Below are 141,300 nucleotides of genomic sequence, written 5' to 3' on the forward strand. Positions count from 1 at the left end.
GCAGGAGAAGGACCCAAGATGCAGACTCACAGACACGGGGATAAACTCAAAAAACACAGCTTTATTGCTGGCCACGAGAAGTAATACAAAATAACCTAAAACTGGGAAAACTAAAGCATGAGCTGTACAAGGAACCGAACCACGGGGAGAATTACACACAACATGAGGGAGAACGCGACGCCGAACAGAGGGAGACTCAGACAGAAATACACAGAGGGTAAACGAGGAAAGTGGGCACACACGGGGAACACAGGTGACACTGATAATCATAACGAGACAGGGCGGGGTGAACTGAACATGACATGTACAGGCACAGAGGTTCAGACAGGAGGAGAGAGAGCACGGGGAAAACACAGACATAACGGGCTGGGGAAACATGAAACAACCACAAAGGGAGACGAGGGCTCATAAATACATAGAGGGCACACAGGGGGGAGAGAGAGCACGGGGAGAACTTAGACATAATGGGCAGGGGAAACATGGAATAAAACATAAGGAGAGACGAGGGCTCACAGATACACAGAGGGGCACACAGGGGGTAAAAGCCATGAAGGGAAAACACTTAGGGAACAACACAACAGGGCAACTCAGAAAACATGGCCTAAATAAGGAACGAAATACAAAAATACAAGGAACTAAGTATACTGGGCCCACATGGCCCAGGACCATGACACAAAGCAAGCATAAACAGTGTTTATGACCCTGTGATTTGTCTTTTTATGTCTTGAAGAGACTCACATACAGCAGGATCCCTCTCTGGGTGGCAGGGTTGGTCTTTTCATTAAACTGTGCCAGAAAATAACCAAAATTCAATTTAAGCTCATCTTTACCAAATTATAACTCAAGTGACCTCAAGCCTTTAAAATGGTGACAATGTCAGACTAATTCTGGGAACCTCTCAGGCTGACTCCCGCATCTGCAAGGTTGCAAAAGTCATAAAAACAGTTTTAATTTAATAATGTAAAACAAGGCAGACTTTTTCATGCGTTCTTCTACAGTACATGTGATGGAACAGAGGCCGTCTTTCTTCCTCTCTCCAGTAGCAGATAGATATTCGGCTGCTCGCTCTGAGTGGGTGACTTGGTTTAGATCAGCATTCCTGCTGGGGTTCAAGGATGTCTCCCGTGTTTGTGTCCCACAGCTCTCTTCCATGGCTGCTATTGTTTGTCCTCGCTCCGTCCTCAGCCATCCATTCCCAGGAACAAATCCAAGACTCTTCTGGACACGAGAGCACAAGCAGTGTGGTCAGCCCACTCTCTGCATTCCTGCACCCTACCTCTGACAGGCCTGTGGGTGCTGCACTGATATCGTTTTTTGCAGGACAAACAACACAGTGTACAGCTCAGAGTGGACAAACACGTCTCCCATGTCCCCATTTTAGATTCTCTGTACAGGAAACTGGGCAGCCATGTTGCCCGGGCAGTGGTATGTGATATCAGGGCACGTTCACCCACTTATTCGAGATTTCTCAGCGGATGAGTTCAGATAAAGGCCTCACATTTCTACGTTTTTACGAGTCTAGAGATTTCCTGAGTCACCGTTTTAAGTGAATGAGCAACATTTAGAGCTGCAAGAGTTCAAAAGTTTCCACTAGCTTTTATATCAGGAGGAAAACCTGTATGTAAGCGATGAGTGATATTAATGAAAGACATCACATTTTCAACTAATGCGTCATTTTGGATTAGCAAATGTACAAAGCAAGCAACTTCCCAAAAAGTAGTGACTGTTCAGCCAAAATTTAGCTTACATCTGCAGGTTACATTTTACCATGACTAACAGAGTTGACTCAGGGTGACTCACATTAGCCACAAATCCATCTTACACTGGCCAGATGTCAGGTTTATCATGACATTTGATCCACACAACATTTGTGAGAGGCTCAACTGAGCTGTGAGTGCCCAAAACAGCCAACTTCAGCCCTAAATATGGTGGCAGTCTAATCAGATTTATGGATTAAACTGATATCAACAAATAATCTCTCCTCTTTGCACCTTCTGCACATATGTGGCTTAAATTTAAAGTTTGTACTTTAAAAAGGAAAAAAGGATGTACTACACTTACTGAATACATACTGAAAAAAGCCATTTTAACTTTTTCCGTTATTATTCTGACAATCTGTAAACCAAACGGTTTGAGGAGTAAGTGGGTGTATTTAGGATTTCCATTCTTACCGACATCACCAAGACCAAGGAGTAGAAAAATCTTTCTGAAACTGAGAGTTCAGAGCCGTCTGAGCTTTGAGCTCACAGGCTATACTTGTCTACACGCTGATCCCATTATTTTAAATTCGGCCATGCTTAATCTGAGGTATGCATCATTGTAACAATTTATATGTAACAGAAAATGTAAGAAGAAATCATAACAAGTTCACTTTAGAGTTGTGCGATTAGTCGTAAATGATTTTGAAGTTTTGTTTGACAACTGGTGTTTTATTGGACAGTTAGCTGCAAGGGGCTATTCAGCTAGCTTTGCATAATCAACAATAGCAACATCTGCTTTACATTTATTTGTAAATTAATGGCTGACTTGTATTTTGTCCACCTACTGATATTGCCAGATATATGTCATTGTGTGCTACATGTGCTACATGCTAAAACCAAGAACCAGGCTGCTGAAGAACTGTCATTTACACTGATCAATGTAACTAACTGCCTGCCAAATTCATGTTTGCATCTTAATTTCAGCTAAACTGTGTTTTTTTTTTCACGGTCCTGAAATAGTGATTCAGATGTAATTAGTAATAGGGACAAGACTGTCAGTTACTATCATCATCAGTCAGTATCAGGTGATAAATATAAATATTTAGGTATAATAATAGATCCAGAATTTACATTTTTTTTTAAAGTTGTGAATAGTCAAATTTGGTTTGGGAAATTTTAGGCTTGTTGGGAACAATTTAACGACTGAGGCCTCAAAACTTTTCTCTCTTATGACCTTTTGTCTCATTAGTTGGACACAGACAAATGAAACCACATCACGATGAATCGAAAGAATCTGTAAGCAAGCCATGAAAACCTAAAAACCTAAAAACAACCTGCCTGGGACTGCAGATCAAAATTAGCTAGTAGCTAAATCTGACAGATTTACATCATCAATTTAAGGGCTTTATTTTTTGGTTGATTTATTGAGCCATTCACTTTCAACAAAAGTAACAAAATATGACAGTATATGCATCTGCAAACCCTCCAAGAATAGTTCACTTTGTACTCAAAGACCAGCATAACATTTCATTATACCTACAGGTTGACAGGCAGCAATGTTCCCTTCTGCATCTAAAGGTCAAGTCATCATCAAGTGGGCTCCAGACTCTGGATGCCATTGTCAACCTTGTTTTTGCACCATGCTCATCATCGTTATTTGCCAGTTTAGCATTAGTTGGAATGCAACTCGAACTCCACTTGAGACGAGGCTCAGTGAGTTCGGAGCAATAAACATGATTCAAACCCAAAGGTAAACAATTAAAAATGAAACTCACATTCTAAAAAAAAAGGGGGGAAAAAACAATAATGAAGTTTGAAATGTATCTTTCATTTTTTCAAACTTTGGTTTGATTTGAATAAAAAACTTTCAATGGTCACTGACAAGATCCATGTCACATATGATGCAATCAACAAGATCCAAACCTGAACATTCATGTCAGAGTTAAATTATTATTGTTAAATAAACTTTAATTTTCAGATATATAAGATATGCAAAATATAGTCAAATTTCAAGTGTTGGTATTTAACTTTCATGCTTACTTTCAATTCTCTTTATTTCAATGTGTTTATTTTAGTTTTATAAGCTGAAAGACCCCAGAAACAGCTACCTAGGATGTAGCTAATATAGGGTCAATAAAAGAATAAAAATGTTCAAATACAACAAACTCAGCAAGTCATAAATCTTGCTGGAATAGTTACAAATGTGTTACTTGCTAAAGAAAATGTTACTTAATTTGATTTTCTGTCTACGCTTTCCCTTCACCCCAAAACCAGTTTCGACCAGTGGTTGCCTCTCCGTGATCCTGACTCTGCTGGAGGTTTGTTCCTGTCAAAAGGGAGTTCTTCCTCCCAACGTTTGCCAAGTGTTGCTCATAGGGGATTGTCAGATTTCTCAAGTTCTTTCTTATATATACATGATAACAGTCAGTCTGCTGCAAAACAGGGACTGAGATGAAAGATAAATAAATAGAAATACTGCTGTAAGGCTGAAACTTTCATGATTAGATTTTTTGAATTTGGGTGAAAGCAGGAAAAGAAAACAAGCCCTAACATCCCAGACTGAAACTGTCTGCAGACATTCAGCCTCTGATGTCAGCAGGAAAGAGAAATGAGTCCCAAAACAAATTATCCTGTAATGATTCACAACAATATGACAGCACGAGTGAGGAGAAACAGTTCAGAGCTTGTTTGTTTCAAAATTATATGCCCATCAAGCAGAACAAGATTTTTTTTAATCTTATTTCCACGTTTAGCACACCGCGTACACATATTACTTAAAAGTAAAACCAAAAAGTGCGCAAGCCAGGCAGCTCACAACAGTCAACACTAAATAGACCATTATGTACCACAAATATATATTTGTGGTACATAATATTTAGAGTTTAGTCAATAAGTAAAATATAAATACTAAAAACGTGTTAACTAAAATTTGTGATCACATGATAAAGAAAAGCTAAAAATAAGACTGTTGGTGGAAACTGAGAAGCCAGCAGGATCTCTTCATTATCAGGCCACATGACAGCTCACCCACTCATCAAGCTCGGCCATTCATTCAACATCCAAGTTATTTAGAGGCCTGCCTCTGCAACCCACTGGATATGCAACTGGCTTGGTTTGTCATTGGTATCCACAGATGCACTATGTACATGTCTTTTTATCTGTGATTACCATAATAGAGGTTTTTATTGAAATATACAAATGTTTGTTGTGTGCAAGTGATCTGCAGATGGTGGTTTTGATTAGATTGTAGATGATTGAAAAGGCAGGAACCAATAGCCTATAGATCTCAGCTGCTGAGGTGAATGTGTGATTTACCTGCATGCGTGTATCAGCCAATGGGGCTCCCAAGGTTGGCACATGAATTACTCGGAAAATTAGTTCAGAGTTTAAAAATGGGTGGCATGGTGTTGCAGCGGTTAGATGGCTCTGGGTTTGAACCTGCTTCTTTGTGAAGTTTGCATGTTTGCATACCAGTTTCCTCCCACAGTGGTATGTTAGACATGCATGTCATTGGTGGTTCAATCATTAGCCATATGTGTGTGTTATTTGCATCTCTGGCTTAGTATCTGAATCTGAATTGGATACAAAGTTTAGAAAATGTTCAGAAGCTTGAAAGAATGTCTTACTATTTATATTAAAACACTAAAACATTGTTATTAAAAATATGGAGACTGTTCCTATAAAACTTCCACTTCAGTAACGTGGCCAAAACCCCCACTTTTCACTTGCTTTATGTTGTGCGATATGAACACATATGAATTTAAGCCATGTTTTTCCAGTTTAACCTGTTTGTTTTCTATAAACATTTCTGCTTGACTTGAAATAAGAAACAATCAACAACAAAAAGACATCTGTTGCAAAATATTAATATTCTGATGCTGCATGGGTGTTTTCTAACACAGCTCGCTGCTCAACAGATCGTGCTTTGTCTGCCGACCGCCGCAGCCGCTCTGGGTGAAACAACACATGCAGGACTCCTTGTAATGTTGTTAAGTGGTACAATGAGAAAATAAATTTACACTCTACACTGCTAAACAGCCATGGATCGTTCTGTGAAACACTGACGGCTAACAAAAATATTCACTCCAAGGTCTTCAGGAGCAAATGCAGTTTGCTCAATCATCAATAAGCTGCAGATGCTTTCAAGGCAGCTACCTTTTATTTATTTTTTTGCAGATTTAAACTTGGTGCATTTGTACTTTTATTGGCATTAAAGCATAAAGCTGCAGTTTTCAAGTCCATGGCACAGATCTTGTTCTCCTGTTAGTCATAAACTGAAATAACTGGAGCTCTTCAATGGCTTTGGCTTAAAGACACCGAAACGGAGCAAATGCAATGTGCAAAGTCACCTCAAGTTTATTTTATTACTGTGCAGACAGATAATTGGCCTGTGTTCACAGGTTTTTGTCTCTTTCACACCATAGTCTTTCCTTTTCTTAATCTGGTGACTGTACATCCAATTCAAACACAATGCATGAAGAAGATATATGGGGCCGATGCAACAATGGCCCCACAGTGCTTCGGGCTGCTTTGCATCAGGGTGTGAGTTCAGACTCAGAGATAACCCTTGTTGTCCCTGCGGCCGGGGTGAGGCAGATGGGGAGAGGAACAATGGCCGGGCCCATGCGGAGGGCGGCAGTGACTGACACAGCCACTGAAGCTCCAAAGAATGCCTGGAGCTGAGCCAGAACCATGGACATCACCAATGCAAACCCCCCCACCCTCACCAACCTGACCCTCAGTATGTCCCATGGTGCCCTTGGGCCAAGGGGATGACACCTTCAAAGACAGCCCCTGAGCGTCAGATGGGCTGCAAACCACCCTGAAGGAGCAGCAGAGACGGGTTTTGGCACTGTGAGCTTTGGAATAGCTTGGAAGAGGACTACTGAGTAAACAGAGAGGTCAACGCCACCAACAGCAGCAGCAGCTAGCATGGCTACAGCGAGCACCTCAGGGCAGAGCGCTTTCGGGCTCGGGAGGAAAAAGAAGAACCCCGGTCTGATGGATCAGATTAGCAAATTCTTTGGAGGAAACAAAAAGAAGAGGAGCAAGGTGAGCATCCATCCATTTAAAAGGACAGTTTCATCCTCAGCTTAACCCAGTTTTAAACTTTTACTTAGTTAATTAGATACTTTGTGCCAAGCTGTGGTCTGTAAGCCAATTCATGCATATATTAATTTTTACATATAAATAATAATGTGGTTACAATAATAATGCAATTAATATGATTAATAACTTGTGTTTTTATCTTAAAAAGTGAAATATTAAAAAGAAATGTCCTCATAAACTAAAGTGAGACTTTGTGGATGATTAGAGGTTAGGGGAGGTGATAATTCACTTCTGCAGTTTATATTATGACAGTTTGCTTTTAAATATTTAAGCAATTTTGAATTTTCTTGAGCAGAGTTGAGATTTCTTTGGTTTTACTGCTTGTACTTCACATTCACCTGCAGACCTTATCTGTTAATTAAAATCCACTTATTTAAGCGTCAGTGTCCTAAAGCACTGAGGTTGTTTTGTATGTCAGACACCATCTCTGTGATGTTTCACTGAGTACTGCACTATGTAAAAGCTCACACTCAAAATTACTGTATGTACTGTGGGCTGTGGATTTTTTTTTTGCCTCCCATCTTCAGCTTTTTTAAAATATATATATATATTTTTTTTTTTTTTTGGAGGGTATGAGTAACTCAAAAATCCATCCAGTTGCTTTGGTAGCTTTGCCCCGATGCACTGTTTTATTTTGTTTTTCTTGTTATCTTGCAAAATGCTGCAAAGAATCTAATATAAAGGCTCTAATACAGTCCCATTGAGATCTTGTGAAGGAAAAAACAGGCCTCAATGTGGATGCATGTAAATTTAGTCTGTAATATCTGTCTGACCATGAGCTGCAGCAGATAGAAAACATCAGACAAAACCCCTTTCAGATTTCAAGATTCAACAGTATGTGATGGGAGGGGCCCTTCTGCTGCTTCCAAACTGCTTTCATCTGCTATCTGAGGCTGTTATTCTGAGTAGGCAGAGCGCAAGGACGCCAGATCTCAGAGATTTCTTGAATTTTATTGTTTGTGTGTTTCACTCTTGTATTTCAGCCTTTCTGTGACTCATTTGCAAGACAGACAGAAAACAACAGAAAGCAAAAAGATGCGTGCCTGCACATATCTCGCTTCTTTATTCGGACTTCTTTGTATTCATTAAATATAAGACCAAGTAAAAAAAAATACAATAACTGTCATAGAGGCAGAAACCTTCCTCTGATTGGCTTCCCACATAAACAAAGGCTTACAGCAATATGTAGGGGTTGCTTCTGATCTCACAGCTCGCCTTAGATGACCATCAGGGATACATCTCCTCTCATTGTCTTCATTGCTTTTGCCTTTAAAACTTTAAAGTCTTTAATTCCCAGAACACTCAATTTTTTTCTAAAAGGAGTGTTTATTGAACCCTTGAACCTTGAACATTTACAAAATCATTAAAAATTGATTTGCATATATGAGGTTTAATCTGTATCATCAGTCTTAAAAACATCATCTTGATAATTTCCTCTCTGTCACTGAGATCTGACAACAATTAGGAAATATCAAAGCTATAATTCTGCAGCTGCATGGTGCTGACTTTCATCAGAGAAAGTGAGCTCATCCCAATCTGTTCTATCATGAAGACACTGCAGAAAAATGAATGTTTCATACAGTCAGATGAACATGTGTTAAACAAATATATGCAGTTACTTGACCTCTGCTTATCTTCTCAGGGGTCTTTCCGGGGTCATCTGGCCGCCTCACCCCAGCAGTCCTCTTCCCGCCGTCGGACTAATGAAAATGCTGTTGTGCATTTCTTCAGGAGCTTTGTAAGTTCCACTTGCACGCACACGTTATTCATGCCATTCCATACATGTTTTACTTACCTTTATAAAAGCTATTTTTTGTTGCTGGGTCACGCTAACCCCGCCGAGCATCATTCAATTAAATTTGTTTGATGTAATCCCCTGAAATTGCCAAAAACTGCATAACTCATAATGCGGAAAAAACAAATTTCCTCCAGTATTTTCTTTGGCTCTAACTCTTGGCATCAACAGTGTGGCAATGTTTTTTTGTTTTTTTTTTAAAAACAGCTGGTTAAATTGTTTTTCCTCGCCTATCTCAGTGATTAGCGCGCGCATGACTCCTTTATTTGCATATTGTTAAAAAAGATTTTGGGGAAATTTCAATCAGCAGCTCAGCACTTTTTGTTTATTTCATATCTGAGTTTGTTGCTCTGTTTTTGTTTTTGTTTTTTTTGCTCTGAACAATCAGTCACTCTCTTGTTGTTGTTGTTGCTGTTGTTGTTGCTTGGTGTTCCTCAGGTTTCCTCTCCTCGTCCTAAATCCAGGGTGAGTCCCACTTTACCCATATCTGTTTTTAATTATTCCAAAGGTTTAACCACAGGATGAAGATAAAGTGTTTTTGCAGCAATCAAAGGTTAAAATAATCACTCTTTATCATTTCAGGTTTAAATTCAATTTTGTTGATGAAGTGCCAAAACAAAGTCAAAACAATCACCTCACCTTTTTATAGTTAAATAGAGATCCAATCATTTTAAAGAGGAAAGCCTAACAGTCAGATGAACCCCTGTGAGCAAGCGCTTGGCATCAGTGGGAAGAAAGAACTGCCATTTAACAGGAAGAGGACTCCAGCAGAGCCAGGCTCAGGGAGGAGCAGCCATATGCTGCAGTCTTTAGGGGGGTGAAGTGAAGGAGAAGAAAGAGAAGGGATCAATATAGAGACAAAGACATTATATAGTAAGATAAACTGAATGTTACAAAAGCCCCTCAGTTCATTCCTCTGTCTTAAGCTGTTTAAGCTCATTTCCCTCTAAGGCCACACCTTTTTTTTTTATCAAAACCTCTTCTGATTGGTTGTCACTTAGATAGGAAGCTACATTCATGTTTTATGCTAACCTCAAAAGGGGAAGTACCTAAAACTTGCATTCTATCCGAAGACCACAAGATGGCGACAGTTGTAGAAGCAAAAACGATTCAGGTCCTATACAAGTTTATATGAAAACTCCCTTTTTGACCTCTGCAAACACTTTCCTCCTGAGTCTATGGACTCAGTCACTTATTTTGGGTAATATTTAATCCAAAATTGAGTTTATTTCAGAAATCTTGTTAATACTATCTTAAAAAGTGGAGATACAAAACCGCAAGCTAAAATTAGCCAATTTAGCAGATTTTACTGTTGGATATTACATCAAGAATTTTGCACTTTGCAGGCATCGATTATGCTTACTGTCAGTCTGCTAGGGTCTGCTCAGGCCTGAGAGATACAAATTTTAGTGTTAGATAATGAAGGTCTATGAGGACATTTGCAGTCCTGACTTTATTTTTATTTTTTAATGTAATTCATTTTTTGTGTCTTGAATGCACCAACTGCACATGCACCCAGACTTCAAAGAAGTAAAACTGAAATCAATACTCAACTGTTGCCGATATAAATACACTCTGCTATAAAAGCAGCAGAATCAAAGTTCTTTATTTAGAGAAGCCTAAAAATGAGATTTGGATATTTGACCTAAAATCTGTCTCAGTGGTTACTTTACTGATACTGTCATGACTGCAAATTTCCCACCACAATTTCTGCTAATTGCATCTCACATCTTATTGTGGAAATTCACTTTACTCATTTTCAGCATTTTGCTGAAGGTGCCTTCATGTAATGGTTACAAAATCACTGGAGAGCCATGAAGTGTCCTGTGGATCTAAATGTGCACTGTGGGTCTTTCACCCATAAACAAATGGATGAAACAGAGTTCACCTGTGTTCACAGAGATTATCTAAATGTCCTACAAAGGAAAAAGCTGATATAATCACAGACAGCACTATAAGCCATAAATAAGAAAATATCAGATAATAAGATCATAATAGATAGAGACCTCTGCATCACCAGCGAGATTTTCTTTAACCGTAACCCACTTATTGTTTTTCTTTTTCAAACTGCCAGCAATAAACTGCACAAAAATGATATTTAATGTATTTTTTAATATTTGTCAGAAGGGTTCATAAACACGGTTTGGGCTTTGAAGGGTTAATGAAAGCTAAACTGTAATGTGTACCTAATTTCACACATCACCATGGTTGCTATCCTGGTGTTATCATGGTAACATAAACTAAAGCTGAGGCTGATTTTAGTGAGACAAATAGATAATTGGTTATAACTGAGCAAACCAAGACTGTGACCTGATGATGGTGCCATTATGTAATATTAAGGTTATAGTTCATACGTTTATTGAATGAATATCTGGAAAAAAAATATCATAGCAAGTCATCTTATTTATGCTGATGTTTACTAGATTATTAGTAATCCTCTGTGTGGGGATCTATCTGTATTCTTATATTTGTCTTATTATTGCAAAGCAATTTCTTTATAAGGGTCACATATTCCTCTAAAATGCAGATTCCCACTCTGGTACTGGATAAATACATTATCAAGGATCATGAGATAACTGGACAGGAAACGAAACCTTTTCTCTTTTTTTTATATGTGCATCCATTTTCAGTTTCTTCGTGTTTTTTTTTAGGAACCTTTACCGAAACATTTTTAAAAGCTAGATCATAGCAGTGGAGATCATGGAGGGACTGGATAAAATCAGAGTTTTCACATCGACTTGTCTGCTACCACAAAGCTAATCTGAGACCAGTGCAGGTGGCATCATAATCTTACTGTTGCTCATCTCACCATGTCGTTATCTGTTTCTTTTTCATGTCCAGTGGAGAGACGTCTTGGGTTTGGTACGTCACTCGATCCATCTCAAATTATACAAAAGCCCCACTGCTGACTGCGCCGCTCTGTGCGTCTGCAATCATCCCATTTAAATCTGTCTGTCAACCTCTTCTTTGCAACATGTCCTTTGTCTGCAGTGCACCTGTTTCCTAACCTACTTTGTGTTTCACTGCTTTCCTCCCTGAAGAGAAATACATTTTATACCGGAGCGCGATGAATCAAGTCGCATTCACGTCCTGATTCACCAGCATTCACACACAAGGCCTGAAAGGCACAGTTACAGCAGATCAGCCTGGATGAATGCCACAGAAAATCGATTTCATTCATTGACTTGCTGCTTGGAAATTATTGATACAGTTATTGACTTATTGATAAGTTCATTACACTTCAATTTCCCTCCCTTCTTTGCTTCAATCCAGAGCGACTCACTGCTTCTGGATGACTTTGAAATCGCTCAACTATTTATGAACCACAGCCGGTAAACGCTTTTTTCTTAGGACCTCTCCCCCCCCCTCCTCTTTCACACCTCTAGTTCTCTGTAACACCTTCATCAACTTCTCCAGAGATGACTCACCGATCCATCTGTTCTGGTCTGCCACCTCCTTTGTGTCTTCTTATCTGTCCAGCCACTGTGGACAACTCTTTGTGTGTCATTTGATCAGCCACTTACACCCTTTGTGTCAGTGTCTCTTCTCATGGACCCCATCTTCTCCTTGTCATCCATCTTCTTTCCCCTAAAGGTTACTGTTAGGTGAAATCTGGTCCAGTCACACATTCATATTTCTCTCCTTTCATGTCTACTCACAATAACAGATCAAAGACAACTTTCTTCTTTGCTGTTGCAGAGAAACCACATACCTGCACTTTGTTATTTTGCACACCAATTCACTTTAAATATCAAAGAAGGAAATTCAACTCATAGCCAAACACAATGAAAGCACAAACCCAAATACCAAGGAGTCCATCCTAATGCATTTAAAGAGGATGGAGATCATTAAAAAGAAGGTTTGCAGTCATATTACGGGTGGTTATGTGTTTTTTGTGCAGCAACAGCAAAAATGGCGCCCTTTGTAACAAAATGTTAAGTAGTTTTTTTGTGTGTTTGGCATTTTGTTGAAGTAGTTTGATATCTCTGATTGTCTGGGGGAAAATATCTTTAATCTCATGGAGAGGAAAAGGCCGTCCATGTAAAATGAATTGCTTAAAGGTTATGCAGTGAGGCAATGCTGGATTCTGGAGCTGGTTCCAGTTCTCCACCTGTGCTTATAAGGCATCTTTTTCTAGGCCACGTCACCGCGTGCCGAGAGCACAAAGTCACCAGTCAGAAGGCGCAGAGACCAAAGCACGCTGTCCAGACTCTTCAACCTGGTGAGCTCGCAGAACGTTTGCCTCTTTGCGTTACCCAGAATTCCCCCTTTCTGCCTGTAAACCTGGATTTCACGATCACTGCTTCCTGTTTGTGTTTGCTCAAATGCAACAGTGATGTTCTCGTCAGAGATCAGTGAGTAGGATGTAAATACGATCATTTCATCATCATGCTTTTACTGCAGCCTGTCATCATAATAAACTAACAAGCTTTAGAGCCACATTTTCACTTTTACATGTAAGCCCAAATTCATCCAATGCCATCTACCTCGATGTTTTTGAGGCTTTATTTTCAGTGTGGATCAGCGCCACTAAATGCAACGTTTTTTTTGACAATCACCTCGTTCATGAACTTTCAACACTGTTTTAACCAAATATCTTCCCAGATTGCTCTTATCTGTGGCTGCGGCAGGAAAACTAATGTTTTTCTCAACCTCCTCATGTCCACTTCTTCTTCTCTCCAGGGAGAAGGCAAGTCCCGTGCACCCTCTAAACGCTGGAGCACCATCTTCTAAGCTCTCCACTGAGGACCAAACCGCAGATCCGACACTGACGAGACCAAAAGAAGAGACAGATACGCCTGCGGCAGACTCACGACCTCAAGAGATGTTAACAAACTAACACGATCCTCCTTTATCTGTAGACAGAGACACAACATTAGTGTAAAAATCCTCTTTTTATTTTTAATCCTACTTCTGAGGAATTATTTAGCTGTTTGTAAGAGGTTCAGTCATGCTTTTAGTAAAGTCTCCTACCATAAAAATCATTGTTTGATGGTGCTAGTGTCTGCTGTCTGAGGTTTGTTCATGGCAGGTGTTTGTTTCTTCTATGTCTGCTGTCGTCTGCATTTTGTACACGATTGATGCTTTATGGATCTCGCTGCTTCCTAGAAACACACAGCTCACACGACACACAAGCCAAACAAACTTTCACATGTGAAATCGTGACAGAGGGTGGTCCCGTTTCTGCTTGAGCATGTCACAAAGCCACACGTTTGTAAAATGCAACTGGAAACCTATAGAAGTAGTGGACTCTAATATTGTTTTTAACACCACTGCATAAGTTTTCTTTGCCTCAGTGTAATTAATCACCATGTATGATATTGATGCTTCCCAACTCTATCAAAACAAGATAAAAATGCCCTTTCGAATGCACTGTTTCACACCTGAGAAATGTGCTAAAACTATTCTGTTGTCTTTTCTGTAGCTTTTGCCTCATTTAGTGATTTTCTTTATCTGTTCTGTCGTCATTTAAGTTTTATGGTGATTTGTGTTTTTCCAGAGGATGGCTGACATGTTTTATAGCTGATGGTTAATTTGCAAGTGGTTCAAAAGGTTTAAGGATGAAGCAGCAAGTTGGCACGAGGAGCACAGTACTGTAGGACAGGATGTTGGATTCATGTGTTCTGACAAATATTTTGTGATTTATTTTTTTTTTGTTTGTAATAAATTACACTGCCACTCTTATTTCTACTTGATGTTTGTATGTTCACTTTAACTGAATGGTCAAAAGCACTGTAAAGATGAGATGGCTAATGTGTGGTGGTGCTACGGGAATAGGAACTGATACTTAAATAAGTGTTGTGTTTCCTCTTAATGTAAATTTCCTGTTTGTAATGTACAGCCTAACTTGCAATAAACACCTTTACTTTTTTCACATTTAAGAGTTATTAAATGTTTTAAAATCAGATCATTCCCTTGTCTTTGCTGCATTTTAATTGTTATGATTTACCAAACATATGATTCAAATGAGCTCTGAGCAAAAAATGTGACAACGAATGTGCACGCTAGCGTTCCTGCTGAACGTTAACCAGATAATAACACTTTCACGTCTGTGGTAAGGGGACAGTCTGCTAGGCTTAAAATGCCTGAAAACAAGTGGACACAACTAGTCGAATGCATAGACTGTATGTAAAAGATGGACTTTAGTCATAAAGATCAAGCCAGAAGTCCTTAAAACTGTTTTTTCTTTTCCTTTTAATAAGGTTTGATTTCATAGAAAGTGATGAGAAAATGGTTTTTAGATTATTTTGAACTCAGTTAAAAACTTTCCCGATGAGCTTCTTCTCAGTCAGTAGTTTCAAATATATGTGAAATATAGTCTCTGCTAGAGTTTAGGAGGAGGATAAAACACAAGACGCTTTAGAGCAGGGGTGTTCAACTCCAGGCCTCGAGGGCCGGTGTCCTGCAAGTTTTAGATGTATCCTTAGTGCAACACAGCTGATTTCAATGGCTAAATTACCTCCTGAAGTTGTCTTGAAGCTCTCCAGAGGCCTATAATGAACTAATCATTTGATTCAGGTGTGATGACCCAGGGTGAGATCTAAAACCTGCAGGACACCGGCCCTTGAGGCCTGGAGTTCCCCACCCCTGCTTTAAGGCATGTTTACCTTATGCATGATAAGTCGCTGGTGTATGAGAGTATCTGCTGTTTATTGGTGTCTCAGTCAGACCGAGCTCTCACTCCTCATGAAGTTAGGAACAGCAACAAATTCTCAGAACAGGGCCTCACATTAGGACTATAATAACCATATGTTTTATTGTTTTATTATTTGCTTCGAGCCCTGTGTACAGGAGCTGCATGCAAAAGGATCTTTTGTTAAAAGGCTTGGCGTAATAAGCAAATGCTTCAGCCAATACCTTTTGATTAGCCTTGTCTCATGCTTTCTTGCTTTGTGGTAGATCTTTGTTCTGTCTTCACTGAGATATTTAAATGCTAATCAATCAAATCAAATCATATGATGATGTCACGGTGGTTACGTTCTTGAAGAAAAACATAACCACCTATATACAGTCTATATTCTTAAGGTTGAACAGACCATAAAAATAGCTGCACTTCTAAAGCTTTATGCCTTTTTCCATTTAAGTAATGCAAAAAACAGTATAAAATATTGTATAGTGTCATGTTTCGCTGTGTGGCAGGCAGGATGAGGACCCAAATCCAGGACTTGGCACACGGAAAAGTAAAATTAAAACGGCAGCTCTATTTCCCGGAAAAACTCTACACTGAATACAAGAAAACGAAACCAGAAACATAAAACCTAGGGAAGTACACTACAACAGAGAACTTGGAGAATACTAGGAGCGCCGAAGACTCACACACAGCACTTAGCACTGACAGTATGACGTGACAACAAACAGGGGAAGACTGAGGGCTAAAATACACAGGCAGGATAACGAAACGACGGGGAACAGGTGGAAACACAGCTGGAACTAATCAGACATAAAGAGACAAGGGGACGCAAAACTAGATACACTGACATGAGACAAGGACTATCAAAATAAAACACAAAGCATGAGACATAAGCAATTTGACACAGAGACGTGGAAAATGACAGGCTCAGAACAGAAATGACTGTTTTAGTACCATTGGCATGCTTGCTGCTGCATTCGCTGTAAGTTATCGTGCCTCACATCACACATATTAAATTAATCATTAGTTTAATGTAAACAAACAACACAATAGTTCACACAGACACACTACACAAAGATAATGTACACAAAGTGTCCCTAATAATAATGTAGAAAATGAGCTGTTCATTGGTTCCGTTCCAATTTATCATGCTTACTTCCTATTTTGTTTCTATTTTGTCCTTGAGCACATGAATGTATGAAATATAGTGTGCTCTGTATGTGTATGTGTTGTATGTGTGTTGATGCTGAGGTACATTTGCAAGTATGCATAGAGGCATTGTGCAATTGTGAAATACCTTGTGTTAAACTATTCATTTGTACAAAGGGCAGGCTTATAAGATTTCTTCTTGCACCGCTTCCCGTTATTATGAAGTTATATATTCTAACGTCTTAAATAAACTCAAATAAATAAAGAAATATAAATTTCTAGTACTATGAAAGAAAAAGAAAATTACATTTCTGCTCATTTAAGCTCATTTAAGGTAAGTAATAGCCTTCTACTGGAAGATTTGTAACCATACTTCATAAATTTTCAATATTTTACCCATTAAGAGTCTTTGTTGAATTGCCAAATTGTTTTAAAAAATTACAAAATTTGACCCTGTTACCTTCTTGCAGCTTAGAAGGCTTATAGTTTGACCTAGCAGCTCAAAAACTGAGAGGAAAAAAATGTAAACTGATAAGCCCCTGTTGTAACTCAGCGATGATCCATGCCATAAAAAGCTCCCAAACACTGCTGAAATATTCTCTCGAGGCCAGTCGTCTACGTCAGACGATAATCCCAATATCAAAGTCTTTTGCAGAGTGAAAAAAACAAGATCTCAACTACATCAAGCAGGACACTCTGTCCTACATTTAATTAAACACTAAACAAGGATGAGTCATCCTCGTTAGACTCCCTTGTCAATACTGAGAAGTGGGAAAAACAGTGTTTCTCATCATTAGAAATAACGGTGAGATAGAACTTTTCATGGACTACTGCCTCTAAAAGCAGAATAATCACTGAGCTGCTTATTCTCTGAATAATTCAACAATTGGCTCAGAGGTCTATAATCCATGTTACGTCACGCACATATAAAGAGCAAACTGTACACTCAGCCAGTTCATCTTCACAGTTAATCCAGCCATACAAGTGTCTAATGTGACAAAACATTACTATAAAATGATTTTTAACTGTACTGCAGTAACATTTCTCTCTAAGCTATAGGGCTCTGCAAGCCAAAAATGTGTATTTTCTGTGTTATGTCATTTCTTTCTTTGATGGTCAGGACCTCATGTTTGCTATTTCTATAGACTATCCCTTCTGAAAACACCCAAATATATTAATCAGCAGTCCCATTCACTGGCATCTCTAGATCATGTTATCACAGATAGTGTAGTTTTTGACTAGAATGGCTTGATGCAGTGTTGAGCTACAGAGACCTCTTGTGCCCCGTCATTGTGCTGCAAGGCAGCATTCTAAATGTGTTCTAATGGGGCAAATACTATATCCAAAAGCAGCACCTGTTTACTGAAATTTGAATTTCAGAATTTCTCCACTATAAAAAAAGCAATATGTTCTTATGCACACAACTCAGCAGGTGACTAAGAGCCAACAAACAGTTATTGAGACTGTTATGAGAATGACCATAAATGACCCAGGTTTTAAGATGAGCCTAAAGCTCGATTTAGACTTCTGCAGGAAAGCTGCATCCTAACTTACGTCGTAATCAGAAACTCCTTTTAGCCGTCCACCACATTTCCATGCCATTGAAGTCGAGGCAGCCTGCATCAACCCGATGTGTAGTTATATTTTTCAGGAGGTGCACATCAGGTGGTGCACATCAGGCTACATGGAAGGTTACAGTGAAGGGTTAACATTGTAGATTTCCCAATGAAGCATTATTCATGCATTAGTCTTCTACAATTAGCTACAATGAAAAACTAGTGTTCAATAAACTTGTAGCATTGTTAAAAAAAAAACATTCTAGTATGTTTCAGATCAGCCTCAGTGTTCTAGAATGTTTCTAAAATGTTCTAGAATGACCATCAATGTTTAGAATGTTGCACACTGTTGTTCTAGAATGATCACCAATATACACAGCACTTCAGCATTGTTTAAAACATACATTCTAGAACAGGGGTGTCCAACTCCGGGCCTCAAGGCCTCAAGTTCGACACCTGTGTTCTAGAATGTGCCGTGCTCTAGTAAGTTTAGAATCAGTCTCAGAGTTCTAGAATGTTTCACATTAGCATCTGTGTTCTAGAATGGCCATGAATGCTTAAAAATCAACTTCTGCATTCTGGAATGTTGCACACCGTTGTTCTAGAATGGCCACCACTATCTACACACTAGTGCTCTACGACAATCTCAGCATTGTTTAAAACATGAATTCCAGATTGTTTCAAATCAGCCTAAGGGTTCTAAAATTATCTGCAATGTTTCTTTAAACCTCAGTGTTTTATGTCCTCCAAAAACACACAGCAGTGTGGAATGTTGCTTAAAAATCTTTTAATATTGACCAGTGGGAAAATGCCGCATATACAGTACTTTTCAAATACTTTTAGATAAGAGGCTATTCATCTAAAAACATTTCTAACTCCTCAAAAATGTAAGATTTGTTTATGTTGGTCAAATTTCCACTAGGAAGGGATTTTTCTTAACCGATGAAAGAAACTGCAAGAATCCACTTTAGTTGTGGATTTATTGGTGTTTACTGCATTCTTTCGTTTTAGAAAAGTACCAAACAGTCGACTGGTCACTCCTAAAATAATGTCTCCCTCTGGTGTTCATTTTGTTTTTTTTAAGTCTAATCATAGCCTCCTTCACTTACATCAACATCTAAGGACCTCATACTGATAGCAAAAATAAATAGTTCCCAAATACAACAGAAGAAATTAACAAAATCGACTCCAGTCACCGGAATTACTTTTTTTTTTAAAGTCAACTGCCTTTCCCAGTTATATATTGCTTTTGTTGAACCACTTGAATTTAAACTGATAGTCTCCACCTCAATCATATCTTAATAGCTTGATTTAAAATCCACTGTGTTAGCCTAAAATGGAAAAATTATAAATCAGTGTTCACACCCTGCAAGCCTAAATGTAACTGGTAGAGCTCGTCTCACAGGGAAGACGATCACACTTATCTACTAGAAACCCAAAGTCACCTGTTTCAACCTGGAAAAGATGCTAAACTTCATATAAATCTAACAAGCTATTCGGGAGCCCAGTGTTAGCCTCTCAGGTGCCAATACACTGACTGGCTTTGTCAGCAACTGCTAGATAAAGCTGTAATCTCATCACCATTGATTTTAAGTTTCTTTCTTGAGAAGTCATTTAACAAAATATTTAAAAATGGCCTCAGTGCTCTAAAATAACACACAATATTAAAATGAGCCTCAGTGACATGTTTTAAAATGATCACAGATCACCAAAACCAGGAAACAAAACTACTTTTATTACCATGATTTTTTTTTCTTCACATAAGTGACATCAGCATGGCACGGGAAAAAAGCATTTTTATCCTTGTGTTAAAGGTCAATGGCAAATAATTTATGTGCAAAATGCGAGAAATACATTCACAACACTGCTTGGTAGAGTTTTAAGCATCACTAAACAAAAACTGAGCCTATGTGACGCTGCAAAATGAAAAAGGATCACTTGAAATTAGAATTTTTTTTCTCTCATGTTTTTCAAAATAACCATGGCCTGTAAATAATGCACATGTAATGGACAAAACTGAAGCAGTGGCTCAAAGATTTGTTGCGTTATACATTTCCATCTTTTAAAGGGTTTATGTACATACAGCAGAAAGCTGACAAATCCTTTGGGATCACCAACACTTTAACTGATTACTAATTATCTGATCAAACTCGGAAAATATCAGTTTTACTTTTCATGTCTTTATTGAACACATTGAGTAATCCCACAGTGTTTATTCTAAAACGGTAAGTAAACTATTGAATTTATTTAGTTGGACAAACATTAACAGCATTGAGGCCAATAATATTTCCTGTTTTACTGCATCTTCCCAAACTCTTCTAAGCATCAGATTTAGAACTGCCGCTATAAACGTATTTACTCTCTCAATGCCTGCAAAGCATCCAGTTGGTGGATGGTAAGACTGACTTTTGTCTCAACTGTGCTCAGAAAATTATTACAGAACTGTTTTGGAACATCCATCTGGTCTTTTGCAAACTTATTTACTTAGCAAAATCCTTCCATTAACACTATTTGTTATTCAAAAGTTTTCTGTATATCTTTTAATTATTTTAGTAAGTGTAGATATATTGTTTGCAGATATATTGTGGTCTCTGTGGCCTTTGGAAAAAAAAGAGTAGTGCCTGTCCTATATTTCCACTTTATATAAATTTCAGAAAAGGCTTTGTAAGTAATCAGACTGTGTACACATTTGTTTATAGGGATAAGTGCCTCTACATCCCACAAGTCAAATCTCATTGCCTTAATTGGAACACCTGACTCCAAGCAGCTTTTCTGAGAACTCATTAGCACAAAGGTTCGCTTATTCTTTCCATCCAGCACTGAGTGATTGCTCAAGGTTTCATAAATAAAAGAATGAAAAGTATAACTGCTTGTGTTCTTCGTTTATTCAGATTGTGTGAAGATCGGATGACATTTCATGGCAATTTAAGCAAAATCCTTCTTCAAACTTTACAGTAAGTGCTTTAAATCACCGTTTTCCACATAAACGTTTAATTTCAGGTAAAGCTCTCGCTGGCCTCCTCTTTAAAAACGTGACTGCCAGGGTCCAAGTTTTGCGTCTGGGTTCTTAGCTCAGCAACTATCCCAGAAACACTACCCAAAAGCCCACCCATCCCATCCTCTATCTCCTTATGAAAATCCACTTCCTCAACTTTCACCTGTCCTCCAGTGGGGAGAAAGGCTTCCCCTTCATCAAATCCATAACTGTAGCCATCATCCATATCTGCTGCTGCGCTTGCACTGTTGCTGTTCGCCGAGGAGCTGGAAGCAAGTCTCTCACATCGGGCCTGATGTCTCAGGAAGCTGTCTCTCCAAATGACTTTCTTCCCACAGAGGCTGCATTCATAGGGCCGCAGCCCTCCGTGGGTTTTAAGGTGCTTAGTGAGATGGTGCTTCATTTTGAAGGACTTTGTGCAAACAGGACACCCAAAGGGCCGTAAATTGAGGTGCTGCATCTTCACATGCCGGTCACGCATACTCTTCAGGGTGTAGGCTTTCCCACAGTGGCAGAAGTGTACTTTGCCCGTGTAGGGCGCAGCAGCGAGGGACACTGAGGATGATGAAGATGGGGTTGGAGGTGAAGGGGGCGGTGGAAATGCAGCAGAAGATGAGGACAAATGGCGACTGGAGGTAGGGGTCAAAGAGCCACCCTGCCAATTCACCTCCGCGCCCGCCACTGTAAAGTCAGGAGACACGGGGACCAAAGGCCGCTGGGAAACCTGTCCTGTGCCATCTTCAATCTCATCGTAAGTGCCTCTCCTATAGGTCGCTTCTGTGAAACATTCAAAATCCACATCCTCCTCTTCATCATCCTCATCTTTACTGCAGCTGCCGCCCTCTCCTTCCTGAGGCCTCTGCTCTTGCTGAGACCAGGCACCTGTTTGCCACTGAAGCCTCGCTGAGGACGGGCAGGAAGGGTCTGGAACTGCGTCACCTGTTTGGCAACCATGAAGACTGGGCAGGTCTGTGGCTGGATCGCTTCCTACCAAATCTCTTTGCTTCATCACGTCTGCACTCTGCTTCCCTGCAACATGTCCAGCTTCGTCATTTTCATTTGAAACTGAGTGAAAGTCTGCTGAAGACAAGAAGGAACAAAAGCACAGTTTATTAAATTCACTGGGAAAATGCACAAAGAGAAAGAATATATGACCCAGCTATCTGGTCAGATTCAACATTATTTATATTTATATCCACTGCTGACGTAAATCAGAATTTCACTAAATTGAAACCAATAAATAAAATATTTAAATTCTTGTATTTATTTTATAATATATAAACATATTAACTTTCAGTAACATTTACAGTAAATGTCAGGGCACTGCTGTCAGTCCAAATCATCCCCACAAAAGCTGCAAATTTCTTTATATTTGGAAAAAAACTGCTGTTCAAGAAAAGTAAAAATCCTAATAACAAATAGTGTCTAAAAAGGATTCTTTAATGCTGTTCATATTTGTCCATCTTACCACAGTGTCCCATTTGTGCAAAGCCTTCCTTCTTCCCCGTCTCTTCTCCTACTCCTTCATCCGCCTCAATCTCTCTTCTCTCACTCCTCCTCTTATCCTGCGTCTCATCACCATCCCCACTCTCTCTATTCTTATCGAGTGGTCGATCAGAGGTCTGTGGTGCCCCCCGCTGTTGAAATCTGACTTTCTGCTTTAAAGCCTCAGCACCCAAAAACCCCCCATGGTGCCGGGCATTGTGTCCAGGTCCGTCATGAGTAAAGTGACTCGTCTTAGCATTGCACGATACCCATGTCTCCTCGCAGCTGGTGTAATCAGTCTCCACATAGCCAGGAAGGCTGTCCAGCTGTGAATCAGCCAAGTGCTGGGCTGACGAGGGTCGAGGGCGTCCCCATCTTGAGAACTGCTGTGGGCGTCTCCATGTAGCCAAAGGAGGCAGTGAATCTGGCTTCTTCTCCCTCCTCCTTCCCTCCCTTTCTGCATACAGGCACTCCGTGCTGCTCGGGGACTGCTGGCGAGATGCAGAGCCGGGGTGAGCTGCGGCGGCAGCCTCCCCAGAGGCGCCCTCTGCTAAGGACCGAGGCCTCTTCAGGATCTCGGTGCATTTGTCCACGATGTGCCACATCTGGAGGAAACTGGCCACGGTGACATAGTTGACGATATCGTCATGCACGATGCTCAGCTGGCCAGTGTACGCAGAACTCAGGACGCTCTCAAAGGCAACTGGGTCCATGACTGAGGGCAGGGAGACAGTTGTAACATTTTTCAGTAACACCTGTGAAGAGACAGAAACAAAGACACACTTTGACATCTGGACTAAAATATACACATAAACAGGTTTTCTGCCAGTGTTTTACAAACCCAGTGCCTTTACAAAAACAAACTGTTGCTCAGTTTGTTATCCATTTTAAACATAGAAAAACAGCTAAAGAAACTATAAGGGAGGCTTAAGACACCTGCTTTTTATACAAAAGCTAGGTTTCCGCTAACTGGAGTCACTGATGTGGACATTTCCACCATGTTTGTGCTGTTTGATGAAATTATCTGAGCTACTGTGAGGTACAGACTACCCAAGGATTTTCTGCTTCAGTTTTGGCGAGTGAAATTCAAGTATTTTATCATAACCATCAGCTTATGTTACTACGTATTAATTAGCAGGTATCTTTTTCAGTGGATTGCACTCCAACAGTTAATAATACAGCTTTTAAACATGTTTGCCAGCTGTGGCCAAAATGTAAATATTAAAGCTCAAAATGTGGAGTAGAAAACATGTGGGTGATATGCTCATAAAGGCTGTGAAGTGGTGTCTCTCCCTTCGTCTCTTGTCACCCACTCTACATGCAGAGATGATTTTAGGTATTCTAATAGTGCTATATTACTGGAGTGCAACATCAGACAGTAAACCCCAACAACTTCAACCCTGCATTAATATGCTCTGCCCTACCTGATCATGAAAGTAAGGTGAGGATGCAGCGAGGACACAGCGGTGAGCCCTGAACACTTGACCTTGCACCTGGATGGAGAGATCGCACAGCCTGCCTTCCTCCCGCTGCCGGTTCAGATTGTCCAAAACAGCTGCTCTGGCGCCTGGGAAGCACACCTGGACCGTCAAACCGGCCGGAGCCACAGACCCACTGCAGGTCGGATCCATGGTCAGAGAAACCTAGAGGAAAGGCACAAAAGTTGTCAGTTGTTTTCTCATATTTTACTACACATGTAGTTATTATTTTTCTAATCCACACTTATACATATAATGCATTATAGACTAATATATGTTTTGTTACGCCATTAAAATATGCAATAACACTGTCTGGTTTCCACAAAAGAAGGCTGATAACATTCACCGCAGAAAAGATCAGCTGGTACATTAATCTATTATCCTCTGATTGATCTTTAATTGCTTACGAGTAATTTCATGAAGACCAATTTTACCTCATCATTTTACCTCAAATGTCAGGTAAAACGCTGCTAATATCAGTGTTATGGAAAATATGCTGTTTGGTTCCTGTACCGAAGAACTCAACACTATCAGGGCTTAACAACTATTGACTAGCTCCCTCACACCAGAGACTTGCCTGGGCCCACCGGTGAAGTAGTCTAGGAGGAATTGTCTACCTCTGAATGTGAATAAGACCACAGTTACGGTGACTAACTTCAGAAGGAAGAGGGCAGCTACATAGCCAAGACCTATCCTGGGACAAGGTGTTGAAGTAGAGGGCTACTCCAGGCATCCAAATCAGGAAAACCAACACAGATTGTATACAAGAAGGGTAATAGGAGACTCTATTTCCTAAAGAAACTGAGATCCTTCAAAGCATCCAACAAAATGCTGCAGATCACCCAATTTTAGACTTTGCTGAAGTCTGCTGGGGAGCTGGTGACTCCAACATACTGAATAAACTGATCAGACAGGCTGGCTCTGTGACTGGCTGCACACACGACACTTATGAAAGAGCTGTGGTCGAGACGAGGCCACTGAACAGTCTGCTATCCATCATAGATAATCTTGACCACCCTCTGCAACACTTACTAAACAGACAGCAGAGCCTGCCTCAGATACACTGCCACAAGGAGAGATATACAAAATCTTCCCTTCCACATGCCATCACACTCTATAATTCAATACATCCGCCTACCAGAAAGCCATCTGCCAGATAATCCGGGTGTTATCTTTAATGTTCAATTTAAGTGCTGTAACGATAGCATTTCCCGAATATGGGATAAATAGGGCTGATTTATTAATAACCACCTGTGTTCATCCCGAATAATTTACCACCTGGTGATTACTGCTCACGTCGATGCTCTACTATTTCACCATCTACTTTTAAAGGCGGCACTCACACGATGAAGGGCTGAAGACATTCGCTCCTTAGTTTTTGGTTCATTGTTTATATTCCCTGGGTTAAGCTAGCTTTTAGCTACATTAGCCAGTCAACAGTTAGCCCAGTAAACGTTAGTTTAATGACTTTACCTTCGATGAGCCGAGATTTTGTTGTTTTACATGGAGCCTCGCTGACTATTTGCAGCAAAACGTCACTGGTAAACTCCACATGCTAACCGCCATCTCAAAAAAATCACGCTAATAAAACGAGACTAACGGCAGCCTGCCCGCAGGCGCAGCTGCTGCTTATAGCCAGTTGACTAAGCAGCATCCTCATACGGTGTGAGTGGGTGTTTAGTGTAAACGTCGGTTTGAACTGTCACGAAACGCCATCACACGTTAACCTGTTGATTCACCTGCCGCTGAATAAACAATAGCTGCATGGACAATTATTAAACGTTACTGACAGACCCATTGTTACATGTATTGACAGAGCCCAATCCCCGAGAAACTGGCTGCAATCCAGCTGGAGGCCCAGCAGGGGGCGCTCCGGAGATATTCAATTAGCTGACAGTGCAACACGGATAAAACAACAGCTTCTAGACAAAACGGTCAATGTGTAATTTAATTTTCGCATATCTCATCGATAATGGGCCTGTACTGAAATAAAACGATGTTCCTGTCCTTTAGTTAGTCCTCACAGAGAAGCTTATGCTGCCCAAAAGCTAGCATTTTGCTAAGACACACGTTTCTACAAGCGTTAAATAAACAGTGGAAGAAAAGTTAAACCGCAACAGAAAACAACATGTGTGATGGTTGTGGTGGTTGAACGGGACGCTGCCAGGAGGTTAGTTGCTAGAAATTCTCAGCTACTGGTGGATTCATGCCCAAAAGTAAAATGGCGGATGCAGTAAAGCGGCTCATAGTGCTGTGAAAATAAATAAAACCGCCAACGTTTATCTCCAAACAAAATATCATAAAAATTTCAAATTTTCCTCAATGAAGTTTACACTTTTAAAAATGCAAAAGATAAAATGAAAATGAAATACCCCCACCCACCCCTTGCACCTAAATGAAGTTCAAGGTTCAAGGTTCTTTATTTGTCACATGCATAGTTATACAAGTATAACACACAGTGAAATGTAGCCTGACACGCTCCTCGACATGTGCAAAAATTGGGGGGGTGTAGAGGAAGAACATTTTATATATATATATATATATATATATATATATATATATATATATATATATATATATATATATATATACACTGGGTGAATGTGCAGTAGTAGCAGCAAGCAGGTGAATTCTGTACATTAATATGAATAGACATCTGACTATTTTACAGGATAGACAATATAAACATTAAAATTAAAGGAATTTGGAATGTACATTGTGCCTTGGTTTAGAGTGTCTGGAAGAGAGTCCTGTCTCAGTCAATTATAGATGATGTGAGAGGGCGGGTGTGTGTGTTTAGGGCACGGATGGCTTGGGGATAGAAGCTCCTCTTGAGTCTCTCTGTCCTTGCCCGGAAGATGCGGAACCTTCTACCAGATTGCAGAAGTTGGAACAGTTTGTTGCCAGGATGGGACGGGTCCTTCAGTATCTGCGCTGCTCTAGTCCGGCATCTCCTGGTGTGTCCTGAAGCAGGGGGAGAGCAATCCTGCAGCAGCGTTCTGCTGTACGGATCACTCTCTGGAGAGCTTTTTGGTCCTTCACACAGCTGTTCCCGAACCACGGTGTCATGTTCTGTGTGAGGATGCTCTCCACAGCGCCTGTATAGAAAATCCTGAGGATCTTTGGAGGGACCCTAAACTTCCTCAGTTGTCGTAGGTGATACAGGCGCTGCCTAGCCTTTTTGGTCTGGACCTGAATGTGGGCAGCCCATGTCAGGTCTGAGGAGATGTGGACACCAAGATACTTGAAGGACTGCACCCTCTCCACTGGAGCTCCATTGATGATAATGGGCTTGTAGTCTCTGTGCTGACCCCTTCTGAAGTCCACCACCAGCTCCTTGGTCTTGCCGACGTTCAGCTGGAGGTGGTTGTCCTGGCACCACGATGCCAGATTCTTCACTTCATCCATGTAGGCCGCCTCATCGTTGTTGGAGATGGCACCCAACACCACTGTGTCGTCAGCAAACTTCACAATGGTGTTGGAGCCATGGGTGGCCACACAGTCTGAAGTGTAGAGGGAGTAGAGCAGTGGCGAGAGGACACATCCCTGAGGTGCTCCTGTGTTGATGGTGATGCTGTTGGAGAAGCACCTGCCCACCCTCACCACCTGAGTTCTGCCAGTGAGGAAGTCAAACACCCATGCACACAGACGGCTGTTAAGTCCCAGATCCCTGAGCTTTGTGAACAGTCTGCAGGGCACTATTGCGTTAAACGCTGAACTGTAATCAACAAACAGCATTCGCACATAGTTACCCTGTTTCTTGTCCACGTGGCTGAGAGTGGTGTGTAGGACGTGGGCGATGGCATCCTCTGTGGATCTGTTGGATCTGTAGGCAAACTGCAGCGGATCTGTGGTGTCTGGGATGGAGGAGGAGATGATGTTCTTCAGCAGCCTCTCAAACACCTTCATTACTACCGAGGTCAGTGCAACTGGCCGGTAATCGTTCAGGGATGAGGGTTTGCTGTTCTTGGGCACAGGGATGATGGTGGATCTTTTGAAGCATGTGGGGACCACAGACATCAAACATCAAAATTATTATAATTTTTTTAAGTTTCCACAAATATCTAATGGTAAAACTCAATGTGTAATAAACACTGGGAAATACATTAAAATAATTTCACGAAAAATTCCTTCACTGTAGCCTACTGTAATTTTAACTGGATTTTTTGAGTCACCTCCCATTAGCGCCCCCTATAAAACAAGAAGTCCAGAAAGTGGAAGCTCTCTGATGCCCTGTATGAATCAACATGGAGTTAAATTAAAGGGCCATCTCGCCCTGTTCTCGTTTTCTTATTTATCATTTTCCATTTAATTTGCTTCCAACGCACACCGGGATCCCTGCAGCAGGTTTGAGGCAGGGTTAAATGAGCATCAGTTTAAAAAACCGTACAGAAGAGGCTCAAACAGCTGTCACATGCAGCACCTGCCCTGTCTCACACACGCTTGGCTGTTTTTACCGCAGTGCATCTGCAGCAACAGCCTCTCAACAGAGGTGCCGCTGTGGCGCAGGAAAAAACAACGTTAACTGAGCACTGGACGGATTTATTTGAGGGTTGTGTGTGTGTGTTTTTTTAATTGCGTGTCTGGGTTATATGCCTGCGTGTGCGCTCACGCAGTTTGACCTGCAATGCCAACGCGAACGAAACATCTTTTCTCCGATCACGGGGTCATTAGATAGCTGAAATTATACAAAAAAAATATATAGCTGCCATCGCAGGAGAGGACAGTATTTTTCTATATTTTTTCCAGGAGAGACGACTCTGCTCGAGGAGAGGAGGCCTGATCAGGACAGTGGCTCTGATTTCATTGATCCGATTAAGGATAATTACCATTAGACCATTAGACTGGTCTCTATTAAATACTGGTAGCGTGTACCCTGTAAAAGGTAGCCATTTGTTTCCTGCCGTAGAGCATGCAAATTGATTATAAATGCACTGGCATGTAAATGTATTGTTGACGTTTATTCAGTAGCTGGCATGTTGCACTCTTGAACACATTCATTTTAACCTCGTAAGCGTCTATACTCTCTGTAATTTTCCAACATTTAGAGCGGAGCATGCCCCAGGGAGGTCTACTGATTGCTCTCTGCATCTCATATTAAAAGGACCTCAGGAAAAAAAAAATCATAACCTCAGGGTGCGGATCTGGGGAGCACTGTGAGTTAACAGATATCTGGATCGTTTCATAAGCTATTTGATTATTGATAGCAGAAAAGGTCACCGCGTGGATGCGGGAGGCCAGTGGGTGTGTAAATTGGGGGAACTGTCTCAAAAGGAGCAATAATTTGTGGCAATAAATTCTGCAACCAGAATTCTGGAAACTGTTGCCGGCTTGAGCCAAAGACCTGAGTGGTTCCACGGGACATTACATTTACGCGTATACGGTTTGCACTTTACAATGCATGTTTAGCTGCTAGTTGTCACCAACACATGACATCAGCCTGCACTTAAAAAAAAAAAACAATACAGATAAGCTTCCTGAAATCTACAAGAAAACATTTGCAAATATCCATCCTGCTATTGCAAACTCGGAGGTGCTCAGTGCGTGAGTGTCACTAGGCTCCGTGAAAGCTTCAAGAACCATTTTAGGGTTGTACTTTTTGAGGCCCCTCCTTCGATAAAACATCTGGAGTTATGGCACTACTACGTTTTCTGCTATTTTCCTTCCTCTGCACGCTGTTTGGTGAGTGGGCGGGATTCCTGGCAGTGTTTTGCTATGACACCTTGTTAACCCAGGCTGATGACATCTCTTCTTTTCTTGTAAACAGTGTACCAGTGTCACGGGGCCTGTGCAGAGGTGGACTCGGACACTGAAGCTGTAGCAGGCAAGGGTTTTAAACTGGGCTGCATCTCCTGCAAAAGAAGGAGTGAGGTGAGAGGTGAAGCCAGCGTCGAATGGTACTTCAGGCCAAAAGGGGAGGCTGACTTTTTTCTGGTGAGTGTTTCCATGAAGTGGGATTTATGGCCCTGCAGATCTGGGTTTCCCCCCATCTTTAAAAAAAAAAAACATTTATTAGAAGAAGGAACAAAGTATAGAAGTAACTTGCTGCTTTATTTATATAAAATAAACACTGTTCAATATATTTTCAGGGGAGACGACAGTAGGAATATGATTGTGGAACTGCATTCGTTTTCAGTTTAGAAACTTACATTTGTGAATCTGAAATTTGGCACAGAATTAAAAAAAATCAGATTAATCTGAAATTCACAAGAGTTTGCGTTATTGTCTTGATGGAGTCCAAATAAAATATCTTTCCAAACCAATCGGGAATCACTTACATAAACGTAAACATGCTGTTTCAGTAGGCAGGAGTAGAGGTAAAGCTAAAATAACTGAAAGACAAACTCATGTAAGATTACATAATGTCAGGTTTGAGTCTTTTTAAGGACACTTTCGGTAGGATAAAACCAGTGGAGCACTTTAAAGGATGCTTCTTTCACCTTGTTAATAAAGTAGAAGAAAATAACTGCAAAAGCCAGAGCTTCTTCCAGTTACTATCACACAAAACGATTTCAGTACATTTGAAGGAGAAGCAATATCCTTCAGGAAAAGAGCTCTCATTTCCTAATTGCAGTTTTGATGATGGAGATTAAAACAAATTTTAGTCTTCCAAGATCCTCACTGTGCATCGCTGAACTGGATGACATACACGTCAAGAAGTGGGCCGGTGTTGCACCAAAAAGATTTCTGATGTTTCTGATGTATGTATGTGTAATAGCTCCTCGTGTTGGTAAATTAACTGGATTTATGAAGAGGTTATCTATAAAATAATACCTAAATTCTAATCAACCCAATCCTTTTTGGCCAATTTAATAATATCTTTACAGAACTATGGTGCTATTTATGCTTGTTGCAATTTCTGCAAAATCCCTTGAAAAATACATTTATGTCAATGACACACAGCGAAGCCGCTACCTCTGCTGGACCTTAAATTCTGCTTTGTACACAACAAGCAGCACTGCTGACTATATGGGAGGTTTGGAGCAGGAAGTCTTAGTCATGCAAGCATCCATAAAATCAAACTTGTGGGCTACTTCTCTCAGGACTTGAGCTATTTATATATGCACTTATATATAGTGCACACCAAAGCTCTCCTCCTTCCTGTCGCTCTCACTTACTCGCACATAGACACCTACAGTACGGTCCTCAGTCACATAATAGCACCCAGTGATGAGACCGTCATGAGCTTCAGATGGGAATCAATTGGAACATTTTACTCCACTGAAGTCATCAAAGTGTCAGAGAGAGCTCTGCTGACCTTGTGCTGGATTCTCTGTTTGATGCCGCAGTGCATGCTGTGTTAATGTAGCCGTGGATGTATTTCAGTATAGTAGTGTCTGAACGGTCGTTTTATAATTTACAAAAATATGCCTGAACAGTTTCAGGGGAAAGTGTGTTTCATATGGGGTGACTGGGGGTGTAGACAAATTTAAATCGGAGGCAACACATCCATCTACAATATGTAACGAGGTATTTTCCTCTCACATGATATCCATTTGGAGCTGTCAAGTGTGTTTACTTAACCAATTAACTGAAAATCTAAAAAATGGAGTATGTTTTTTACTCATGAACCTGGACATATTTTTTTCATTGTTGCTTCCAATTTGAAATCAAACAATCAGGGTACAGCTGAAGTGTAGACTTTCTGCTCTAATTCAAGGGTTTAACAAACATTTAGCAATAAATGTTTACGAGTTACTGACAGTTTTTACACTAAATCCTTGATTTTCAAGAGATATGAAACACATTTCCAAAATAATAATAATAATAATAATACATCGTAGCCTAAATAACATAATAGCTCATTGGTGGATGTTCATATTAGACACCGCCAAAGTTTCAGCGTTTTTAAAAGTAACACCTGTGAGCCAAATGCTCTGTTTCTGACAGTTTCTTCTACCCTTGGCTCTGTGTGATGTCATGGAGTGTGTATATCCCAATAGAGTCATCTCAGACACCTGGTATTAGCTGTGAGAACAGAAGCTCCACCCACAACTGTTCCGATCTTCTGTTTAGGGGGGGACAGCCAATCAGAAATAAGTTCTCTTTAAGGGGGGAAACAAACTGAGCGGCTACACCAAGGCCCAGAATAACATAAATAATGAAAGATTAATTTTAACCGTCACTCATGCAAAGGTGTTGCATAAGAATATGTAACTGGTAATGAACACAACCTTAAATGATCTCTGTGTCGTCCAGATGTACACCTACAATGAGGATGGCCCCACCATTGAGAGTGACCAGTTTGAGGCTCGTGTCGACTGGAACGGAAGCAAAAGGAGCAGAGACATTCAAGATGCGTCCATATACCTGTTAAATGTCACCTTCAATGACTCGGGCACTTACCGGTGCTTTTTCAACCGCATCCTCTCCTACGAAAACTACGAGTACAACGACGTTGTCAGCAAAGTGGTGCACCTCAGTGTGGTGGGGAAAGGTACGACTTTATACAGGTCATTAGTATCTGAGCAAGTAGACTTAAAGACATCTGAAGACAGTTAACAAGAAAAAGCTAATTTATTGCTAAATGTTAAAATATATTATGCATATTGAAATAAGGTTGAAAAGTGTGGTTTGAGCAGTCAGATTTAGATTTTTTGAATTTTTTTGAATGAATTTATCTTACGTGTAAATGTGGTGATCAATGGTGGAGATGGCTGAGCATTTTCAGGCCTTAATTAGACTTAAGCAGACTCTGTCATTGCAGAAGCATTTCACAAACTGATTCACACTCACACAATACAGACCGTCACTCTTTTAAATCTCACTGTGAGTGCAGTGTGCATTCCTATTAACCTGGAGGTCCCTGAACAACAACGGAGCTTTAATATTATGAGAATGCAGCCTGCCTCCATTTTCAGAGGTTGAAGATTCTGGCACTGTCAATAAAGCAGCCTCCTAGTCTCTGTTATGATTAAAATGGAAGCAACATTCATTTTGTTTCACTTCTATTTCATCAGTGGCTGATATTTACTCTCTACAGTTTTCAATAGATGGAAGAAACATGTCTAATCGTGGATACTGACACGCTGCCAGTTCAGCAGCTTAGCTGAATTATTTAATGTTTCCTGATAAATGCATTACTATCAGGCAGCATAACAGTAAGCATATATAACTGTGCGCTCTTTGGTTCAGTCTCCCAGACACGGATCAAGTCTAGTCTTAGACTTTGCGGCGATCTTAATTTAATTTCCCTTTGAATCTAGGACTAGGCTTTAAATACGTCTGGAAAACTGTCTCTTAACTGTAACTTTGGAACAAATTATGATTAATTAATAGATATTTTGCAAATATTTAGACTCTTAAGAGAGCTTTGCATAAACGAATGCCTGCAAATTGTAATGAACCGAAGCAATGTTGTGAAGTGGTCCAAAATTCCTCTGCAAGAACATGAGAGACTGTTAAAGTCATTTTATTATATATTATATATTTTGATTAAACTCAGTAGTGTCTCACAGGCAGACTGCACAATGTCACAAAAGTGATTCTTCTGCAAGAAAAACTAAGACTATTCAAGCACAGAATTCTTTATTTCGATGCGTGTGGCTCTTGTGGTTGAAAACAAAAGATTTTAGATAGAACAGATGTTTCCTCTTTAGGTTTTAGGTGGTTTCAGCTTTTTCTCGACCCCGTCAGGTCACCTTTGTTTTGTTTGTTTGTCTCGTCTTTCCTGGTTTCCTGTATGCAGCCACCAGAGGTACAGCTTCCATCGTGTCAGAGGTCATGATGTACGTGTCCATCATCGGCCTGCAGCTCTGGCTCCTCATAGAGATGATATACTGTTACAGAAAGATAGCAGCAGCTGGAGAAGAAGCATTACGAGAAGCGGCGTAAGTATTTTTCTCTTACACCTAAATGCATGCTGACTTAATGCATGTCAGAATCTTGTATATACAGTTGAGCCTTTTCATTTCAAGATTCAGCTTGAAAAGATATACAAGATGTGCTTATATGTTAAAGGCTTATAAAAGTGTTTCTGAGTGCAGTTATGAACTAGATGCAGATATGTTGGCCAATATTAGTTTGTAGCTCAAAATAAAATGAGTCACGCGTTGCTATTGTGGACCAAGATGTGTAATTAAGTCATTTTACAGTTGAAAAGGAAACAAACATATCTGAGACTCCTTATTTTCTGGCACTTATTGGCATGCATATTTGTAGATATTGATGAAAGACAAATTTGGGTTAAGGCCCGGTCACACCAGCATTATAAACTCACTCAGAGGTGCAAATGAAAGAAAATTTTAGGTCTCCAGCTGAAGGAAGTAAACACTGTGTGAGTGTAAGCTAGGGATTCCAGAATTTTGTGTCTGCAGGTTGGGTAAAAACATTTTAGGTGTTCCAATTAGGCAAAAATTAAATTAAAATAATTGTAGTTCACACTAACAGTCACCTCAAGGTGCTTTAAATGTCACAGATTTCAGGCCGAACCAAATACAGCTTTTAGAGATGGACTAATTAAACAGAAAAAAACCTAAAACATTATTGAGACAATGTGGAAAATTAAAGAAACAGAAACATGACATAAAGCTAAAGAGGGCAGCAGGGTTAGAGTGTAACTGAACAAAAAACTGATAGAAACTGAGGCATTAAATGGGCACAGGAAGCAATCAGGAAAAGTGGAAACACTAGATTAACAGGGCACAGCTGAAACTAATTAAGACAATAAGAAAGGAAATAATATTAATGATAATGTACAAGAGACCGAAAAGCAACAAAATAAAACAGGAAGTACCCAAATGGGGAAACCAAGGAAAAGAGAAACACTTGACAACAAAATTCAAGAAGACATCAGAGAGACCAGACCAAACCAAATCAAATCAAGTATAGGGGTATTCTAAACGTTGAAGAAAAACTGATTTCAAAAGTAAGAAGAACTAAAACACTAAATGAGAATCTTGAGATGAAATAGAACCTAGAAGTAATCAACACATCCGTTACATTTTTGCTATAATTACAAAAAACCTCAACGATAAACTAAGAAATCCTTACCGAAGGAAAAACCCAACAAAATCCACAGATTATGTTATTTTATTGCAAGGTAAAGACTGCACATCGTTATAGAGAGAACCCACAAAAAATCAGAGGATCCACTGTGAGTAAGAACTACCTTTTAACAAGAAGAACCTTCCGGCAGAACCAAGCTGTGGGAGGGCAGCAACCTGGCCTGAATGGTTGAGAGATGAGGGTAAAAGGAAGAAAGGAAAGGAAAGCAGAGAGAGACCACGAGCAGACACAAAGTATGGGAGGAAGTAGACAAAGGTTGCAGTAGTTGCATATAAGCACATCCAGGAGAGTGGGAAGAACTGCTCAGTGCCTCATGGGAAGTGTCCCAGCAGCCTGAAGCAGCATACCTAAGGGATCATTCAGTCACCTGATCCAGCCCTAACTATAAGCTTTATAAAATAAATGAGAGCATTCTTTGGAGTTGAGAGGGTATTTGTCTCCTGAATCCAAACAGGAGAAAATGACATCATAAAAAGGTGGATGTTAACCCAACCCAAACTCAACCCTAAATGCTCATTTTAACTCATGACCTGTTGCATGTTAAGAAGTTAACTTTCCTCGGTGTGCAAAAGGAGAAGAATCACAGAAGAGGGATATGGTTTGGCAGACTGCCAAAGAGACAAATTTATATGCAGAAATGATAAGAGATATGTGAAAGCAGTTGCGGTTTCCTTCTCATTGATACTTGTTTATTAGGTGTTATTTTGGCTTACAGTGTTTGACGTGAATGGTACTTTCCTCAAAAACAAATTTGGTGTGAGTCGGAAGTTGTGAAAAGTGTGTATTTCCCCATGAGTCATGTCATTGTTTATTGTCCTGCTATAATCACACCTATAATTTTAACTTTTGCCTTTGCCTGCTATATCATTGTTTCCTTTACTATAAGACTGTCGCTGTCTCCATCGTGTTTGTGTGCGTTCACTTGTGTGTCTTTGTCCCGTTCCCTCTTGTCGCCTTGTCGTGTTTTCATCCTGCCATCCTCCTCCCTAGTCAAAACCAAAACCTTCCTCCTGTAAGTCGAAAAGAAAATCAAACCTGTATCTTTTTATTTTTGCATTTTTTAACCCATGTCATTGTGATAAAAGAAAACATTGCAGATGATTACTGAAAATGATTTTCTTTTTTTCCTTTCCAGAAATGCTGAATATTTAGCGATAGCCTCGGAAAGTAAAGATAACTGTGCAGGGGTACAAGTCGGAGAATAGCACAGGTACGTTGTGATCATTTAATGAAAATGGATGTCATCTTTCCATAAAAGATACCTACTGTTACAATGTATTTTAGAATGATTAGAAACACTACATAAATGTCATTAAACCCTGTCAGCTGACCACTCCTAACCACGGCTTTGTTTCAAACATCATGTTTGATCTATGTAAACTGTGTCCCTGTAGCAACAATAACGACGTCAAGTATAAAATATAAAAGAAAAAATTGCTCTTTACTTATTATCTAGTCTAGCAATTTTCTGATTGTATTATTATGGTGAAAGTTTTGTTATTTCTAGACTGTGTACTTTTATTGAAAACATTATGTAAAGGTCATTAAGGGTCATTTTTGCACTTTTCTATGGATATAGCAAAATTGTTCTATGGATGTCCATGAAGCTAAGCTAGGCTATTAGGCTGCTAACTTAACATTTACTAGAAAGTGCAAAATAAACTTTGTAGATTTAAATACTGAGTTCTTGCACTAAAGTATATTTTTGAGGGAAATTAATGACAGGTTAGAAAGGTGGATCCCTTGAATTTCTGCTCAACTATATTTTTTCACAGCTAAAGTGTTAAAGTGGGACCAGCTTTGCTAATTGTGTGATACAAATACTGTACCTTCAGTTAGATGAAAATGTGTGGGTTTTAGACGTCAGACTAACACCCACACAATACATGTGTGTGCAAGGGGGGGGACACAGTTGGAGAGGTGAACATGCAAGGGGCAAAGGTAGTGAAAGTAGATGAATTTAAATACCTGGGCTCAACCATCCAAAGCAAAAGACAATGTACAAGAGAGATGAAGAAGCGAGTGTAGGCAGGATGGAGTGGGTGGAGGCAAGTGTTAGGGGTGATTTCTGGCAGAAGGATAGAAGCAAGAGTGAAAGAGAAAATGTACAAGATGGTAGTGAGACCTGCTGTGATGCATGTTTTGGAGATGGTGGTACTAACAAAAAGAAGATGCTAACATTTTCACTGGTAGTGACCAGAATAGACAGGATTAGAGACCACTGCATCAGAGGGACAGCTCAGGTAGGGCAGTTTGGAGCCAAAGTTAGAAAGGAAAGGCTGACATATGCAGAGGAGGGAAGGTGGATATATCTGACAAAGGATGTTGAAGATGCAAGTCAGGAAGAAAAGAGGAAGACTGCAGAGAAGATTCATGATGTAGTGAAGGAGGACATGCAGAGGGTTGTTGTGACAGAGGAGGAGATGGATGCAGATGATCTACCCCTAAGGACACGATAATAAACCTTTGTGAAATATTAGGAATTAAGTATTATTGGAGTCCAAAAGGCTACACCACCATGTACTCCAAACCTCATTACTAAATATAAAACTGATTTGTTTTCTCTAATAAAGTGTAAAAGCATTATTTATGGCACCATCTAACACAGATATGTTGTCACTGATTAGGTGTGCAAAGCTGAAACTAATGGAAAACAGCTGTGAGATCATTTTAATTATTTAAATGTGGCTGTAGAGGTTGGATTAGTTAGAGATAAACTGGATTTTCTACAAGCTCAGTCGCTTTGATTCTGCGCCAGCACTTCCATTTACGTGAGCCGTCTTTGTCTTCAGGCTTTCTTCATGGACTGAAAACATCCTTCCACTTAACGACCTGCACGATGACAACCTGACGGAAAAACTCTTCGTCTCAAACCTCTATTTTACCTTCTTAACAAACCGAACAAAGGACAACACACTAGGAGAGCATGGTACCAGCACTGTATATAGTACCCTGTGCACAAAAAGCATGTTCTGCACTTATATGAGAAACCATTATGCATTAATGAACCACATTGTCTGAAGCATATACTGTACGTTCAGTATTTGTCTTTAAGTATATGTAGTCATGCATTTAATATGAGTGTTGTGGAGAGTCCATGAGGCTAATTGTCCAAGAAAGCTTTTTACTAAATCATCACCACATAATGTATAAAAAACACCATATGTGTAAGTGATTTCTAAAATAGAATGTGATGGGCTACAATAGACTGTATTTCTAAATTAACTGCTAGTTATAGATTCAGTCAATAATAAAGATGTATTAATAAAAATGGAGAAAACGTGGTTGAAAATTGTCGTGCTTGGATATTATGATTGATGATTATGATGAAGATTTCAAGTGAGGTCTGCTCAGCTCCAGCTCCATTTTTAATGTTCAAAACAACTTTTTTTTTTTTTTATTCTTCTACTGGACCTGTCTAATATGAGCGTCCACTTTTGTAACCATATTTAGAAACCAGTGATTTATTTTGAAAGTTACTGGTGCCAGGGGGAGCAGTGTAAGTAGTTCATAAACTGCTGATATACTGGAATTTTCCCCCACACAAACATCTCTTGGATTTGCAGTCTGAAAATTGTCCAAATAAGAGAAAATACCCAGTGAGCAGCAGTTCTCTGGCTGAAAACGCCTTGTTGATTCCAGTAGCAGCACACCACACTATATGACACTCACCTTTAAGAAAAACAAGATGAGGACAAATATAAAGCAGAGATGTGTTTCTGTTAGAGGAGTTAACCTGTGGAATAGTTATGACAGTGATTTAAAAAGGTGTAGTTCATTTTCCTTGTTTAAAAACATGTTTAAAAATAGAGTATTAGAAAAATATATATATCAAGAATGAAAAGAGCAAAAAGGAGAAAAAAAAAAAACAACCTCTTGATTCTTTTGCTTTGATGTAGTTACTTATCTAAGGTGGAAAGTTTTTTTTTCTTTGTTTTTGTTTGTTTGTTTGTTTGGTTTTTGCTTTGTTTTATTATTTTCTTCAAGCCCTGTGTACAGGAGCTGCATACAAAAAGATATTTTGTGAAAAGGGTTGGAGTAATAAGCAAATGCTTCTGCCAATACCTTTTGATTAGCCTTGTCTCATGCTTTCTTTCTTTATGGTAGATTTTTGTTCTGTTTTCACTGTTTGTTTGTTTTTTCACTGTTTTCACTGAGATTTGAATTTGAATGCTAATCAATCAAATCAAATCAAATCAAAAAACCTAAGAACAGGAAACCGAGGCTACAATTAGAAAAACATGGTCTGATCTGATGCGTCTCAGTTTCTGCTGCAACATTTGGATGACAGGGTCAGAATTTGGCATAAACATGAAAGTATGGACCCATCCTGCCTCGTGAGTGGTTAAGCTGCTGGTGATGGTGTAACGGTGCAGGGGATATTTTCTCGGTACGCTTTGGCCTCCTTAATACCAACTGAGCATTGCTTAATTGCTGCTGACCATGGCTATCCCTTTATGACCACAGTGTGTCCATCTTCTGATGTCTGCTTCCAGGGGGATGATACTCCACGTCACACAGTTTAAATAATCTCCAGCTTGTTTCTTAGATGATACTGAATTCAGTCCACTCAAATTACCTCCAGTCACCAGATCTAGGAGCAGTACGGCAGATTGTTTCATGTCAATGCACCAAAATCTCTGAGGGATGTTTCCAGCACCTTTTTGAGTCTATGCCACAGAGAATTGAAGCAGTTCTGAAGGTAAAGAGGGCCTAACCCATTATTAGCATGCTGTACCTAATGAAATGACTGGTGAGTGTACGTATATGCATCCAGCCATCCATTTTCTTCCGCTTATCCGGGGCTGGGTTGCGAGGGCAGCAGCCCAAGCAGAGAAGCCCAGACCTCCCTCTCCCCAGCCACCTCCTCCAGCTTATCCAGGGGAACACCAAGGCGTTCCAGGCCGGCCAAGATATAATCTCTCCAGCGTGTCCTGGGTCTGCCCCGGGCCTCCTCCTGGTGAAACATGCCCAGAAAACCTTACCCAGGAGGCGCCCAGTGAGCATCCTTGTCAGATGCCCGAACCACCTCAGCTGGCTCCTTTCGATGTGGAGGAGCAGCGGCTCTACTCTGAGCCCCTCCCGGATGGCCGAACTTCTCACCCCATCTCTAAGGGAGAGGCCAGCCACCCTTTGGAGGAAGCTCATTTCCACCGCTTGTATTCGCAATCTCGTTCTTTCGGTCACTACCCACAGCTCGTGACCATAGATGAGGGTAGGGACGTAGATCGACCGGTAGATTGAAAGCTTCGCTTTTACACTCAGCTCTGTCTTCACCACAACAGACCGGTACAGCGTCCGCATCACTGCAGCCGCTGCACCAATCAGTCTGTCGATCTCCCGCTCCCTTCTCCCATCACGTATATACGTGTACGTATATGTAAAAAAAAAAATTTGGGAAAAGCAGAATATATGAACTTTAAAAAGTTTGTCAGTTTGTCAGAGAAAGAATTTTTTTATTTTCATATTTACTTTAGCTGATGCTGCCATTGTGCTGCAGGTGTGATGACAGCATACGATTATGTCACATAAGCTCTCTTAAAATCAACAAACAAGACGTGTTAATGAGTGAACGGATGTCACGCTGCTGGCTGTTTCACCCAGTTTACAGCCTTTATGCTGAGCTAAGCTGATTGCTTTATAACGCCAGTGACAGCTTATTTCCCTTCAGTGATGGCCCACATCTCTTAGAGTTGCAAAACACAGTCTGTGCCGGGGTACTGGGGCAGGTTGAGTTGATATTTCTTCTCCAAGCCAGGTGGCACAAATCTGCCTCCCAAGAAGTGATATCGTCCTTTAAACAGGGAGGCGGATTTCTTTGGTGCAGTGAGAGAGATGAGCATGTCAGGCTGGAGTCCATCTGTGCTACCCTGCTCCACATCCCAACCTTTAACATGAAAACAAACAAAAAAAGGCTGTCACTAACCAGCTGAAATTTCTGTTTCCTGAGATAATCTGCAGTATGTCTGTTAGCGACAGTTGTTAGACCCAAATCAATATCCTCTGTTTGGGAGCGCGGACATGCAGCAGGCTTCATGCAGTTATTGATTATAATCATTCCAGACTGTTGACAGATGCACTGCAGTTTAATAAATCCTCACTGACAATAAGCAGAACTCCACAACATTGCTGGCAAGCCGTACTGCAGCGAGGAGGACTGCAAAACCACATGTTTTTCAGCTAAAAGCTGGCTATACATTGGGTTTAGTTTAAGAGGTAATGCTAGCAAAAGTTAATACATCCATTTTTATAAGAGACATTTCAATTCAAGGTTGTGGCGACATGGAGCTTTCCCCAGCTGCCATGAGCTGGGAGGCGGGTTATATCGTTGAAGGGTTAGCAGTCTGTCAGCATGGCTAACAAAGAAAAACAGCACTTCACATTCACATCTTCATGGTGATGTGCTAACCCCTGCCCCACTATACTGGTGCATGCCTTATTGATTACTTTTTAATGGCAGTAATTTTGTATTGTAACCAGTTACTTCACAAAGTAATGTCACCCAAGGACTGGTGAGGACTGACCTGAGGGGATGTCGATGCTGGCTGTGGGCACTGTGGACTTTTTCAGTGTGTCCAAGATGGAGCCAAAGGGCTCTCGCACAGCTCCCTTGAAGCTGAAGCCAAAGATGGCGTCTATCACCAGGTTGTAAGCTTCATCAATCGCTTTGGCCTGAGGAGACAGTTTTACCCAGATAAGTTAGTTTCAAAGGAATTAATCAATAGCTTGAAAGCACATTTATTTCAGTGAGTAAATCCATCAACTAAAGCTCCTCTTAGCTACCAATGAAATTATTCACTATCTAGTTTGCTGTAATAAAAACAGAGCTATTATCCCCTCAGTATCATTTAGACAGCTAATTTAAACTGGAGCCTAATTACATTAGCTCTGTTCATGTGTAACAGAGCATTTGTACAGCTTCATACAAAATGCACAGTCAGAAAACAATAAGCAGTGTGTCTGTGTGTTTACATTGGATAAAGCTGCAGCTACATATTTTATTAACACCAAACCTCAGGCATCTCAGTCAGGAAGGGGATCTCCATTTTCTGGCACTGTGTGGTTAGGCCTTGGAACAGCGGCTTGTTTGGCCTCTTTGGGTACAGGATGGTCGGCTCGTAACCCTGAAATCAGACACACAAAGTACTAACGAGGAAAAAGGAATTTAGGATTTTAAGGCTGAACGAGGATGTGAAAATAAATGGTTTACTTTCCTCTTCTGTGAAATTGAGAGACACTCACAAAGAGTTTCAGATGCCGGGCACAGACCAGGCCATCGCCCCCGTTGTTACCTGGTCCACAAATCACTAGCAGAGAAGGTCTGGCTTTCACCAGAGAAGTAAGTGGATATGCCTGAAGGAAAAGAAGAAAGCAAAATAAACTTTGATATATTTAACCTCCTAGGACCTGGCGTCCACATATGTGGACATCACATTTTGGGTTGTTTAGACCAAAATCCTAAATTTTGCTCTACAAGGGCCTGATATCCACTTACGAGGACATTATACTGCCACTGTTCTATCGAAATTTTAGACAAATATCCTCATATGTGGCTCTAATTTTTCTCAGAAACAAAAATCAGGTAAAAAATATGGCAATTCTTTGTTTTTACATTCATTGGGTCACAATCAGCCCAAATATCAAAGAGAAATTAAAAATGCATGTCATGGAAGAGTTTGGGTCTTAGGAGGTTAAGGGCCCGTTCTGTGTTAGTTACGCAAACCAAGTAAAGCTTCTTCCTGCACCTTCGAGCAAAATGCAGTTGTATCAAGTGCATCTCAATTCCACAACAGCAAACTTAAAAGTGCAATTGAAAATATTTCAGACTTTGATTGTGCAAAAAGACGAATGTTTCAACATTACTATAACGTCATCAAGTGTAATGTTACTTTAGTCTGACTACAGAAAAATAAAGGCTGACGAGTAAGATTAGATCAGAGTTTTGGGGGAAATTCATCACACGATTTTTGCGTAACTGGTTGGTAGCTGTCTATTTACATCAATGTTTAAACTTTTATTTTTGTAACTGGATTAAGTGGCTCAACCATAGAATAGAAGAAAAAAGTGAAAATATTTCTACACCCCACTTTCGACCCTTGTTTCTTTCTTCAAACCCTAAAGACACCAAACTCATTTTTGAGCAGCTGGAATAGGTAGAGGTCTCACATTAGTTCCTGAAATAATTATTTTACATTATAAAAGAGTTTGTTGCCAGTCCAGTGACTAATATTCCTCCCGTTAGATTTGCATTTCAAAAATAAGAGCCCACGGTGACGCTCACCCGTGTGACGGCTGTGGCACAGCTGAGTCCAGCCAGCTCCATCAGTTGATCCACACTGAAGCCGTACTCACTGAAGAGCTCCTCGTCGATGTGCTGGGCCTCCTCCTGCCTGTGAAGTATTTACAGGTCAGTCTAGACTCATGAAGTCTGGTTTTACTCTTATGTGTGAAAAGGTTAAAACCTTCACCCGAGATATTTGATGGCCTGGGCCATGGTGGACGCTGGTGTGCTGCTGAAACAGTCCTTTCTGTGGCTGTTAGCTGCAGCGGGCAACGGGCATGTCCCTGCCTGAGCGAGGGCTGTCGCGGCTCGTGAGGTCACCAGGAAGCCGATCCCAAACAGAGCTCGAACGCTCAACATCCAGATGATACAAGCTCCTGAGGAAATTTAAGAAAAGACCACAGTGAGCAATGTTCAGTCTGCTGATGACGCAGGTTTCACTCCTTTCGCTGTTTCCTTGCTTTTATTTGCTCACACCTGCAGACTGCAAACTTAGAATCAGTCATTCCCTTCGTCTGCGTTGCTGCTTAGTATGCGTTAAAGAAAGAGGTGAGACACCCCACTCTCACACAGTCTGTGCAACACCAGAACATGGTTGATTAAAACTAAATAAAAAAACCCATACTAGGCATTTAAAAAACAAAATTCCACAACAAAAATGAACTAAAATGATACTGTGTTATTACAAAACTAATACAGTAAAGATAAACTGAGTGTATTTTCTGTGTAACCATCAAAACAAAAAAATAATCTAAGTGCAGTAATATTTACAGATCTGACTGCTTTATTTCCTCCCACAGGAGAAAATCATCTTGAATTAGACCACTGCAGCATTAAAAAAATAAGAATAACAATAATAAAAACAAATGTAAATAGATTACAAGTAACTTATTTTATGTAAATACACTAATAATCAATACAGAGAAAACTATTATCTGTATCGCTAAAATTATGTGAAAAGGAACATTATCACAGGAATCTCTGCAATCCTGTGAAAAACTAATTACAGCCCATGATTCAGCAGCTTGTAGCACCACCTTTAGCAGCAATCATTTCCTGTATGAGTTTATCAGCCTCTAACATCACTAAGGGGGAATTTTGTCCTACTCTTCTTTATAACATTGCTTCGGTTCCTTGAGGTTTGCAGGTATTTATTAATGCACAGCTTTCTTAAGAGCCTGCTGCATTTTAATCATGCTGAGGTCTTTCACCTGGCCATTGTAACACCTTGATTCTTTTCTTTTTCACAAATTTGCTGCTGTGCTAGACATCACTGTCCTGTTGCATGACTGAATTTGGGTCAGGCTTTAGCTGTCAGACAGATTAAAGAACAGTTGAATCAAATATGAACTGGTGCAGACAGTCAACCTGGTGACTGTAAGGTGACCACATCCTGTGTCTGCAAAACACTCCTTCCAAACGAGCCAGACTTGTTTAATCTTTCTCTAACAGTTCATTGCACAGATCGATCTTTTGGTGAATTTGCTGGGAAGTTTGTGGTACTGTGTTGACACACCTGAATGTTGCAGACCAGCAAAAGTGCCTAAACTTGTGCTTTTACAGAGGTGCTCATGATCAATTAATCGTGATTAGCAGCACCTTACTGCTACATACCCTCTTAATTACAATGAAAGCAGTCAGGGTTTACTTATTAATCCACATGACTGCACAGAAATAAAAAGTGTCTGAACTATGAACACTGAAGTGAAACAGATTTCACTTGCTAACATCCAGTTCGATTTATGTTCAGATCAACGCGACTAATATTTGTTATAATGTTTATTAGCATTTGTATTTTTTTTTATCTACATTACACGGTTATGTGGATATTACTGTGTACACATTAATGTCGCAGGGCTACAGTAGGAGCACTCTCATGTCCACTTCACTGTTATCTAGCTCTGACTTGCTAGCTAACGTTTAGCATTTGCTCCACTTCGTGTCAAAACATTAGCGACACTCACCAAATTTTAACACCCTTTTCCTTGCAGACAGCTTCACATGCAGTTTTGTCCTTTTAAACCACAGAGCTCTTAGTTTTGGAACTTTGACGCTGTGCAAGAGCAACACTTGCACCCTGACCTTGTAGGCTACTTCCGGGTTTGAAAGCGACCTGAAAACCAGGATTCCAAAATAAAAGCCTGCTCTCAGTCGGAGAGACTGCAGTAAAAGACACACTTTTCTAATTAAAATGAGAAAATATGCGTAACCCTTACTATATATAAATGAAGTAGAATCCCTATATGCCAGCTATATAGAATCAGACCCATGTGACACACGATATAAGCCCATTTTATACATTCTTTTTTATATCCTTAATTTAACTATAACTAGTAAAGCACAAATGTTCAAAAACATTTCCATTAAAGATATTCCAGTAAATAATTCTTTATAAAAACAGAAGGTCTATGAGCAGAAATTTCATTTATGATTTGGAATGTTCATTATATATATGAACGATTTGATTTTGAAAATATTTTTATTTATTTTTTGTAATTTCAAGAAGCAGGAATTCCTTCTAAATAGCGGAGAAAAGGTACAAAAAATATAAATGAAATACTCAAGTAAAGTTCAAGAGGTGGTGAAATAAATGCACCTATAGTTTTATAATACCGTGGACGAGTATGAATACTGAACAGTTATAATCTGTTCTTTTATATTATTGTTATCATGTAATTGTGAGCCTGAATACAAATGTCATATTTTTCTTCATTTGAATGAAACTTTTTTTTTAAATTATTGATTTTTATTAAATCAATAAAACTCTTGGCCTCGTTCAAACAGATGAACTATATAGCAACACCTGACTGTGTCCTAATAGAGGAATTATTAGAGGCTGGAATTGCCCACCCCTGTATTAGATTCTATGGTGAGGCAGTAAATATTGTAAGAAACTGAGTAAATAGAAAGACACAGAAAAAAGGCAGGTTTCTGAAAACACGTTTATTCATTTTAATAAAAAAAAAAACCCGACAATATTCTGTAGATCTGTAGCAAGGTTGGGTTCATTTTACCTTCACCATGTAAGAAGATTTAATGAGAAAAAAAAAGTTTTCAATTTTGGTAAAATTGTAGGGGAAACCGGGGATAGTTGTAACATTTTTGACATTTCTGTCTGTAAATTGGAGCTCGTTTAAGGTAGTGGATTCAAAATGTAATGCAAAGTATTTACATGTCTCAGCTATTAAATAGTGCAGCTATTTTCTCTGCAGCACAATTACCCATTGCATGGTATGGCCTCAAACACAAAGAGTGAAATGTTACAATTAACCCCATAGTCTGGGTTAGTTGTAACATATCCTGGGGTGAAATGTAACACAATGAAATAAGGGTACTAACAAAACATTTACATGTAATCTTTGTTTATTCAACACATGAATGCACTTACATCCATTTATGTAGCTATGTGTGTGTGTGACAGAATGCAGACATCTAGCTTTTGAACATATTCCAACCCCCCAAAAAAGACAAGTTATGGAATTTTCTGCAACTGAATATTTAATTAATTTTGGTTGGTCTTCCTTGAGTTTGGCCTCATTGGCTCAGTGGGCATTATAACCCACAACTCTTGCACCAATTTTGAACATAACAATGAAGCTGAAAAAATGTAGTTGTTCACCAGCATCGCAATTCCATTACTTTTTTCATGGCTTACCTTGGTGAGGTTTGCAAAGTGCTTCAGAAAGATGAGGAAATCTGTTTCTTGCACCCATCCTGATTTATTTCCACTACCAGTACTTCCTACTGGTCCATCTCTGACACAGTGGTCTGCATAATGTATGTGTGGGAACACAAACAGTGGAGGAATTGTGTTGCCAATGGCATTAACCGCATATACAAAAGCAACCAGTGAACCTCTCTCGCTGATGTCGCTGCCCCAACTTGTTTAATATAAGTTAAAGTAATAGTGTGGTAAGTTGTAACATCTGCATTATTGTTACAACTAACCCAGACTGTTGCTGTTACAACTGACCCAGACTCCTATAGCCATGAACTAGCTAACATTACAGCCAATGGCTAAAACATTAGCACTAAAGACTTACACAGAATATATCCCCATAGACATACAAATAACATAATTTAAGTTTGATGAGTTTAACTGCAAAGCAGATAATGCTATTACAAATTGTCTCCCCTAAACTGATCACAACCCCGCTGTGTCAGAGTGTCTATAGAGTATAATGAAATTAATTTGAATTAAGTTTTTAAAACGAATGAATGTTAAAGTAACTGTTTTACATTTTCCAACCTTAAATGTCCCTAATATAAAAAAACAAACAAAGCTAACCCCAATTAACCTTTAGGCTCTGGAAAATTATTCTTATTCATGCATATGTACATTATAAAAAGCAGTATAAAATTTTCTGGCATTCAATAACTTGAAATTAAATTGAAAGTACATAAACTGAACTAAAAACTATACCAGATAACTCAACAACTGATACCTAAGAAGCTATAGAAAATGTAGTGTAGTGGCCCCAGGGCTTCACATGATTGGACAGCTCTCCATTCTGCCTCCAGTCTAGGAAGAAATTTTAACAAAATTAGAATGATCACACATGCATATTAATAGACAAAAAAGAGGTAATCTTTGCATGAAAGGGAAGTCATATATCTCCTGTATGAGCTGCGGTACTCACCTTGCGAGGTGTGCTCGTGCTGAACACGTAGGAGTGGGGCAGTAAACCCTCGGAGATGCCTCCGCTGCGGAAGGAGCGGGAAGCAGAGGACACGGAGCAGTTGCTGGATTTATCTGAAGGAAGTCCGCATGAGCCGCACACGACCGTCCGGCTCCGCAGGTTGTACTCGCCGTCCCCACAGGTGCTGTGAGCCACCTGCTGAGGCACAGACACAGCTTTTAATTAGTGTGTGTTAAAAAAAACACCCTGCAGTGGTAATAAAGGTCAAGTATGTGTCGTGGTGTCTGTGCTTATTTAATTTTCATTCCTTCTCACTGATATTTTCCTAATGTTTTGGTCTCTGTTTTGTCTTTCTTGTTTCCATTTCCTGTCTTATTTTGGTATGTGATTTTCTTTGTGTCTCTTGGGATTGACTTCCTGTCTTTGTCTCTTCCCCCCCACCTCTGACACTCCTTTGTGACTGCCTGCCCCACCCTTATTTGTTTAATGAGCATCTACTCAGTCCTGTGTGTGTAAATAGTCTGTATCTATGGGAGGACTGGTTTTGTAACAGCTTTTGTTATTAAACCGCCTTTGTCTCCTGTATTTTTGTAGCCCTGATACAATGAACAAGAGCCTAAAAACAATAAGTGAACTGTTTTTTGTTTTTTTTAAATTGTCTCTTTTAACAGTTAACATTGAGTTGCGTAAACAGTTGATGAAATATGTGTGTTTGCAACTATTCTTCACTACTGATAATCATTTTTCTAGTAAGAATGTAAAATATCCATTGGGAGCTGCAACTGTGTGAGATTTTGCTGTATTTCTTCATTTGCACACGCACATGTGTCCTTGCTTCACCTAACTAAAAACACATATATCCTTTTAAATATCTTTATTTTACTTACCAACCATCACCTTATCATGCAACACGTAATGCTCAGTTTCAATGTTACCGCCCCCACACAGTGATACGGATCCATTTGAAATGTTAATATCTGAATTAATGTGATTCTTATTTTAATTCAATGCAAAACCAGTGGATGCTGCTAATTGGATTCTGGTCCTGCACATGATCTCATTATGCACATGCTAGGAAAACTATCATTTCTCTCACCATGTCATCATCTTCTTCTTCAAGGTGAGTGCGGGTGACCTTCCTCATTGCCATTTCCTGAAAGAAAAGTGTTGTAGTTCTTATTTATTCATTCAGTTTCGGTATATTTTAAATATACTGGCCATGAGTTTTGATGTCTTGACACTTTAGGTCTGAATGAAATGTCTATCAAGCCCAATAAGCTGATTTAATTCAAAATACCTCTCCATTAGTGCTGATCAAAGTAGTCTGGAAGAGGTCTCCGGTGCCCCAGGAGGGCTGATTCTTCCACACCAGGTCAGATGGAGGATTATGAGTTCCACCAGAATTAGAGGCCCAGATCTGACCACATGGACAGTACAGAGTAAATCATCTGTGCTAATCAGGTGTTGATTGGTGATTCTGATTGCTGAATAAAGACGCTACTAACCGTCACCCTCTGACCAGCCTTCAAGGTGAATTTAGCTGGGAACTTGAAGGCGATGGGAGTGCCAGATCCCACCTGCCGCTTCACCTGCCAGTTCCCCAGATTCTGATCCTACAAGAGCAAGAGGGTAGTTGGGTAAAAACGTCAGAGTTCAAAGTCACTACATTACAAATAGTAATGTAGTCAGTCCACCTCCAACTTCTCCATCTCACCTCATCAGCTTTGTTGCTGAGTCTGACATATTTCCCATCCAGATCCACCTCGTCCACAGTGACACGTCCACTGGCCGAAGCCTGCTGGGTGATGCGAGTGCGGGAAACGGCTCCACCAGCGAAGCTGGAGGCCTCGCTGTCGGTGTCGTTAGGGCGACGTCTCTTAGCAGGGGAGTTCTGAGCGCTGTGGTGGATAGATCGAGAGAGAGCTCCAGAAGTAGAGGATCGACTTCCCGCCGCCCTGGTAGGAGGAGGGCTGGGCGAAAGACGCAGTCTGCAGAGAGAAACATGTTGATGACGATGATGAGATAAATGAAAAAGTTTATGAACCACACAGAGGAAACGATGAGCGTCGTTACACATACCTTTGCTCTTCTCCCTCCAGCAGCTTCCTGTAGGCGCATATCTCCATGTCCAGGGCCAGCTTAACGTCGAGGAGTTCCTGATACTCATCGAGCTGCTGCTGCATCTGGTGCCTCATCTCTGCCATCTCTCGATCCTTCTCACCCAGAAGGCGACGCGTGCTGTCCCGCTCCCGCGACAGAGCATCCTCGAGGTCCCTGATCTTTGCCTCACGAGCTGCCAGCTGGATCAAACCAAAGAGTCACAAAGTTACTGCCTGATAGGATCAAACAAGCAAGTCTGGAGACCTCAAGAGCAATCAAGGAGTGAGTTAATAATTGAGCTCAAAAAACAAAGGAAATCTAGAGAAACCATGAAAAACTGAACTTTTAAACAAATAAATGGAGTTTACAGCCAGCATCAATTTGAAGAGCCTAATTCATGTGAATCTATAAAAACAACTTCTGTTTTAAATTAAATTGATTTCTGTTGGGGTCTGTTTTTACTTTAAAACATGGATGTCAAACTGATTTTACATAGTGAGTCACATACACCCCACTTTGATCTTAGGTGATATTGAATTGGCCGGACCAGTGAAACTACATGATAAATACGCAAAACTACAGAATAATTTATGTTACTTCTTTCCACAGACTGTTCTGAAATGATAAAATATAAAGTTTTTGTTGTTCTTTTTACTATGGACTCAATATTTGAAAAACAAACTTTCTTGTCATTTAGTTGCTTAATTACTTTGATTTAGCATGAAAGTGGGCAATCTTTATTATCAGGAACATCTGTAAAACCTATGAAACTGCAGTTAAAAATTCAAAATCTATGCGCTTCTTTACATTTTCTACAGCTTTGGCGGGTCGATTGTGTCTTATGTTTTGCACCCCTGCTCTGAAATATGAAAAATATCACCCTTTTCTTTAAGTGATGTATGCTTGCAGATAAGTGTGTGCTGATTATTTGTAAGAACCTGTTTCTGTAGCTGGCTGAGCTGAGTCGACGTGGACTCCAGGCGTACTCGGATCTGCTGGAGCTCCTCGTGTGCTGCCCCAACCAGGTGGCTGCTCCTGTCTGCTGACTGACGAGCACTCTCCAGCTGATGGAGGGAGATAAAACATGGACTGTAACCAAATTATACAAGACATTTGTGAAACTGCGAAAGCCCAACAACTCGGAACTACACAACCATGTCACGATGTTTTAACTGGATATTTCTGCTGCGCAATTATTCAGTGCAGCTTTCTTTCACCACTGAGGACCAAAACAGAAGACATAAATGCTGCAAAGTAAACCTTTAGTAACAGTAACTTGATGGTCTACCTTGGTGTTGTAGGTCTTCTCGATCTCATCCTTGTACATTTTAATCTGCAGCTCATGCTGGTTGCGCATATCCACCAGTGCCTCGGCCAGTTTGCATTCAAACTCCTGCTGGTGGCCATTATCCAGTTCAACCATGCGGGACTCATGACGCCTCTTTATCTCCCGCAGCTCCTATTGAAAATTTACCAGCAATGATTATCAGTAAAGTCCAGCATGGGTACTTTTTAAAATGATTAACTAATGATAAGAACATATGCAAAAAGCGCTCAGACCTCAGAGTGGAGGTTCTTCTGAAATTCCAGCTCCTCTTTCAGAGTCTGGATGCGATTCTCTCCATCCACCCTCCTCAGCATCTCATCCTGCAGCTGCTTCTTGGCATCGGCCAAGCTGGTATCCAACTAAAAAAGAAGCACAAAATGGGCCGAGTATGAGTACAAAGTAATGCTGCGGAGTGGAAAATAAGCAGTCAGTGGAGTATGCGGGCAGGAAAACATGCAGAGAGGCTGTCCTTCAACCCCTGCTGAAATCTGAATTAGCTGACATTTACTAACAAAACTTGGAAGAAAGAGAGGAGGACTATGAAGGACAAACAGAGAGGTTCTGAGCTTGTAGACTGACTGCAGAAAGATTGAGCCCAGATGTGTTTCTATTGAGTTTTAAATTGAGCGTGGGTTTGACTTTACCTTGGCAACCTGCGCCTTCAGGTCCCTGTTTTCCACCTCGAGGTTACGCTTTTCTCCAAGAGCCGTAGTCAAGGAAGCATCCTTCGAATTAAGCAGAGCCTCCAGGTCTTTGAGCCTCTGCAAGGCTCCCCCCAGTTCTGACTCTTTTTTAGTGTTCCTATGAAAACAAAAATGGGGACTAAGTTCCACTTTAAGTTCTCAAAGTGCAGCTTTTGTTCATTTTTAGTGCAAGCATGAATGAAAGAATGCACTACTTTACATTTTCTATGACAGCTTTGAGTGAGATCAAGGGAGGATTTCTCATTCATGTTTATCTCCATTAGTCACCATAGCAACAATACTTGAACAAAACCTTAAACTACTATTACAAATGCCACTGAGACTTTCAATGTGTACATTTTCTCTCGTTTTACTCAAATGACACTCAATTCATTCAAGCTTTGAGAATCCATAGTTTAAGAGTTTAAGCATCTTACTGCATTTGTTTTAGTGACCTAAGACCTAAAACTGAATTACTATAGTTTCCTTTACACACTCTAATCAAACAAATATGAGCTATTTTTGAATGAGGATGTCTACAAGAAGCAGAAGCAGGGGAAAGACCTCGGTGCATATGAGTCATAGACCACAGTGATTTTCATCAAGTCCCGTGGATCTGGTAGCCACAAGCCACAGCCGTTGGTTTTTAGCTGAGATATTGCCATGGCAACGGTATGGCTTTGCCAAACACACTGTGGCCGTCGTTTTATTATTTACGGAAAAATAATCCAGGCAAGAGTGGAGCTCTTTAAACACTGCCACGTATTGTGTATAATGATGACTTTGGTGAAGGAGGAGAAGCTGGGGAAAGAGTTAGTCATCAGCCTCTGGATGTGGAAGCATGGGAAAGAGCTGGAGTCCCACTCCAGCTCTTGCCCAGTGAGCAATGAGGAGAATATGTTACAGTTATAGGGAGTGTTCCCAGCGGCAGGGTAACACAACTCTCAGTGCATCACCAAGTTAAAACATCAGTTATTAAAAGATTATGAGTAACTGCTGCTTAATATGTATCAACACTGAAGTCCAAACCCTTTCACATTTGTATTAAGGGACAAATAGATGCCTTCAATTGAAAGGGTTTGTTTGAAAAGGGGGATTTTAGATGCCTCGCAGCAGCGAGACATCTCATGATCACCAGACACTCTGCAGCAGAGTTCTTTCTGAGAAGAGTTTTGCAATCCTGACTTCAAAAGCTGTATCGTATAACTTTAGCTGAACAGCAGACACTGTGGGACAGGTGATAATTATGGGATAATAGTAACTGCTAATGTAAATATAACACAAACAGAAATGAGTTATGAAGTCAGCAGAATGACAAGAAACTCCTAAGACTTGCTGAAATTAGATACTGGAAGCTAAAGGTCAAACCACATTAAATCGTGCCGTGACAGCCCCTGAGTGTAAGGAATGAGTAAGGGTGAATTCTGCAGCTCATGATTTCATCTTGTTGTTACTATTTTGTCTTTTAAAGTTACACACTCCCACTATAGCTATAAAAAAAACAACAAAAAAAACCCCACCCACATCGATCAAACACACAGGGGTGAGTTTAAGGAATTTGGGGACCCAAGATGAGAGGGCACAAACCCAAAGTAATCAATCTTTTTTCTCAGCAGCTCCTGCAGACACGTGCAAAGACAGTAAACATTATACCTGGCTTTCAGCTCCTTGTGGTCCTCTCGCAGCTTGCCCAGCTCCAGCTGCAGCCGTGCTCGCTCTTTGGCCACCGAGTCCAGTGTCTGGCGGGCATCTGCCAGCTCCGTCTCATAGGCGGCCTTCAGACCCGTCAGCTCCCGGCTGACCTCTGTCTCCGACTCGGTGATGCGCAGACGCAGCCCGGCGTTCTCAACCTCCAGAGAGCGGACCTTGTCGATGTAGACGGCCAGTCGATCGTTGAGGTTGCAGAGGTCCTCCTTTTCCTGGAGACGGGTGATCCGGTTGGGAGAAAGTGGTGTGTTTGCACCTCGTGGAGTGTTTTTGGGTGTCGCCATTGTAACTTTCTTATTTTGCTGTCAAAACAGATATGATTATATTCATTTGAGTCTAAAGAGTCAATTTGAGCAGGTTTTATTCAAGTGCAAATGCACACCATTCAGTTTGATCCGACAGTCGACGTGGAACATGTGTCACAAATAAGATGAAAGAAATATGCCCAAGAAATATTCATTGAAACACACAAAAATGAGGCAACTTTTTGGCTCAAAGTTCAAAGTTAAAAAGAAAACAAAGCTTAATTCACTGGAACATATTGATTACTTCCAAATACATCCGGCTCTTTTTAATCCCCTAACATTAAGCACACAAACGACAAAGCACAATTAATCAAAAGACATGGGTGGGGTTAACAACTCCACCCAAAAATTAAAGTGATGTCCTTGCCCAAAAGATACTAACTTATAAAATTCGATTTACCTTTTTAAAGTTTGTTAGAGGATGAGAAATCTCTGGAGATCTTTGCAGAGTAGTTTGACGATTTCCTTACGTGATCCCAGTGTTCGTCTTGGTTCTCTCTTCAGTCTGCAAACTGAGCTGTCTGCAAACCCATCAGAGTGCCCATGTAGGAAAGAATGAGATGGGAGGAGAGGTTGGCCTCAAGTTTGGCACTTGTTAGGTGGCTGTTCCTCCCTCCCTCTGTCTCTCTCTCTCTGTCTCACTGTAATGGGTGTACAGTCTGAATAAATGAGTCACCCTCTGCACAAAGCCACGCACAAAGCCATGTGATGCCTATAAGGGATAATTTTAAGCAGATCTGTTGGCTGAGACTTGAATTGTAGTCGTTTTGTAAAAGCTCTGCAAAAGTTTTAACTCCAGAAGAACCCCACAGAGCTGGAGTCTTCACATCCTGTAAGGATGCATTTACGCAACATCTTTTCTTAAGCTCTTACACAAATTTCCTACTTAGCCTTTGGTTTAAATACCTAAATGGCCAGAAATGTATTTCTTTGGACAGCCTTAACTAAGAGATTCCGAGTCATAAAACAAAAACAGCACCAAAAGTGTGCTCTGGCAGACTGGTTTTCTTTTGTAGACCTTTAATTATTCTGATTGTAGCCCACTAAACATCACTAAACATCATACATATAATATGTATGAGAAGATACAAGATACAGTGTTACAGATACAGATGATACAGTGTCTTTACATTTCAGTGGCAGGATGAGAGGACTACGCAGTGGTGCAGATGTTAGCACTCACCTCCTGGTCGGCTGGAGTGTTTCTCTGTGGAGTTTACAGGTTCTCCCTGTGTGCTCCAGTCTCCTCCCACACTCGGAACCACAGACATGCTCCTCTATAGGCGCTTCCATCTCGCCTCTCTTATATCAGCCAGGTCAGTCTGCCTTGCTTGAGACCAAAATTTGACTAGGAAAATGAATGGCTGGACAGCTGGAGTGACTACAAAGACACTGAGGCTGAAGCATTTTACTAAATCTCATAAACTGATGAACAAGCTGATGGAGATTATATGCTAACTGGTCATTTTATTAGGGACACTTGTTTGACTGCTTGTTAATGCAAATTTCTTATCAGCCAATCGCATGATGAAAACTCAGTGCATTTAAGCAATGTGAAACAACTTACTGAAGTTCAAACTGAGCATCAGAATGGGCAACAAATGTTTCTCTTTTTCTTTGGACGCCCTTACAGTGCAAACCTGGTCTGAGTATTCTAGAAACTACTGATCTATTTGGATTTTACTGCACAACCATGGGGTTTTTAGAAAACTGAAAATATCCCGTGAGCAGTATTTTTCTCTGGGAGAAAATGTCTTCAGATTGCTGGTGATGGTGTAATTGCGTGGTGGATATTTTCTGGGCACGCTTTGGCCGCTTGGCACCAATTAAGCATTTTTAAATGCACAATCTTCCTATGTTCAGCCTTTTATAACCAGTGTGTACCAATCTTAGGATGACAGCCTCCAGCAGCATAACATAACCTCCACAGTCACCAGATCTTACTCCAGTACAGCACCTTTTGGGATGTGGGAGATGGATGAATGTGCTGCTGACAAATGTGCAGAAACTGTGATGCTATCATGTCAATATGGAGCCACATCTCTGAGGAACGTTTTCAGCACCTTGTTGACTTTATGCCATGAAGACTTAAGGCAGTTCTGGAGGAAAAAGGGGGTCCAACCCAGTACTAACTAGATATACTTAATAAAGTGGCCGATGAGTATGTATGTGGGTTTTTTTTTTCCATATGCACTTTTATCCCATTTATAACCTGTAACACAAGCTAGAAGTGGTTCATTTTAATAGTGGACTTTAAAGGGTTAAAGCTATGCTTGCAAAAATTCATTTTCCCCTTTGTGCTGGCTCTAAAAACTGACATGTAATAAATGGCAGACAGTTTTATTAAACACTATGAATTATGACTTTTGGACACACTGTTAAAGCCTTTATACAAGTAAATTAAACGGCAATGAATATTGTTTCAATCAAAGGATTTATGGATATCTGGTGTAAAATTACCAAGTATTTAAAAAACAAACAAACAAACAAACAAACAAACAAACAAACAAACAGGGGCCTAATGTGTAAAACATGTTCTTAAATAAATGTGATGTGCTTTGTGAGGCCTTACAAGCTTCAGTATGTTCGTGCTTTATTTTATAGACAGCTTCTGAGATTCTGTGTATGATAAAGGTGCATTTATTTGTGAATTAAATAGACTGTAAAAGAAAATCTGCTGATCTCAGTTGCGCAGATCAGCTGTGGAAGACGTCGTGCCTCCTGCCGCTGACACTCAGCATCGCCTCCTACTGTCAGAAATTGATGGGAAGGTTGGCTGTAAAGAAACAAGAACCCGTTTTATTTGTCTTTTTCACTCATTTAGCAGCTCAGCGATGTACAAACTGGGTCTGAATTTCAAGTAAAATGGTCACCATAGCTGCCCGATGTGTTAAAACCATGCGAGCTTCGGCTGTGCCTTGTTATGTAGACAGTTTTTGTCATGTGGTTTGAGAGAAAACCCGTATTGGATCTCTGTGGTCACCTGGGCAAAAGAGACCCGAAAAAAAAATCCCATTGAGGAACTGATTGATTGGGAGAGAAAAACGAGCACAAAAAATGACTCTCAGTGACAATATTTACCGCGCTATTAAATCCAAAGTCAAATAATTCGCGAGTAAATCGTTTTTAATAGAGAATTAACCAAACAAATCCCATGAAAATCCGTCTCTAACCAAACTGTTTGCACACCAGGAGTCACGTGAATACAAGCTCTCCAAATCTTACAAAGACAAAGCGACATTTAGAGCAAAAAAGACGCATTTCCTTCTGTCAAAAAACGAACAAACTAATCCACTCCGTGTCTTCTGGAGCGCATGTCGCAGCCGCTTTGCGCGGACAAACAGCAGCTGTGCGCAAACAGAGGACACGGAGGACATAAAGAAACCAATTTAACCGCAAACCAGCCTCAATCCGTGCATTCAGATCCGAATTTATAACACAATAACGATCATAATCCAGGACTCAGCCTCCCTCCACCGCCTCGGCACCGCTGCGGAAACACCCGGACTCTTTTTTTTTTTTCTTTTTTTTCTACTTTTCCGCACAGACGCAGACAGCTCCGTCCTGCTCCTCAGCGGCCTCCATTTTAGCTCCTTGCCCGGTCGGCGCCTCACGTGTCCTGGACTGTCTTCCTCACATGACCCGTGTGTTTGTCCCCGTGATCAGCGCTTCCATCTCCGTAATTCGGTGTCGTTGAATATCGGCGTTTTACACCCGCAAAAGCTTCATGGATATGCTGGAGCAAAGTCTGGACAGCTCGGCGAGGTGAGAAGCTGCTGCCCGCTTCCTGCTCAGACATGGCTCCACCACGGCCTATAAACCCCTCTGTTTTCCCCCTGCTCCCTGCAGCGCAGTGCAGTTAATAACCTGCCTTCTCAGTGTACTTTTAATATTTGTTTCGTGTTGTCCCGCACTGTCTGCGCACTTTTCTCAGAGGATTTCTGCACACATTAGCTGTGCGCCCGTTTCCAAATCTGTGCGCTTGTTTTATCCAATGCACAATAAAAACAAGTGCACAGCTGCAGTTTGTGACTGTTTTTAGGCTAACAAGTAAACGCACTTCACTGCTACTGTAACTGATGCAGCATCTCTAAGGTTTCAAACTCTTAAATCCAACTACATTGGGGCGTTGTTTGGAGTATTATGTATATTTGTGAAGTTTGCCTTTCCATGCGCAACTGGTCAGAGCAGTTAGACTAGACTTCTAGGTCTTAAATAATTCTCATTTCCCCCTTTTAAGTGCAGATGAACTGATTTTAAGTCTTAGACGCCAGTAATGTTTCATTTTATTTATATCTTAATGATTATTCCCTTATATAACCACCCGGGGGCGCCGTATTTCCTCAGTTGGTTCAGGAGAGCTGGGTTTTTGTTCAGAAAACGTTAATGATCTTATTTCAGAGAAATACTTGAAATTGACTCAGCTCTGCTCTGTTTTTGTTTTTAGTCACGACAAACAGGAAACAGAGGAGGTGGTGCAGCTACAGGAAGGTAGGAGCATCTGTTCTTGTAATCCACACGACTGAAACAAAACACACTTAAAAGTGAGACTTTATAGAGTTTTTCCAGGTTCAGAATGCATTTTTTGGACTCTCCACACAAGGAAGATTGAGTTGGATATAGTTAATTCAACAAAACAGTGGATATTTTTTTGTTATTTCTTGGCATATAGTGACTAAAAATGAATTTTATGGTAGTGAGGACATGAGTACTGTGAGTACACGAAGCTCCACTTGGAAAGTAACATGTCAATAGTTCAGACGAGGCCAAAACCTGTTTGGACAGTGGCAGATTTTTGCCCATGCAGAAAAACAAAACAGGCTTGCTGTTAAGCCAAAAGGCGTGCACCTGCGTTACACGGCCCTGCGCTTGTTTAGTGTTCGAGGTCTGAAACGTGGTGGTGTGTGTGTTGCAGGGGAAGCTGTGGGGACGGACGAGCAGACTGCAGTGACCATCACCGGTGTCCCTCAGACTGCATTTGCTGACCACAATGTGCAGTACCAATTTCGTACAGACAACAGCGGCGGACAGGTGAGCTGCAGGCAGCATTTCCTCTGTTGCTGATTTGCCATTCAGATATTTTCTAGTTGGAATGCAACAATAGAGCTTCAGATACTGGTAACCACGGTAACTGATAGCAGCAGTTGTGCCCTGGTTCAATGTTCAGGATCTGTTGATCAGGAGCTGAAAAACTTTCAAAGGATGTCAGCTCATTTTTATATAAGGAAGAATTATTTGTTTACCTCAACCAAAGGAGAAAAATGTAAAAAACTCTTTGGCGTCAGCTATCAGACAAATTGTTATTTTAAACATGAAAAATCTGTAGATCAGCCCAGAATTTCACAGTGGGAGTATAACAGTCTTATACAAGGGAGACGGACACAACAGCAAGACACAGAGCCATATTTCTAAAGGTAGCAGTCCATCAGCAGCAGGAGCGTCTGTCTACTGTTGGTGAAAAATTTACTCCTGTTCTGAGCTGTGACAACAGCTTTTAGTATCCTGGGATCAGGCGTCATAGTTTTACACAAAGGATGTGAGGATATCTTTACAACAAAGCCAGACAGACCTTAGTAATAAATATGTGGAGAGTGGGCAGTTGTGATATAGTTGCTCTGTCAGTGATTTTTTTTTTTTCTTCAGTTGACATATTTATTGTGGATCTTATTTTCTTTCTATCCCAGTTATGTTTCTTTAAAAGCGAGGCTGTAGCCACAGATTCAACTTTGGCAGCGATCGAATCGAAATCCGGGCGTCACGCCGCCTGAGGTCATTGAACGTGGGTGTCACTGTTGGTCTGTGGGGTGAAAGTGTAATTGACTTGATTGATAAGCACATGCAAAATTAGCAACGACTGTTGTTTTCACTCCAGACGGTCACTGACACCTTTGAACAAAATCTATTTTTTAAAATTTTGACCCAAATATTTGAAAGTGAACTTGAGAAGTTTCAGAACCAAAAAAAACTCACGAAATATGGTAACAAAGAGTTTCTGATCAGAGAGTTTATGAGAGGCTGTGAACAGTGATGGTGGCTGTCCCAGCAGCGCTGTGATTGGATCATTGCTGTCATCTTCAGAATACATATTGTGATATGATAAGATGAACGATAAGATGAAACGTCTGCGTGACGGCTACTCGATGAATGTGCATCACCAGGCTTGTGTGAGGTCGACTCGTACCAAAAACAAATTTCAAACACCCCCATAATGGTCACTGACTTCATGCCCTCCTCTGTCTGCAGGTGACCTATCGCGTGGTTCAGGTGACAGATGACCAACTAGAAGCGGCAGCTGATGGGACGGGAGCCGTCAGCGTCGTCTCCACTGCAGCATTTGCTGGAGCCCCTCAGGCAGTAGCGCAGGTCAGTTAACCCTGCAAGATGATCAGGATGCACAAAAGGCTCTAGAAATAAAAACAGACTGCAGTCAAGACGCAGCAGCCATCAGTCTGTACAGGAAGCCACAGATACACCCGCTTCCTTATCTGACTAATCTATCAGCTCGTGGCTGACAGGAAGGCTGAGGGGCATGCAAATAGGGGATTGGATCACCATGACGTCAACCTCTTCTACGTGAAATTTCACACGGGCTGTAATTATTTAGAGAAGTGTATATGGTTCGGTCTGGAAACGTTTGGGTAGTGACCCTATTTTAAGATTTATTTTTGGCTTTTACCATGAACACCTGTGACATTTTAAAAACACAGTCTGTGAAAAAGTGCATGACAAGGACGTGACCGGATGACACAGAGTCAGTCTGTATATCAAACATGGGTTAAAGAGTTAAGGAGCTCTTATTCTGAAAACTGTATTTCAGCATTTTGGTTTTCCAGTGGCAAAAGTAATCGAATTTGTATTTGAGATGATTCCAGCTGTACAAACTTTCTGTCTCCGACTTTGCAGGCCGTCATCCAGAATCCTTTCAGCAACGGGGGAAGTCCTGGCGGGGAGACGGTGGGAGGAGAGACACGCTTCGCTTATTTCCCTGCAGCCACAGTCAGCGATGGAACAGCCACGGCCGTGTCGGTGCAGGCCACCGCCGACCCAACAATTACACAAGCGGGAGGTGAGAAGCACTTCTTTAACCGTCAAATAAAACAGGCTCGTGTTGTCGATCTAACGCCTCGTGGTGTTTCGTCAAATCCAGGTCAGTTTTACGTGATGATGAGCCCACCTGAGGTGCTGCAGACGGCGACCCAACGTACCATAGCGCCACGCACACACACCTACACTGCGTGAGTACAACTTAAAGCTTCGTCGCACATTGATGCTACTTCCCAAAAAAATCTCAGAATGACCAAATCACCATAATCCCTCTGCACATCTGTTTGGCCGACATCTCACCTTTTTCCTCCCAATCTGCACTGGACTGGGTGTACTCTGCCTCTTGCTTTCCTTCTTGGCGTGATCCGTCTTGTCATTGTGTGTAAAACAATAAATATATACTAAAAAAAAAAGAAAAACCATCATTTAAATCATTTAAAACATCCAACATACTATGTCCTACTTACCTGCCATCCCCAGAGACCTTGGTGAAAGCGAGATGTTGCAGCATGGCAGTTCAGACTGGTGAGAAGAACTTTCACTTACGCCCCCCACCCTGCCCCCATCATGTGTCGTAGAATCAGACGTTTGGTGGCTGCTTAAGATACGAGGATTAAACTGGATTTTGGTCTGCCTGTGGCTTTGGTTAATAGCTGCAGGTTTAGTTCAGGCATCAGTGTTTCCCACAGATTTAGATTTCAGACCCAGTTTTCCACCTCTTTGCAGTTTCAGTCTGTGATGGTGAGGTTGGACTACATTGAGCCACTGAAGGACATCTTCATCTGAATGACTAATGAGCAGCACACGCCTGCGAGCCACCTACTAGCCACTGCTAACGCAGGACTAGTGGTGTAGCGGTGATGAGACTTTCAAAATAAAAGTGAGGAGGATAAGATTAACTGCAAAAAATGCTAAAATGAAAGGCTAACTATAATAAGGGCCCATTACTATACTTGGGCAGCCCTCCCAGGTAATAAGTGTGTGGGAACCACTGAGCTTTGGTGTTTAGTTTGTCACTGATTCTCCTTCAGAGAGGGCAACAGCAAACCATACTCATGTTTTTTTTTTGAGGGGGGGGGTTAGAGCCTGAATCCTTCAAAGGGTTGAGCTCAAAGAGCGTGCCCTTCAGAGGACTTAAAGGATCTGGGTCTGTTCTTCGGAGGTGAAAGTCTAGTTAACACAGACTCTAGCAGTTGGTATATTTGTGGGGTTCTTTACAGCTCATTAAACCTAAATAAAGATAATTTTCTACTAAAACCAGATGGGTTTTGGTTAACATGCTTTCCTTTATATCAATACTTTTTGTTGTTAACAGACTTTTGGGTCACAGTTTTGGCACATCAGCATTCAGTGTGGTGTCTTAGCATTTTTTTTTCAATGTTAATTTACAATTGTTGTGTTTTTTCTTTGTGCCTTTACAGGAAAGTAGATGGTCCACGGGCGCCCAGGGATGAGAGGCGAAGAGCACAGCACAATGAAGGTGCGTGATCGCCAAGGTTACGGATATTTCAGGGCTGTCACATCTATCACTCCTTTTTAACTTCAAGTTCCTAAGGAAAGACCAGATTTAATTTGAATAGTGAAGGAAGGATCTAAACTTAAATGAAAGTTTGAAAGCGATTTTATTTTAATTGCTCTTTAATCACAGACATGAATGGCAGTAACATGTCAAAGTGCACATTTCCAGCAGCATTTTTTTTTCCAGCTCGTGTGTATCTCCACAGGTTAGCCACAACATTAAATGAATCTTATGTGGGCTCTTGTGTAGAGCCTCTGTGTTCTGGGAATACACTCTTTGGGTTCTTCTGGTGTCCCTCATGTGGTTTCTGAGCAGTTTTTGTTGCATGGGATGGTGTAATGTCGTGCTGTGGGAGTCTGCTGCTGTTCACACACAGAAACTACCAAACACAAAGGTCACTGAGAGTCGGAAGCAGGCGAAGCTTCTTCTTCTATTTCCTTTCCTTTTTTTTTTTATTGACGGTTGGCAAACGAATTGGTGCATTACCGCCACCAACTGGTATGGAGTCTGGACCAGAATGTCACTTAAGGATTAGAGCAGGCACAGCTGGCGAGGGAGCTGCGCTTTTGTAACGATCACTGGCGAGTGATTGGCCTCATGTGCTCAGATCAGCCAATAGACATGTACCGATTAACTTTGAATGGGCCAATAGGCGGAGGCTTTATACCTGGAAAAAGAAGAGCAACAGAAGAAGAACAGAAACAGTTTCACTTATCGTGCATGTAACAAGAAGGGTAGCACATATCGAAGTAAGATCTGCGTGGCAGGAGCTGAGGTTTCCCAGCAGATGTTCAGTGTTGTTGACGTCACCAGTCGGTGGTTTTAATGTTGGGGCTGATCGGTGTGTGAAACCACAGCTTGCGAGAGCTAAAACTGAGCATCCTTTTTATTTTCTTTACAGTGGAGAGAAGAAGAAGAGACAAGATTAATAACTGGATTGTCACGCTGTCAAAAATCATTCCTGACTGCAGCATCGACAGCAGAACCGGAGCGGTGAGCGTTGTATTAAAAAAACCCTCTGACGTTCACTGAAAACTCGTGTATATTTTGCATGACCGTGTAAGTGCTGACAGATGGTTACAGAAGCTCCTGCTAGTTAGATTAGCTCAGTATGTAACGTGACTTCATTTAGTCTGAAAGCAGCTGTTTCATGTCACTGATCTTTTTAAATTTGCCTCTGTCAGGCCTTCATTCACTTCCTGTTCACCCTGTTCTTTGACTTCATTCATGCCTTCACCAGGCTTTACTACAGCCAGGGGCGTGTGACAGTGTTTACTTTATTTATTTTATTTTTAGCTCAGCAGGTAACAAAGTGTTTATATGGAAGGAATTTCAAAGTGTGTCAGCCGCTGGAGAAAAGTCAGCTCACAGTGGGAATGAAAGACTAGAAAGAAAAATATTATATTATTTGTTTGTTCCTCAGAGTAAAGGAGGCATCCTGTCCAAAGCGTGCGACTACATCCGCGAGTTGCGTCAGAATAACCAGCGGCTGCAGGACAGTTACAAAGAGGTGGAGCGAGTCGAGATGGACAACGAGCTGCTTAGACAACAGGTTAACTTCCCATCATTGTGCACACATCTCATATTTTGCTTTGCTACCCTTTGCAAACATAGGTGGAGGGGGCTTTGGGTCCTCACAGACAAAGCGGTGCAGTGCCAAGAGTAGAGAAAAACGTTGAACTCGAGTGTCTCGATCAGTCTGAACGTTGTGAGCGCACTGTAACATGACAGAAAATAAACACTGCAGAGGACTGCACCAATAAGCTGAATTAAATTCTGCTCAATATGAGTTTTGTCTGTTATTTCTGACTAATAGTGGAGGTAGAGTACTGAGGTTCCACTTTCTTTGCCTCAACACCAAAGCGGGGGACACAGAAAAGCGGTGGTTCAGTCCTGGCTCCTCCGGCCTGCATGTTGGGCAAGATACAGAACACGGATTTGTTTCCAGTTCATGCATTCGATTGTGACCATTAGGTTAAAATTGGGCATAGAAAATAACACTTACATGAATGTGAGAGAGAAAAGCACCGCCGCTCTCCTGTTTGCACCTAAAACACCATAAACGTGGCATGAATCAAGAAAGTTAGGGGCATTTTAATAAAAAAGTCTTTGAAGGATCAAGGATGAATGAAATTAAATACTCTGTCTTACGTTTTCAGATTGAGGAATTAAAGAATGACAACGCACTGCTTCGAGCACAGCTGCAGCAGCACGGTATAGAAGTCAACGGAGATGCAACACCTCAGTGACTGTGGACTGGACAAGTGCAGGATCACAAACACAGAGTCGCGTCCTCCCACACAGCTGAACGACACCAGGAGAGGAGCAAAAAAAAAAGAAAAGAAGAAATAACAGGAGACAATTTCTGTCTGAAATTGGACCAGAGAAACACGCAAAAGGCTCACGAAGAACACCGAAGGACTGCAAAGTGAACACGTCTCCTCCTCCTGCAGCTCCATGAAAAGCTTGAACGCTCTGAAATCCGTTAACTGAGTAGCTAACTGAACCTCTCACTTCTGCTTCAAGGAAATCGACCTCTGCACTCCACCGCCACGCTGCCGCCAAACTCTTCTTTTTACTTTAAATTATGAACCTGCCACACAAAGTTTATTTTTAGCGTCTTTACGTTTTTATCATCACACAAACTTTTTCCTTTGGGTTTGTTTTTTTTATTTTTTGGACATGCTTTGTTTGAAGCTACTAAATGGTCCCATTTTGTTTTAATTTATTAGTCTTTAAACAATGTGTACACAGAAGTTTAAAAAAATAGAAGCTGAAATCATCTCCAGAAATGAACAAATAATGAGCAAATCAGTTGTTTTGATCCTGCTCAGCACTGTTACTAAGAATACTTTTACTGTCAGTGGATTTTTTTTTGTTTATTTTAAATTTCTTCCTCTCGACACTGGTACTCCACACACCAGACGGAGCTCACACACATCGTCCATCGTCAGTGAATTCAAAACTATAATTTCTGTAGAGTCAAAGTGGGAGCGGCTTTGACATCACGGGCATGGAGGTTTTTCTTTTTAGTGTAAGGCCTTAATAGATGCCTACTGGAGAATATAGGTGTTAACATAGCTCAGGTAATTGGGATTATGCACTGGCAAGCGGTTCCCACGTTCAATGACGTCCTTATATAAAGAATTTAGAGCTCATATGTGTCCCCCGTTAGGTGCAATGTACAGATAAAGTAACACTGAGATGATTTTCAAGGCGAATCGTCTCTGTCGGGCATTAAACCATGGTTTGGTTGTGTATCTGCTTAATAGGTCACTGGAATACAGGTGTGAGGTCCTGGTTGGAGACCGGCCTCGGTTTTGGCCCACCGGTCCTGCTGCGTTTTGGTGACTTTTTATTTTCCCTATATTACTATTTACACCTTGGGAACCATTGCTGCTGATTCATGACCATAAAACAGCCATGGTCAGGGAGGGGATACGAGTTATGATGATGATGATGATGATGATGATTATACCTAACTAGATTTTTTTTTTTTTTTTTGTCTACACTGAAAGTCACCACAGCATGGAAATATAACCACTGGCATGACTAATTCTGATACTACAATAAATGAGTGTTTATACCCGAGTGGTGTTTATTATCGAGGTTACGAGGAAAAGCGTTTTGGGGCTGGAATGAAACTTCTGGTACAATATTTTGGTTGTTTTTTTTTGTTTTTGTTAGATTTTAACTACAATATGATAGATCACAACAGAAATCGGTGCTTGTCAAAATAGTCCAGCTTTAATAATAAACAGAATAAATAAAAAAGATGTGTGTGTATATATATTTATACACATGTAGATACTTACACATGCATATATGTATAGATACACAGATGCTTTCCCTCCCCAAAAATATGTAAATAAAAATTTTTGAATTGTTTTCTTTAATATATTTCCAACCTTCAAAGTGTTATATGACCCTATTTTTTTTTTCAGTTTTGCTACGCTATGATCTCAAATTGGTCACATTATTCAGATAATTTGATTATTTTTATTCATATTACATCATAACTTTAATATTTAGCTTTACTATTTTAGCTTTTTATCCTTCATAGTTATGCGACAGGAAGGGTGTGTAAAGGTGTCAGTTTGGTGCTACTACCACAGTAGTACATTTGAAATAAATTATGCGGATTTATCCGATTGTGTTTAGATAAGTACTGAGCCTTTTCTCTTTCCCGAAGCAGAATAAGTCTATTAAACTTAAGTCTGCTTCTACAAGTCTAAAAGGAATTTTCCCCGGCTGTCATTTAGGCAAAGTGGATTTAAGTTGCTCGTGTTCCCTGATGATTATTTCCTGGTAATCTGACTCAAAACTAAACGTAATGAAGGTATTTTAATTATTAAAGCCTTTTAGGCGCAAGTTGTGTGTACTTGTTGCCTAGAGACGGTCGCCACGGATAACAAACCCCGGAAAAACCAGCTCAGCTCAGAAGGTACCAGAATTCCGGTGAGTAAGATCGAAGTGACGAAACATTTCAGCTAAATTTAAACATTACAATATTTTTCAGATTTAGATCTGGAAAACATAAAAGGGGGTATCCAGATTCAGAGGGGGAAAACAATAAATATTCAAATGAGCTGGTCAATGTTGGTATTTTCGAACATTGAAGTACATTTAATCAAGGGCAGCACTTCGTTCCACATTTTGGCTATTTTAGCCTACTTGACTGTTTTTATCTTGTTGCATTTTCTGATTCCGCTCTATTGCGTTTAATGCTGTACTCGTTCATTAATAACTCGTACAGTGCTCAAGAAACTACCTGGTACCAGACCCACCTGGCCTTTTTGACGGCCACGTCTGGCCCATGTACCTGAAACATAAAATCAGTTAATTACAGATAAATCGGGGAGACAGCTGGTAGAAAGTTTTGGTTCATTTTTGATCCTTTATTCATGCACGTACATAATAAAAAGTCAAATATGATCTTCCTTTGAACTTGTTTCTACTTTTTGCTAAAATGTTATTTGGAAAAAGAATTGCAAAGGTAGTTTGTACTTTGATTTATTTATATTTTTTGCATGTTTTCCCGCTTTAAATAATAATAATTTATTTTCTTATATTTTTAATCTATCCTTTATTTATACAGGTAGTCCCACTGAGACTCAATGTCTCATTTACAAGAGAGACCTGTTTGAGAATAACAATAAAATTACAACCATAAAAGAAATAATTGTACGTGGTGGTGTAGCCTTTTAGACTCCAATAATTACTTAATTCCTAATATTTCACAAAGGTGTGTCATCTTGTTCTTTCAGCTGCTCCCTTTAGCAGTAGATCATCTGTGTCCATCTCATCAACTCCCTAATATCCTCCTCTGTCACACCAACCCTCTGCATGTCCTCCTTTACTCCACCCATGAATCTTCTCTGTTGTCTTCCTCTTTTCTTCCTGCCTGGCCTGAATTATTTTGATTGCACAATCCAAATTATTTATAATAATTAAATTAAAAAGGTCCTTGATATTCTTACATGTTTTTGCAGTTGCTAAGAGGTGATGTAACTTTGAAAGGAGTATTTACACAGTGTAGTATCTGTTTATTTTCGTGCTTTTATCACTGATGTTTTATTAATGTTTCTGTTTCTGGCAGCCCGTTAAATCTCAAATCTGCATTTAGTGTTATTAAATACACAGGGATGGTTTGTTTGTAAGTATGGTTTATTAACACAAAGCACACTCATTCAAATATATATTGTAATAACATCTATCAGTTTACTTTGTCAGCATTTCATAATGATATTATAACTAACGCTCCAGATGGCGCACTTATATAATTAATACACTATTGGGTTTATTGTGTGCAGTTTTGATAGAGTCATAAAATCTAAAGTAGTTGATTAACTGCAATATAGTCACTGACACAAAACAGAGTAACAAACAATGCAATATTTACCTTGGATCAAAGCAAATTACTATTGTGATATTTAATAAAATGGAAACATTCAAAATAAAGAGCAAAATTTTGATGAGTTTTTATGATCGTTCGGATTTTTCAGGGGATATAATGCCATTATTTTGTAATAATATCAGTTTGTAATTGCTACTCATAACTGCACTTTTTTCTGGTAGTACCTTTGCACTGGTAATATATGTGTTGGTGTTTGATCTTCACAGAGACATAGAAAAAGATCCCCCACATTTAGCTGTACGTGAAAGATCCAGTGAATCTGGGCCTTGTTTCAGCAGAAATATGATGCCTTCACTAAATGCAAAGCCTGGCCTGCACCGCAGTGTGTCAGAGTGGACCAGCAACAATCAGCAGCTATCTGCCACAGCTCAACACGAACGACACATTTCGAATGTCATCAGACAGGAAGGGAGGACACTACGCAACGAGACTAACTTTAAGGTGGGGTCTTGTTTTGTTGGCAGAGCTCAAAGGACACTGTCCACTGGACCATCCAACAATGTCCTTTCTTTCTCCACACGTTGTTAATAAAGCACCTTTTCTCCATAGACACGCTGGGATGAGACTGATACGTGTCGTAGGCTGAGTGACCGTGTTTGGGATGTTGCTCGGTGGAAGGAAGTGTTGGAAACTTGTGCTCAGAAAGTAGATGAAGAGATGGAGACTCTGACACTGGTGATTTATTCAGACTTTTTAAAAGCAGAGGTTGAATCTGTAGACTGTATAAGAAACACGGAAATACGGTAGCTGATATACTTCTTTGTCTAAAAAGTAAAGCCAACATTTCAGTGCCTTAAACCTGTTTTCTTTCTAATGACCAGCAGGTGGTGACACCATCTGGATGTGATAAAATCTCCTGACTCTTTATTTGGTTTAATAACTCAGCAAACATGTTCCTAATATGTTTAAGATCTCAGTCCCTGGTTTAAAGTCTTGTTTAACACAGCCTGATTTGCATTTTGTAATGAAGCTCTCGTTTGGAGACAATAAATTGGGATGTGCAGAGCCTGAGTAGACTGTGCCCTATAGTGGAAATGTCAGCTTGCCTCTCGCTAATCTTTGATTTCAAAATCCAAGATGGCCCCAGTATGACTGAGTGGTGCCTTTGTCCATTTTGTACATGTGCACATGTGTCATACTTAAAGAAACATCTAGGTGTTTCTTTGTCAAGTGCTCATAAAATCTTTACTCCTGGTCTCTGAGATAACTTTCATTTATGTGGGCTTCACGCTGGTGTCAGTCCAAAGAGCACACCGAGCAAGCTTTGGCTGCCACTGCTGTTCCTCTGGAGGTCACCACTGAATGCCTGACACTGAGGGAGGGACGGCAAGGGCACGAGCTGGTAACGGACCCCGTGGACGAACAGCTGAAGAAAGAGGTGGAGCTGATTGAAAGAGTGCAGCAAGTTCTGCAGCAGCACACTAGCAGGGCCTTTGAGCAGCTATGGTACGTTTCTGTTTTCCACTGCTGAAAATGCATGTTGACTTTAGCCAACTTCTAAGCTCCTCCCTTTTTCCTGGTTGCTAAGCATTCTGCAGGAGGTGCGGCACCAGCTGACTGCTGATCTCCAGAACAAGATGGATGCTCTGGATATTGACATGTCCTGTCTGTCACTTACGATAAAATCGCCCCACATCTCCCTAAAGACCAACCCGACTCGCATACCATCAGGGTAATCTTCAGATGAGGGTGTGCATGAAATATGAAGTATGCAGATCATAAAATGCTAGTGTATGATATAATTATTATCATAATTAAAAGATTGGTTGAATATTACTCCTCATTTGCTAAACTATGGAAATTCAATTCAACTTCAGTTACATAGAGCCAAATCACAACAAGGTGTTAGAACTTTTCATAAAGCTTTTGTAATATATACTTTTTTACATGAAATTTATATACAAAATTTGTTCTTTTACACACAAAAACCATAACTACTGAGTGTCACTGTAATATTGTGTATTATGCATTTTTGTGATGCTTGGTTACCGCTGTCTATTTAAACCGTATCATTCATAGCAGCTACTACTGTTATAACTGCTGTCTTTGGTGTAGCTCCTCCACCCCCCAGGAGTGGGTCCAGTTCAGCCAGCATAATGTGGCTCGTGCCCATGAGGCGATGCAGGTTTCCCAGCAAATAAGGGAGGATATGAACCTCACCCGAGCACAGGTAGGTGGTTTGCAACTAGTAGGAGTTCTTGAATATGACTTATTATACGACCAAGTACTATTCAAGTATTTTATTTAATTAAAAAAAATTAAAAAATGATAACCACCTAATGACTTTAATATTCATTAAACTGTGCACAAATATTGGTGCAACCCTCTCTCTGTGCTCAGTCTGTGTTCTCCAGATTTGACAAATGTTTATTTAATGATTAAAAGCTTTTTATGCACACATCATAGATCCATGTTTAAAAGCTTAAATTAAAGAGGAGATATGTAGTTACCACATTTATTAATCACAAAGATGCGCTTTGTGTATTAAATGTGTGTATTATATTTTTATTTTGTTAAAAAAAATCTTCTGATGTCACATTTAATTTAAAAATCATTGATATTCTAGGCAGTTTTAATCTATGGGATAAAGGTTTTACTTACATGTTAATAAGAACATTGTTTCACATGTCGGTGTTTGAACACCCGGGGGCGCTGCAGATGGTTAAAGGATTTCTTTAATTTGATTAATTTATTTTTATTTTGGTTTTCTTATATTGTCCACTAATCTTGCTTAGAGTAGGTGGGGCATATTTGCTGTTAATTTCTTTCTTTCTTTTTATTTCGTAGCTGCAGAATGAGTTGGAGACTCAACGCAGAGCCACAGAGTTTGCTCTCCGCAAACGTAATCACCTTGAAGAGCAGGCCCGACATGAGCTGGAGTGGCAAATAAAATCTGTAAGATCTTATAAATAATAGCTGTTAGCAGCAGGGTGAGGGAGTATAGTTTGTCATCGCATGTTCCCACTGCCTGTACATCCGTCTGTAGACTGAGGAGGAAATGGCAGAAATGGAAATTGACATCCACGGGCTGGATGCAGATCTGCAGGCGAAGACAGCCAACCTGAAGCTTGCTCACACCAGACTGGAGACCAGGACCAACAGGCCTAACGTGGACCTGTGCAGAGATGAGGTATATATCAGTTATATAGCAGCAGATGTGTCCCTGATTGCATTAGAAGTCTTTTCTCCTTTTATCGTGATGGTTTGCAGGTGCAGCACGGCCTCGTTAATGAAGTCCAGCAACTGGAGGCCACGATCGCAGCTCTGAAGCAGAAGCTCTCTGAAGCTCAGTGAGTCTTCATTTTTATTTGTGTGGCCAAACTAAGTAGTATTAACAATAATAATAATATATAAGTATTGTATATATTACACAAAACATATATGTGTTTGTGTAATATACTCTCAACCCTGTTTGGGAGTGTTGAAGCATCAGGGTAAGAATAGAGGTGGATGAAGTGATGCACTCATCAAGCCTGGTGCCTACTGCATAACCCTGTAAAGGAAGTGTTATGACTGGAGGTTGCTTCAGTTCAGCAGGTTGTAACTGAATGACGTTAAATGCCCGAAAAATTAGGTCAGCTTACTATTTTTCCACCAATTTCTTCCCTGATGGCACAGGTAAATTCCAAGATGACAATGTCCAGACCTTGAGAATCAGAGGGATGTGCTGGAGACAGAAGGGTCTGACTCTCCCATCACCAATATGAGATCTTATTGAAATCATACTATGTGTGGCATCATCACATCTCAAGCTTGTCCAGTTAAATAAATATTAGGTCCAATTATAGAATATGTATTCTATATATAATATAGAATATTAGATTGGGAAGTGTATAAACAATCTAATGGAAGAGAAACAGACAAGTTATAGAGTTACCGCTGAAATAACATAGGACTATAAAAATATATCTGTCACTCTTACAATCTTGAATATAAAGAGAAATACATTTTATGGATTTGTGATGTTTTAAAGTAATGATAAACCATAAAACCAAATTCAGAAGAACTTCTCGAGCATGCATGCCACCGGAGCTGATATTCATCCCTGCTCGCTGCTGTAATCCTCTCTCAGGCACTCTCTGCAGAAAATGAAGCTGCATCACTCCCGCATGCTGCAGGATCTTTCCAGAAAACAGGAAGCTCTGTCTCTGGAACAACGAAGCCTGAACACCCGCGCTCGCCTCACAGCAACCTCCAGCACCGACAATAAAAACTCGGCGCTCGTGGTCCCGCTGGCAAACTCCAGTGGGAGGAGCAACCTGCAGCTGCTGGCTCAGTGAGAAGATGGTCTGAATGTTTTTGAGGGAAAAAAATCGAATAGTTATTTTAAGTTTAATTTGTTTAACCCTGCAGTCATAAACAAGCAATGGACACACAAAAATCTACTCACACTCTCAGTAAAAGTCTGGGCACAGTTCGCTTCACAAAGTAGTCCCGAAGAAAAAAAACAAACTTACTCCAGCTGCAACTTTTCTCCTCTTGTAAAATTATTATTCTGACCTCTGTTTTGTGTAGTTAATTTGCATTTTTGTGTATCATAATCCAGCAAGAAATGATTGATTTATCATCTCTAAATTGTGGATTAAACAGTCTTTTGAGTAAAATAAAAATTCACTCTTCAAACTATATCCGGCATCATATAATTATCCAAAATTCACACGTGAAAGTGCACGTTTTCATGTCTGTTTGGTTCTTTTATGCTTTAATGGCTTTGTTTAGTTTTGCCACACTGTTTGATCAACTGACGCTGCTGGCAGCTTAAAAGCTGCAATAATGAGGGGAACTTTGACTCTGATAAAATAACCTGGTAAACAGCCTGCCTAAAATAATAAACCTCACCCGGCGCTGTAGTAAAGTCTTCAGATGGATGTGTTTGTGTCATTCACTGACTTTTTATGAGTCACCAGATGATCTCGGGTGAGCTGTTTTTAACAGATGTTTGGTGAGTAAGATGTGCTCAGATAAGAGAAAAAATTGTATGAAAATAACACTAAAAAACCAAAAAACCCTCCCATGTGAGACAAAAAAGAAGTTACTTTCTAGGACACGATTACTGCACCAGGTGCAAATTACACAGAAATAGTTCTTTCTGTGAAAGAAAGGTTCATTTTAAACACAGATAAACTGTTTACTGGTTAGCTTTTCAGTGCTTAACTCTCCATTTTTGCACAGCTGTGTTAAATTTCCCATTTCTTAATGTAGACATGATCTGTGATGCCCCTGTTTTCCCAATAATTGGAACCATTTTAAGCTGTTCTTTCCAGGAAATATCTCAGAAAAACATCAGAGCATAACTGAAGTATTTTAAATTTGTCAAGCAGTTAATTTTGGCAACACAACTACAACATAGTGAGCATTCGAATAGGTAATGGTGCTGCATTAATACCAATAACAGAAATGGAAGCGCTACCGGAGAAAATGACGCAAGACAGTGCAAACAGAAACGGCCTGAAAGGAAAAACAAAATCAGACTGGTAAATAAAAGCTGTGCTACTGTCACGTTCATTTAACAATACAGGAAAAGTGTCGTCAGTTCATTGCAAACATTCAGATCAAATATCCGAAGACTGGACGCTGTAGACGTTGGTTTTAAAGACTGGATCAATAGACTGATCAAACACCTAATAGCTGTGTTTTGAATGGCGGCAGCTCCATTCTTAGAAAAAAAAAATTGTCGAGTGAATTTTCTGCTCCATTTTCTTCACCAGCAGCCTCCCGCATGACACACCCACCTCGCCTAACACACTTTCCCACATGCACACACAGAACACCCACAATAAGGAAAACACCGTCCACCATAAAACTGTTCAAAGTGCCTTCATGTCACAAACAAATCACCATTTCCCAAAGCCCAACCCATCCTCTGCTCGCACTAACCATCGGTTTTCAGCACATTTATGACTTTACTGCCTGGCCCTCCAGTTCATTTACACAGCCTTGAATTTAAGAGGATGGGCATGTGCTTCCTGACAGGTTGAATTATTCTGAATCATTTCACTTAAGGGCCCAGATGCTAACTGTCTGTTGCCCTTCACTGAGAAGGCAATTAAGGTGGCCTGGTGCCGGCTAAATGCCCCCCAGCTTCTGCATGGGTGAGTACGTCTTGTTATCTGCATCTCTGTCATGATGTCGTATGAACCTCGTCCCCCTGTGTGCCCATACACATCCTCCCATTTGTGGCCACCACCTCTTTTTTTTTTTGGCATCACCTGTCTCTGTGCCTCAGACCTGCTTGTGCACATGATGGCGAGAGAAACCCGGCTCTTCTGCAGCCACTTTACCGCCTCGGAAAACATTCCAAACGGAGACTTTGCTGTTTTAAAGACGTTGTAGATAAACGGAGAGGACAAAAGGTCAGCAGTGTGCATATTTCCAGGCAGGACTTTTCTTCAACCTTCAAACTATGTCATGGTAAACTGGAGGCGGTGCTACCAGTTTAGTGAACTCATCTGAAGAGATGCAGCTGGCTGTCAAGGACTGCATTGCTCTCATCATCTACATCTTGACCTTTCTGCTCGGCCTTCCTGCCAACCTGCTCGTCTTCTTTGTGTACATGCGCAAGGCTCGTAAACATGGTGCCACACCCAACGTGGTCTATGCCCTCAACTTGTGTCTGGCCAACTTGGGGCTGTTAGTCTGGCTGCCTGTCAAGACTCTGGAGACTTTGCTTCAGGACTGGAGGCTGCCTGCTCCCGTGTGTCTTGTCTACAACTTCTTCCTCTTCTCGTCCCTGTATGGCAGCTGTCTGTTCATCACTGCTGTAACAGCGGGTCGTTACTTCAGCATAGCATTCCCGATTGTCTACAAGAGATGGCGCTGTGCTCGTAACTCCTGCATCATCAGCGCTGTCTTGTGGCTGTTGGTGGTGCTACACCTCAGCCCTGGCGTGATGGTCGAAGAAGGGGGGTTTTTTGTTTCCACAGGTAATAACTCCTCAGTTTGCTATGAAGTTTTTAGTGCGTCCCAGCTGGCCGTGCTGCTGCCACTCCGCCTGGAGATGGCCATCACCCTGTTTCTTTTGCCTCTGATTGTGTCAACTTTTTGCACGATGCGCTGCGTCACGCTGGTGTGGCGCTCGAAATTGTCCCCCATGGGAAAAAGAAGAGTGCTGGCTGTTGCGCTGTCCACGCTCGCTGTGTTTGTGGTTTGCTACGCACCCTACAACGCCTCACACGTCGTGGGGTTTGTGATGGGGGAGAACGTGAAGTGGAGGACGTACGCTATGCTGACGAGCACCTGTAACGTATTCCTGGACCCTGTGGTCATGCTGATGCTATCTCCAGTCATGTCAAGAGGCATCTTGGGAAGAATCTGTGGACGGCAAAGCCAGTTCAGCCACAGGGGGGGTTCTCGGTACCGGTGTAAAGCCGTCAGTGAAGCTTCAAAAGTTAGACCACCAACTGTCCCATCTGAGGGGAGCAAACCTGGGGCTTAGATGACCTGAGAGTGTCACAAGGAGACTGTGCAACAAATTCAAAAGAAGAAATGGTGCAAAAACATTTAGTCTGATATGACCACTCTTCATGTACCAGTAACCTCTGCAAACAGACCCAGTAAACCTCCTCCACACTGACTGTCCAGCTACATGAAGTCTGTTAATTCAGAGCTGACTGACTTCTTCAAAGCTTTGTGTCGTCAGGCGTTAACGACCTGTTTAGACCAAATGTTTCTAAAGAAAAGAGATGATGTAAAAGCCTATTTTGCAGACGGAATACAGCTGTAAGGTACTGCTGTGTCACATGTAATGTTTTGCTGATTCTTGTAACATCCTTGTTTTGGATTAAAATGATGTGTGGATAGTATGTGAAATCATTGTTTTTGACCAGGCACACTGTGTATGTTTAAACATTTTATTTCAGATTTCATGAGGAATGTTTATCGGCTGATTTTAAATGGCTCCATCTGGTGTCTCAAGCTGTAAAAGCTCACTTTAAAATCTGTCATGTTTTGGAAAGTGTTCAGTATTATAAGACATTTCTCACAGGTGAAGCTAATCACAACACAACTGCCTTGATTTTCAGTGGCAGAATTATCAGCACGGCAACATGAAACAAATCTTTAATGTTATTAGTTACACCTGTGTGTGTGTACATGTTTAGATATCTTTTTGAGGACAGAATATGCCTTTTTCCCAATAAGTGACTATTAGTCCCCACAAGTAGTGGGGACTAATAGTCACTTATTGGGAAAAAGTGCCCTTCCCCTCAAGTTTGAAGGCACTTTTGAGGCTCAAAATGTGTTTTTAGTGTCAGGGTTACAATTAAATTATGGTTAGGTTTAGTCTAAGGGTCAAGGTTAGGGTAAGTGTCTGGGGAAAGCATTATGTTAAAAACATGTCCTCACTAAGATATGAAAACGAGTTTGTGTGTGTGTGGCGTGTGTGTGTGTGGCGTGTGTGATGTGTGTTCTGTGTGTGTGTTTTAAACAGCTTTTTGATAAACTTTAATTATCAAAAATATGATGTCTGAAATTAATTACATTTAAATGAACATCATAAATTTTTTGTTTGTGCATAAATTGATCAGTTCCTGAAAAGTTGAGTCTCTTGACTAATAAAGCAGTGTGTTTACAAATGTGTTGTGTTGTTTGTCTTTTCAGAAAATTTAAAATAATAAATCTGACTTGTGATCAATCACGGGTGACTTTAATGCAAAGTTGGAGATGAGAGGTAAGTCTTGGATCAAGAAATAAAAGCGGTCAGCATCTTATTGGACAGATAAAGCAAAATCACTATATCATTGGAAATAGATGACATTGCCTTCAGTGAAAGCTTGTAAAGTGTATCCGGGGGCAGACTCTTGTAGTGATCGTAGTCCATTTCGCTTTAAGAAAACAAAGAAAGTCCTAGATGCCTACAATACCTGTCCTCATGTAAGTATGGATATTAAACAAGAAACCTATGAATACCATCAGTTCAGCAGAGATGTGAGTCATCATGCACTGACAGACTGACTAATGAAGACGTCTTAAAAAGAGCAAAACAACTTTGTAAAAATATAATGATTGAATAAAGATTCCCATTATAATAGATATGTTTCATCACAGGACACATATCCCTCTAATGGGATAACTACACTCCTCACAGCAGAACAGTGTTAGGGTCAAGTTTTCTCTTTAGTTTGTCACCTTTGTGAGACCCTGTGTCCTCATCCTGAACCTTATACTTCCTCCTGGTCAATAAAGTAATAATAATAATAATAATAATAATGGATTGCATTCATATAGCGCTTTTCGAGACCCTCAAAGCACTTTTACAATTCCACTATTCATTCACTCTCACATTCACACACTGGTGGAGGCAAGCTACACTTTAGCCTCAGGGCAGCTGTGGCTAAAGTGTGCTATACTTTGGTGACTTTATTGTCTGATGCTGTAAATAAACCCGTTGTCTTCATATGAGGACATTAAAAATTACTAATGTTATTAACGTTCAAAAAAGATGCTTAGAGTTACACCAATCAGGTAACACTAATCCCAAATAGCTAGTAGAAATTAAAGATCCTTCCTAAACAATAGCTTGGGTCTCAGGAAACACCTGTTTTGTTATAGCATGCTAAAAGAACATAGACTGTTTAAGTAAATACACTACACACATATGATAATACTTAAATAAAGAGATATGTAATACATACATATCTCAGTTATAAATTATGCTGTACTTTTGTGTTTAATAAATAAAAAATAATAAATTAACAGACTTCCAACCAATATGTATTAAGTAAAATAAATAAATACAAACAATGCAAAGTAAAAATAAAAAATTATAACATACAGACTAAAACACAATTAAAACACACGTGTTGATAAGCTTCTGTGTTTCTCTTGGATAACCTGCATGCAAAGGTTTTAGTGGAAAATTTCCAAATAAACACTCGGACTCTTGGCTCGCGTTCAGCGCTACTGTATACGAGCCACTGCATGATAAACACATCTGGTCTTAATGTGCCTATAATGTTCAGCTTCCACTTATGCACATCAGACTGGGGTCATCTGACGCTGTCCTGCACATAAATCCTTGTTGTTTAGAGATTTGATGTGCTCTGAAGTGATATAAAAAGAGAGGCTGGTGGGAGGGGTTGAGACACAAACACACCCAGTGTTAGAGCACAGCGGAGCTGAAGGACTAAGTGGGCAGCAGACTGATCACATCACGTCAGGTAAACCAAACCATCTGTGTCTTTATCATGCTTATTTAATCCCTATTATTGAATTTTTGGTGCCGTATATGACATCAAAAATGACTCAAAGTCATACTTTCAGGTAAATCTGGAAATGAATAGAAAAGTGAGGATTTAGAAACATTTTAAAAAGTGTAACCAGCTTACAGCCGTTGTTCATGTATTATATGCGTTTCATATTTTTGTTTTTAACTTTGCTGAAGTTATAAGTGAAATGCAATCAGGAATGTGACTGACAAGCTTCATGTTAGGCAACAGTAACAAGGCTCTTCATATTTTTAGAAAAAAATATTTTTCATTATTTTTAATAAACCCACCTTATTATATTTTACATTGCAAGCAGAGCTGGTTCTGCTACACTCCAGGTGTTAAACGTGGCCCAAAACTGGCCCACCTCACTGGATTGCTGAAAAATCATTAATTAACTCCAACGTTATCAGATCAGATCGAAATTTGTTGTATCCCAAGTTGCTTCATTAAGAATTCAATTCCATCGTCATTACTGGAGTCTGTACATGTTTTTTAATGTACATGTAATTGTCACAGACCCCACAGTTAATCCCTGTTCTCTGTTTGGTTTGTAGTTTTATTGATGGTTCAGGGTTTGTTTATCATTTATTCCAGAGCATCATGGGTCTTCAGTGTGTTTGTGGACTCATTATATACCTCTCTGTGTCACCTCTTCTGTTACAGTGGGGCAAAAAAGTATTTAGTCAGCCACCGATTGTGCAAGTTCCCCCACTTAAAATGATGACAGAGGTCAGTAATTTGCACCAGAGGTACACTTCAACTGTGAGAGACAGAATGTGAAAAAAAAATCCATGAATCCACATGGTAGGATTTGTAAAGAATTTATTCGTAAATTAGGGTGGAAAATAAGTATTTGGTCACCTCAAACATGGAAAATCTTTGGCTCTCACAGACCTGTAACGTCTTCTGTAAGAAGCTTTTCTGTCCCCCACTCGTTACCTGTATGAATGGCACCTGTTTGAACTCATCATCTGTATAAAAGACACCTGTCCACAGCCTCAAACAGTCAGACTCCAAACTCCGCCATGGCCAAGACCAAAGAGCTTTCGAAGGACACCAGGAAAAGTCTTGTAGACCTGCACCAGACTGGGAAGAGTGAATCTACAATAGGCAAGCAGCTTGGTGTGAAAAAATCAACTGTGGGAGCAATCATCAGAAAATGGAAGACATACAAGACCACTGATAATCTCCCTCGATCTGGGGCTCCACGCAAGATCTCATCCCGTGGGGTCAAAATGATCATGAGAACGGTGAGCAAAGATCCCAGAACCACACGGGGGGACCTGGTGAATGACCTGCAGAGAGCTGGGACCAAAGTAACAAAGGTCACCATCAGTAACACACTACAACGGCAGGGAATCAAATCCCGCAGTGCCAGACGTGTTCCGCTGCTGAAGCCAGTGCATGTCCAGGCCCGTCTGAAGTTTGCCAGAGAGCACATGGATGATACAGCAGAGGATTGGGAGAATGTCATGTGGTCAGATGAAACCAAAGTAGAACTTTTTGGTATAAACTCAACTCGTCGTGTTTGGAGGAAGAAGAATACTGAGTTGCATCCCAAGAACACCATACCTACTGTGAAGCATGGGGGTGGAAACATCATGCTATGGGGCTGTTTGTCTGCCAAGGGGACAGGACGACTGATCCGTGTTAAGGACAGAATGAATGGGGCCATGTATCGTGAGATTTTGAGCCAAAACCTCCTTCCATCAGTGAGAACTTTGAAGATGAAACGAGGCTGGGTCTTCCAACATGACAATGATCCAAAACACACCGCCCGGGCAACAAAGGAGTGGCTCCGTAAGAAGCATTTGAAAGTCCTGGAGTGGCCTAGCCAGTCTCCAGACCTCAACCCCATAGAAAATCTGTGGCGGGAGTTGAAAGTCCGTGTTGCTCGGCGACAGCCCCAAAACATCACTGCTCTCGAGAAGATCTGCATGGAGGAATGGGCCAAAATACCAGCTACTGTGTGTGCAAACCTGGTAAAGACCTATAGTAAACGTTTGACCTCTGTTATTGCCAACAAAGGTTATGTTACAAAGTATTGAGTTGTATTTTTGTTATTGACCAAATACTTATTTTCCACCCTGATTTACGAATAAATTCTTTACAAATCCTACCATGTGGATTCATGGATTTTTTTTTCACATTCTGTCTCTCACAGTTGAAGTGTACCTCTGGTGCAAATTACTGACCTCTGTCATCATTTTAGGTGGGGGAACTTGCACAATCGGTGGCTGACTAAATACTTTTTTGCCCCACTGTATGTTCATGCATGTTATATGTTTGTCCTTATTTCAGTGCAGCTCTTATTGATCCCCTGCTTTGTTTTGATAGTGTTTGTCTCTTGTGCCCCTTCTTCCTGCATGATTACCCTGAAATATGTCTCATTTCTTTCCTGATATTTCCACTCCTCTGATTAGCAGTCTGTGTATAAATAGTCCTCCCCCCATCCTTTGTAGAGTTGTCTGCTGTTCTGCTGTGTATGTGTTCTTGTGTGGATTTTATTTGTCTTGCTTTTAGACTTCTACTTGGACTCTACTATTTTGTTTATTGGACTTTTAAATGGCTAGCTTTTGTTTATTGGAACTGCTCCTCTCTGTTTTGGGGTCCTCTCACTAAAGCCCCTGTGAGAGTAATGACAACAGACTAAATCTGGAAAAGACCTTGTTGAAATAGTGCTGCTTTATCTTAATCATGTATTTGTAAATGGATGGTGCAGTAAATGTTTGCTTGCTTTTACTTGTCACAAAAGCAGCTGGGATAACAGTTGTGAGTTTGGACAGTCATCGTGCCATAAAATGGAAATACGATGTACAAAATTTGGATTCATCACTCTATCGCACTTGCTTCAACTGATTTTCAGACCAGTTGTTGTGTAATTTGGCACACCTGTGCTTTTTCTCCCCTTTTCCCTCCTTTAAGACTGGCAGCCTAAGAGCTGAGACTATTTCTGATGGGGGTTTGGCAAAGAGTAAATGGATCAGCGCTCCCTAGTGAAACAATTAAAAACTAGTTGTGTAAACACAACACTGGTTCATCTCCTGAATTTGGTGCCTTCTTCTGCTTGAATGACTCATAGGTCAGTGTTAAAAGAAAACAAGAGAACAAAACACAAATAAACTAAACACTCCTCCCTCTGAAAATGGTTAGGCACAAGGACTGGACTGAAAGAAAAACTTTGAAAGATAAAACTTGAAGAAAACTTAAAGAAATCAGGGGTGGCTCAAAAAGAAGCACTTTTACGGCTTCTTTTTTATTTTGACTTGGATTTCAAAATTAGGTATCTTGTAGTTTAATGCACTTACAGATCTTTTTGTGGGATCCGACAACGAAAAAAAGAAGAAAAGGAAAGTGTAGCTTCCTCTGCAAAACTGCAGCATTTTGCCAAAATGTGTTGATATAGAAAAAAAAAATTTGCTTTTTAAAAAAAGGTAAATTCTCTTCTCTGGTCGCAGCAGAGCAGAGAGAGGAAACAATCTTCCTCCTCTCTTTGTTTGTGCCTTGGCCTTTTACACGAGAAGTTCTGATTAATCATTTCCACCTACGCTGCGCCGAGCTTCTCAGCGGTTGCTGGGAGATGATGTTTGGAGAATGGTGAGAACGAAATGTCCAGAAGTTTATTAAATTTCCGCTGGCGAAGGAGAGACTGTAGGCGCAGAAGGATGACAATATTAGGGGCAGTCTTGTGATGTGATCAAACAGTCTGTTTCCAAGAGGTGAAGAGAGCTGCAGCACTACAGAGCACTCTGTGATGGAGAGGCTGGATTTCAAAGCCTGAGTGAGGTGAGTTTATCTCCAGCTAACTTCGGACGGGGCGTATTTTATTTCTGGATGTCTTTATATGCAGAAATTTTGTCCCACTTTCTCCATTTCTTTGACAATAAGATGTTGCAGGTAAATCTGAGCCAAATGGACTCAGATGTTTGTTACTTTTTAACAGTCAGCTTTAAAAGTCTGTGTTGTTAGAAAGTTTGGGGGAGTTTCTTTCTGATTGCAAAGAAGAATAAAAAGTATTTTATTCCTCTGTAGCAGAGAGCTCACCAGTTGCTCCAGTTCCTTTTTTTTTTTGTTTCCCAGAAAAAACGTTGACACTTCATACACCACACTAATTCTGATGTTCTACTTTTAAATAAGAAAAAACAAATTTGTGCATCTTTAAATTTAAATGTTTTCTAGATGGTAAGGTAGCAATCAACTGATGTGTTAGAATATTCCACTGTGGATTTTTTTCTTTTCTTTTACGGAAATTATTATTTGCAAATGTTTGAATCTGATGTCAAAGAGCGTGTGAAGCTTTAGAGAAGATAATGTGCTGTTGTGACCGCTGCTTGATTTGTTCTGTGTTTAAAGCCAAAGTTCAGTGCCTTTACCTGGTAGTGGCAAGGAAAGAGCAGGCTGATGACTTTCTGAAAAACCTTCTTTTGTGTATTTTTTAAACATTTTAGCTTAAAAAACAAACAAACAAACAAATGCAAAAGACAAGAACTGGTTTCCTTTGCAAACAAGATAAACTGACTTATTAATATTGATGCATGGAGTTATATAAACATTCACATCTCTATGGCAGATGAAATATATTAGCTGTTTTTCTATTAAGCTTTCTTTCTTTCTGATGCAAAGTTAAGAAAAATGTAAGTATGAGCTGTTTCTGAGTCTTTGGTGCTACTTGATCACAACTTGCTTTCTTCCTCCCTGCAGTGTCTGTGAGAGTGTGTCCCTAAGAAGACACCATGGCATACAATCTGTTGCTTTCTGTCTACATTATCACCTTCCTCATGGGAGTTCCCGCCAACATCCTGGCATTTGGTACCTTCTGCCGCAAGGTGTATCGCAAGCCAACCCCGATAGACATCCTCCTCCTCAACCTGACCATCTCCGACCTGATTTTCCTGGCTTTGCTGCCTTTTAAAATGAAGGAGGCCTTTGATGACATGGAGTGGTTGCTGCCCTACTCCCTCTGTCCCTTCACTGGGTTTCTCTTCTATGTCACCATCTACAACAGCACCCTGCTGCTCACCGCCGTGAGTGTGGAGCGTTACCTAGGGGTCGCCCACCCCATCAGGCATTCCCTCCATCGGCGGCCTCGTTATGCTTTGTTGGCCTGTGTCATGTTCTGGTTGCTAACGTCTCTGAACCTCATCGTCGTCTACATCATGCCTTACCTCCAGTGGAGACACACCAATGGCAGCACTCCCGCCACACCTCCACCTAGCTGCTACCTGAATTTCTCCGACAAAGAGCTTGCAATCCTGCTGCCGTTCCGCCTCGAGCTCTTCCTCGTCCTCTTCTGCATCCCCTTCATCATCTGCTGCTTCTGCTACGTCAACCTAATCCTTATCCTGTCCCGTCTCCCAAATATCAGCAGGCGGCGGAGGCTGCGATGCATTGGTCTGGCTCTTGGCACACTGATCGTATTCTGCGTCTGTTTTGGTCCTTACAACATCTCCCATGTGGTAGGCTTTGTCAATAAGGAGAATCAGGAGTGGAGGACTGTGGCGTTGCTTTCCAGCACCTTAAATGCCTGCCTGGATCCATTTATCTTCTACTTGTCCTCGTCAGCCGTTAGAAGCATGTTAAAGCACTGCTTCAGGAACATCACAGCAAAGCTGCACATCCTGCGGTGTGAAGAGACTCAACACCGTCCTCAACAGAAACCAGAAACTGAAAAATACAAGAAAGCGGAACCTTCTTGAAAGTTCTAGAGAAATTCTGAACGTATTTATTTTATACAAAAGATATGGACAAAATGAAAAGCCAGGAAATGTTGTTCCACTGTGAGACTGAGTCAGTTCCTGTTGGTGTCAGTGGTTTAATTTATTTAAGGTAAAATATTTAAAGCTGAGTTTGAGTGATATGAATTAATTTCTGTATTGTCATGTGTGTTAACTGTGTTACTGTTGATTTTATAAACTGATGTCATAAATGACCATAATATTTCGTTACCAACTTAAATAGGACTTTAAATAAGAGCTAAAGAAAAATCTGGTTTAGTAGATTAGTTTTATCTCCTAAAAATACAGTAATTATTATTTTTCCCCCTGAATCAGGTCTTATTGTGATTAAGATCTGAGAAAATGAAAACAATTAGATATAAACACAGTCTGCAAACCAAACTAGTAGAACTACACAACCAAAGAAATAAGAAGCTATGAAAACAAACTCTGATAAATGTTTCAAAACTCTCCAAAGGAGGATAATGTATTTTAAATGAAGTTTTGTCTTTTTTTAGGTGGATAAAATGCTGAAAAATTGAGTAGGAGAAATAACTTATTAGAAAAATGCAAAAATAAGTGCGCCAAGGACGGAGCCCTGTGGAAGCCCATTTTGGATTGGTTGAGATCTGTGGACCAGCTTTTGAAAATGAAAGTTATTATTTTAATGATGAAAAAGAACACTTCTTTATCATTACACTTTAAATACAGTAATGGCTAAAAAGGTGTTTTGTTTGTTTTTAGTTATTTGCTCAGGTGGAATGGTAATCTACGGAGGTCCAGACTGTTATAAAGTTAAAGCTTATTATCTTTTTGTTTATCTTTACTCCGAGGCTAAAGGTGCACTCCATCTGTCTTTTGGCTATAAATGTAGCAGGAAACGGGCCCTTCAGAGCACCTGCTGTATACACTGTGCTGTACTCATGTCACTCAGAGTTCAACAAGGACACCGTTTAATTAAAGATAAGTGTTTTATAGAGATAAAGCAATTAAAAAACCCACGTTAGACCATATAGGCAGGAAGCGGAGAGACTGTACATTGCTGAGCTAATATGAAGTTATGAGCACAGACGGCCCGGAAGTGTAGACACAGATTAAACATGGATGTAGTGACACAGTTATAAAGTGTGTGTATTTGTGCTCTGCAGAGACTTCAGACAGTAACTGATAACCGACTTCAGGCCATTTCCTGTCAATAATAATGAACACCGCACTCGTGCGCAGGTGCAGAGATGCACACAGCTCATAGCCCTTTATCGTATCCAAGTATACACTGCACTCAGTGTGCACAAACAGTTTATTTTGAGCCGTCAGGCTGAATGCTGGAAGCAGGTGTGTTCGAGTACTACTTACATGGTTTTTGCATGGATGTAGAAATACCTCAAACACGAATAATGCACTGTAAAAATACTAACGTGTTTAAAAGAAAACTGGAAATACATTTTGAAAACATTTGCTCTGGACTGCTTTTATTACTACTTAATTACTTGCGTAGTAAGATACTAGTGCATACCAAGAGCTCAGCTAGTTTATTAGTTTAGCTAGGACTGCAGCTAATGGGATTTATTTTACAGCAGCATTTTTCGATATCACAATAACAACAACATAGTATTTGTAATGTTTCTGCAAAGAGCAACACCTTGATTTACAAAGAAAGGGCAAGTCCATCCATATTTGGATGCAACAGCACTTTGTGTTTCACTGATGACCGAGGGCTCCCTTCAGTTTTTAGTCTAGCAGTCAGGTGGTGGAAGTAAAGCCATTATTGGAGAATCAGCCTCAGCTTAAAGCTAAGAAGGACAGAAGTAGCTCTCCTTAGACTCATGCGTCTCAGATTTTGCAAAAAGCCTCAGTGTGATGTTTGGAAACAAAGACTGGATGTGACACTTTCTTCAAATCACGACAGCAACACGACTTTTATACATAGAGTATTTATTCCAAAAATTAAATATGACAAATTAAAAAAAGAAAAAAAAGAAAAAAGGCTCAACTTAGGACCAGGATCAGGTGAGTGTTAAGACAAACTTTAAAAGTCCTTTAACATACAGTTGTACTTATTAATATCATAAATTAAGAAAAAAAAAAAAAAAAACATTTTCAAACTCAAATTTTTTTTTTCCTTCAAGAATGATATGCAGCCAACCTTCAGAGGCATCTAAAGATTCATTCATTTTGTGGGGAATCCCTTAACATGGGAGACGGGCACTCGTGGAGAAACAAAAGCTCTTTGTCCAAGTCTGTAAACGTCTGAACTTGGCATTCGAAAACAAAATGAAGTTTTCATACAGAGACACGCAAACACGGAGAAAAAGGAAGGCCGGCCAAACCGATTGCACAGAAATTTTACAGCTGCTTCATTATTGCTGTCCATTTAAGAATGAACACACAAAACGCCAACCGAGGACAACATGCAGTACGCCTCACAGAAATAAATAAATATGCTACATCATGTCTACACTGAGATATTCGTTACCTACGAGTCATGAGTGCTTCTTACCCAACCCACTCGCCCAAGTTATGATTTGTATTACTGAAAAATGTTTGGTTTTAGGTTGTGCTCGAGTGCCCGTTCAATAAACCAATCCCTGCAGGCCTTTTGGTCCTGTCAGCTCAAAACGGATAAATTCTGCATATTTTTGTGTTCTTGGCATACATGTCAGAGGTATCCACACACATTACAGTATTTCCAGGTATTAATATATACGTATTAATGTAGACTCTGGGCTCAGCACACTTTGAACATTTTTTTTCCAGCACCATCAGAAAAAAGGCACAGTCTGTAACGGACAGGAAAACAACCCCCCAAAAATAAAGCCTCCTCTCATTAATATGCAAAATAAAAGGTTTAGTATATGAATAAAAATCAATGTCCTAAAGCTTCTCAGATGAGCTTTTGAGATGATAACACAAACAGAGTGTGCGGAGGGCTGAGGATTCATCTGATCGCTCTATGACAAGACAAACCTCGATCACATACATAAACCTAAATTTGGAAAGTTATCGCAGACCTCTACGTTATTAGTTATTAGGCTTCTGCTTTAAATAGGACTTTGTTAGAAAAATAAGCAATACATGTATTTCATTATTAAATGTAAATATAAATATGTTTTTTTTTTCTTTAAAAGGGGAAAAAAAAAGGCATCTGAAGTCCTGTGGCATCACTAGTGGAGAAGGGGGTTCCTGTAATAAGGCTGTCTAAAGGTCAACTTACAGAGACGACCAGAGCACCAGCAAACAACGTTAAATATGCCCGCCATTACTTTTGCTATTGTTCAAGTAAAAAGCAAACAACCCCCCCAAAACAAAAACAACTAAAAGAAATGCTGGTAATGTCTGACATTAAGAAACAGCCTCGGCCAAACATAAAGAAACCTAACGAGCACTTCTCTCCCCCGTGAATTTCTGTTAAGTGCAGTAAAATATCCTTTTTGCTTTTTGTGTATAAATATACAGTATTTATGTTTATCTGCTGAAATATTAAATAAAACTCCTCTTATAGCAGCTGATTCTGGTGACACGTGGCAAGGAGAGCGTCAGCACTCACCCCGACCAGGCACATGGGTTTGGTCCAAGGGATGAAACCTGAAGGCTTCATGTGTGTTAAAGTAAACTGAAGGTTTGAGATGAGCAACAGCCTGCGTGGGGCTGGGTGTCCAACAATAACAGCAGTGCAGAGACGTCAATGACGGACTAAAAGTTGAAAAATAAACAAAGATGTCAACATCACCACCTGCAAATCCAAATAGAGGAAAAACCCTCCAGGGGGAAAAAACAAAACGTAAAGATAACTCTGCTTTTGAGAAAAGTGTCATCTTGGCACTCAAACTGCAACGATTAGTCGATTTTCGGGGCCAATTTATATCAACTTGTCAGATACTGGTTTTTGTTGTCATTATTTCTTCTTCTTTTAAATAAAGCTCTTTCCATAAATTTTTCATGTCTGGCTAGCTCAAAATGGATGGGATGCACCAGATAAATACTGGCCCTGCATCAGTGATTATAGCTGCTGAGATCAGTCAGCAGGGCCAATAGCAGCTGATGCATTGTGCATTTTTATTTAATTTCATTATATTTCAAGGAAAACACATTACCGTTCTTCATCATACATGATAATGAACCACACATATTTAGATTTTAGACTCTTGGGGGCCAACAAAAGAAATTTGATGCATCGCCCTCAGAGTTTACAGACTTCTGATTTATTTTTTTAAACATGCAAATGACTGAAAATAAGGCCTTTGTAGCTGCACTAATCCAAATTTGTTTGTGAAAACAAATGAGACAGAAACCAGCAATAAAAAGCTGAATTTCAAAGGCTGGGACAGCGAATCCTTCTCAAACACAAAATTTATAATCTCGTTTGAGATTGTTAAATACATTTACCAAAAAAAGGGAAAAATAAATAAGAATCAAAGCTGCTGCCTTGAGTTTGATCATTTCATCATCGGGAAAACCAGGTTGGTGAACAGTGAGTGTATTTTTGTTTTTAGCCGATGTAAAGGTTTTCTTTAGTAAATAAACCAAATGAAATGCATTTAGAGGTCTGGAACCAGGAGACCAAAAGCACCATTTAGAAAACATCATGACCAAGGAGAGCGGTCAAGTATAATTACTGTTCAAATCATCTATGTGCCGAAAAAAAAGAAAAAAAAAAAAAAAAAAAAAAGATTAGCTGTAAAAATCATGAAAACAATTTTTTCTGGTTAACATGATGAGTCTGTAGGACCTCAAACATTTTTCATATTCAGATCTGTGATTTAGAAAAACAAAAAACGCAGCAAACATTAGCAATCACACGTGGCTGGCGGTAGGATCATCTACAATCCAGTGTGCTGTGTGTGTTGTTAACAAATCGACTGTTTTGAGGCACCCAAACTGTTTCAAAAAGACCTTCCATCCCACCAATTGTTCAATTTCTAAACATATCAGGCACTTTAACAACACAAACCTCCTCAAACACAATCAGACCTCATCACGACCGAGCCTCACGTCTGAGGCATCAGTCCTACACGGTCACCAGAATGTCAAATACTGCACATTCCTGATTCCATCTTCATTGTCACTTCCCAGATCTCATTAAGAACAACACAAATACTCATGAAAACACACCTGCGCTCTCCATTTTAACACGTTATTGCACTGAAGGAGTTCTTCACAACTGAATCGGTCAGTTTTTTTCCCCTCTCTTTAAAAGTAAAAACTGGGAAAAGTCCAAAGGTTTGTGGTCATCTACACACTATTGCTGTAAATTATTCTTAATTTAAGTTGAAAAAGAAAAATCATAAATAGTCAGACAAACAAGAACAAAGTCCATTTCATGGCAATGACTTTGAATCTTATATAGTTCTGTTTATGCACCTCGCCTCACAATAAGGCGACAAAGCCTCAAAACGGCTGTACGTGGCTCTGCTTAGAAAAATGAAGATTTCATTCAGTGTCTGTGTTGGTAGAGTGCAAAGTTATGCTGCTTACTGTCTGGCTGACAGACTGAGGAACCACACAGAACTGGCTTAAAGGGAGACAGAAGAGAAACCACTAAGGCAGCCCGCCCATTTACAAAAGGTGCCAAAGCTAACATGCTGCCACGTCGATCACACATTTGCTCAGAGAAACAACACAGACAGGCTCTAGAAAGCCAAAGAACAAACATGAACATTAGGCTCAACATGAGGTTACAAAGCAGGTCAGGTCCTCTGTGATTCTACCACCAATGCACCAAAAATAATATATTTTTTTTGATTACTGGCTGCTCCACCATCCTTTAAAACCCCAAATAATCCCATAAAAATAAAACTGAGTGTCTGTAAAATGCAGAAGGCGAGGACACGGCTCACGGGGAGAATGAGATGGAGGTCCGGAGCACCTTGGCTGGTTTCAGATTACATAACATGGCTGGACTCCTCTAGGACATTCCTACACAGCCGTCGTCGTTGTTTGGCTTCAGCAAAGCTGCGCCAGCATAGAGTCACTCCGGATCAGGAGGAAGTTGGGTACTAAGACTGGCTGAGTAACTGGGAGGTGGAGTGAAGTGGAGGGGTGTTTAGGCGAAGTACATGGTCCTCAGTGTGTCGTGGTGGATCTGAACAGCCTTGGCCAGAGCCTGGGGGTCCCTGCCGTTACTCTGCCCTGAGACATGGCTGCCCTCCGCACTATGACAAAAAAAAAAAAGTTATTAAAAAAAATAAGTACAAGGATAACAAAGGTATACAGAGATACCTGAAATGGTTAGCCCCCAGAAAACCTATGGTACTATGATTATTTAACCCTCACTGATGCGGTTTAACCACCATATTGGACGACATATGCTGTAGTTGTATTAAAAGTCATACTATTGGCCTACATCAAGCTACAAAAACTACTACAGAGATAACAGCAAAATATTAATGCTAATTTGGATTGACTGAAACAAAAAGGTGATCATATGAAACTGTTGTTTTCGAAGGGTACAGGCAATATTAGTCATTAGAAGTTCAAGTCCTCTGTTTCATGAAAAACACAAATACAAACATTAAAATATTCGGGCCCCACCTGTCATGCTCCTTGTCGACCAGGTGGTAGCGAGCGCGGAAGGCTACAAGGTGAGCATAGTAGGCAGGTGCTGGGATGGACACGGAGCGTGTGCAGCGGACGTAGGTGTGGCACAACTGGTAAGTGAGGAGCTGGAAATCGTCAGCGGTGAAACAGTTGTCATCCCATAGTACGTGGTAGTGAGAAGGACGACTGGTACCCTGGAGGGAGGAAAGCGGAGTTAATCGCACCCAGGAGAGAAAGCAGCTCCAGCGAGAGGCAGCAAACAATGAGCGGCTAAAATTAGGTGAAGCTGGTAGGCCTGTGTGTTTGACAGTAACAGGGTTCCCTTCTCCAACAGCTGCTGAGGTCTCAGTTACGCAGTAGAGTGAGAGGTGTAGTTCTTAGGGAAATGCTTCAAACATGAACATGAGTGAAAGAGGCAGATTCCAGGTTTAACTGACAGGTGGCAGAAAGGGAAATTAATTCTGGTAATTAACAAGTAATAATTGATCAACACGTCACAAGCCAAATAATTTATTTTTTTCACAAATGAGAGACGTGCTCCAAGATTGTTTCAGCTTCACTTTAAGGCAAAGTCACCTGAAAGTTTGCGTCTGTCCTTAAAATCTTACCTGGATTCCAGCGTGACTGCAGAGGTAAAAGTCAAACTCATATGGGTGGGTGATGTCTGTGTCCACTGTGGTGCCAGCAGGAATGTTTCCACTTCGTCCCACCTTATAAGAAGAAACAACGTAAAAATATACTGGTTGAAAATAATTTGAGTTTATTTATTACAAAAGCAAGTCTTTTTCAAATATGCATTGACTGGTGTCCAATTACATCTTTTAATCTTATCTTTTAAAGATCCCAAATCTATTTCAAGAGTACATATGATCAATTTGTACATTTCATCATCCCTCCTCCTCCCTCCTCCTCACTCCTCCTCCTCCTCCTCACTCCCACTCCTCCTCCTCCTCCTCCTCCTCCTCACTCCTCCTCCTCCTCCTCCTCCTCCTCACTCCTCCTCCTCCTCCTCCTCCTCCTCACTCCTCCTCCTCACTCCTCCTCCTCCTCCTCCTCCTCCTCACTCCTCCTCCTCCTCCTCCTCACTCCTCCTCCTCCTCCTCACTCCTCCTCACTCCTCCTCCTCCTCACTCCTCCTCCTCCTCACTCCTCCTCCTCACTCCTCCTCCTCCTCACTCCTCCTCACCAAGCCTGATCTCCTGAACTGAAGTCAGGGCTCTAATAACCAAAAACGTGCATAAACATTCCTATTTCTTTCCAGTATTATCACAATTACTTATTGCCAGCAGATTAAACATGCAACCCTCCTGTCTCCAGACACCTTACAGTGATTTGACTAAACATCATCAGCTGGTTACACACTGTACCTTTAACTTAAAGTTACAGGTTGTTTTTCCATCCAGCTTTCCATTAACCATTACAGGCCATTGTTTCCAGATTTTAACCACATTATACAAAAACAGTAAGTTTCTAATATGACTAACTAATTAACTCCTCGGAGGAATGGGACAATTGGGAGAAGTGGTAGTTTATTTCTCACCCGCTCAGTGCGATCTGCGCAGAACAGGCGTGTGTGATGGCGTTTCTGCACGACGATGTAGGTTATCCCGGGCTGGTATTCCTTCTCGAGACTGATGCATGCCTCCCTGATGGCCAGCAGCTCATAGTACAGCACCTAAACACAAAATAATACAGTACACATTCAAAAAGTAGATTTTAGAAAATCTTATTACAATACAAGTGGGGAAAAATTACTTATTCTTCGTATCTGATGTGCACATTACCTGTTACTAATTTTAGTTAAACATTCATGGTATAACAAACAGCATTTCTTTGGTGTTATTTACCAAATAATAAACAACTTCGTGTACAAGTTAAATTGGTGTTTATGTGGTGCCTGAAAGAGTTTCCACCCAGAGGAAAACTAACAATAAGCCTTGAACAATATTTTTTTTTTTTAAAGTACCTGTCTGAACTGGCCCTCTGACACTCCATCCCTGTAGAAAATGATCCTTGTTGGCTTGTAGCGGGTCGACTTGTAGAACTGGATTAAGAGCTCTCTCACCATAGAGGCCAAATCCTGGATGACCTCCTGTCTAGGCCTCTGGACCCGCACTGTAGCACAGTACCTGCAGGGGTGGGCATCCATACTGCCTACCACCTATAGGAGTGTAGACAATTGCAAAAATCATACAAAAAACAAAACCCTGCCATCATTTTCTGTTAAAAATTCAAAAGTAATACTTTAACCTAGCCAATTAAATAGTATCAACAGTGCAAATAATCTTCAACAACATTTCTATTTATCCGATACATTTCGGCCTGTTTTGTGACTCATCACTGCAAACATGAGCCCGAGAACAAGTACTCAAACCACTATTAACAACAACAACAACAACAACAACAACAACGATTAATTGCTTTTTAAAAGGTCCCCACAGTCAGCTGACTGTAGTCACAGCTTGACCTCACAAATCTTAAATCTTGTAAGAGGAACTAACACTCTGAGCCTGTGAAATGCTCTTTAGTGCTCTGTATTCAAGTACAGGAATTTTAAAATAAATCCAAAGATCTACTGAGAGTCAATATTAAAAATAAAAAATAGGAATAATGTGAGCTTGCTTAATAGAGTGAGTTAATATCCTGGCTGCAGCCTTTTGTACAGCCTAAAAAGATTTATCCAAGCCGGTAATCAGGGCATTACAGTAATCCAAGCACGATGACACCAATACATGAATAATTTTCTCCAGTTCAGCTAAGGAGGGAATATGTTGCAATTTATAAGTGTTTCTTAAACGAAAGAAACCAGAACAGGAAAAAGATGTTTCCTGACGAGACGACTCACCGCTGCAATAGATGGCTTCTTTCCATCTCCTGCAGGAGGATGAGTGACATCAGCCCCAAGGAAGATGATAGGTTGCTGAAACACAGTGGGTCTGGAAGTAAGAGAAAAGAAAAAAAAATTATCTACCAACCAATGTGTCATGAAATGACACAGATCAAACGATTTTTGGCAAACAAACCTCAAGGAGAAAAACAGAGGAGAAAAAGCGCCAACTGTTTTCATAGTTTTAAACTTTGAAACAAATAAACATTGTAAATCATTTATTTCACAGCTTTTTCTAGCTCATAATGTCATAAGCAGTGTTGGGAAGGTTACTTTTAAAATGTATTCCATTACAGAATACATGCCCCAAAATGTATTCTGTAACGTATTTCGTTACGTTACTCAATGAGAGTAACGCATTCTGAATACTTTGGATTGCTTATTATATTTTCATGCATTTTTACAACTACGTGAACTATTGCTGTGTGATTTATTACTATTACTGGAGGTAAAGGGACCTCTGGCTAATAGGTCGGTTCGTGTCGGGCTCGTAGCCGAAAAATAGCTTTACTTTGTTGTGTGGGTCAACTTTTCTTGCGAGAGAGAGAGAGACCTTGAAAGGCTGCTGCAACAGAACTTATTGTTTCGGAGGAAAACACGAACACAGCGTACAGTCGAGTCTTAATAGCTTACTTACAACTGGGCTCGTCAGGCACTCTTCTTGGCTGCAGTGGTTATTATTACATTTACATGCTTCCAGCTCCCGTTTTTGCTCGATGACAACTCGTACCTTTCCACTCCCCTTTTTCTCCCACCTCGCGCTCACAGACACATAACGAGTATGGCAGTCCATTCTCCCTGCAGCACGGACTACACTGCCCATGAGGCTACATTCTTTAGAGCAGGGGTGCCCAATCCCAATCCTCGAGAGCTACCGTCCTGCAGCTTTTAGACGCATCCTTCTTCTGACACACCTGAATCAACTGAATGGCTTGTTATCAGGCCTTTGCCAAACCTGATGGCATGCTGAAGAGGTAATCACACCATTTGATTCAGCTGTGTTGGAGTAGGGATGCATCTAAAAGCTGCAGGATAGTAGATCTCAAGGACTGGGATTGGGCACCCCTGCTTTAGAGCGATACCTGTAGCATTCTGCCTATTAGCTTAGCACAACAACAACAAAAAGGCGCTCTCTCACCCAGGAAACACGCAGAGCGAGAGCGTCACCCTGTAACGATGGCAACCGCAACGCTGCCGCCTGGAACTACTGTCAAACAAAACCGAAATGGTCCTGACCGCCACAATATGAAACAGGAAAGTACCGCCGTGTAATCCATTTATTTCAACAAAGTAACTGTATTCTAAATACCACCTTTTTAAACAGTACCTGAAACGCAATACAGTTACTCATATTTTGTATTTTAAATACGTAACGGCGGTACATGTATTCCGTTACTCCCCAACACTGCATATAAGCACTTCAGTGAGAATGTGTTTAAAAAAACCAAACAAAAAACCATCAAAGTCTGTTAATTTCAGTTTGAAGTTTTGTGAGCTTACCGCTGATGTGGAACCAGAATGTTGTTGATGCCTCCCAGTTTGACATTGATCTTGAGGCAGAGGTTAGAGAGGGTCTGAGGGGACGTTTTTACTACGTTCTTCACCTGGACGCATTGGGTGGCCATGCCGAGGAGGGTGTCACCCACCCGCTTCACCTCAGCTGTGGGTAATCAGAAATATTAGTCATCCTTTTACTCTATGCAGGCATGCTTGATAATCATATGTCAGACATATAAAGCCATTTTCTGCTTCGATAGAGTTTAACTTCAAAATCTCTCTTTTTTTTTTTTAGAACACAAAGATATTATTGTTAAACAACACTTGGTTTAGAAATTAAAAGATCTTTGTACCATAGACTGGTGTTTTGCCAGGTAGGATCACGATAATGAGCTGTAGTCCAGCGTAGGTGTTCTTCAGGTGTCTAAACATGGGCTCCACGCTGTCAGCTCCCTGGGCATATTTACAGAAACAGGGCTGGCCTTGGATAGGCATCCCAGCATCCTTTGAGATTTTCCGCAGCTGGTCAGTGAAGCTCCTGAAAGAAGAAGGGGGGGGGGGGGAATTAAAGTTTAATGAGCAGTATGGTTCTGAAGATTAACAATCCGTACTTAACTTATACCTCCATAGAACAAATCAAATACCTTAAATAACCAATGAAACTTTGTTTCAGTTTACTTTTTGAAACTACAACAAATTGTTACTAAATTAACTTCTAAAGCAAGTCTAACATATGTATATCCACTAAGTGCTGTTTCACAGTTTAACCACTTTGTAAATAAATAACCAAACCAAGCTCACTTGAGGATCTCTTCTCTGCACTGCCTCTGGGTGGCAAAGCAGGCGATGGCCCACATCTTGATCTCCACTCCAGTGTGAAACTGCTTCCCTCTCATGTCCCAAACCCCGTGACTGGGTGTGGCCACTGTGCGGTTCTGCAATGACAGTGTAGGGTTGATCCGCTGGGGCTGGCAGTCACACAAACAAATATAATACATGGACAATGACAATGTATGGATTCATAAAACGTAAGCAGCTAGTGGGAGCTCAGCTGGTTTTCTTAATCAGCTGAGTGACTGATTGGCTCATTATTTAGTACGGTAATATTTTTGCTGCTTTTATTCTTTCTTTCGTCATGCACATGCAAAGGGAAAAAAATTAATTTTATGATTGACATGCAAAACAGAGCCACTAAAAATAAATCAACATTATCTGTGTAGATGATCTCCCTAAACAGCATTCATGAGTTAAGGTGTAATTAAACAGAAATCACAAACATGTTCAGAAAGATGAGAAAATGTTAGCTGAATTAGTTTGTAGTCGAACAGTGGAAGCAAATTAAAGATGATTTCTCCTCCCAGGGTTTTCTCCACAGGAAAACTAGCTAATTCATTTACTTAATGAAATTAGTAAATTAAATTCATTTACTTTTGTGTTGCACATCTCCACCTGCTAGCATCTCCTCCTTTTCACACAATTTTGGTGTCAAGAGCCACAGATTTCTGGATATTTTGGAAAGTATTGTGCTTTGTTAAGGATGGATGATGACTTCTTTTTTTTTTTTAACATCATGTAAACATTTAGAGTTGTATTATTGTGGATGATGTGGTACGGCATAGCCGTTCTGAAGTGAAATTCACCTGCTTTATAAATGTTTTTCATGTAATAATTCTGACTATGCGGCACACTGACCTTTGAGAGAGAGTTGCATAACTGCACATTTTTAATCATAAGAACAAATCTTTTTAACATGAAAAAATATACACAATTTGCAAAAAACAATCACCAACACCTTCACATATATGAAATCTCATGGCTGAAATACATGTTGGGGAACGCTTTCTGTCAGTCAGCTCCTTTCTTCATCCTCAATTTAGGTTTATTTAACTTGAAAGTAGCACAAAGGTGTGCTAAAGGGGGCAATTTTGCTTCATTTCTGGTTTTGCTGCTTCTGTGTTGGACTCTGCATAGATAGGGTTCAAACAGCTGATCCCAAGTGCAGCAAAAGGAAACCAGGTGAAGCAGAGGCTAACAGGTGCCACAAAGATTGTACCCCATTTGTGATTGTCAGTGGAATCAGGACGATCCCAGGATGCCACTTGGTTTTCTCAAAGCAACGGCAAGGACTTTTTTTGGCTGAACCTCATCTCTGCTGATATTTCCTGGTGCAAATTTGCCTCATTACACATACTTTCTGCAACTGCGCTGAAGGAAAACTGTGCTTCTAGTTTGTTGCAAACACGCCATAAGACCATACTGTTTTGGTTGTGTAGGTTGTTTCTCCCCCTCAGATTTCAGGCCCCTCTTCTACGAAAGCAGCGTCCAGTTTGGATTCAGGAGACAGACACACTCTACTTTTAAGATTAGATTTAACTTTTTTTTGATAAAACATATAGTTAGGGCTGGATCAGGTGACCCTGAATCCTCAGTTATGCTGCAATAGGTGTAGGCTGCTGGGGGATTCCCATGGTCCATTGAGTATTTCTTATTCAGTCATCCTTTTCCCAACTCACAATGTGTTAATACACCTCTCTGCATTTAATCATTGGTTCTTATTAATCTCTGTCTCTCTTCCACAGGATGTCTTTTATCCCGTCTTCCTCCCCTCACCCCAAACCGGTCGAATCAGCAAGTCGCCCCTCCCTAAGCCTGGTTCCTCTGAAGTTTTGTTCCTGTTAAATTTGAGTTTTTCATTCCTACTGTTACTAAAGCTCTTGCTCATAGGGGCTCATTTAATTGTTGGAGTTTTTTAATAATATAAATCACCTTGAGGCGACTGTTATGGTTTGACGCTGTATCAATAAAACTGAAAAAAAAAAAAAAAAAAAAACAAACCCAAAAAACCCCCAAAAACTCTTCCTGTGGCTAAGTGGAGGAAATCCTGTTGTCTGCAACACACACAGAGACATGTAGAAGGACACACACATGCGTATGAAGCGTGATTTAAAGGGGAAGGTACCATAAAGGGTTCAGAGCTCACCCTGCCACCATACTGCAGCATGGGGGCTGGCAGGACTCGACCCGTCACCTGAGCCATCTCATCTCGCACACGGAACTGAAACTCCTGGACAAACGGGTCGGCGTCATAGTTTGCACTCCGCACCTAAGAAGGGGACAAAAGTCTATTTATTCAAAGACACCAAAAAACTAAATCTCCCATGCTGCATTACTTTTGGCCTACAGGACACTCACCAGCCTGCTAATCTCCTCTTGTCTGTCTGGTGCAGAGCGGGCTGTGGCTTTGATCATGGTTGATGTTTGGTTGTCTGTTAGCTTTTTAATACAGCGCTGTCCTGCTACAATGTTGCACACCTGAAAGTAAAAACAAAAGTGTGGAAGCGGTGAATCAACTGCATTTCTCAGGAAGGTATTGAACCCAAACGAGTCACTGACAAAATGGAAACTACAGTAGACCGACTGCAGTGGAGTTACATATCTCACATTTATATCTTTTCTGTGAAATTTTAATCAACTTGTAAAGCTATATTTTACATTTTCATGTATTTAACAAGCCAACTACCTACTCAAAAGAACCCCTTTCTAAACTTCCATTAGTTGGAGAAAACAAACAGCATCACAAGATGGATATAATGGTAAGAACAACAAAAAAAACCAAAACACAACCCCCCCCCCCCAAACAAACAAACAAACAAAAAAAACCAACAAAAAAAAAAACAAACCCTCCTAATTAATCCTGTATTTGGGAAATTCTTTCAGTTAAAATGATAGTGTCCTGACTTATTACAAGTTTTGAGTTTTCCTGTATGATCTTAATCATCAAGAAACCGTTCTCAAACCAGGGTAGTTTACACAAAAGAGAAGGCCCAATGCTGCTTAACACCATCCATCCTTCTCAAAGGAGACAGTGGAGCTTGTTGAAGCTGTGGCTTGAGCCACATAGTGTCATAGACCAAACTTATTCAAGGATTCTGGTATTATAATACTAAAGGCTTGAAACGTTAAACATGAAGGTAGGCTACCCAAGATGAGGTAGGTTAATTTTTTTTAATATGACCTACCTATTGAGTAGTAACATGCAAACTGAGCCCAGGTTCAATAAATCAAAAACAAGTAGGCCAGATGAGGACATGGCAGTGTTTCACTGGTAGTGCGCTGCTCTGAGTGTTAAAAATAATGTGTCAGTGCCATTTAAAAACAAACAAAAACAAAACAAAAAAACCCCATTAATGTAGTGCGTTTCTTGTTATGAATCCAACACAATCATTGTGAGCTTACTGGCCAAACAGTCGACCCTATGACCCTAGATGCGAAAAAAAGCTCATTTTCTAAAACCTTTATTTAACCAGGAAGTGAAACTTGAGATTAACAATCTGTGTTCATAGGGTGTCGTCATCCAACATAGGCAGCATTAACCTAACATTCTTAGATGCCAACTTCATGGAAACTCCATAGAAGGGCCCTGCCAGGTTTAAACCTCGCAGTCCCAAGAATTCATGTCACAAAATTCATTTAGACCTCAGGAATCAACGTGTGTCGACTGTCTTTTGTAGAGCGAGAAATGCACATTGTTCTCAATCCCAGTAGCAAGTAACCTCTAATGATTTAAAATCCAGAGACTGTTCTTTTAGGGTTTTAGGGCAAACTCCTACGATCAACATTAGTTCTTACCTCTAGAGGCAAGTAGGTGTGTTTCTGTTCCTGTCCCACCTGCAGACAAGGCAGGTGGGGATATTTCAGCTGCAGATTGTACTTCTCTCTGAAGTACTGAGCCACTGTGCGCTCAACTGTTTGACCGTTCTCAAGCTGCAATGGAAATCTGAGGATTTGAAAGTAACAAGAATGTGTTATTGTAAGCCAGCAACAGCTTTGAGTGCGAGTTAACATCTACTGGGGGAGCAATATGGAAACGTACGTCTGGAGGCTGGCAGGGCGCCGTGTTACATTGCAGACTCTGTACTTCCTACGCATGGTTCCACAGTGTGTCACTTCCACTTTAAGACCTGTAAAGATTTAAATGATAAGCAGTTAGCTCCCCCCCAACAGTGGAACTACTGATACCTCAATTACATACACGATCTTAAATTATCTGCAGCAATAAACAAAATGTTATTACTGTGACACTGTGATAAAAAACAAGCAGAGGCTGTCACTCCTCTGTGATGTACCTTTGATCTCTTTGGTGAACTTGACCCTGTGGGAGTCTGTGAGAGGGCGTGGCTGCTCGTCAATGTTGTGAATGTCCAGAACCTCACACATGAACTGAATGACTGGCTGGGCTTTGTAGAAAGCTGTGGCTGACACTGAGAAAACACAAGATGAGTTAGGACAGTCAAAATGGTAGGCCAGAAAGATTCATTTTCAGTCACATAACCAAAAGTTACTTTTGGGAAAATCTAATTGTTGCAACTTTGACCAGTGCCACAACAACAAATCAGATCAATATAAGAATGGTGAAGCCTTATGTAGACAGCCAAGACATGCCGAATTGGTTTAGAGGCTTTGATTAAGACAAAAAGGGAAATCTGAATTTGATTATAAGTCATTAAACAGCTGGACACCAAGAGCTGTAGCACATTCTGGATTTTGTTGTGACAAAACAGTAACAAATACTGAAATGTCTGCTTTTCCCAAAATTTCCTAATGACATTAAAAGTTACAGTTTTGTGCTTTTACTATCGTGCCAAAAAAAGAATTATAATACGTAAGTTAATGTGCATACACTCAGAAGACCTTTCCAAATGTAATGAAATGTAACACAAAACATCCAAAGCTTACCAATTAACATGAAGAATTCAACTAGAAGAATTAAAATCAAACTGAAGTTTACAGGAATTTGCAAACCTGCTTATAAGTCAAACAGGTCTAGAGACCAGTCAGTGTGGCCTTTCAACGTGGCAGGGATCACTGACTGGTTATGGATAGGTGACTAAGGGGAAGGCAGAATTAATTCCCTGACTGGCGAGTGGTTGCTGGCAGTCTCCGAAATCATTTGCAGAGAGAGTACAGCAGCAAAAACCTTCTTGTGATGGCTTTGGTTGCTAGCAGATTGCTCTGGTTGCCCACCGAATGCATGAAGACACCAATTTGCTTGCCAACACTCACGAACTACCCACACTGTGATAAATTCCTGAAAGTGTGACGGAAACTGAAAACAGAACATTTGTCATCAAAGCAATAGACATACCTTTTGAAATAATTCAGCAATAAGATGCAACTTTTACTCTGAAGGCAAACATTCTTAGCCTCTGTCACATTATGAGGTTCCACTACTGTACTGCAGTGAAACTTCCAAACGCGTTGGTCCATAAATTGCATCCTCCACGCAAACTATGGGCAACCGCAGCAATCTGCTGGTGACCAAAGTAATCATAAAGCAACTAGTTTCATCTAATGACTGCCTGCACCATTTAGCGCCCACTCACAACCAATCAGGAATCATATTTTCTTTGAGTAACTGGTTGGCAGCCATTCCCCAACCTGCTAATCTGTCTCCAAGTCTGTGTGACTAAAAAGAAGACAGCTGAAAAAACTCAGAAAAGAGAAAAATGGTAAAACTTGTAAAAATTTTAAGACCTTTACTTTTGTACAGATTAACTAGTAGTAGTTAAGTTTAGTGCACACACAGTAACAATCATGTCATCCTAATCTGGGCAAGAAAGCATATGCGTATTCACTACATGCATTCCTTTTAAATGTTCCTGCTTTCACCATCCTTACCATCAATATTTAGCATCATCTTCCACATGGCTGGCCGTACTGACTGATGGAAGCCGAACCAAACTTCTCTTCCTCCACCTAGTGGATGGTCATAGTCCTTTGGGGAGGAGAAGAAGGATCTTCCAACAGGGGTGTACCTGGTGACGATGTAGAGGACACGCAGAGGTAAGCAGGGAACAGAAATTACACTTACTGTGATAGGAAGCGACATTCCCTGTGGAGTTCACTGGGTACAGCAAAACAAGCCATGAGTTTCATGTCTCAAACCACAGGAGGCTCAGAGGGTTTGTGTTCATGTTACTGAAAGTTATTTTGGTTAATGGATTCACCAAATGACACATCCCAAGGTAGATTACATAAAAAGATGCTTTTAATCCATCTCTGCATGTCAAATTCAAATCCCAGTGGGGTCATCTACTAATCTAAAAATACATCTACCTGAGGTATTGTAGATGAAATGCAATACATGAAATGTGCAACTCTGTTGTGGTTGAAATGCTGCATAATAAATTAAGGGAGCTGTATATCTCCAGGATGCGAGCATCTTTGGATCATATTTCCTGACTTGAGAATTAACTAACAAAGACACTACTCACATGTTTAATTCAGATTACATTATTTAGCCTTTACAGTTTTTAATCACTTAAATGTAAAATGCAACAGAGTAATGGCAAACAAGAAGCAAAGACATTCTGACAGAAATAGGACAAATGAACGAAATCTATGATTAAATTATGCAATAAGATGGCAAATGAACAGCCCTAAGAGCCAATCAGCTAGGGCTGCACGATTAATCGTTAGAAGATCGCGATCTTGATTCATACTTATGTGCGATCTCATTTCCAAATGACAACGATTTAAAAAAAAAAAAAAAAGACGACGACGACACCGCATTTTGACCCGGGACGTAATCTGCATGAAAACAAGCGCTCACTCTTCCTTGTGACGTGTGATGCTAAAATTAGCAGGGAAAAAACGACGGAGAACACGTCAGGGATGACGAGAAAGTGACAGGAGAAAATCCGTCCCGGTCAACCACCCAAACATCAATAACGGGAACCTTATACAGCGCTTCCCCCGTCGAACTCCCGCAGGCACAAAGAAATTACGGAGGCCATCACTTATCACCTGACCAAAGATATGGCTCCCATCAACAATGTGCAAAACGAGGGATTTAGGAAAATGATCAACACCCTAGACAAACGCTACACAGTGCCGTCCCGCAACTATTTTTCTATTGTTGCACTACCTGCTCTATACACGCAGTGTCGAGCAACGGTGGAGACGGAATTTCAAGCAGTACAACATTTTGCGGCAACAACAAAACGTAAGACATTTGTTGTTTTTATGTTTATTGTTTTTATGTTCAGTTTCAACTGTTACGAAGTTGATGTGCAGTTAATAAGTGCAATAAATATTTATACTGGAAAAGAGAATCGAGAGAATCGTGATCTCAATTCTAAGCCAAAAAAAAATCGTGATTCTCATTTTATGCAAAATCGTGCAGCCCTACAATCAGCAAGGTCAATGGGAAAAAAGTACATTGTTAGGACATGAGTACACAGCTGAGCTTCGCAGCAGTTTCAGCTGTGAGGTTGCAGGTAAATCTACTTGTTTTCATAAGAGCTTGGTAAGTGTACTTATTCTTATTGTATTCAGAATGTAATTTAGCATTTCATTTGCTCAAGTGCTTTGGTGGAATTAACCAAAGATGGCGAGGACAGCATGATGGATTGAGCAATTTATGATGCTATAACCTTATATATGTAAACTGCAGAATAGTTTAGAGATAATCTGCTGGATTTTTAAACCAGATCATCCTTCAGAAATTAAATAGAACAATTCAGACAAAGGCTTCAACTTAATATCCAGGAAGTTTCCAATTGAATGTTTCCAATTGAAGACACTTGCTAAACAGTAGACATCAATGCCAGTTATTTTGAAATAACATTAAATAATTCGAACAAATGTTTCATATAATTTTCTAGTTGTTCAGTTTAGAAAGGTGTTTATCAGCAAAACAAACCTTCACACATGTGCAAGACAAGAAACTCACTTCATGGAGGGCAGATGCCGAAGGACAACATCCACAGCATGAACAGGGTTAGTGCTCAGAGGTTTATCCAGGTCCATTGGCCCTGGTGCTCCGCGTCCTGTCAAGACTTCATGTAGCATGTGCCAGCTGACTAATGACACAAATTTAATTGAGACTTTAAAAGGTCGGTCCTTCCCACCTTCACCTGGCAGGGTGACATCCAGATCAACCTGTTTAAGAAAAGAGAAAAAAAAAATGATACAGGGGTTATACTTAATCAGTGGTACCAAGTGTTGAGTTCTCATTTCTCAATTAAAAGACAAAAACTTCTAGGACTCTACAAAATATGACTTATTTATGATGATCAAACTTTTTGCCCTTAATTTGTGTGTGTGAATAAAAACTATCTGTACAATCATGTCACATTGGAGCACTTTATGAATTTCATCAAAAGTGGGCCTAAGCATAAAAGTGAACATGATGTGCTTATTCGACAACATTAAATCCAATAGCAGGCTAAAACCAATCAGATAACATCTGAGTCAGGCGTCATATTTAACTGACATCGCTTTATGCAAGCAAGTTTCAATTTGACTTCTTTTCCGTGCTTTCTCTGCACATCTCTTTGGTGGGAGGGACCAAGACTTGAGTGGAGGTGAACAAGATTAGAAATGAAGAGGGGAATTTATTTCTAAACTGTTAAACAGCTTTATACTTTGATATAACCCCATGTCCAGGGTAAAAGGTTGCTGGAGTTAACTAAACCTAAACTTGTGTATTTAAAACTAGCTCAAATTTAACCCTTTCATCAAAGTGGTCACATTTGTGTACACTGCCTACTTTGATGCTGGGAGTACAATTTATTTGCATTCCAATTTCTGTAATTCCAATTTGTTACATTTTGCTTCTGATAATGCCTACATTAATTAATAAATAAAAGACTCAAGCTCACATCAATAAAAGTGAAAACTGAACTAAAACTCTGGTTACCAAAAATAAGAACCACCTGAGCAGGTGAGTTTTAGACATACAAATGCGTACTGACAAGTTCAACTCTCGGGCACTAGAAATCAATATCATAGATAAGAAGCTGCTGACAGGTGCAACCTAAACAAACCAACACCACACAGAGGATCTAGTTTCTTACCCCACCAGTGGCCACAGGAAGTGGGCTCACAGTGTAGAGGCTCTTCTTCCCATCATAAACTGGCAGCCGGTCACCAAAGATGGTCACCTTAAAATGCTGCACCATGGAGTCCACTACCTCCCTGCAAATGATCACACTGCAGCGTCACTATTAATGTATGCATAAAAGTGTAGGTGTAAAATGCAAAGGAAAAGTAAATAATGTCCTGTTAGTTCTTCTGTAAAAATCTACACAGACAGTAATGTTAAATATGAGCCAAATTACCAAATAAGTTTGGGGATTTTCCCTTACCTATTGACCCGCCGCGGGCATTTATCAGGCTTAATGTCCACCTCATACAGGTAGACATCAATCTTGGGGATTTCCACCTGAAAACAGTTGGCCAGAAGCTTGATGGATTTTCCAAGGGTGCCATAGCCCGGTCGCCGTGGCAATGTGAACAGCGCTTGGGCTTCAACGGCTCCTAAAGCAGTGACAATAAAATTATAATTATTGTTTTATTCCAAAATTAAAGTAGCCAAGAGGCCACAACCTTGGGCAGTTAATACAATGAATCATTACAAGACAACTGAAATAAAACCATCAAGATGCTATTTCAATTTGACAGCGGTGTCTGTCCAAAAGAGACACACCCTTCCTTTGCAGTAACCCCCAAGTCACTCCCAAGCTGCAGGATTACTTTAGTCTACATTTATCTATATTTGTTTATTTTGTTAATTATATTTTCAGCAGAAAAAGCTCAAAGGAATGGAAACAGTTTTATGGACATGTTAAACAACAGCAGAGTTTTAGCTTTTACCGACTAGTATTTACTGTAAATCTAATCTCACTTCTCAATTTTTGCTCTTATACACAAATGTATTCAGTGTACGGTAAATTCATACAGCACTTATTCTTTGTACGAAAGCACATAATCTATGTTGCATTCACACCTACGGCTAGTGTGGAATCACCGATTACCCAGATGTGCATGTCTTTAGACTGTGGGAGGATGCTGGAGTACACCGAGGGGGAGGAAAGGCCCCCACCTACCAGGAGGTTCAAAACAACCTTCCTTCTTGCTATGAGGCAACAGTGCCAACCACTGCACCACAGTACCACCGAGTGTAGAGCACCCTTACAGAGAGAAAGGCAAACTGAAGGAAGGAAGTGGTTAATAAGGAGGAAAAGTGCAGACAGTGTAAGCCGGTTCTGATGGTCAGGGATGTTAAGCATTGCCTCATTTTAAACCGACAAAACTGAAAGACACAGACGAACACTGCGATTCCCACATCAATCTGATAATGGCCGTAGGAAAGGTTACAGAGTTGGGTGACATTTTAAAATAAAGACCAGCTTGGCGGTCACAGATTTCTGACTGACATGGCCTTTGCCAGACAGGAGAAGGCGGCGAGTGACACACCACGCTTATTTGACATCAATTTTCATAAAATACCAAACTGGAAAATACACATTGAAAGAAAAAAGAAAATGAAAATGACATCACACAACCACACAATTTCCACGAAAGTGACTCAGAGGATCCGCAAGACAATGTTTGCGCATACATACACAGCTGAAGCTGTAAAGGCACCAAGACTTTGAGCACTTGGTTGCTGCTGAAATGAAAGTGTGAATCAGAGAAAAGAAATTCTACAACAGTGATGAAGTGAGGACTATGGCTATGAAATCAGTGCAACTGAGAAACTGGGGGTTGAAAAAGTTAAACTGTTTCAGGTTCTGAACTCTCATCTGGATCTGAATGTGTGATAAGGAGGCATTATTGACTAAAACAATACACTTTCTGCATGATGGTTACCCCAGGTTGTTTTATTCCCTTGTGCCATTCCCATGGTGACGGCACCCATGCTGCCATAATTCTCCATGGTAACTACAACCGTGCCGACAGGAGGAGGGAAGAGCAGGCCAACATGGATTTACCTTATTTATCCCTGAGCTGCAATGAAGAAGGAGAAAAAAAAGAAAAAGAAAAAAAAAAAAAAAAGGTTCTTCCTGAGAGATATGATAGCTCAGGCAGGTAACAGGGTGCCCATTATCTATTTAAGAGCCATCAGTATAGCAAAATAAAAGATCAAAAATGTCAAAATCATGTATTCTATTTAAGCTTTTATAAAAACACTAGTTGGGTATATGTCTATTCAACACAAGGATAAGGATTACTACACTTAACCGAAACTAGATGTGAAAAATTAAAAACAAAAAAATAACCAAAAACCCCCCCCCCCCCCCCCCCCCCAAAAAAAAAAACAAGGGGGGGGTGAATTTAAATATGTGCCGTTTTAAAAAAAAAAAATGAATGCAATTTCTTTTCGTCTTCAGTGTGAGTATATGACCCGGGTTTTTCCTGCTTTCAAATAAATTTCCAGCATCTATCAAAGAGGTTTTTCGTCTTTGACTAAAGAAAATCACAATTACGAAATATTTTAAGATCCCCCCCCCCCCCCCCCCACCAGTCTGGTTTAATCAACTGAAATTCTAGTTCAGCTAAAGGCAAAAACTAAAAAAAATAATAATTATAATTAGACTTCTATTCAGATATCGGACTCTTCTATCACTTTCCATGGTTTTTATATGTAGTTTATTGGACTAATAAGTTCTTACATGCAGTCGCCTCTCCAAAAAGCTCCATTCTGAGTTAGGAATTACCCAGAAACTTTCAGCCCAACAAGCTTCGGAGTATGGATTTTGTAACCGAAGTGCTGACATTTAGCTCCATGAGTATTTGGACAATGTCACAATCTTTGTAATTGTTGCCCCTTTGATTTTGAAGCGCACTGTGATGGTATAAACTAACAACATATCATTAATGTACAGCTTTAATTCAAGGGGTTTAATAAAAGCATCTTTAGGATTTAATTATCTTAATACAGTCCCTCATTTTCAGAAACTTGAAAGTAACTAGACAATTGACTGACAAGTTTTGTTTTGTTCCCTTGCATTCTTATGAAAAATTAAGGCAAATAAGAGATCTGGAGTTGATTTCAAGTGTTGAACTGAAATGTCCATTACTGGCACTTCCAGAGGACAGGCAGCAGCTACTGCACCAGTAATGTCCCAAAAAGACAAAGGCTCACTTTAGCCTGAGCAACAATGGAGAGATTAATAACCACTTATCAGGCTGCTTCAATGTACAAATGCACCACACAACCAGCAGCCACCCACACATGGCTGTAGTTAACCCACATATTTTAAAAGAACTCCACTGATGAGATACTGTACAGCCACCACAGCACCAACACTGGAAGCTAAAAGTTTTAAAGTGCATCCTGGAATAATAAAGCAAGTGTTGGTTTAATCTCCTTAACTTTATAGGACACAAGTGTTTAAATAGTTGTGGTGTGAATATAATTTGCTTAATTAAGCAGGCAAAGTATGATCATCAAGTAGAATTTAATAGGCAAAGCTGAGTCAATCCTCACGTGCAGAAAAAATAAAATCTGAAGATGAACTCTTTTTAATGTCTCATTCTCAAGTTAATAAATAGGTATGAATTGTTCAAACATCTTATTACCATCACACTCAACATCACAGCTCTAATGAGGGGAAAACTGAAAGCAGGATTACCGCAGGATAACTTCCGCCTCAGTTTTTATTGTTACAAATACATTGGCATGGTTACCAGCTCTGCAAATATAACCCTGCACCAGAGCAGATTATGTTAAAGATTAGAGATCAGTGCGTGACAAATTACCAACTACTGGCCAATCAATTCTATGAAAAGTAGCATCACCATTAAGACCTCTTCTGAGGGAATGCAAGGGAGTCAAACATTTCTTTATAGAGCATCTAAAGTTTGTCATTTTCCTGATGAGCCTTGGTAAGAAATACATTCTCTGAAGCAACATTATTCTGTGATTTTCATACTAGCTGCAAACAATTAAAATTTTATTATTCTAAAACCCTTAATATACACACTCCCAAGAGAAGCAGATGAAAGACTAGGACTTAACAGTATTGCAAACTTTTAAACAGAAATTCAATGCCATATGAATAATTCTGTCTTAAAAATGGAGCTGCGACACTCAAATCTGTTGACAAAAGATCTTGCCATTTTTTCTTAAAATACACTTCAATTAGACCAATATAGTAGCACTTTTTCAGACTAAAGTGAATTTCATGTTGCCATGCTTCTGTTTGCATAGCATAGCCTATGCAGAGTGAAGGATTTGGGATACGCAACTTATAAAGACGTGCATGCATGCAGTCAGTCATGCAGTTGATATTCACCTTTGTGTGATCATTTATCTTGACTGCTTATGTTTGGTTAAGCAAAGTCAAAACAAAGATCCTGGGTATAATAAAATTTGCATTGTATTACAGAGCCTTGCTTACTGAAGGAAATAAACAGATACTTCCTGTGTTTAACTTATTAAAAAACAAAACAACAAAAAAAAAAAAAACTTTCCAGAATGAAGTCTAAACAGGATATGAGAGAACCACAATAACTTCACTTCCAAAATATCTGTGTACTGCATTACAAAAATTAATAAATAAATAGAAAAATTATAAACTGAAGCTGAGCTGGGGTTGTGCCGCTTACAGCTTAAGGTGCTGTATAAAGTCAATGACATTTATCAGTCTTTGAGACTCCAGTGAACCACTCCATTAACTGCAAATAGGTTCACAATGGTTCCAGGTTTTCTCTGTTTTAAGAGCACATCAATGACTCACCCAGGAGGTCACAGATCCCAGAACAACAAAAACAACCACCAACCACAACAACCAACAACAAAATACTGGGCAAAAATGGCATCCATGGGAGAGTTCTAAGAAAAGAACCACTGCTGAGCTCGTCTTACATTTACCACCCTTTACTACCATTGCTACTTCAGGACTTTGATGACTTGCCATAATTGAATTCTGAATCCATTAATTCTGCTCTAACAAAATGCTGAAGGAGAATGTGCAAAGTACACCAGCAAATCCAACACTGAAAGACTCTACAAAAAAAAAAAAAAAAACAAACACCAACCACAAACATGAAGGTTTTGGAGTGACCTTAAAGTCAGAGTTCGTGCTTAAATCTGATCGACATGCACTGGCATGAACTTAAAAACAGGCATTCATTCTTAGAAGCCCTGCAATCATGAGTTAAGACAACCCCGTAAAGAAGAATGAGTCAAATTTTGAAAGAGTCATTGCCAGTTATGGAAAATACATGATTGCAGTTCTCACTGCCAAGGGTGGCACAGCCCATTACTCTGTGGTAATGGATGGTTTTACTTTAATAAATTCAATAATTTCAAACCTGCAATTTATCTTTACTCGGGTTCTCTTAATCTAATATCAGAATTTGTTTGATGAGTTGAAACACCCAAACCTGAAAACATGACCAAAAAAAATATGAAATCATTAAGGGAACAAATACTTTTTCACAGCAGTGTATTTACAATGGTGCCCTGGCAAAAGAGAAAAAAGTAGTGCCGGTATGTCTGAAAACAGACAGACACGCTGAAGTGAAAAAGTTTATTGTTAAAACTTTTCAGGCTTGAAAAAGGCCCAAATCTGAAACGGGTAAAGGGGATGGAGAAAGTATGGGTCAGCTTCAATGAACCAGTCAACATCTATACCTCGTCCCTCCCAGTCCACCACTGGACTTTTCCCAACACAATCATTAACACAGAAACTGCTACCCCTGGCAAAAAATAAATTGATTTATGACCCTCCATGCCTATCTGATTCATAATTAACAAAGACAGCAGTTAACTAAACATTATTCAGTAGGCTGAGTAACTATGGCAGCAGTGTGGGTGGGTGGATGGATGGATGGGACATACCCCCTCCCTCCCAGTCTTCAAGCACACCTGGTGGCATCACCACCTGCTTTTGACAACCTACACAGTCAAAAAAGAAACCCGTGAGACTGGTTTGGGGGCAAACACGCAAATACTAAGGGGCTAAGTTTGCCTTTAAGGGTTTGTTAATACAACATTTTTCAGGCTTAGGCAACAGCAACTCCTTGGTTATGCTTGGGGTTCAAACCCAGTCTAAGAAAAACTGGTAGAAAACCACGAGGTCAAATGTCTCCCTTGTGCAAGGCGCTCAACTGACCGGTAATCTCTGGGAACAGACACCACTGAGCTTTTTTTCTGTATGATAACCTGAACACTTTATAAAAAAAAAAAAAAAAAAACGTATGACACCAAATTGATTAAAGGAAAACTCCTAATTCAAAAACCTGTAATGTTAAATGTATGAGAAGTACCACATACGGGCTCAAAATAACTCGGCAGCACCTGAACACCACATTAGCACATTTAGGCACGGTGGTTAGTTAGTCCGGGATCCCACCTGTTGTTCCGATTTCCATTCATGGGGGTGTCTGTCCGGATGAACCGGCACTTTATGATCAATAATCCTCGTAGATTAAAATGTTCAGTGTGGTTCCGCTGGCCCCGCACGCATCAGCCAAGCTCCGCCGTTCGTGATATCTTCTCCCCGGCTTCGTTCGGTGAAGTCGAACCGGGCCGCTTCGCTGTCCCGTCGGTTAGAAGTCTTCTTGTCTCCCCACTACACCTGACCTACATAAACTGGCAGATTAAAGTTGAATGAAATGTCTTAACTCCGGACTTTGGCGTTGTAACTGAAATAAGAGCAGAATTATTATCGGTGTTAAGCTTTTTTTTAAGACACGAAGTTGGTGAAATGTCTACGGTAGCGTTAGCAACTGTGTGTAAGCTAACGACGTTAGTTAGCTTTAGCCAGCGACAACTAACAGCTAAATGGCAACCCGAGATTGACATTAATATTTACCTGCTCGACTGCTGAGTTTACTGTCAAGTCTGTTTAACGTGACAATCCCGATTTCAACTTTTTTCAAACAAATATAAGAGGCTCTCTACCTCGGCGTCCTCCTCAGCGTCGGCGATAAACCGGTCTGAAATCTGCTCTTACGCCGCCCTCTGTCATACTTAAGGGAACGCTAACGGGTACGAGACATAGCAACTTCCGGGATATTCTTTCAAAACAAAATACTTATTCAAGTCTTCTTCCTCCTCTTCTTATTTGTATTATGTGTTACAAACATTGGGACTCATTCTTTAAAAAAAAAACATACACACAGGCTAAAATTCATGAAACTCATGTTACAGAAACTTACACAAGTAATATACGTAAAAACACTCAGTTTAAAACTTTTCAAAATTACTTCTCAAAAAACTGCTGAGTCCAGAAGGTCTGTGTATTGCGTTAACCAACTGAGGCTGAACTAGGGTCAGGCTGCACCTTCACATAATGCTTATATCACATGATGGTGCAGTGAGTCAGTCTTAACTCTATTTAATCAGGTAGTCATTAAGAACACATTCTTTTCAACAGTGTCGCCCAAAAGACCTGTATTATTGCCAGTTTTGATGTGTCTAATATTGACTAGCTGAGACCTAATTAAGGAAGGCACAAAGGGCACAGGTGCAGGGAATTAGAGACAGGAAGAAGTGACAGTTTTTCAACAGTGTGTAGTTGTTGGTTCTTTTGAGAAAGTGGTGCTAACTGAAAAGCTATATCAAAACTTAAAACACAAAGTAACATTTTTTTCTGTATTGTACGTTGAATAGCATTTTCATTTTCTGCAATTTTCTGCTTCTAATCCACTATATATCACATCTTACTATCCTTTATTGAACATTTGATCCACCACATAGATTGTAGGGCATAGCTAGTGCATGTTAACAATATGATTAGCACCTTCAAATTAAGTTTCAAATATCACTAGTGTTCAAAGAGAAACTTTTAGTTTCCTTTGTTTTTTGTCTGCTAAAATGGTATATTTTTAAAAAAGACAAACAAGATGAAAAGATGCCTTTCCTCTCTAAAGACATACCATCAGTTTGCTAAGTTGCACCTAAACAAAGCACAAGACCTCTGGAACAACCTCATACCAACTATTAAGCATGGTGGTGGAAGGTTGAGGATTTGGCCTTGTTCTGCAGCCATAGAACCTGTCAACCATAAACTGTATACAAAAGTATTTTACATGAGGCCATCTGTCCTCCACACAACAGCAAATCTGCAGCAGAATAACTGAAACAGAAAGGAAAGGTGTTGCAATAAGCAAATTGCTGTGATCAGATCTTAAGAGAGTTGTGCAGAAATGAATGCCTGCAAACCTCAATGAGCTGAAGCAACATTGTAATGAAGAGTGGTAAAAATTCTACCTGTCGTGATTGTTAATATATATTTTTAACATTATACTTTAACAGTAAGCTAGAATTTTGAACCATATAAAGCAAACAGGATAATTTGTAGGATTTCCACTGTTTCATTGAGTCTAACTTGACAAAGCTCTTAGTCCCTCCTCTCCTCCTCCACTGAGGGAAATCCATCAGGAAATACCATCTGTAGGCAGTAACGTCACATCCGTGAAACTTTTTTCTAAAGTATGTACGTCAGGTTTATAAGTAAGACGTATTCTATTTGCATTTTAGCTGTCGTAATTTTCCGTGGCTTGACCTGTTTGCTCAGGTATTGTAACAGTCAGAGCAAGTCAAAGACACAGTGACACACCTCATGCAAGTTGCTTACTCCGTACTGTAGATGTCCCCAGAAACCATTCATATAATTTTACATCTGCCTCAATCATAAACCTGGGAAATACAGACTGAATGCACAGGCAGATAGAGGAAATTCTATTATGAAGGCAAATACAAGTAAGAATAGGAAAGAAGTGAGCCCTTTATGATAAACAACTTGTTTATGGATAAAGATGAGAGTGACTTTTCACTTTCTGCAATAATGAAAAGAGGAAGAAATTTAGAGTTTCTGTGAAAAAGCTAGAGCAATTAATCAGATAAGTACTGAATAATGAGTCTGTAGTGAATGGCTATACATTAGTTAAATTCTATCAAACACTAGGCTCTAAAAGAAAACAGATCAACAACACTGACCCTAACAGACAGTGGTGTGCATATCCACAGTGTAGCATTTAAAAAAATAAATTGACTGAAGAAAAGAAGCCTTCTCGTGCCCGTATTACCTCAGAAGGGCTTTCTACTGTCGCGCTTCACTACGTTGTCTGCGACTTTGTGTCCTCAGTCCTGACACAGTCTGTGGTCAGCAGTGACTTCAGAAAGGCTAGAAATCCTGGACTGAGCCTTTTATATGTATACTACTCCTCTTTGAGTAAGGTCATGTATGAGTGTGCGGTTGAAGAATTAAAGAAGGAGTAAAGGATGTCATTCAGTGACATTTTAAACATTCACTGGTCATTGCTGCGTTTGTAGTTTCCAGTCCATTTGTTCCAGTTTGTCATGGTATTGTTAGGGTTGTTGAATGAATACGTTTAGTTTAGGAACATTTCCACCAACCTTAGTAATGATTGACAGGTTGATTATCTTGTAAATAAATTGACCTGTTTATGACTCGGGATACTATAGCTTATACCTGGGAGTTCTTGACTCCCAGGTATAACTCTCAAACGCACACCTTAAGGCAGATAATGTGTAAGCTGGAGAAGAAAAGGCGTTTCACATATTTAGAAGATCATCATTTATCCTGGAGAAATAGTTTGGTACTTAAAAAGCCTTCTTTAATGCTAGTACATCTTACTGTTCATCACTGATTGAAGAAAGTAAGAACAAGGTTTCTCTTCAGCGCTGTAGCCAGGCTGACAAAAAGTCAGAGTACTGTTGAGCCCATCATTCCTTTAACGTTAACTGGTAATGACTTCATGAACTTCTTCACAAATAAAAATTTAACTAGTAGAAATAATTAGTCATAATCATCTCACAGATGTAAAATTATCTACAGCTACTTTCAGCACCAGTAATCTTTCTGAGTTAACTCCAGTAATTTCTCCAAACCATCAACGTGTCTTTTAGACCCCATTTCTACAAGACTGCTGAAAGAAGTTCTACCATTAATTAATGCTTCAGTCTTAAATATGATCAACCTATCTCTAATAATCGACTATGTACCACAGGGCTTCAAGCTGGCGTAGTTAAACGTCTTAGCTGTCTTAGCTAATTATTGCCCAATCTCCAAACTTCCTTTCAGCTCAAAAATCCTTGAAAGAGTAGTTGTCAAACATCTGCAGAGGAATGGCTTATTTGAAGAGTTTCAGTCAGGTTTCAGAGCTCATCACAGCACAGAAACAGCTTTAGTGAAGGTTACAAATGATCTTCTTATGGCCTCTGAGAGTGGACTCATCTCTGTGCTTGTCCTGCTAGACCTCAGTGCAGCGTTCGATACTGTCGACCATAATATTCTATTAGCACGATTAAAGCAATCCTGTAGGTATTACAGGTACTGTGCTGCAGTGGTTTGTATCATATCAATCTAACAGACTCCAATTTGTTCTAAGGTTAATTATAGAGTTTCACAGGCTTCAGTGCTAGGACCAATTCTGTTTACATTATAGATGCTTCCCTTAAGCAGTATCGTTAGAAGGCATAACATACATTTTCACTGCTATGCAGATGACACCCAACTTTCTACCAAATCTATCCATGAAGTCAGATATAGCACGCCAATTAGTTAAACTGCAGGAATGTCTTAAAGACGTGAAGACCTGGATGTACCTCCAACTTTCTGCTTCTAAATTCAGATCAAATTGAGATTGTTGTACTTGGCCCTAAAATTCCTAGAAATATGGTATCTAACCAGATTCTTACTCTGATACTTACCCAGGAACAACATCTGAGGTCTCTGTCCAGAAGCGCATGTGAGTGTGTCAAGAGCATTTACTTCAGGTTCTAAAGTCTCCCCCACCCCCCCAAATAAAACCACAGAACCCCCCAAAATCCTAAAAAGATTTTTTAAAAAGCGGTATCGCTATGCTAAGAATCTGAACTGTGCTATGAATCTTGAGATGAGTGCATTGAATCTGTGCAAATGTTTAAATAGTTCCCACTGCAGTGTGTTTGCCTCACAGTTAGATCTAAAGAAATGTTCTAAGGCTGACATGGAAATCAAAATCAAAGCCATATTTCTTGTTTGCACGTATGCAAGTGCTACATCCATATATGGTTAACATACATCAAATGCAGTAAGTATATACATGCTTCATATAAATATAGTCTACAACTTTCTTCTTATCTTTAGCCCACATAATTAAACATGCAATAAAACATGTGAATTTTGATTGTATATACTGTATAGCCTATATAATAAGTATGTAGCCCAATAAGTACAAAATCCAGAAAGCTACTCAAAATGGGATGGTTCATTTACAAACACAATTCTAACTTAAGTTTCAAACTTTTTTTTATTAGAAATGTTAAAATTGTTTCATGCTTAAATTTAAACAAAATGACAGAAATCTGCACTTTCATGAACACACTTTTGACCAAAAATTTAAACCTAATTTTTCATATTTTACTTGGTTAACCCTCTAAGGCCCACAATTTAATTGGCCATTTTTGATTACTTTTGATTTGACCTTTATATTTACCTAGATTAGCCTTGCTTGGTATCGTCCTTTTCAGCACAATTTCACATATTGAAATTTATAGTTATTTTTTTTTATTGACATACTGTATTAACACAGTTTATCTGAAATCACACAAAAAAAACAAACATAAAATCCTAGTAGGAAAATCTTATATAATTTTTAATGTAATAACCACAAATATTTTTAGTGAATTATTTTCATAACTTGAAATGCAAATATAAACTTTAAAATGTTTTGTGCAAATTTTTTAAACAATAAAGTTGTACCTAAAAATGCAGCCAATGCCTCAGGTGTTTTTGTACAACCATTCAAAAATACTACTAAAATTGAAATTACAAAGCAATCAGGTGTCTGAATAAGAAGCCACACACAACACACAAAACAACAACTACACTACACTGAGTACACAAGACAAGACAACGCACGAACTACACACTCCAAACACGCTAAACGTCACAAATCTCTCACATCTCATAACTCACTTTTTCTCGCTGCAATCACTCCCCAAACGTTCCCCTCTTACTTAACAACCAAATAAAAAAACAAAAACAAAAAAATACCAATAACCCCAGAGGGTTAAGAACACTCACCTTCACTCCAATTCCAGAGTGTAACAATCCATGTCCATGGTGTTCATTCAAAATGTGCTCTGGCACAATCATAAGTTGATTGCTACTGACAACAAGAATTAAAGCTGGGCACCACTATGGGATGAACCATTTTTTAAGGGTGAAGTGTGTGTGGGGTGGGGGTTGGCGGTAACACTATGCAATAAATTCAGTTTTAGAATTCATATTCAGTTTATATTCAGCTGTGCTCAAAGTGTTAATGCTAGCTTTTTTTTTTTTTTTATAAACAAAACCATCGCATGCAAAACTAGGGCTGCACTATAGGGATGGCAAGAGATTATTTTTATTTTTAAAAAATAAAAATAATAAAAAGTATTTTATTTGACCCCATGCCCCCTTGTAGATCCACCCATGTGTGAAAGTTGATGCCACATACTGTGGAACCATCCTTACGCCTACTCGAAAGCTTACAAAGATCCTGCGTGATGAATGGAAGATGTGAACATCCATGTGCATCATTGACCTATGCAGGATTTTATTATGCTAGTAATAGTATGTCTCACATTGACAGGGAAAATAGTGCCCCCTGGTGGTGAAAGCTTTCGTTGTATTGTGCAAAACTATTTTAAATCACTCTATTTAAACCCTGTTGTTATTATTGCTATATAGAGAAAATCCACATCATTTGAAAAGTTTTGGCATCATATTAAGATATTTTTAAAAATCCTTAAATAATGGTTTTCAATGGCAGATTCACTACAAACCACAGATTATATGAGGGTGTTCAACATATCTTTTATGTTGAACATGAAGGATTTGTTTCAGTGCAGTTTTTCTTTGTCAAGTGAAGGCTGAACCTAAAAACAGCAGGGGTTGTTTGAAGAGCACAGAGGTTTGAAACTGTGTATGTTCTGTGTAGAAACACAGAAGCTAAACACAGCTACGGAAAAGAAAACATTTCCTTGTCAATATGAGAGTAGATGTCTGAGGTTTGTTTTATGTCTTTGTCCCAGGTTCAAGTGAGACAGAACAGGGTGTTGGGATTGGGATCCAGTTACATGTGGCTACTGGGAGGTGAAGGAGGAGGATGTGTTGGTGGCAGCGGCAATTGATCATTGTTCATCTGCTTTGTGTCAGTGGAGCGAGTGCTGACACGAAGAAGCCCCAGGTGGCGCATTTCCATCGGTGATGTGGGCGGGCTTGCCTGGGCTCGCAGTGACGGAGCCACCATGCTGCTGTCGAGCTCACCCTCTGCCAGCCAAGGAGGGATCTGCAATGACTCCGTGGGGTACAAATCTGACACAAAGGCTGAGTTCTCAATCCCACCTTGATGAAAGAAAAAAACTGAATTAGTACCTCAGGGTTCAATATTGGAGACATTGCTGTTCTCTGCATTATTATTATTATTTTTATACAAGTGACACTATTATTGGCTGCTCCTTTTTATTAATGCACCTGAGCAGTACTTCATATTTTATTAGATTACCTCTGTTCTCTAGATGCTAAATCTATATAACTCTTTATGTCTGCAGATTTTCATTGTGCTTGGTCCTTCTTGTCTGTGTACATAAATCAAACTCAACATGACTCAGTGCTGTCAAAATGTTTTATAAGTGTTCGCTTGCAGAGTGAGAACAGAATTAGGCAATTCTATAATAATCCTATGATAATGCGTTGTTTTCACACATGTACTTCACCTTTTTTAAATGTATTGCATATGTACTGTCTATTTAGTTCCCTCTGTTATATGTTGTAATCTTTGTGTTTATAGTAAAAGCATTTTCTGCTCTTAATTATTTCTGAAAAATATGTTTTCTCTCATTTTCATACGGGATGTAGAAAGTGGATTATTTTACCTCCTGGTTTGGAATCTCTCATGGGGAAAGAAGGGTATGGCAAGTCATAGCCAGAGGCGCTATCTCCCTCTGAGAACCCAAAATCTATAAATGAAAATGAGAAAATTTGTTTTAAATCTATAAAACAACAACAACAACAACAACAACAAAAGCAGACGTACAAACCTTCATCACCCGAATAGGAGAGTTTAGTCTGGCTTATTGACTTTCCTTTTGGCATCTGTAAGAGGAGGAAGAGTCATTTGATCACACGCTATGTTTCAAAAAACATGGAAGGTGAAGTAAAAAAAGAGACAAGACCAATGGCCTTCAACTATGTTACCAATGTTGCTGTTACATATTTTGTCTAGCAGAGGGCACTCTGCAACTTCCCTGATGGCAACAAGCATGTTTGCAACACTACAAACAACAACCAGCTGAATTGAGGAAATAATTAGACATCACAAATGTATCATGTCTACTAGTGTTTCATGTATCTGAAAAGAAAAAGGTATAAAAGAATATTTAACTTTTTAAAAATATCTGTGTAGGTATCGGTCTTAAAGTTCTATATGAGCTCTGGTAATAAACCAATATGATACATTTATTACACAATACTTTAAATATATTTGAATATTGTTCTCTGCAGCAGTATGAAGCAGAGATTGGCACTGTTATGGTCGGTGATGAGCACAGTTGCCTCCCAGCAAGAAGGTCCTCTCAAGACATTCTGTTGGTAGGGTTAGGTTAACTCTATTTTGCCCATAGGTGTGAATATGAGTGGGAATAGTTTTGTGTCTCTGCGTGTTAGCTCTGCGACAGACTGACGACCTGTCCAGTCCTACAGTAGCTGAGATAGGCTTCAAGCCCCCCGTTACCCTGACAAGGACAAGAGGAAGAGATTGGATGGAATCATTCAGCCCTGCATAACATGATAAAAAACAGAAGCACTTAAATATCAATTTATGTCTGCTAAAATGGTATAATCCCAGTAAAAAAACAGCAACGCCTTGATTTTATTCACAATAAATCAGAAATAATTTGCCATTTTAAGAACAATATTAGCTCATGTTGAATTGGATGACAGCAACACAAAAAGACTTGGAGCAGGACAATTAAAAGCTGGAAAACTATAAAAACAATAAGAAAAGCTTGGAGGAACATTTTTCAGCTTTTTAGGTTAAGTGGCATCAGGTCAGTAATGACTGGAAGGAAAAAGAGCACCTTAAATAAGTCTCAGTGTCTCAGAAGCAAAGATGGGCACAAATCTGCAAAAATCTGGGTCTACAAATTGTGCGATAACTTCACACTAATTCCTAGTTCCTTAATGTAAAATTGTGAAGACACTGAATATCTCAGCATCTATAGTACATAATATCAACAAGAAATGTAAAGGATCTGCAAAAGGGGCAATGTTAAAAATCAATATTGGATTTAGGTAATTTTCTGGCTCTCAGGCAGCGCGGCATTAAAAACACAATTCTGCCATGGAAATCACTGCATGGGCTCATTAACAAGTTAATCAAGTTAATCAACAAATGCAGGTCAGAGCTCTGTCCTCCAAAGAAGAAGCCATTTGTGAACATGATCCGGACACTTCTATCTTCTTTGGGCCAAAGTGTCATGGTCCTGAGTTTTGGACTGACCAGACAACATATTTTTCAGGGAATGTCGGGAAGTTTATGGGCTGTTCTGTGTGCTGGCACACAGTGGTAAACATGGAGATGTCCTAACTCTTTTGAGATGTATTGCTGCCATCAAATTCAAAATAAATATCTTTCTTAAAAATTGACATCTTCTGAGTTTAATTTCTCAGTTTAAACATATGATATGTTTTATGATTCTATTTTGCTCTATTTTGAATCAAATATAGATTTGTGAGATGTACAAATCATTGGAATTTTGTAGTAATTATATATATAATAATAATATATTTTAAACAACTTCCTTTTTTTTGGAATTGAAACTGTACCAAACAGACAAAAGAAAAATTAAAAAAAAAAGATTGATTTTACTTAAATTTTACTTCAAGAAGCAAAATCCAATATTTTTGTCCACTTTCACACATGGAAGAGAGTTTATGAATATTATTTCAAGGAAGTTTAATAAAGGCTCAATAGGGAATTATTTACTATTTTGTACAACAAAAAACAGAACTGAAAATAAAGAATCAGTAAGGGCCGTATTTGCAAAAGACACTTTTCTTCTTCACTGAACCTCACAAAGACATAATCAGCTCTTTGCTCTTTGTGGTAAACTCATTCCCTCTCTTTCTCTTTACCTTCTGCTGGTGTTCCTTCTTTGTGTGCTTGATGACCGTCTTTGGTGAAACGCCCGTCTTTGCAGGCTGGAATGACTCCATTCGGTTCTTCATGGTTCTCTTGAAGATCTCCTGGACTTCTTTCTCATCTTTGTTGATTATGAATTTGCTGCGACTGAACCTGTGGCGATGCTATGAACAAGAAAAGAAAACTCACTGATAAAAACAAACCATGAAGACCATGAAGTCAAGCTCAGCCACAGTCCAGGCAATTCAGCTGGTCTCAGTGCTGATATACAAATATACAAATTCTACAAATATAAATCTCAGGCAGCTGGATTTGAGGTGCATGAAACTGCTCACAGTTGCATCTGTAACTGCTGTGCCTGACTTGATCATTTGCATCTGTTGATGCTGATTCCTGGAAATATCTTTCTACCGTGGTCCTGACTGATATATATATATTTTTTATTAGTTTTATTAGTGTCACCTTTAAGGAGAACAGTAGAATAACCTTTCATATCTTTTCACGGGAATTGAGTGACTGGCATGAGCAGGACATAAGAAAAGTGTTACATATGCATTTTTTGTTTTGATTTTACTTTGATTTTGTGTGTGTGTGTGTGTGTGTGTGTGTGTGTGTGTGTATGTGTGTGCATGTGTATGTGTGTGTACATGTATGTGCGAGCATCTATGTGTGTGTGTGTGTGTGCATACATGTGCGAGCATCTGTGTGTGTGTGTGTGTGTGTGTGTGAATGTGTATGTGTGTGTGCATGTATGTGCAAGCATCTGTGTGTGTGTGTGCATGTGCAAGAATGTGTGTGTGCACGTGTGTGTGTTTGTGTTAGGGTGTGCATTTGTGTGACCTCCTGCACACAAAAAGGATCATCTACCCTGTATATGGCTTAACCCCTCCAATGGTCTCAACATACACAAACACAGGTGAGGTCAAAAAGGCAGGAAGTAAAACATCCTCACTAAATAAGAAACAGAACGCTAACCGTAGGATGTGCCCATAATAAAACACTACAGCCTCCCCCACCAACAGGCTGGGGAGGTCAGAAACAAAGGAATGTCTTTGATCATGGTGCTTGAACTAAGACTTACAAATTTAAGTAACACAATGACAACATTTAACATTTTGTCTCCAATGAAATGAAAGTGCAGCACTAAGCTGCTTTAGTAAGCCCTCCATGTGATGACTGAATGTGCTCATTACCTGCTTCCTGCTCTTGTAAAGATGCTGATCCAGAAGGTTGTGAGCGTTAACTGCCTCAGCTTCGTTCTTAGCCTTCATGGCGTGCTCGTGCATTTCCACGCTTACTGATGGAATAGGGTCTCTAGTACAGAGGAAGACAATCGTGTCAGTGATTTAAAGTAATACTAGAATATTAAAAGGGCTATGTTCCCTCTGGTTTATATTTTAAAATATGGTTGTGAAATGAGCTGTTTTCAGGCACTGAATAGTTGCAGTGCTCCTAGTTAGCTAGTTAGATTTTTCTTCAAATTAAAATAATTTTTTGTGGCCTCTGATTCATCACCACCCAATTATATAATGGCTTGTAAGTCTGCTTTTAGCTCTCCTCTTATTATCAGAAAAATCCAGATTGCTTACCTCGTAGTGGGCTTTGCACAGTGACCATTTGACATGTTCGCCCTCATGCCAGGCATGTCCTCTGAGTGTTCACTTTCAAACTTTTTCCTGAAATCAATAGCAACACTTTCTTTACGGATAAATTCCAGTGAGCCTCTACGCTCGCCCTGCAACAGAAGAAGACAGAGCTTTCTTTACATGCGGCAAACTTATTAGTTTTCCAAAATGAGCATTTCAGCAAAATATACTTAAAATGTACAAATGATGCTCACTTCAGTCACATATTCCATAGCATCCTTGAGGTTCAGCTGATGGAAGACATCAAAGACTTGGTCTTGTTTCTTCCTTGCAGACGGCTTCATCAAAATCCTCGACATCCACTTCTCCTCAAAATACTTCCACCTTAGCAAAAAGAAAACAGATCACTGTAGCCTATTTTAAAATGAAAAGGCATTTTGAATTTATGTATCAAGTCTTTTCATACTTGCTCCTCTGACAGTTGTGTCCTATTTGTCCTGATATGTCTTCTATGGCGACCAGAGTGTGATTAAACATCTAAAGAAAGGAGAAGGACTCTAATAACTGGACAGAAAATGGTTGTGTAGGTGAAACATGAGATGTTTTTTAAGATTTACCTTGTTTGTCATTTTTTCTAGGAGTGTGAGCTCTTTCACTTCAGCTCTCTTTACTTTCAGCCACGTGACCAGAGGTTTCATCGTCATTCCCTGCAACAATGTGAAGCAGTAATGTGCAAACCTTTAGCTCTAATGCGGACTGTGTAAGAAGAAAGAAAATAATGTATACATTTAATAACAAAAACCAAACTTTCACTACCTGCCAGATGACAGTGAAGTAAACCACAATGAGTGTAGTGCAGACCATCAGGTTTTTCTCTTTTATCTTGTTTTCATCCAGCATCACAGCCAGGCCATACGCAACAGCCCCTCGTAGGCCACCGTAGCTCATAATCACCTGATCTATGAATTCCAGCGGGACCAGCCTGTACCTGTTAAGGATCCAGGTGAGGAAAAACACACCTGCAGTACAAACACAGAAAATTTCTTTGTATAACACACAAACCTTTAAATCACAATGTGTGCATGTGATAGCAAAAGGACCAAATCTCACCAATGAATCTATACACAAAGACGAAGAAGACTGTGAGGAGGATGAAGCCCGTGTTCCAAACCCAGATAACCTTATCGATGGCCGAGATACCGAGGAAAACAAAGATGATGGTTTCTGATCCATTGGCGAAAACCTTCATGGCATATTTGACAGTTTGGACTGAATGCTCATGCATGTTTGCTCTGACGTACTTCTGACATAACACACCGCAGAATGTAGTCCTACAGAAGGAAACACAAATATAAATTGTGTGCATCTAAATATGTTTACTACATTTTTACATATAGAAAATGGATAAGACACAACAAAATAAATGATATTTCAATTGTGAAATACTCACGAAAGGATAGCAGACAGAGAAAGCATCTCAGCAGTCAGGTAGGAAAGGTATCCCATGACAAAGATGAAGCCTGGCTCGATGATCTTGACATTTTTTGTGCATCTGGTCAGAAGTGAAATTAGTAGGCCGAATGCTATGCCCACAAGGGAACCACCAAATGCAACCACAAAGAAGGAAACTGTGGAGAGAGAGTCCCAAAAAGTAAATTCTGTTCATCTGGACAAATCATTTTCAGTGGAAGAAATGTTTTGTGATTCACGCAAGTGACTTCATCACTCAGCCCTAGTTTATAAGGTTGTGGAAACATGCAGTCAGCTGCATGCACTGATAAATTCTCTATTAACAGCTTAATAAATGTCATGTCTTACCTATTCCTTTAGCAATTTCTGCAGCATCAATTTGGGATCCTCCCAGTGACACAAATGCATCAAACACATTGAAGAGCACCTAAGAGATGAAAGAAAAATTGGATGGAAGAAAAATTAATGACTGGTCATCTGGTAAAAATGTTTTCCAGACTTGTCCATTCTAGCTTGTACCATTCAACAGGAGAAAAACTTCTATCACATTCTCAACATGGCAACGCCTTATGATTTAGGTGAGGGTGCTGAGCATGCGGGAGTTTGTAGAGTGGTGTAACAGCTCCAAACTTGAACTGAACGTGAGCAAAACCAAAGAGATGGTGGTGACCATCTCCAGTAGGCAGAGGGATCTGGCTGCTTCAGTCACCACCACCATCCATGGGAAGCCAGTGGAGGTAGTTGAGGTATACAAATACCTGGGAACCATCTCTGACAACCTCCTGAAATTCTCTGCCAACACAGAGGTGCCACCAATGGCTATATGTCTGTGAAGGTTCTCAGTCGCTTTTCTTTGCAAGCTCCTTTGACTACCAATGGCTATACCTCCTTAGGAAACTCAACTACTTTGGAGTCAGCACACCCATCATGATGACTTTTTACTATGCCTTCCTGGAAGGCATCATGACCTTCTCCATCTCCTGCTGGCTCCACTCCCTCAGCCTTCAGAACAGGAACAGACTGCAGCACACTGCATCAGTGTGCTCTAAAATCATTGGCCTGCCTGTCAGAACTGTTGAACAGGTTTTTCAGCCAACAGGCCCTTAGACAGGCAGCCAAAATTATTAATGACCCCTCTCACATTCTTCACGCCGCATTTCAACGGCTCCCTCTCTGGGCGGCGCCTCCACTGCATTTTCTGCAGGAGGAGAAAATGCAGCGAGCCACCTTTGTCTGAAAGCCACTCTGCTTTTTAACTCCAGCCAATAAGCCCATTTCCCACACCATAAACATAAACTACTCTACACTCTTTTTATACTGCCGACAGTTTATTCACTTTTAGTCACCTACAGTTTTTTATTCACTTATTCAGTGACTTTAATTTTAAAACTGTGTATATACTGTGTATTTTAAGTATTTTTTTTCTCATTCGTTTTGCCTGTTTACGCCCCGTCCTTGTTTTTAACATCATGCTGCTCTGTTGTATCTTAATTGCCCCTTGGGGATAAATTAAGTCTCTCTGATTCTGATTCTGATTTTTCCAAGAGTTCAGTAACAACTCAACCAAGAGGTCACAAAAGAACCCAGAACAACATCCAAATAACTGCAGGCCTAACTTGCCTCAGTCCTGGTCAGAGTTCATGACTCCATCATAAGTTAGACACTGGGCAGAAATGGCCTGCATGGCAGAGCAAACACTTTTTCACACCACTGTACATAAATAATTCTGTCTTCTTCTTAGTCCTTGTCAGACTGTCTCTTTACTCCCAGTGTGTTCCCTAGTGTTACTCCAGCTGCTTTTGTTAATGTTATGTTGTTGCTGGACATTTTAACCAATAAAGGTGTATTTTCTGTTTATTTCTTCCTTTTCTGCATATCTGCATCTTGGTCTTCAACTTAACACTCCAAATGGGTCTGCAAGCGCTGCAAACTCATGACACCTCTGGTTTGATTCACCTAATTTTGAGACTATTAAGGACCAGATATTATTTACTATGTCCTGATACGTAAAAGAGCTTTTTTCTTTTCACCACGACTGTACATTTACAGAGACGAAGGAAGGAGGAAAGAATTCAGCTGGTCAGATTTTGTTTCACTGTCCTTATGCAGTACAACATGCTATAGTTACATAAATGCATTTTGTTACCAAACTGACCTTTCATAGTTTCCTTTTACAAATTGCACATTGCATGTGCAATTTGTAAAACTCTTACACTAGAGGGCCCAAGTGTTTACTTACTCTACTACATTGCTATGATGGGTGTCTCAGCAAACTCACAAACTGTTATGCTACTTAAGTAACGCTAAACAAAGCAATGATGCATACGAACCACTGTTACACCATCGTTGAGCAGCGACTCTCCAAACACTATGATAAAGAGGACGTCGTTAACGTGGACCTGCTCAAACACAGCGATGACGGCCACGGGGTCCACAGCAGCCATCAGACTGCCAAAAAGAAGGTACTGCAGCAGACTGATGTCCAGGTCACCTGTACAGATACAAAGAGCAGGAAATATATTCAGTTTTGCTCAATTGTACTGTAACTATGATCAATCGGGCACTTTGCTGCAAACTGAAATGCTGGAATGAAATGCTGTGTCATTTGGTAAAACATTCTCATTTATTGGTAGGAAAAGTCCATGTCAAATCTCTCTCCAGTCTCATCCAGTGCACTGGTTTGGCAGTGGTCAGACTCAGTATTCTTCACCCAAAGGTTTAAGGCAGGGGTCCCCAATCCCAGTCCATGAGGGCCGGTGTCCCTGCAGGTTTTAGATCTCACCCTGGGTCCACAAACCTGAATCACGTGATTAGTTCATTACCAGGCCTCTGGAGAACTTGAAGACATGTTGAGAAGGCAATTTATCCTTTTAAATCAGCTGTGATGGATCAAGGACACATCTAAAACCTGCAGGGACACCGGCCCTCGTGGACTTGGATTGGGGGATCCTGGTATAAAGTCTCAGACAAACCTGGAGCTGTAATGAACTAAAAATCCACTTAAATCTTATTTTCATTTGTCTGCATTTTGATGAAGTGTTAAAAGGAAGTCAAATTAGCTGTTAGTGATGTCGATGTTTAATGTATCCAAACAAAGAGTAAAAGGAATGTTTTAAAGGATTGGTTTTATACTAAAGAAAACTCTTCTCAGGCAGCTTTCCTGAGTCACCACGGATGTAGAAATATCATTTGTGTGACGTGTCTTTGTTTCCAGAACAAATTTCAAGGCAAAAAAACAAAGCCAAGGCTGAAGTACTACAAACTGCAGTTCCTCTAGTGGCCACTTGATGCTCGTTCCAAAGGCAAATTAATCTCTATAGACTCCCACTTAGAGCATTAAAAGTGCCATGATCCAGTGAGTGTTGGTCTTCCTGGAGTAGTTTTCCACTTCTCTCCCGAGATCCTGACTCCACTCATGCTGGCTCATTGACCGCAATCAGTGCACAGTATTTAAGACCAACTCTGACCTGCACTCTCCACCAGATCATCAGCTAAAACCTTGTGTGACCTCTCGGTCTTTGTGTTTTCAGCTTAGGCCTTGGATCAACATTTACTCGTCTCAGGCAAGAACCAGAAAAACCAGAAAAAATTTATTTCCCATCACATAAAAAGAAACAAGAAAACAAAAATATTCAGAAATGATAAAAAAACAAAAAATCACTAGAAGAAGCCTACGTGTCCCACCAAGATCAGGAAACATTGAACAAAATACGCATAACAAAACTAGATTTAAATGAGATGATTGATTAAAAAAAATTCTTAGTACAAAGACTACGCTTACAAAATTATGAACATGGTAATAAATCCGGTCAATTTCTGGCAAACCAGCTAAAAATAAATTAAGAAAAAACAACTATATGTGCTGTTCAAGATTCATCTAGGAACACAATATGTGACCCGAAACAAATAAACAACATTTTCAGGGATTTCTATAAGACGTTGTATTCACCACAAATAAACCCATCTAAAAAGGAAATTGATCAGTTTTTGGACAACATAACTCTTCCAAAATTATTAGACACTCAAGCAATGGCACTGGATTCGCCACTGACATCAGGTGAACTCCAGGAAGCCCTGATAAGCATGCCCAATAATAAGGCTCCAGGTCCAGATGGCTTTCCTGCAGAATTTTACAAAGAATTCTGGACGATTTTAGCACCAGTTTTTTTACAGAACGTCGTTGGAAATCAAAGAAGACGGCAGATTTCCATCAAATATGAATTCTGCAAACATTAATCTCTTGCTAAAACCAGGAAAAGACCCTTTATTTCCCTCAAGCTATCGTCCAATATCCCTTATAAATGTAGACCTTAAAATAATCTGCAAAGCTCTCTCAAAGAGACTAGAGAAAATAACCCCCCTCTTAATTCATCCTGACCAAACTGGTTTCATAAAAGGTAGGCACTCATCAACAAACGCACGTAGATTATTTAATTTAATAGACTACTCATACAGTAAAAACATCAAAACTACAATATTTTCTTTAGATGCAGAAAAAGCATTTGACAGAGTTAACTGGAAATTTCTTGACCTTTTTTTTTTTTACCTTTGACCTGTCTCTGCTTCCCCCACCAAGATCCCAATTCCAGCCAGCATAGTGTCCTCTCACACTTCATGTTATTTGCAACCTTCCCTTAGTCTCACAGTTCATGTTCATAGTCCCTGCTCAGTTCACAACCTTAGCTCTGTTCACCTTGTGCATCACGCCATTGTTAGATAAAGTTCTTTTGTTTATCACTTTCTCGAGTCTCAGGTTGAATCTGCGTTTGAGTCCATCTCTCGTCTCGGGCCGCTGAGCTTTGACATCACTTCCTCTATGTGAGCCGTGGTAGCAGGTTTGCTGAAATGAAACAAAATAAAAATCCTCTCTTACCCATGAATCCTCCCATGTGACACCCCCACAGCGACAGCCCCAAACTGGCAGCATTCCAGCAGGTCCCAATGACAGCATAGACCAAGATGGCACCCAGGTTGGTGAAGAACAGTTTGTTTGGCATGTGGTAGCCTGCGTCCAGAATGACTTGAGGCAACAGGAAATAGAAGAAGACTGTCGGGGTCAGCCTGAAGGTCTGCATCTTGTCTGCACCCCAAATCATGCCACCCAAAACAAAACCGAAGCAGATGAGCAGGACGCTCTCGGGTATGACGTTGGTGACATGGTGGTTGGACTCAATGACTGAGAGGAGAAAAAAAAGATCAAGACAAGAACCATTAATCAATACTATCAACCTTTGTAACAACCTTTGATTTTAAGCCAGTCTGCTTGTAGTCAGGTAGGAGCTGGCAAACATTCAAACCTTCACTGCACTTTAAGTAAAACCATATACATAAAACTCCATTTGATCATTTGCAACTGTTGCAATATTTTATTTATATTTAGGGACTGTGGACAGATATATAGCAGGTAAGATAAGTCACCAGTTTTCTAAGCAAATATATTTCTAAAGGTGCTATTGAAATGATATTCTCACCAGATCTTGGTAACAACCCATCCAATTCACATATGCAATGAAATAAAACTATAGATGTTCAGAAATTAAGTCATGTGTAATAATGAGGAATGACATGGGGGGGAAATAATTGAAGAGGTGGAGAATGTGAGTTCCAATAAGCCATGAAAAGTCATGTCACCAGCTGTAATTTATCAGTAATTACAATATAAGCAATATAATATCACCTTATTCAGTCCTACCTGATGGCTTAATAAAAATTGTCTCATTAGGTCAACAATGTTAAGTTATAACATTTTGCTAACTGTCAAAGATGTGCCTTAATGCAGATTAGTCATAAGCTGGAGAGGAAATGGCGTATCACTAATTTTGAAGATCATCATTTAGCCTCTAAAAAGTGTTTGCGACTGCTGGGAAGCTGGAACATCTTCATCAATCATGTTCATCACTGATTAAAGAAATTAAGAAAAACCCTACGTTTCTCTTTAGCCTTGTTTCCAGGCGAACAAAAAGTAAGAACTCTGTTGAACAAGCCATTCATTTAATGTTAACTGGTACTGACTAGTGCTGTCAGCGTTAATCTCGTTAAAATGATGTTAACGCCATAACTGCATTAACGCGGCAAATCTCCATTAGCGAGTTAGCGCAGTGTGCGGGGCTGCACGGCGTAAAAGCGTTAGAGCGGTTTTAACGAGATTAACGCTGACAGCACTGGTACTGACTTCATGAATTTCTTCACGAATGAAAATTTAACCATTAAAGAAAAATTACTCATAATCATTTCACAGATGTAACCACTTTCTGTACCACTGATATTCATTTAGTCTTTTTCTCAAATTGATCTTTCTGAGTTAACTTAACTTATTGCTTCCTCCAAACTATCAACATGTCTTTTAGACCCCATTCCTATAAGACTGCTCAAAGAAGTCCTACCATTAATTAATATTTCAATCCTGATTATGATCAACATGCTTCCTTTAGGCAATATCATTAAAAGGCATACCTTACATTGTCCCTGCTATGCACATGAAACACAACTTTATCTATCCATAAAGCCAGATAACACAAACTGCAGAAAGGTCTTAAAGATAAAGACTTGGTTGACCTCCAATTTTCTGCTTCTAAATTCAAAGAAAAATTTGGTTATTGTACTTGGCCATAAAATCATAGAAATATGGTATCTAACCAGATGCTTACTCTGGATGACATTAGCTTGGCCACCAAACTTGGGGTAATTTTTAACATTCTGTCTCACAGTGACGCTGAAAAACTAGTTCATGCATTTATTACTTCCAGGCTGGACTACTGTAATTCATTATTATCTGGATGTCCTAAAAACTCCCTGAAAAGCCTTCAGTTAATCCAAAATGCTGCAGCAAGAATACTGACAGGGACTAGAAAGAGAGAGCATATTTCTCCTGTTTTGGCTTCTCTTGATTGGCTCCCTGTTAAATCCAGAATTGAATTCAAAAACCTGCTCCTCACTTACAAAGTCTTAAATAATCAGGCCCCGTCTTATCTTAATAACTTTATAGTACCATATAACCCCATTAGAACACTCTGCTCTCAGACAGTGGGCTTACTTGTGGTTCCTAGATTATTTAAAAATAGAATGGGAGGGAGAGCCTGTAGCAAACCATGTCTGCTTTTAAGATTAGGCTTAAAACTTTCCGTTTTGCTAAGCATACTGTTAGGCCTGGATCAGATGACCCTGAATCCTCCCTTGTGATATAAGATTTGGCCCTATTTGAATATAAGTGAACTTACACACTCTTTTTTTATAACTATTTTTATTTATTTTGTGAGTACTTCCTTGAGAAATAATTAAAACAATTAAGAAATTGACCCAGTGACAAAAATAGATGATCAGAATAACCCTAAACTACATACATATTTAAAAATTACAAAATTTCTTGGGTGCAGAGGAGTTTATAATGCCGGAAGAAGAGCACTTCCATCAATTTGGCTTTGCAAGACTTACTGAGTTTGCAGAGCCAGGCAACCAGGATCCACAGGGCCACCAGGTACTGTGTGGTGACGTGATGCCACTTCCAGGTCACAATAGGCAGTGTAGTGATGGGCACCGCTCCATGACCACCCTCTTCAGTTGCGTTAGAGTTTGAGCCCGTCCCAGTGTCTGTTTGAGAATTTCGGGGTTCTGCTTCTTCACTAGCCAGGCTCAAGCCTCCACACGCCATCAGCAGCATGCACAGAATAAGTGTAAATTGCCAAGAAGTTGCCATTCTTGGATACAATGCCTTAAAAATTGTAATCAAACTGTTATTTAGACCGTTAATACAAATGCTCAGGTCAGCCTCAGACTGTAGCTTAATGTCTCATTCCCTTTGCTGTGCCTTCTTCTCACTCAGATCACTCTCATTGTCCTCCAACATCTACTTTCTGGATAAGGATACAGCTTTTCACAGCAGGTGAAGCTCAGCCCATTATGATGTTGGTCTTTCTCCTCCCACTCGTGTACCCAGACCAGTAAGTGTGGCCACATCATTCAGTGGTATAATTAAAGTCCGTGAATCCCTTTATTACCAAGTTTTCACTAATATTTAAATTCTCTGATGGAGTTGATTAAAATATTTTTGGAAGAAACATCTTATTTACAAACTTATGAAGCTCTTTTTAATCCTATTGTAAATAACACATGTTAATATGAGCTTGTTTGAAGCATGTGTATGTGAACTTATCAATTCAAAAGAAAGAAAATACTGTAACTTTGGCCACCAAACATATTTTCTTTCCTAGGTTCACACTTAGTATGGTGTTATGACAGGAACATTTACAACAATGAGTCCCAAAAATGTCTGTTCCTTTAAGACTATTCATAAAAACTATAATAGCTATATTATCACTACTTCTTGTGTTGATCTTTTTATCAACCTAAGTTGTTATGGACATTACAGTTTTTGAACATGTGTTTGTACTTTATGCCCTGTATGTGTCAATATTCTGACTTTATATGCTTTGAATTCGGGTTATAAAAGGGATCATTTCAGGATTATTTTGACTATAAGCAATAATCGGATAAAATATAGGATCCTGTTGATCACAGACCACTTTGGGTCAAAGTTACCAAGAACATTTGTTTTGATACATTTTTAAATTTTTATGCAGTCATATAAAGTAACACCTGTTTTAACTGAGAATATTTTATTTGTGTACAGAGGAAATTATCCCCAAAGTACACGTGTCTGACACAGCTTCTTACTAAGACTTCAGGTGATGAAGAAATTATCATCTTATGTCCATTCAGACCTCCAATCGATCTCCAGAACTACAAACCTCACTTGATTCTTTTCAGGAACACTGTCTGCAGGTTTCCCCGTGTAAACCTGTATATTCCAGCTATAACTTGGCCCTGCAGCACAAGTTGCCCATATCTTTATGCAATATTTAGACTGCTTACTTGACATATACTGCTTAAAAGGTCAACATCCCCCAAAGGAACCGGATACTCATTAAGAGTAAAGTTTGGAATTCGAGTAAATATGGGCTGGCTGGCGCTCCACACACTTGTCTCAAACTTCTCTGATCGCTGCAAATTTGTCTTGTTAGTGACGGCCAACCAGCCGGTGGAGTCAGAACTTTCTTGCTGTGAAGCAACAGTGCAAACCACTCCACCACCGTACTGCCTGATTACAATCGATTATTTGCAAAGTTTAAACAAAGACATAATTAAAGTTGACATATTATGCTCATTTACAGCCACAGAAGTTATTCTTGGACTGGATTAGCGTTCCATTATTCACGTTGTCTTAATAATCCTAATTTTATCTTCTGCAGAAATATTAAAGAGAAAAATATAAGATATATGTAATCTATAATGTTTATAAATGTTTTATAGTAATAAAAATAACAGAAAAAATATGATAATTTATTGAGCACTTTTTAAAATTCACCCTGCAAAGTCTTTCACAAGGGCAACGAATCAAACACAGCATGAAAAATCAGTTCTGAAAGAAGTATCATGAGTGTAGTGTAGACGTGCCGAGGACTCATGAACAAATGAACGGCAAACACATCTCTTATTAGGCTGATCCAATGTCCAATAAATCCACCAAACCCAATAAATCTATAATAAAACATACTTGGAACGAGTGCAAGGAGGCTTAAGAAATCTAGTTCAGAAACACTAGCTTTGATTTTTAGAATGTGTAAGAACAGTGTCTTTATCATTACAGCTATGCAGAGAGACTGTCAGGGAAGAAGGAGGATCTGTCTTTTTGGACACCATAATGAAGAGTGGACAGGAAAGCAGGAAGACACGTAGCATAGCACCTCAGAGATGAACCTGAGCTGCTGCATTTATCTATGCAGCATGTGGTTGCCCATTTACCCTGTCGGCTAAACGGGCACTTGAAAGATCTGCCTCAATGATATGTCTTAATGTTTCTTGGAAAAGACTTTGAACGGCCTTCCTGGAAAATGCAATAAATAAATTGTGTAGTAAGATAAGTATTAGTCCCAGAGATAAGATATTCACATTATTGCATAAGCAAAACACACAGGTCAGCAATAAAAAAATTAATTCAGCATATCTAACAACAATAACAACATGCAAACATAGAAGAAAACAAATATTGTTGCCAGTGTACTGCATGAGCCCACACAATTTGCAAACCGATAGTGTGATATGAAGTGCTACTATGTAATTAAGATAGTGATCTCTTTTAAAGCACTTACACAACCATTATGAGCGTTCTATGGAAGCTGAAAAAAAACTGTTTTGCCATCCATAACTCAAAATTTCAAGATGTGTGTTTCAAATTTTGAGTTAAGAAGTCGAGGTTTCTTTGAAAAAACTTGAAATTTCAAGTTACCTCTGCCAATCAGGAAGCTCGGTGAAGGTACGTAAGTAAGTTAATAGTAATAGTCTTGTTACCATGAAGCAGAACGTGGAAGGCATCAGCTATCAACGCTACTGATAAGCTACCAATCTTACAGCTAATGGTTATGAATGAGTACACTACTGAGTACTGCATGGTCAGCACGGTTTCATAGATGACATAGCTACATTAATCCTACCGTAAAACAATAAGACAAGGTACGACCTCTCCCATGCTCCTAGGATGTGGGGGTGAACACTCTAGAATGTTACAGACCTCCTAGGATGAGACATTCTTTCAATATGCCACCAACTATATACTTCTACACACAAATGATTACATGCAGCATTCTACCATATGCAAACTTATATCATTAAAAGATTATACTGATTACTAAGTACAATTTTCCTATTAACATATATATTCCTAGCTCACTGATGCTATCACTACCTGATTTTGAGTGTGTCTGTGTCCACCCGTCTGTTTCCAAGTAACAAGAAAATTAAGCCATTCAGAGTAGCAACAGGAGAGGGAGGGAGAGAGAATGAGGGGAGAAGAGGCAGCTGTGCAACGTAAAGACAGAATAACTTCAGCTTTGTGCCTTTTTTTCCATTCTAGCTAAAGTACGGGACTAATCGCGTGATGATCATTGGAGCTTCTCTTCCCTCCATCACGGACACTGGTTGTGACACCTTCATACATGTCACAACCAAGCACTTATCTGCAGTTTCTCACACATGCTCACACACACACACACCTTCAGACACCAAGTTACTTTTTGCACAATACTCAGTTTTGTGCATATTTCCATTGCACTGTCTTGTGCCTGTATCGTCCTGGTCTGTCTAGTGTTGCACTGTTTTGTCTTGTGCATTTGCAATTTTTACACATTGCACTTTACGTAGTCCTGTGTTTGTCTGTTATATGTCATATGTAGCACCAGTACTGTACCACTGTACATGTTTGAAGTGACAATAAAAGCCACTTGACTTGATTGGCAGCATTAACTCGAAGCTTCAACTTACTAACTTAACATTTAGAGAAACTAACTTCAAATGTTGACTTATTAACTCGAAATTTTGAGTTATTTTCACAATAAAAAATTAAATTTTGAGTTATGGATGACAAGCAAGCTTTTATAGCTTTCTGATTTTAAAGTACTTGAAACTAAAGAAATATTTGTTAGATTACACTAGACTACTGTTAAAAAAATGTCTTCTAGCAGCTCAATCATTGTCTCATATGTGTCTCATGTGCATAAATGTTGACTATTTTCCAACAGCAGCGATGGAGCAGATCAGGAGGCCGCCCACGACGGTGATGATATCCAGCCAGCGGCCCAGAAAGTGGCCAAGAATGAAGACTCACAAGTGGCTTGGCTGGTGGTCGACGGCAGCGTGGCCATGGAAAAACAGCCTTGTTGGTTTTCCATAGACATGGATTGGCGGGCGCCGGACCAGGCTTGGTGAGCGCCGGACCAGGTGTGCGACGTCCTCGGGCTGAGGCGTGGCAGGACCAGGCGTGGCAGGACCAGGCGTGGCAGGACCAGGCGTGGCAGGACCAGGCGTGGCAGGACCAGGCGTGGCAGGACCAGGCGTGGCAGGCGAGACGAGCAGAGGCGTGGCGTCGACCTCTGGCTGGGTCGTGGCAGGGCCAGGCGAGGCTGAAGCTGAAGCCGGACCAGGCGAAGCCGAAGCCGGACCAGGCGAAGCCGAAGCCGGACCAGGCAAGGCGAAGGCAAAGCTGAAGCGGCTGCTGCAGGTGAAACTGAAGCTGACGAGGCAGCTAACGAGGCAGCTGCAGGCGACGCTGATGGCTTGACGGGCTCCTCCCGGAAACTGTGGTTGTGGAGGCTGGTGCCGTTACAGCTGAGAGGAATGTAGCGCTTGAAGCAGCCACTGGTTGTATTGAGGAAAACACAGCACTTGTCTGCTGCTGTGGTGACACAGGCGAGAGCCTGAAGCCAGCATGTTCAATGAGAGCAGGTTGAGGCAGTAACAAAGTTCTTTAAAACCCTCAGGCAAAAAATCCAGAAACCTTGGGTTAGCCGTGGCTATCTGGGTCATCTGAGCCCGAGTAGCCTCCTTCTCCTCCTCCTGTTTGCCTGCAGAGGAAATAATCCAAAGTGCGTGAAGAATCGTAACACGAATCTTTAATTCAAAAAAGTCTGTGAAATAAATGTCCGCTGGGTCCATCACGGTCAGGTCGTTCTGTCACAGTCTGGCGAAGGCAGACTGTATGAATTGATGAGAAGGACCCAAAACGCAGACCCCAAGGAACAGGGAACAAAACTTAAATGTTAACAAAAAGCGAGCCGTTTAATGAGGCTGGTAAAAGGTACAAACAAAAGGCAAGGAAAACTGAAGCAAAATGAACACAAACCTAAACTGGGAAATCTAAACAACAATATGAAACAACCTGGACATGAAACCTGGTGTAAAGAACATGGCGTGACAGCAGACAGCCTGACGAGGAATGAAGAGAAACACACAAACTAATTACACACAAGGGTGATTAGGGGAAGTGGAAACACATGGAGAAACAGCTGACACTAGTCTGACATAACGAGACAAAGGAAGCAAAGCTGACTACACTGACATAGGACACAGACCTTCAAAATATAACAGGAAACGTGACGAAGACAAGACAATATAAATTTGACAACATAAGACACGCAGCATGAAACACATAAAGGCAAAGGGAGAGGGAAACTTAAATACAGCGGTAGAAAACACAAAGGGAAACTAATAAACAACTTAGCTACCCTAAAGAACTCAATCATATAATCCAAATAAACTAAAACTCAAAACGCTGGGTCAACAGACCCAGGAACGTGACAGCTTGATGCACTGGCATGGGTTTCATTTCAACCCATGGTCTTTTATTAATGGACCAAATCCATTAATATTATTTTTACATAAGAGCTAAAGGACAACATAAAGACAGCACAATTATCGTTACATTTCAATTCTCTTATGACACATGTTTTGTTCTCTTTAATGGACTTCAGGGAAGTCTGAAGTGTTTCCCAACAACTTACCATTTATGAGTAAACTAGTTGCCTTAGTTGTTACGTTGGCTCGAGATAGGTCTGAGACCTTTATCCAAGGTTGCTGGTCATCACAGGGTTTCTGTAACAGTTTAACATTTGACCATTGCTTGAAAATACCAGAGCAGCTCAAGGCTGAGACAGTAATGAAATAACTAATAATTTGATATTACCAGAACTGCCTTTATGTGAGTAACTTACACAATAACAATGAGGGATAATTGGAAAACTTTAAGGGAAACCCCTGTCTTGTTAGGAGTGACTGTATCCATCCCACTTTAGATGGAGCACTTCTCATTTTTAGAAATCCTTTTTAGAAAGCTGGCCACTTATTCGACTCTCCCAAAACGTGACTATCCAGAGTTGGGACCAGGAAGCAGGAAGCTTTCTAAGTTCCTGTTTATACATTATTAATAATTTACCAACAAATTGATTCACTCTTCCTTCCAGTAAACCATTTGTAGCACAACTACAAACGGGAGGGGTGGAGCAGTGGGATCAGGGTGTGGTGTCAAGGAAGGCTGACCCACATAGCTGACCTCCATCACCTAATCACGTCTACCCATTTAAGTAGGCCACCATGATATGATGAGCTGTGTGTGGTATGGCGTTATATTTCTTCCACTATTCTGAGCGCACGTAAAAAAAAATTGAGCGCACGTAAAAAAAGTTTGCAGGTACAAGTGTTGTATTTTGAGGAGAAATTTATTTTGAGCGAAGAAAAGCTGAATTTGAGTGAGCAAAATTCATTCCTACATGCAAAAAATGTATTTCAGTGTTTGCTATTATCCATACACACACACAATAGCAGCCCCTGTCGCTCAGTTTTTGCATTTGCGCTCACTCGCAATGTGTTGCTCGCGCTCTCAACATTTCTGCCCGTGTGCACTCAACTCTTCAGAATAGACACAAAGCAGAATAACTTCAGCTTTGTGTCTTTTTTTTCATTCTAGCTAAAGTACGGGACTAATCGCGTGATGATCATTGGAGCCTCTCTTCCCTCCATCACGGACACTGGTTGTGACACCTTCATACATGTCACAACCAAGCACTTATCTGCAGTTTCTCACACATGCTCACACACACACACACCTTCAGACACCAAGTTACTTTTTGCACAATACTCAGTTTTGTGCATATTTCCATTGCACTGTCTTGTGCCTGTATCGTCCTGGTCTGTCTAGTGTTGCACTGTTTTGTCTTGTGTATTTGCAATTTTTACACATTGCACTTTACGTAGTCCTGTGTTTGTCTGTTATATGTCATATGTAGCACCAGTACTGTACCACTGTACATGTTTGAAGTGACAATAAAAGCCACTTGACTTGATTGGCAGCATTAACTCGAAGCTTCAACTTACTACCTTAACATTTAGAGAAACTAACTTCAAATGTTGACTTATTAACTCGAAATTTTGAGTTATTTTCACCATAAAAAATTAAATTTTGAGTTATGGATGACAAGCAAGCTTTTATAGCTTTCTGATTTTAAAGTACTTGAAACTAAAGAAATATTTGTTAGATTACACTAGACTACTGTTAAAAAAATGTCTTCTAGCAGCTCAATCATTGTCTCCAGGACGTCTTTAAGCTGATGTTAGCAGAAAGCTGAAAACTTTGTGATAAACAGTTCAGAATTAGCCATGAATCTAGCACCAAATTTTGCTTGCTGTTATCAGAGAATGTTAAGATTAACTAAAAAAAAAACTGTGCATAAATGTTGACTATTTTATTCAGGTTTGGATATAAGTATTTGTTAAATAGTTTCACTTGTTTAAATTGCTTTGAAATGTGTAGATTGCAGCTCATATTTGTGAGTCCTCAAAGAGTTACACATAAATCCCTGTACACATCTGCAAATCTTAGTTTACATTTTTGTATCATATTACATGCATTTGTAAAATTTTTAATGGAAATTTTAGCTTGTAGGTTTACCATCCCAAGCAAAAGGAAGCATGATATATAGCATAATAGGTACCTTTTAATGTCAATTCAAGAGCAGCACAAAGGAGATTAAGTTTATCACGATCAGTGGACTGGTGTCCAAAGCGGCTGGAATTTAGTTTTGATCTTAAATCCTCCGACTTAGATGTATTTTTCCGTATGAAAGCCTTTGTAGCACAAGTTTAACTCACATTAACTTTACAACACTTTGTTTGCATACGCAGCCTATTGCGGACACAGCGGATTTTGATATGGGCGACGTGGGCAGTTGCCCAGGAGGGCATCGTGGTGGGGACGGCATCATGGCATTGACAAAAAAAAAGTTGCTAGCACCCTTGCTGCCCCAACATCATGCCAACGCATTTTGGGAATTGTGCTGGTTTTCAGTTTTCCATTGCCCATTTGTGATGAGTAAGGGCGCCCTCTACTTACGAGGTGTGCCTGCTGCTTGCTGAACAGGGAGGAGAGGGGCGGGACGGCGAGGGATTCTCTGGCTGGCTGGAGTGGCATCGAACAACTAGCTCGCAAAATACACATAGCCTGAGGGTAGATGCTCCTCTTGAGCCTCTCTGTTCTTGCCCGGATGATGCGGAACCTTCTACCTGATTGCAGAAGTTGGAACACTTTATTGCTGGGGTGGAGCAGGTCCTTCAGCTGCTCTGGTCCAGTAAATCTAAAAAACACCTAGTTTTTTCTTAAGTAACTGAAGCTGTGTAGACGCTGTACTGTCATTCCACCCTGGAAAAAGAACAATTAAAAAAATTAAAAGCCTAAAATTACCATGATATTCATACTAATTATGATCTTAGGTCTCTGTTTAGCTCACCTAGTTGAGCAGATGACCATATGTCACAAGGCTTGATGCACTGGCATGTGTTTCATTTCATCCCATGGTCTTTTATTAATGGACCAAATCCATTAATATTATTTTTACATAAGAGCTAAAGGACAACATAAAGACAGCACAATTATCGTTACATTTTAATTCTCTTATGACACATGTTCTTCAGGGAAGTCTGAAGTGTTTCCCAACAACTTACCATTTATGAGTAAACTAGTTGCCTTAGTTGTTACGTTGGCTCGAGATAGGTCTGAGACCTTTATCCAAGGTTGCTGGTCATCACAGGGTTTCTGTAACAGTTTAACATTTGACCATTGCTTGAAAATACCAGAGCAGCTCAAGGCTGAGACAGTAATGAAATAACTAATAATTTGATATTACCAGAACTGCCTTTATGTGAGTAACTTACACAATAACAATGAGGGATAATTGGAAAACTTTAAGGGAAACCCCTGTCTTGTTAGGAGTGACTGTATCCATCCCACTTTAGATGGAGCACTTCTCATTTTTAGAAATCCTTTTTAGAAAGCTGGCCACTTATTCGACTCTCCCAAAACGTGACTATCCAGAGTTGGGACCAGGAAGCAGGAAGCTTTCTAAGTTCCTGTTTATACATTATTAATAATTTACCAACAAATTGATTCACTCTTCCTTCCAGTAAACCATTTGTAGCACAACTACAAACGGGAGGGGTGGAGCAGTGGGATCAGGGTGTGGTGTCAAGGAAGGCTGACCCACATAGCTGACCTCCATCACCTAATCACGTCTACCCATTTAAGTAGGCCACCATGATATGATGAGCTGTGTGTGGTATGGCGTTATATTTCTTCCACTATTCTGAGCGCACGTAAAAAAAAATTGAGCGCACGTAAAAAAAGTTTGCAGGTACAAGTGTTGTATTTTGAGGAGAAATTTAT

At 40.1% G+C, this 141,300-nt stretch overlaps 11 protein-coding genes across 26 annotated transcripts; 6 read left to right on the top strand and 5 right to left on the bottom strand.

The window, feature by feature from the left end:
- The first annotated feature begins 6,471 nt into the window (after positions 1-6,471).
- mbpa (myelin basic protein a) lies at positions 6,472-14,512 on the top strand. Of its 3 annotated transcripts, XM_086280169.1 has the most exons (8): positions 6,472-6,752; positions 8,452-8,547; positions 9,043-9,069; positions 11,446-11,466; positions 11,878-11,936; positions 12,743-12,826; positions 12,939-12,959; positions 13,288-14,512. In XM_086280169.1, the coding sequence occupies exons 1-8, from the start codon at positions 6,633-6,635 to the stop codon at positions 13,442-13,444; spliced, it is 585 nt and encodes a 194-aa protein (XP_086136295.1). In that variant the 5' UTR covers positions 6,472-6,632; the 3' UTR covers positions 13,445-14,512. The 3 variants fall into 3 exon arrangements, with proteins under 3 accessions (XP_086136295.1, XP_086136296.1, XP_086136297.1); XM_086280170.1 differs by lacking the exon at positions 12,939-12,959; XM_086280171.1 differs by lacking the exons at positions 11,878-11,936; positions 12,939-12,959.
- A 5,141-nt stretch (positions 14,513-19,653) lies between these two features.
- Positions 19,654-26,046, bottom strand: zbtb22a (zinc finger and BTB domain containing 22a). Of its 5 annotated transcripts, none has more exons than XM_086279278.1 (4): positions 25,638-26,046; positions 23,845-24,063; positions 22,404-23,175; positions 19,654-22,015 (listed from the first exon to the last, which is right to left on the bottom strand). In XM_086279278.1, exons 1-4 carry the CDS (start codon positions 25,662-25,664, stop codon positions 20,937-20,939), a joined length of 2,097 nt encoding a protein of 698 aa, XP_086135404.1. In that variant the 5' UTR covers positions 25,665-26,046; the 3' UTR covers positions 19,654-20,936. The 5 variants fall into 5 exon arrangements, with proteins under 5 accessions (XP_086135404.1, XP_086135408.1, XP_086135407.1 ...); XM_086279282.1 differs by lacking the exon at positions 25,638-26,046 and adding an exon at positions 25,372-25,631; XM_086279281.1 differs by lacking the exon at positions 25,638-26,046 and adding an exon at positions 25,242-25,374.
- Positions 26,047-28,382: 2,336 nt separating this feature from the next.
- Positions 28,383-38,189, top strand: LOC147303514 (sodium channel regulatory subunit beta-1-like). The gene is made up of 6 exons (XM_086279285.1): positions 28,383-29,580; positions 29,666-29,832; positions 32,098-32,335; positions 33,587-33,728; positions 36,041-36,115; positions 37,698-38,189. The coding sequence occupies exons 1-5, from the start codon at positions 29,532-29,534 to the stop codon at positions 36,108-36,110; spliced, it is 666 nt and encodes a 221-aa protein (XP_086135411.1). The 5' UTR covers positions 28,383-29,531; the 3' UTR covers positions 36,111-36,115; positions 37,698-38,189.
- A 2,130-nt stretch (positions 38,190-40,319) lies between these two features.
- naxe (NAD(P)HX epimerase) lies at positions 40,320-45,305 on the bottom strand. Its single transcript, XM_086279284.1, has 7 exons — positions 45,151-45,305; positions 43,374-43,563; positions 43,187-43,295; positions 42,148-42,258; positions 41,919-42,029; positions 41,430-41,577; positions 40,320-40,792 (listed from the first exon to the last, which is right to left on the bottom strand). The coding sequence occupies exons 2-7, from the start codon at positions 43,544-43,546 to the stop codon at positions 40,593-40,595; spliced, it is 852 nt and encodes a 283-aa protein (XP_086135410.1). The 5' UTR covers positions 43,547-43,563; positions 45,151-45,305; the 3' UTR covers positions 40,320-40,592.
- Positions 45,306-47,328: 2,023 nt separating this feature from the next.
- Positions 47,329-57,789, bottom strand: LOC147303516 (lamin-A-like). Of its 4 annotated transcripts, none has more exons than XM_086279261.1 (15): positions 56,822-57,789; positions 55,132-56,724; positions 54,349-54,469; positions 53,590-53,945; positions 51,898-52,054; positions 51,487-51,612; positions 51,215-51,385; positions 50,865-50,990; positions 49,906-50,126; positions 49,541-49,814; positions 49,332-49,439; positions 49,124-49,243; positions 48,923-48,979; positions 47,827-48,024; positions 47,329-47,708 (listed from the first exon to the last, which is right to left on the bottom strand). In XM_086279261.1, exons 4-15 carry the CDS (start codon positions 53,925-53,927, stop codon positions 47,673-47,675), a joined length of 1,932 nt encoding a protein of 643 aa, XP_086135387.1. In that variant the 5' UTR covers positions 53,928-53,945; positions 54,349-54,469; positions 55,132-56,724; positions 56,822-57,789; the 3' UTR covers positions 47,329-47,672. The 4 variants fall into 4 exon arrangements, with proteins under 4 accessions (XP_086135387.1, XP_086135391.1, XP_086135389.1 ...); XM_086279265.1 differs by having other exon boundaries at positions 47,827-48,021; positions 56,822-57,788; XM_086279263.1 differs by having other exon boundaries at positions 55,132-57,789.
- Positions 57,179-66,365, top strand: usf2 (upstream transcription factor 2, c-fos interacting). Of its 2 annotated transcripts, XM_086279269.1 has the most exons (11): positions 57,179-57,713; positions 58,396-58,439; positions 58,864-58,979; positions 60,192-60,311; positions 60,852-61,014; positions 61,096-61,183; positions 61,473-61,517; positions 62,414-62,472; positions 63,413-63,504; positions 63,935-64,063; positions 64,671-66,365. In XM_086279269.1, the coding sequence occupies exons 1-11, from the start codon at positions 57,676-57,678 to the stop codon at positions 64,758-64,760; spliced, it is 984 nt and encodes a 327-aa protein (XP_086135395.1). In that variant the 5' UTR covers positions 57,179-57,675; the 3' UTR covers positions 64,761-66,365. The 2 variants fall into 2 exon arrangements, with proteins under 2 accessions (XP_086135395.1, XP_086135396.1); XM_086279270.1 differs by lacking the exon at positions 61,473-61,517 and having other exon boundaries at positions 57,192-57,713; positions 64,671-66,364.
- Positions 66,366-66,789: 424 nt separating this feature from the next.
- tekt2 (tektin 2) lies at positions 66,790-73,279 on the top strand. 3 transcript variants are annotated; one of them, XM_086279268.1, is made up of 10 exons: positions 66,790-66,969; positions 68,635-68,869; positions 68,978-69,103; positions 69,669-69,874; positions 69,957-70,100; positions 70,484-70,598; positions 71,216-71,323; positions 71,415-71,558; positions 71,639-71,718; positions 72,047-72,154. In XM_086279268.1, exons 2-10 carry the CDS (start codon positions 68,711-68,713, stop codon positions 72,048-72,050), a joined length of 1,086 nt encoding a protein of 361 aa, XP_086135394.1. In that variant the 5' UTR covers positions 66,790-66,969; positions 68,635-68,710; the 3' UTR covers positions 72,051-72,154. The 3 variants fall into 3 exon arrangements, with proteins under 3 accessions (XP_086135394.1, XP_086135392.1, XP_086135393.1); XM_086279266.1 differs by lacking the exon at positions 72,047-72,154 and adding an exon at positions 72,501-73,279 and having other exon boundaries at positions 66,793-66,969; XM_086279267.1 differs by lacking the exon at positions 72,047-72,154 and adding an exon at positions 72,501-73,279 and having other exon boundaries at positions 66,793-66,969; positions 68,707-68,869.
- Positions 73,280-74,166: 887 nt separating this feature from the next.
- LOC147303519 (free fatty acid receptor 3) lies at positions 74,167-76,534 on the top strand. Its single transcript, XM_086280801.1, has one exon. It carries the CDS (start codon positions 74,886-74,888, stop codon positions 75,861-75,863), a length of 978 nt encoding a protein of 325 aa, XP_086136927.1. The 5' UTR covers positions 74,167-74,885; the 3' UTR covers positions 75,864-76,534.
- Positions 76,535-83,369: 6,835 nt separating this feature from the next.
- On the top strand, positions 83,370-84,431 carry LOC147303520 (free fatty acid receptor 3-like). Its single transcript, XM_086280353.1, has one exon. It carries the CDS (start codon positions 83,370-83,372, stop codon positions 84,330-84,332), a length of 963 nt encoding a protein of 320 aa, XP_086136479.1. The 3' UTR covers positions 84,333-84,431.
- Positions 84,432-88,527: 4,096 nt separating this feature from the next.
- On the bottom strand, positions 88,528-112,229 carry ago3b (argonaute RISC catalytic component 3b). 4 transcript variants are annotated; one of them, XM_086279388.1, is made up of 20 exons: positions 111,882-112,229; positions 111,420-111,658; positions 105,420-105,591; positions 105,129-105,249; positions 104,003-104,211; positions 101,947-102,083; positions 100,395-100,529; positions 100,142-100,229; positions 99,898-100,045; positions 98,461-98,580; positions 98,249-98,371; positions 96,070-96,203; positions 95,622-95,806; positions 95,272-95,431; positions 93,730-93,820; positions 92,851-93,045; positions 92,425-92,559; positions 91,493-91,594; positions 90,879-91,078; positions 88,528-90,499 (listed from the first exon to the last, which is right to left on the bottom strand). In XM_086279388.1, the coding sequence occupies exons 2-20, from the start codon at positions 111,436-111,438 to the stop codon at positions 90,391-90,393; spliced, it is 2,583 nt and encodes an 860-aa protein (XP_086135514.1). In that variant the 5' UTR covers positions 111,439-111,658; positions 111,882-112,229; the 3' UTR covers positions 88,528-90,390. The 4 variants fall into 4 exon arrangements, with proteins under 4 accessions (XP_086135514.1, XP_086135513.1, XP_086135511.1 ...); XM_086279387.1 differs by having other exon boundaries at positions 98,228-98,371; positions 111,971-112,228; XM_086279385.1 differs by having other exon boundaries at positions 98,228-98,371; positions 111,882-112,228.
- Positions 112,230-117,706: 5,477 nt separating this feature from the next.
- Positions 117,707-132,091, bottom strand: LOC147303522 (sodium/hydrogen exchanger 3-like). Its single transcript, XM_086279123.1, has 16 exons — positions 131,694-132,091; positions 129,136-129,438; positions 126,593-126,753; positions 124,611-124,689; positions 124,243-124,420; positions 123,903-124,123; positions 123,609-123,811; positions 123,410-123,499; positions 123,259-123,329; positions 123,047-123,176; positions 122,796-122,941; positions 122,400-122,520; positions 121,200-121,370; positions 119,105-119,159; positions 118,940-119,023; positions 117,707-118,409 (listed from the first exon to the last, which is right to left on the bottom strand). The coding sequence occupies exons 1-16, from the start codon at positions 131,953-131,955 to the stop codon at positions 118,138-118,140; spliced, it is 2,547 nt and encodes an 848-aa protein (XP_086135249.1). The 5' UTR covers positions 131,956-132,091; the 3' UTR covers positions 117,707-118,137.
- Positions 132,092-141,300: the final 9,209 nt, after the last annotated feature.

This window comes from Aulonocara sp. 'chitande type north' Nkhata Bay, linkage group LG22 (genome assembly GCF_057382095.1).
Source record: "Aulonocara sp. 'chitande type north' Nkhata Bay isolate Kocher_YH1m ecotype deep benthic linkage group LG22, A_spYH_male_GT1.1, whole genome shotgun sequence".
NCBI classification, from domain to species: Eukaryota; Metazoa; Chordata; class Actinopteri; order Cichliformes; family Cichlidae; genus Aulonocara; species Aulonocara sp. 'chitande type north' Nkhata Bay.

Bases quoted from the DNA above. Each gene is read 5' to 3' on its own strand.
- tekt2 (XM_086279266.1), top strand. From the start codon at position 68,711: ATGATGCCTTCACTAAATGCAAAGCCTGGCCTGCACCGCAGTGTGTCA. The intron at 68,870-68,977 runs GTGGGGTCTTGT...TTTTCTCCATAG, and splicing joins GCAACGAGACTAACTTTAAG to ACACGCTGGGATGAGACTGA. The intron at 70,599-71,215 runs GTAGGTGGTTTG...TTTATTTCGTAG, and splicing joins TGAACCTCACCCGAGCACAG to CTGCAGAATGAGTTGGAGAC.
- LOC147303519 (XM_086280801.1), top strand. From the start codon at position 74,886: ATGCAGCTGGCTGTCAAGGACTGCATTGCTCTCATCATCTACATCTTG.
- mbpa (XM_086280169.1), top strand. From the start codon at position 6,633: ATGGCTACAGCGAGCACCTCAGGGCAGAGCGCTTTCGGGCTCGGGAGG. The intron at 11,937-12,742 runs GTAAACGCTTTT...ATCTTTTTCTAG, and splicing joins CTATTTATGAACCACAGCCG to GCCACGTCACCGCGTGCCGA. The intron at 12,960-13,287 runs GTGAGTAGGATG...TCTTCTCTCCAG, and splicing joins GATGTTCTCGTCAGAGATCA to GGAGAAGGCAAGTCCCGTGC.
- LOC147303516 (XM_086279261.1), bottom strand. From the start codon at position 53,927: ATGGCGACACCCAAAAACACTCCACGAGGTGCAAACACACCACTTTCT. The intron at 52,055-53,589 runs GTATAATGTTTA...TTGTTTTCATAG, and splicing joins CACAAGGAGCTGAAAGCCAG to GAACACTAAAAAAGAGTCAG. The intron at 48,025-48,922 runs GTGAGAGAAATG...TCTGTGCCTCAG, and splicing joins AAGAAGAAGATGATGACATG to CAGGTGGCTCACAGCACCTG.
- naxe (XM_086279284.1), bottom strand. From the start codon at position 43,546: ATGTTGAGCGTTCGAGCTCTGTTTGGGATCGGCTTCCTGGTGACCTCA. The intron at 42,259-43,186 runs GTGAGCGTCACC...CTTTTCCTTCAG, and splicing joins GTGCCACAGCCGTCACACGG to GCATATCCACTTACTTCTCT. The intron at 40,793-41,429 runs GTCAGTCCTCAC...TTCATGTTAAAG, and splicing joins CAGCATCGACATCCCCTCAG to GTTGGGATGTGGAGCAGGGT.
- LOC147303514 (XM_086279285.1), top strand. From the start codon at position 29,532: ATGGCACTACTACGTTTTCTGCTATTTTCCTTCCTCTGCACGCTGTTT. The intron at 29,833-32,097 runs GTGAGTGTTTCC...TGTGTCGTCCAG, and splicing joins GGGAGGCTGACTTTTTTCTG to ATGTACACCTACAATGAGGA. The intron at 32,336-33,586 runs GTACGACTTTAT...TCCTGTATGCAG, and splicing joins CCTCAGTGTGGTGGGGAAAG to CCACCAGAGGTACAGCTTCC.
- zbtb22a (XM_086279278.1), bottom strand. From the start codon at position 25,664: ATGCAGCTATTGTTTATTCAGCGGCAG. The intron at 24,064-25,637 runs GTGAATCAACAG...CCTTTCCTCTAG, and splicing joins TATTGTTTATTCAGCGGCAG to GTTTCTCTGACCATGGATCC. The intron at 23,176-23,844 runs GTAGGGCAGAGC...GTCTCTTCACAG, and splicing joins CACCTTACTTTCATGATCAG to GTGTTACTGAAAAATGTTAC.
- LOC147303520 (XM_086280353.1), top strand. From the start codon at position 83,370: ATGGCATACAATCTGTTGCTTTCTGTCTACATTATCACCTTCCTCATG.
- usf2 (XM_086279269.1), top strand. From the start codon at position 57,676: ATGGATATGCTGGAGCAAAGTCTGGACAGCTCGGCGAG. The intron at 58,440-58,863 runs GTAGGAGCATCT...TGTGTGTTGCAG, and splicing joins GGTGGTGCAGCTACAGGAAG to GGGAAGCTGTGGGGACGGAC. The intron at 61,015-61,095 runs GTGAGAAGCACT...CGTCAAATCCAG, and splicing joins AACAATTACACAAGCGGGAG to GTCAGTTTTACGTGATGATG.
- LOC147303522 (XM_086279123.1), bottom strand. From the start codon at position 131,955: ATGGCAACTTCTTGGCAATTTACACTTATTCTGTGCATGCTGCTGATG. The intron at 126,754-129,135 runs GTAAGAGAGGAT...GTATCTGTACAG, and splicing joins TCACATGGGAGGATTCATGG to GTGACCTGGACATCAGTCTG. The intron at 122,521-122,795 runs GTAAGCAATCTG...CCTCTGTACTAG, and splicing joins TGTGCAAAGCCCACTACGAG to AGACCCTATTCCATCAGTAA.
- ago3b (XM_086279387.1), bottom strand. The intron at 98,372-98,460 runs GTGAGTGTCCTG...TCCCCTTCTTAG, and splicing joins AAGAGGAGATTAGCAGGCTG to GTGCGGAGTGCAAACTATGA. The intron at 95,432-95,621 runs GTACAAAGATCT...GATTACCCACAG, and splicing joins TGGCAAAACACCAGTCTATG to CTGAGGTGAAGCGGGTGGGT.